Below are 144,179 nucleotides of genomic sequence, written 5' to 3'. Positions count from 1 at the left end.
TATGAAACAAAAATAGAAATTGTTGTGTTTTGCAGTATGCGAGAAAATAGGCCTCCGGGCATGAGAGGTGGCCAAAACCAAGGTCAGAATGAAAGTTCAACATTGACTGCAGCAAGCTTGATAGATGCTATTATAACTCATCAAATCAATCAGAGTGCTGAAGGTGGTGGCGGTGGTGGTGTAAACCCAGCTAATACACCTCAACATCAACCTACAAGACCTGGAGATAGACTATTCCAAGTAAGAATTTAAGAAGTTTATTGCATAAATATCATTCTGTATTAAATTATCATTATTAATCAGTTTTTGAAGCTATGAATCATCAAATTATACAAGTTGTGTAGTTATGATATACAGTTAATTATAATCGATTGTATTTTCTCAGCCTTTATGTGAAATGGTGTGATTTTGTATTAGAAGACAAAATTTATTTTAGGTATTTAATTGTGTATATTTATTGAAACAGCATAGTAATTGAGTAATGTTAACAATATACTCCTGTATTAAAAAATAGTCAGTATGTAATAATTCAGAATGTTTCCTTTCACTTGGTGTACATAGTGTATATTCTATAAAGTTTTAGTTTTAATAGATGTCTTAAGGAGTTACAAACCCTTTGGAGGAGTGAACAAAATGCACCTTCTGAGTTCAGTAGGAATGGAACTGTGATTAATATTTCGTTAATCTTTTTTCAGCTCTTGATGTTGTCCTTTTATTTAAACTGACAATATCATTTTTACAAATCATCAGGTTTTATAAATTCTTTGTTGCTATTGAGGAGTGTTTGTGGTCATATTTGTTAAGAAAAGAATGATAAAGGGCATCAAAAAACCAAAAAAGAATATTGCTTTTAGAATTGAAATTTGTAATTATTTGTTGGTCTACATTAAAAGATTGTTTGATTTTATCTTCTTTCGACTTTCCAATTCACTTTTTAAATTTATTAAAATGTGCTTCTGGAACATTTTTCATTAAAGTATCACACTAAATTTGATAGAAACAACTTGTTAAATGAATAAGTATAACACAGCTTTAATACTAATTTACCTGATACTAAAAGGGTTCCTAACTACCAATTATGGACATTAACATTAATGGCATAATATATAGGTGTATAAAAACTTTGAAAAATGTTTTGCACAACCACATATTCACGTATTTAAAAAGATAAATGTTTTAAATTTTATTTTTTCAAAAGTTAAATCTAAATTTTATTGTGGATATCTAGGATTATTTGTCATTTCAATAACAATATGCTTGCTATAATTGAAAGTGCAGTTAACTTCTATTTGCTGAGCTGACTATCAAAATTTCCTGTTGAAAGCAGTCTCAGTTTTTTTTTATTTATTCATTTTTGTAACTTTTTCAGGTATAGCAATTTACGCAAGAAAAATAACAGATCTCTGTAATTAATATGATAGATAAAGGAGCATTTTAAAAATATATAGGGCTGTATTTGAACTTAAGACTGTTTGAAATTAAGAGATTTGCTTCTGCTTACAATCCTGGTGATGGGGCATTATCTGTTAATATCCTCTTTATACCAGCATCTCTCACTTTGTTAAGAAAACTGATTCAACAGCAGGTATCTATGGGGGAAAGATTTGATAGTAATCTTATTTAAGAAAATAAGTTTTTATTAATGTTCTATTTTTTTTAGAGCAGAGGTATGATTTTTTAGGTAGATTTCCTAAGAAAGCTATCTATTGTAATGGGTACCATGATTTGAGTTCTAGAAAATTTTGACATATCTTCGTGTTTCACATCCCCCAGACCCCAAAACCGCCGTCAGCTCAAAAGTTTATTTATACATATATATTTCACTTTCTTGTACATACAATAACTGCTGTAATTTTGCGCCAATCACTTTCAAATTGTTCCTTAAAAATAAATCTTGGTTGAATTTGTTAATGGCCAAAATCAGACCATGGAGCTGTAAATGGGGGGGGGGGCTTTTTTTGAAAAAAAAACAAAATATTGTTATAACTTTCTTATTAAGTAAAATATTGAATTCGTTTAAAGTTCCTACTATTCTTTGGATAAGAGCCTAAAACTTATGTAAATAAAGTTTTCTGATATCATCAAATATTGGCTGATGGAGTGGAAAAAATGGGGTTTTGAAGAAAAAATCATACCTCCCATAATAGGAACAATATCAAATCAGTTTAAAGTGGTCATTAGTCCTCTAAACATTTCCTAAAACTTTTGTCTGAAACAATTTTTGATATGACCAACCCTTACTGCAAGGGATGACCAAAATGTTGCGGAATTGTAAGAAGATGGGGCTTGTATGCTAAACATGTAAAAATTTTTTTCACATGCCGCCATTGTCATATTGAGTAAATTTGAACTTTTTCTTAACTTTAAGATGGAAATCTTTTTTATCCCCTACTTAGCATTGATGAAATCTACCTCCGCCTTCCAGTGTGCCAAAAGGGATTCTTATGAATAAAAAACAAAATAAAGTTGTCCAATGAATTTCAGTTCATTATACACCCATCTATTGCGGATTATGAATTTGTCTGAAGTCATACTTTTATAAAATAAAAAAAATCAACTAGATTTTAGATTTTAGAAACACTAGAATTTATTAATTGTCTAGAGGACAGTATTCCAAGAAATTTTCATTGAAACAAAACAATTTTATTTGAATTAAATGACTGTTAAACAATAATTATGCTTAAAGATATATTATAACCTGTAAAATAAATTTTGAACAAAAATGGATTTCACTTGGGGATTATGTAGAGCATAAAGGTCTGCATTACCCAGAATTTACTAAATTATGCTTTTGATTTTGAGATTTCTGTAATATGCATTCAAATAAATCAGATCACTTTGTTGCTTTGGACCTTTACACTTTTTGTGCATGTAATTTTAGGCTCTTGCTTAGTGCTTCAATAAATTCTGTGCTTACATTGGCTACCTGATGATACTATTCTGTAGAGTTATAGATATTTAATGAAGGAATAAAAAGTTATTTCCTTTCTTTTTAAGTGATAAGACATTTTGCCTTGTTATAGAAAGTTTAATGTGATGCCACAGTGCATATATTAAATACATTGTATATAATAAATCTTTTTTTATGAAAAATATGAAATTTTTATGTAAAAATATGTATATGTTTATATGTATCATTAAAAAAAAAATTTTTCTGCAGGGTTTTCATAGAGATGGGTCAGAAGCTAATGGAAAAGTGTCTCCATTAAAGCCAGTTGGTTCAGGAACTGGAGTCAGCAGTAGTCCAGATGGTAGTAAACAAGGAGTTGTTACTCTCAATGATACAATTGATTCAGTAATCAGCAAAGACTTCACGGTACGTCATCAGCATTCTTACCAGGGATTTGAACCACAAGCTTGGAAATTGAGGCGTGCATTACAGCAAAAGGAATTGGTCGATCAAGCTCAGGCTCATGCACAAGCAAGAGAAAAAAGTGAAGATAGAAATATTGTTCGAATTGCCGGCCAGCTTTCTCCATCATCTCGCTCACGTTATTATTCAGAACCAGTGTCACTTTCACCGTTAGATTATGTAAAGAATCGTATCGCTGAGGTAATGCGGACTTCTGAAGAGGAAGGTGGTGGAGGAGGGAAAAGTGGTGGGGGTGACAGCCCAGGAGGAGGAGAGATGGTGATTGATGAAGGTGAAGATAGTGGACAAGTGGTTCAGGTATCACAACCACCACAACAACCTCCACCTCCCGCTCCATCTTATATAACAACATCTAATACTTACACGTATCCTTTCTCAGCGCTCAGCTTGAATACAGCTGGTGGTGCTACTCCGGTTAGTGTACCGGCTCCATCGAAACAGTCCACAGCCCCACCATCACAACCTCCTACTTCTGATACTACACCTCCTGAGCCTGCACCCCTTCTGTCAGCTCAGTATGAACCGCTTTCAGATGAGGATTAGTGGTCAATTTGTTTATTAGATTTTACTAAATTTTTGAATGGTTGGAACAGTTGGTTTTCGCTTATGGACACTCACAGGTGAACTGATGGCATTTAAGTGTATATTATGATTTATAATGTGGAACATTATTATTTTTCCTATATGTCCTAATTTTTTCAGAACTGTTTATTTCTTGTGCAATAACTTCTTCTTTTTTTTTTTCAAAAAAGTCGTTAATATTTTAATTTGATGTTTTAAGAACTTTGTTATTTAATACATAACATTTGATATCTCTTTTGTTGCAATTATTATTATTATTTGTAATTATCTTGACTCATGTATTTAGATAACATATAGAGTACATAATGTCAATATGTTGAATTATATACTTCTGTGTAAACTTGTTATTATTACTGTTATTATGTTGTATTATTTTTATTTTATTTGAAATTTTCTTCCCACTTTCCACCATAATTAAAAAACCATTGCTCAAAAACAAATGAGGCCTACACAATTTATTACCGATAATGCTGATAAGATGTTTTATTACTGTTTATATGGTAAAAATAATTTTAAATTTCACTTTTTAGTATAACTGTTGTTTATAATATCATTGCCCATTCTGAGATAAAGTAAAATTTTTTTTTTAGATTCTTTCATTAATAAAAATAAAATATATGTTTATGATTATTTTTAAAAAAGTTGTTTTGTTTTGTATGATAATTAGGAAAAGTGTTTTTGAACTTTCAGCGGTTTATTAAATACTGAAATGACTGCTCAAATGGTATATTAATTTTCCTAATAAGTGACTTTTTCAAAATATATGGTACATTCTTAAACAATTAAATTGTGTTTTTTTTAAACATATTTATATATGGTATATGCATTAATGTATTATTTATGTAATATGTTTTGTGTTGAATTTCTAATTTAAACATTAAATGTATGAGTTGATGTCTTAAAAAAATAGGTGTTATACACAATTTATTATAAAGCTGTGTATTATGATAATGTGATGAATATTATAAAAACAATTGTAATCTGATTCAATTTGTCTTTTATATTCTGTGAAAATAAAATTTCTTTGGTCCTGTATAAATGTTTAGGCAATGCTGATGGTGAAATATCACTAAGAAACTATTCGAATGGCTTTATTTTGTTGGTATAAAATGATTATTGTAGTAGTGAAGGTTTATTTCATCTTGCTGATTTATTTTATTATTTTATTTAGTTTTTTTTATATGTTTGTAACTAGTTATTTTTTGTAGTGTATTTCATATCTTTTATGTATTAGTTTATCTGAAAAATATGTGGATGTAATCATGATATATGTTGTTATGATTAAATGTTTATGATTTTTTTTTTTAGAAAATATTTGAATAGTTTTGATGAAGAGATTACTTTATTTAAGTGTAGTTGTTCATAAATAAAATTCATTATATTTTTCCTTATGATTACATTAAAAAAAAAATATATATATATATATATATAGTGTTTATGTTTTTTTTTATGAAGATACAGTATTACAGATGTTCAGCTACATAAGTTCATTCTGTATTAATCATTCCTGAAATTTCAGAGCACATTTTTGTTGCAATCACTGAAGTTGTGTGAAATTACTCTTTAATTTGAATTTGTAATTCTTTGTAGTCTACATAAGTTTAATTAGTTGATTCTAAAAATTTTATGGTATGTTTACAACTTGCTAGATTTTCCTTAAGATTTCTGGGAAATGTGAACCTTTACAGTACAGCCCCGCTACAATGTGGCCAAACGGGGACATCGGTTATACCTACATTATAGGCTAACTGTATTATTTCAAAGAGGTGAGAAACGATAAAAGTCAGTGCCCATTGGGTTAAAATTTTATTATAGCAGTTAAAATATTTATTATTACTGAAAGATACAGCTCTACAAATAATATTATCAACATAAAAATGTTGAATAATACAATAAATTAACGAGTACTGAATGAACTGTACTTACTATATTTGTGGCTAAATTTCATTTACAAATTGTTTTTCTTCATACATTTTATACGTATGGTACTTAACTAAAACACATTTTATACAATAACACTATGCTTTACTATACTAGAATGCTGTAATAGCACTATATACTATACTGTACTAGAACGTCTACCAGATGTGAGTCATTCATCAAACATTTTTAATAAAATAAAATCGATTTAAATGCAGAATTGCACAGTACTGTATCTCTAATCTAGTTATTATTGTAATTTCTAATAAAATGTATAGTGCGGTATGTTAACGTAATTTAAAAAGGAAGTGCTGGTAAGGAAAAAGGGGAAGTTAAGCAATTTAACTTTATGATATCATTACTTTCTATTTCTGTCATCCTGTTTATATAGTGCAATACCTATACAGTAGTTTGACAGAGCTAAATGTGCTAGTGTAATTATTTTTTACAATTTATTACTAAACTGTACTTATAGGAAGTTGAAAAAGATATGTTTATGTATATTTACAGTATTGAAAACTTCAAAATTTTTATACATAGTGACATTTATACTTTTTCAGGGGACATCTTACCCATGTTGTAACCGAATCCACAGTTTTTTTAACCACGTAATAGTGGGGTCGTTCTGTACTTTGAAGTATGTTTTTAACAATTGCTAATTTCTTGTTACAGATGTGAATTGGGATTTTACTCTTGTATTATAAGATATCGTACAACATTTTCTGTGTGTTCAATTAGTGTAGTGGCCTAATTACCATATTAGTACCATTATAAGGGTTGAACTATTGTGTAAGATTTATAATGTTCTGTCATTGTTCATGTACAAAATATTCAGTAATTTAGCATCGTTTAAAATTGATTTATTATTAAAAATCTTAGTTTTTATTCTTTCTGGTTGAAGATCAACAAATTTTTTTTATTCTGCTTTCAAGAGCTGGCAAGTATATATCAGTACATATCGATTTCATATTTTTTTCTATCCATCATTAGGTAAGGAAGTAAAGTAATTTATTCATTCAGCATTTTTAAATGAATGCTATTGTCATTTTTCATTAGCTGGCCTTATCAAACATTATTATATATTTTATTCATTTGTAATATTATATGATTTTTTACCATCTAAATTTATTTTTAATTTTATATTTGATGAACTTTTATCTAAATCAAGGCAACAAAAATATTTGCTCTGTTATGTTATTATGATTACTACCCCTCTCCATTTTTCACACTTGCATTGAAGATAGGCAACTGTAGTAATATGTGAGAAAACTGTCTTTAAAAAAATTATGTATTTGCCTTATTATTTTTCTGGTGATTTATATTAGATTTGGCAGGATTAGATAACTTTTTTTTGGGGAGGTGATTATAAGGAAAAATATAGAAGCCAGCATTATTTAGCAAAATTTTTATTCTCGTTTAGTAATAGATTTCTGTTAGTTTAATTCCTGATAATTGCAATAATAAAGTTAAAAAATTTTAAGCATTAGGGCATTTTTAAATACAGAAACTTAGTCTTTAATTTATAGTGTTTGAGTTTATTAAAAAAATTCAGTAATTAGTTTTGTTGAATAAGTAAAAAAATAATTTTAGACATGATGAAAACAAGGTAGAAATTATTTTTTTAACCCTTTAATGAATAAAAGCATTATATTTGGTATCTAAAATATAAAGGTTTTGGTTGTTGGCAATAAGTAGTGAATGAAAAAAAGATTAAATGAATTTTCTAACATTATAAATAAGTATTTTTCATACAATAAGTACTTGTCCAGTTTCTGCAGTAAACATTTCTTTCAATTTCTTAGACTGGAAATTGATAAAACAATTAGATTAATAAAAAATAAATAAATATTAAAAAAGTAATTAAAATTATTATTAAACTAGTTTTAAATTAATAATAAATAAATAATTGTATTTCATGAGGATTTGCTTTAAAAAATATTATTTTTTTAAGTGATAATTTCTTATATGAAGCATTTTTAAAAAAATAAATACAATTATAAATTTTTTTGTGTTTGTAAATGGGGAAACCTGGCCTATGGCACTAAATTGTTTTTCATTTAAATTAAAGAAAATCAAACATTTTCATGTAATGTAATAAACATTTTTAACATATCCAATTAACTCCCAAAAATCTGCTATTTTATATTTTTGGATATTACAACTGATTTTATTAAATTATTTGCTTCAGTTATTTAGTAAGTATTCATTTTAATACAAACACTGACCATGAGTAGTATACAAACATGATGAAAACATTTACATTTCGTACGGCATATACGAGAAAGCAGAAATGAAAATGTGTTGTGTTTTGTATAGACAAAATAGTAATGTTACATTGTATCTTCTTTGATCACTATATTTTTTGATAAGTATATTACATAAATAGAACTGAATGTTTGAGAAAGGTCTAACACCTTTTTGCACCTTTCATGGTAATCTTGTACATGCAAAAAATTGAACAGTCAATTTACTTTTATAAATAGGTTATATATTTTATAAATATAATGTGTTGGAATGTTTTATAAATTCGGTTAAGTACAGAATAAATTCCATTTTTAAAGTTTGCAGTTGATTGAAAAAATTAGAATACAGTGTGTTTTATAAATTAGATGATTTTGTTTTAATATATCTATATGAAAAGATGTTTTATTGGAATTTTTTGTTGAGCAGTATTTTTCTTAATGTGCCCTTACTGGAGATTGAATATAAACATTGTAATTTTCATCTCGTTCATAGATTTAAATGTTTATTTAAGTTGTTGCAGTCTTGTTTCTACAAGTTGTATAATCAGGAAATTTCTTGATGTCAAACATTACTTTCGCATTTTATCACTCTTCTATTCTTCAGCTGTGAACAATTTTTCTCTTTCATACATAATATGCCTCAACATTCCAATCTATGTTCTTTTAATTATTTTTAGCATTTCAAGTTTTTTACAGAGTTTTGTAGAACTTCAGTGTTGGTAACTATTGATTGAAGATTTTTAAACAATTCCTGGTTGGACTGCATTTTAAAAGCTTCATTTTTTTTTTTTTGTTAGTTTTCTTAGTTGTTTAATCTTCACCTTCATACAATAGGGTAGAAAATACATAATATAGCAGTATGTATTGCTAGAAATATACTATTCGGTTCATAGAAATATTATAGATGTAGGTTTCTATTGGCATTCTGCTGTAACTGTGCACAGGTTTATTTTAAATCAGAAAATAAATGATAAAAAATACTATCATTAGCAGCAGCATTTGAGATTTTTTTTCTAGGGTAATGTTTTAAACAAGATTTTACTTAAATTTTTATTAACATTTGATGTGGATGTTTGGACTAATGATTGTTATCAACGTTTTTATTTGATAATCACGAAAAAAAAGTGACTTTTTTGTGATACATGCTGATTAGCTTTATGCTATTATATATATACATGCTTTATGCTTACATGCTTTTTTACGATACATAAAAAGTGATTAGCTGATACATGCAGCAGCAATTGTTCGTTGTTTTCATGTTGTAGTTGTGTTTTGAAGTTAAGCGATTAAATTCAACTAAGGAGTTATAAAAGCACCTCAGAAATTATTCATTGTTAAATGTTTAAATCCAAGGAATATTCTTTTTTACTATTTTTTGTGAAATAGTTTTTTTTTAAATCCGTGATAGTTTATATGTCGATAAAATACATTTTGTATTTGTTATAATGTACATGAAAATCACATCGTAGAGGGGACAGAGTTTTTGCGTTAAATAATTAATATTTATGAACGATTGAATTATCTTAAGTGAATTGCAACATTACTAAAAATTATTTTATTTTTAAAAAAATATTTCTTTTAAAATATAAGATAGGATTTTATAAATTTATGTATACAGTTCTAATAACAATTGGGAATCATAAACTTAATTTTCTATTAAATGCAAAAGTTATTACATTTTTTCTCTTAGTTCAAACCTCTATACTGTGTAGTATAACTAGTGCATGTCTTTTTTACACACTCCCTTCCCTCTGTAAATCATAATGTAGATTCAATTTATGAATGCCATACTAGTAGCGTTACAAACCTTGGGAATCTAAATCAGATGTATTGTTATAATTATTATTAATTGTATGTTGTTAAAAACTCCATAGTTTTCTTTCTTGTATACTTCAATTTATATGTATTCAACATGTTAAAAGTAAATCGTCTTGACTGTTGCATTTGTGGTTATCAGACATTACTAATTTTAATCTGCCGATCGCTCTGCTCTATTAAATATCAATTTTGTTTCGGTAGTTAATTACAATTTCAGTATTTGATATTTTGTAGGCCTATGGTTTAGTATCATTAAAAATATAATTACGCATATAACAACAGTAATATGTTTCACCATCAGTGTAATTATGTAACATTAAGTACATGTTAATGATCCTTCATAAATGTGTTTAATCATTTTTCTCTTGAGGATTTAAAACTTTTGAGCAGTTTTTGAAACAAAATATTTTAATAATGTTTGTTATTGTATACTTGTATGAAATCAGCTAACATTTAACTAATTGTTTTATTGAAATTTTATAATTTTACTTTTAATGTATAGAGAAGGATATGTATAATATATTCTAATATTATTTTATGTACTCATATCTTATAATCATTTATTACCTTTTTTTTTATAATAAAATTTTTTGGTTCTTAAAAATTACATCTGTTGTAGAAAAATAATGTGTGAATGTGTCTATAAAATTAGTAAATGAAATTGTAAAGGCTGTAAACTCTTCTGTTATACATTATGAGCGATTGTTATTATTTTTAATTCAAATATTGTTCTTACAATCAGTTTTTTAATTTTATTAAATTAATTATTCTGGGTATTCGGTAAAAGTCGGAAACTACTATATTTTTTGTTAATGAAGAACGAATCCGTAAACAAAGAATCTTATTATTTTTTTCTTTTTATTGATCTGTATTTCTTACCTTGTACAGTATTCTATTTTTTCAAAAGAAGAAAATTAACTTTTTCAATTTCGTTACAATAATTATCTACTTATAATTTTGACTATTATTTATTACTTTATACCTTTACTATTAAAAAAGTGAAGTAGAGTTTATTATTTTTTGCTTTTAAATATTTTACTACCTACTGAATACCCTAATATAAGTTTTATGTTAATATATTGTATTATTATTATTAATGTTGATTAGGATGTATAAGGTGTAGCTTAAAAAAGAAACTTATTCAAAAGTGTGTTATTTTTTTATAGAATATAATTTAATTTAGTTTAAAAAAAAATCTTGTGCTACTGGTCACAGAACAAACAGTTGTGATCTTCATATGTTTGTAATATCATTATTATTTAAATTATTTTCTAAGTTGTCATATGTAAACTAATGTTTGTCTTAAGGATGCTTTACTGACTGTAACTGTAAATAATTTTTAGTATTTAAGATGCAGAATGTGTCAAAAAGTGATTTTCAGTGATATGTGTATAGTTAGATGTTATTATAAAAAACAAAAAACAAAAAAAAAAAACAACTACAAAAAAAACAACATGAAAAGTAAAGCAAGTGTAAATACTTGTAGCAAATAACTTGTACGGTAGATATATTTTGATGATAATATGTACATATATACATATATATATGAACTGAGCCTGTCAAGTACTTTGGACTCGTTATTCCTTCCTCATAACGAATTTAATCCGTGTGTAGTAGACAGTTTTAGAGGATTATTATGAACATTGTAAATAAATTTTCTGTGAAAATGGTTAAACATTTTCTGTTTTAACCGTAATATTAAAAGTACGTAAATAAAAAAAAAATAAAAAAATAAAAAACAGTTATTGAAGTGTTCACTTTCTATACAAGCTGTTTAATGGTTTTGGAAACTAATAAATTTTATTTTATTTGTTTTGCATATATTTGTTATCCGGTGATGAGTGACTGATATAAAAAGTTTGTTGATTATGATTAAAATGATGATAAGTAATGTGTTTTAAGTTAACATTATTTTTTAATATGTCTGATGAATTCAGTAATGAGCTCATCTTAAAAATCTTCATTTATTGTATAGTTTTAATAGTTTAATTTTTATATATACATACGTATAGTATATTATATGTGTGTATGTATATATGTATATATAGTTTTTGCACAACATGTATTAAATGGTGAAACTGTTTTATCGTTATCTAGAAGTTGAAAGTCGGTCTTTTCAAAATTATCCACATCTTAATTTACTAAAAAGAGGTCTAAAGAATGGTTATTCTTAAGCAGTATCAAACCTATCTTCCCATTTTTTCATTTATTTTATATATTAACAAAAATAAATAGTTGACTGTTTATTTCCATTTCCATATCGTGTATATTATTGCTCAATTGATGATTTCATGTTGAATTATTTTCATGTTGTGATTAGATTTTTTTAGGACTTGCAGGCAACTAATAATTTAAAAAAAAATATTTTTAATAGCAGTAACCTGATAAGGACGGTTACTATGTGTAATAAAATGGAAAAGTATTTTAATATTACAGTTTCCGATTATGTTCCATTAAGTGTTTAAAATGTCAAAATAATTTGTATTTTCTAATAATTATTAAACATGTTTTGGGGTTAATTATACAGCTTTAATTTTTAACATCTTCTTTTCCTGTGTTTTATTCCTTAAGTTTTTTTTATTTACCTTATTTGACTGTCCTTTTCCTTCATTATTACTCTTGATACATTTTTTCTAGAATTATAACATAAATTCTGTCTCTTAATGGTAATACAGAATTGAAAACTTGTTATTTTTAGAATATTTAAAATACCTAATTTATTTAGAATATATAATGCATTGGGAACTCAAATCAAAGGAGTGTCTTTTACTCTTAATTTCATACGGAATATCTCATTAAAATGAAATCTGTGCATAAAATTAATGAAACTATTGAAATATAGCTTACTTTTACTTAGATAACTAATAGCAAAACATCAGGTGGAAAATGAAGAAATGCAGATGAAAAGAGATCATCAAAGTTGTTGGATGCTAAAACATTCAGAAACTGTTCATGGTCATAGATGAGGTTATAAAGATTTTTGGTGAAACAATTGAATCTGAAGAGGGGTAGGCTATGTAAACAGTATGAATGGAGAAATTGAATACTACCGTTTTATTTGTTGTCCGAATCAAAGTTATTCGAGGGACTGTAAACAAAATGATATCCCAGATTCTAACTAAATCATATTTTTTTTTATTTTTGTACTTATTTTAAACATACTTAAAACAGATTTATTTCTACATTTGTCAAAGCCCTCTTTGACTCACTCTCCACTATATCTCCAATTTTCCAGACGGCTAAAAAACTGAAATTTGACATAATTACTTCTAAAGGAGATACCTACAAAAATTAAGGAAATATTCTGAAGAACTGGGAACTGGAATACATGAGATTACTACAATGAATTCTGGACTGTATATGTAAGTTTTATCACCTGAAATGTACCAAAAGTGATGGTGGCCATTTAACCGATTTAATTTTTAAAATGAAAGATTTTTAATGATTAGTTAAATAAAATAATACATTTTTTAAAAGTAAAATACCCTTTATATTTTTGTATCTTAAAATGATATGCAACTAAAGTTCAAAATGAATAAAACCTATTGTCACACCCGTTATCGTATATTTTGTAATTTAATTTTATTACTGGACTTCCAGTCTGAAAGTTAATGTAACAGTATCTGAAAAAAAATAATGGGTTTTTTTTTTATTAATCACCCATTTTGAAAGAGTTAATTAATCTGCAGCCAGGAGGACTGATACTTAATCAATAATAAGTTTTTTAAATTTTTAATTGGAGGGTAACTTAAAAGCTAATGATACCCTAAAAATAACAAAAATACATTAGGGTACTTACGTATTAACGCCACCGCAGCTACAGCTTTATTTAAAAACAAAGTAGTCAATCGGATTTCGGTGGAAAATGAACAGTCTCTTTATTAATTTTAATAAATGGTTATTTATATTTATTTATTTTATAATTTAACCAAACTTAACCTACGCTCACTTCGCTCACTAACCTTGACTAATTAACACCATAATTTTTTGAGTATTTAATAAATTCAGTAATTATTGCAATTATTTATTATTTAAATAATCAAAACACTCCTGTTAATTAGTCAAGGTTAGCGAGCGTAGGTTAAGTTTGGTTAATATTTATAAAATAAATAAATTATAACCATTTATTAAAATTAATAAAGAGACTGTTTTGAATCTATGTTAAACTCTATATCGGCCCATTTTCCACCGAAATCCGATTGACTACTTTGTTTTTAAATAAAGCTGTAGCTGCGGTGGCGTTAATACGTAAGTACCTACATTAGTTTCATTAGAACTAACTAGTTCTGAAATGAGCTAGAGAGTGAAAAGTTTATAGTTTACTTAAGACCTTTACTGAGTCATAGGATACACCTTTTCAAGTGCAGCAAATGGAAGATGGCCAAGTTCCTTTTAATGACTTAAAATGAAATTTCTAAGTAAACAAGTCTGGAAATTTTTAGCACTTGCTAATGAATTACCCTATGTGATTTTCAAACATAAACAGCAATGTAAAGAGAAATAAACACATATATAATTAAAATGTAAATGTGCTGTAGGTGTAGAAAATATTGAAACAATAATGTCTGTAGCAGAACAAAGAATACTTTATACAGTGATAATAAAATTAACAGGATTGTATTTAAAGGTAGCTCACTGTAATTAGGTGCTTAGGGGTAATCATTAAGCTTGTTTTGAAACAAAAATCTAATAGATAACATGGATTTTCTAATTCCTGTAGGATGTTTTTAATATGTTAAACTGAAAATAAAAATTTGGTGCAGTTCCTAAGAACAGTAATGAAAACTTATTTGGGGTTGCCCTTGCTTAAGAGGATGAAGGTGGAAGCAAAAGGCAAACTATGTTTTGACAACCCAATTCCTGTTTTATTAGAACTATCAAAACCATACATTCTGAGTAATTCAGTAATGTGGTATTTATATTTTTCTTAGAGAAAGTGTTTTCTTAAAATTTCAAAATTGTGCAAGTATTCTTATTCAATCTGTTAGACTAAATAATTATGACTGGTGAAGTGTTGTCTTATATTACATCATGAATAATAATTTTTCTTATACTGCATCTCATATTTTACAGAAAAAAGTTCTCAAGTTATTCCTGTTTGTATAACATTTTAGGATTTTATAAATAACATTTTAATACTGCTTCAGACTTAAAATGTAATTATGTAATCTAGATTGGATTCATTGCAGTAAATGTGCTGTTATGAGCATACTCTAATTTGCAGACATGAAATGTCGCAGTGGAATGTCATTTCTCTTCTCAAAGTATTTTTTTAAGTCATTGAATCAGAAGGAAGATTGTAACCTGATGACGGTTCTTCCTCAATTATTTTTAATTTTTTTGGTTCTGTATTAATTTTTATTATGCTACTACTACTAGTACTAATATAGATGAAGATTATAACATAAAATATGTGTCTTTAGTTTAAAAAAATGAAGAAATTGAATTTAAAACCACAGGTTAGTCTTGAACACAGAATTTCTAAAATATCAACATATAAGATGTTTTATGAAGTCATGCGATTCATGTTAATTTCATTTATTGACAAAAGACCAATTTAATTTTATGATACAATAAATTAAACAGACAATGATTTACATTTTAAGTAATGCTTCACTTATGTACATGACATATCTTGAAGAAGTTCACCTTGAGCATTGATAGTGTATTGGGCACCATAAGGCATCAACTTGTTTCTTCATGATGCAATCTTTTGTACAATTACTGCCCTGATGGTGAAGGTGCTTTCTTTGTGTTTTTCACAACTTGTCCAGAAATGTGTATTATTCTTGAAAACATTATATATCGGATGACCTCATAAGTGAAGTTTTAAAAGTGGGAAGTCTAGCTAGATAATGTGAAGGTTGTAGGCTATAAGAAATCACATGTTCACCAAAAATTTCATTCTGCATAGTTTAATTAATAATAATAATAGTTTATTGCATAAGAACAGCAGTATGTCACAAAGGAGCTGTGTTTTTAAAAAGTAAAATTACAAATCATTTCATGTACCATACATATTCATTTGTTCATTGTGTTAATCACATAAAAGTCCTTCATTTAACATTTGATGTAAATTTATATATCTTTTATTCTTCCTTTTTTCTCTCTTATTAAATTATCAGTAAAATAAATATATAATTATATTACACTAAAAATACAAACAATTATGTTTGACAAAAAAAAAAATAAATAAATAAAATCTTGCTTCTAGGTGTTTAGAACAAAACTACACAATTTCAGTGCCTCAAAAAAGTACTTATTATGTAGTCGAGCTGCCTTTTATTCTTTTTATCAAGAACTGTATTTATCTCCTTATTGATTCTGCTTTCTCTACAAAAGGCAGAATCTTACTCAAAATTGGCAATAAATCAGTTATACCAGAAAAAAGTTTTAAATTTGTTGGCTCCTACACATTACAGATACTACAATTTTCATCATCATCAAATCTTTGTAACTTGTAACTTCCTCTTAAAATAGATAAATCACATTTAAGTTCCTTATGTAAAATCTAAAATAAATTTTAGTTCTACAAGCTTTTACTGCCTTAAGCTGACTGACAGCTTAGGACAGTAAGCTTTGTTTTGCGATTGACAGCCATAAACTTATGTACAAGTATTTTCCCAAGCTCCATAACTGATAATCAGGATGGCAATTGGTACACACAATACTCTTGATATCATCACCTACAGACTTAGAGTAAAACCTGCTTCTTTATCTTAATAATTCTTCTCTTCATCATATCTCAATAACTCTTCTTCAGTGTTCAAGATTTTGAAAATTTTCTATAAATAAATTGTTCAGCCAACACATTTTTTATATATTCCTTTCAGTCAAGTTATCCAGTTTAAGTCCACTCATCTCGTCACTATCCAGCTCTATTAGCATTTTTAAACTAATGTTTGGCAGCTGATGATCAGCATAGTTGAATTGACAGGATGGCATATAGCACCATCTTAATGTAACTGGCATCTTTGCTTGTCAGTTGCTAGAAAGTCCATAATTTTGTAATAATCCCTCAATAACATCTAGCTATTAATATCTGAAAAAAAAGTCTGGCTACTCTTCACTGAGAAACTGCATATAATTTTTCTGGGAAAGTTATGGTTTTTTGAGGAAAATTTAAGGATTCTTAGAACTTCATACCCATTTTTTTGCCATTAATGTTTTGGCGCTTCTATGATTAAAAAATATCATTTGAAATATCCACATCATCTTGAATGAAATGTTCAAACTACCTACAGTACTGAAGTGGTCTTTAAAATCTTAAAATCCTTGGTGTACTTTACACCAGAATGAGTATAATAACTTCAATTTCTTTGTAGCTTGTGAACAACACTGAGACATTTTACCCTTGCTATTGGGAAAGTCTCCTGAGCAATTTTTGTGGAAAATATTAATTCTGATGTTTGTTTTATATAGTGTCATCATGTAAAAATGAGTGACCACTATGTGTATAATGAATTTTTTTTTTTGTCTTCAGTCATTTGACTGGTTTGATGCAGCTCTCCAAGATTCCCTATCTAGTGCTAGTCGTTTCATTTCAGTATACCCCCTACATCCTACATCTCTAACAATTTGTTTTACATATTCCAAACGTGGCCTGCCTACACAATTTTTTCCTTCTACCTGTCCTTCCAATATTAAAGCGACTATTCCAGGATGCCTTAGTATGTGGCCTATAAGTCTGTCTCTTCTTTTAACAATATTTTTCCAAATGCTTCTTTCTTCATCTATTTGCCGCAATACCTCTTCATTTGTCACTTTATCCACCCATCTGATTTTTAACATTCTCCTATAGCACCACAATTCAAAAGCTTCTAATCTTTTCTTCTCAGATACTCCGATTGTCCAAGTTTCACTTCCATATAAAGCGACACTCCAAACATACACTTTCAAAAATCTTTTCCTGACATTTGAATTAATTTTTGATGTAAACAAATTATATTTCTTACTAAAGGCTCGTTTAGCTTGTGCTATTCGGCATTTTATATCGCTCCTGCTTCGTCCATCTTTAGTAATTCTACTTCCCAAACAACAAAATTCTTCTACCTCCATAATCTTTTCTCCTCCTATTTTCGCATTCATTGGTCCATCTTTGTTATTTCTAATATATTTCACTACTTTTGTTTTGTATTTGTTTATTTTCATGCGATAGTTCTTGCGTAGGACTTCATCTATGCCATTCATTGTTTCTTCTAAATCCTTTTTACTCTCGGCTAGAATTACTATATCATCAGCAAATCGTAGCATCTTTATCTTTTCACCTTGTACTGTTACTCCGAATCTAAATTGTTCTTTAACATCATTAACTGCTAGTTCCATGTAAAGATTAAAAAGTAACGGGGATAGGGAACATCCTTGTCAGACTCCCTTTCTTATTACGGCTTCTTTCTTACGTTCTTCAATTATTACTGTTGCTGTTTGGTTCCTGTACATGTTAGCAATTGTTCTTCTATCTCTGTATTTGAACCCTAATTTTTTTAAAATGCTGAACATTTTATTCCAGTCTACGTTATCGAATGCCTTTTCTAGGTCTATAAACGCCAAGTATGTTGGTTTGTTTTTCTTTAATCTTTCTTCTACTATTAATCTGAGGCCTAAAATTGCTTCTCTTGTCCCTATACTTTTCCTGAAACCAAATTGGTGTTCTCCTAACACTTCTTCCACTCTCCTCTCAATTTTTCTGTATAGAATTCTAGTTAAGATTTTTGATGCATGACTAGTTAAACTAATTGTTCTGTATTCTTCACATTTATCTGCCCCTGCTTTCTTTGGTATCATGACTATAACACTTTTTTTGAAGTCTGATGGAACGTCCCCTTTTTCATAAATATTACACACCAGCTTGTATAATCTATCAATCGCTTCCTCACCTGCACTGCACAGTAATTCTACAGGTATTCCGTCTATTCCAGGAATACCTGCCATTTAAATCTTTTAATGCTCTCTTAAATTCAGATCTCAGTATTGTTTCTCCCATTTCATCCTCCTCAACTTCCTCTTCTTCCTCTATAACACCATTTTCTAATTCATTTCCTCCGTATAACTCTTCAATATATTCCACCTATCTATCGACTTTACCTTTCGTATTACATATTGGTGTACCATCTTTGTTTAACACATTATTAGATTTTAATTTATGTACCCCAAAATTTTCCTTAACTTTCCTGTATGCTCTGTCTATTCTACCAATGTTCATTTCTCTTTCCACTTCTGAACACTTTTCTTTAATCCACTCTTCTTTCGCTAGTTTGCACTTCCTGTTTATAGCATTTCTTAATTGTCGGTAGTTCCTTTTACTTTCTTCATCATTAGCATTCTTATATTTTCTACGTTCATCCATCAGCTGCAATATATCGTCTGAAACCCAAGGTTTTCTACCAGTTCTCTTTGTTCCGCCTAAGTTCGCTTCTGCTGATTTAATAATTTCCTTTTTAACATTCTCCCATTCTTCTTCTACATTTTCTACCTTATCTTTTTTACTCAGACCTCTTGCGATGTCCTCCTCAAAAATCTTCTTTACCTCCTCTTCCTCAAGCTTCTCTAAATTCCACCGATTCATCTGACACCTTTTCTTCAGGTTTTTAAATCCCAATTTACATTTCATTATCACCAAATTATGGTTGCTATCAATGTCTGCTCCAGGGTAAGTTTTGCAGTCAACGAGTTGATTCCTAAATCTTTGCTTAACCATGATATAATCTATCTGATACCTTGCAGTATCGCCTGGCTTTTTCCAAGTGTATATTCTTCTATTATGATTTTTAAATTGGGTGTTGGCAATTACTAAATTATACTTTGTGCAAAACTCTATAAGTCTGTCCCCTCTTTCATTCCTTTTGCCCAGGCCGTATTCACCTATTATATTTCCTTCCTTGCCCTTTCCAATGCTTGCATTCCAATCTCCAACTATTATTAAATTTTCATCTCCTTTTACGTGTTTAATTGCTTCATCAATCTCTTCGTATACACACTCTACCTCATCTTCATCATGGGCGCTTGTAGGTATATAGATGTTAACAATCGTTGTTGGTTTAGGTTTTGATTTTATCCTTATTACAAAGATTCTATTGCTATGCGTTTTGAAATATTCTACTCTCTTCCCTATCTTCTTGTTTATTATGAAGCCTACTCCTGCCTGCCCATTATTTGAAGCTGAGTTTATTATTCTAAAATCACCTGACCAAAAGTTGCCTTCCTCTTTCCACCGAACCTCACAATGAACCGAACCTCATAATGAATTATAGATTTTTTAATGAAATCCAGTCATTTTTAAATATGAAGTAGATTTTATACTTCTTTTTTTAATAGAAAAATCATCCTTGCATTTTGGAATGGAATGGAATGGTCACTGAACATTGTTCCACAATAAATTCACACTGTGGTTGTTCTAACATTGCAAGACTACTGATTCAGATGGAGAGATGAATTGTTAAATGATCTGTGTGTTTTGATCTTCACTTGGATGTCATAGGAAAATACTCGCCTCATGTCCTGCGAAAAAAATTTAAAACTATTCTAAATACATGGAAAGTAAAGTAAAGACAAAGTTAGTGTTTTAACATGTTTCAGTGTAAAACAGTCAAGTTTGAATTTGTTACAAAGTACATATTCTTATAAGGGTCAAAGATGAAGTGGAGGGCCCGGAGAGATAGATAAAAAAATTACAAGAACGGGTTTAGGGAGTGAAGGTTGCCCTGAGGAAAAGGGAACAAGTACAGAGAATCAGTATTAAGGATGTAGACACCCTTACCACCAAGGAGGAGGTAGCTATGGCAGTAACTAAGATAATTGAGTTGGATGAGGAGAGAAAACAGGCCATTAAACTAAGACCTGCTCACTCAAACACCCAAGTGGCCATTTTGGCAGTTCCTGGTGGAGAGGCTGAGAAGTTAATACAGAAGGGATGTCTACAGATAGGACTGGTGTCTTGCAGGGTGGTCCCGGCTTTGGAGCAAGAGAGGTGTTACTGATGTTGGGACCTTGGCCATAATGTGGCTTTGTGTAAAGGCCCAGATAGGTCAAAAAAATGTTTCCAGTGTGGCAAGGAAGGTCAGATTATGGCAGGATGCCTAGATGGAGTTGTTTGCAGAAGATGTGGGCGTAGCGGACAATGTGCCAAAAACTGAAGATATTTACTAAATGTAAACAGGAGTAGGCGCTCCCACAACCTCCTACGGCTATTACCAGGGAGGTTGGGGTTAATATAATGGCAGTTACTGAACCAAACTGGGCCTTGGTTTCTGAGGGTGGCTGGAGCAGGGATCTCAGAGATAGTGCTGTGATATTGGTGGCAAGGCCGGGGTTAATTGTCACCTGAAAGGGTCAGGGTGATGACTTTGCATGGGCTTGTGTTGGGGGAAAGGTGGTTTTTAGTTGCTATGTCCCCCCCCCCCCCAACAGTAGCATAGAGCATTATAGAAGGTTTCTGGATGATTTGCTGGTGGTGATGAGGGGTCACACAGGCACTATAATTGTGCTCAGTGATTTTAATTAATGCTAACAGCCCTGAAAATAGCAGGAGTGACCTTCAATGAGAGAGGGAGACTGCTGGGGTGATGGGGGTCGCTAAACATGGTATGTATCAACATGGAGGGGGACCTATCTTCTCAAGAGGAACATCGGAATCCATCCTCGACCTGGTATTCATTTCCGATGTAATGGTGGGTTCTTGATAGGAGACGCTCAGCAACCATCGATGTATTGTGGTGGTCGTTGGGCTTCGGGAGTAATGCCAGGAAGAACGGGATGGGCCCCCAATATTCAGGCCCTTGCAAATCCAGCGTTCATAGAGAAATTTTTCTCTATGAAAAATTTCTAGGTGGTGCAGGGACAATAAGAGGATGGGGAGGAATTTAACATTGATAACGTCATCCAAGACGTATGTACTTTGGCCCTGAATAGAAGAACAGTACTGATGCATCCGAAGCAGATCTACTGGTGGTCGGAAGAGATAGCCGAGCTGCGGAGGATTTGCGTCTGGAAGAAGCGTATCCTCTTTAGGTCTCTCTTCATCGTATCCACGAAGAAGAGAGAATCAAGAGGCATCTGAGAGAACTATGGTAGAATGGAGAAATTCTTCACGGAGCCTCTGAGGGGCTATTAATATGGCTAAGCAGGGTGAATAGAGGGAGGTCTGTGCCCAGTTAGATGAGAATCCCTGGGGCATGACGTATAAGCTGGTGACAAAGAGGCTGGGAAGGTCATTGCCCGGACTTCCTGAGGCGTGCCTCCGGGAAACATTGGCATAGAGCCAATGGTTCCTCCTCTTGAAGAAGAGCCCTAGGGGTGGATGGCGTGCCTGCAGAGGCGATGAAGGCATTGGTGGAGGCCTATCCATTCACCTTTTTGGAAGTCTTTAATGGCTGCCTATTTAAAGAAAGTATTCTGATACCATGGAAAGTGGCAAGGGTGGTAATCCTGCCTAAAAAAGTTTGGGGAGAGAGAGTGGCCCAGCAACATACAGGCCGATTTACTTGCTTGATAGCCTGGGTAAGCTGTTCAAAAATATTTTGGTGAATAGGCTGCAGGAAGAGTTGCAGAGTTCAGGAGGCTTCTCTGATAAACAATATGGCTTTTGAAAGGGCAGAAGTGCAGTGTATGCTGTCTGAAGTGTGATGGAGGTGGCGGCTTGGGGGTCCAGGCATATGAGGAAGATTACCCTAGTCGTCTGAAAATTATGTTTGAAGAAGGGGAGGAGGTCGTTGTACCCATGCAGCATGGGGTGCCACAGGGATCAATCCTGGGTCCCATTCTGTGGAACGTGGTGTACGATCTCCTTCGGAAGGAGTGGCTGCCTGAAGTGGAGTTGGTGGCATACGCCGATGATTTGGGGATGGTGGTGACGGCGAAGGAACAGCATAAGGAGGTGAGGACTGCAACAGGGATGGTTGAAAATATTAAAACGTGGCTTCAGGGGCAGGGACTACAAGTGGCAGCCAAGAAGATAGAAATTGTATCGATGACAGGGAGACGTCGTATACGCCCATTTTCTATAAAAGTGGATGGGGAGGAGATTGCCCCAAAGGATGGGACCAAGTAGTGTGGCTCCACAGATTGAGAGGCTTTGCTTTCCATGTGCAGCAGGTGGCCATGAAAGTGGAGGGAATGTCCTCGACACTGATGAGTCTGATGGCCAATGTTGGCAGTCCCAGGGCATCTAAATGCAGGAAGCAGAGTGTCTACAATGTTTCGGCCATATTGTATGTGGTGCCGGTATGGTGGGAGGCATTCAGGATAGGGAGAAATGCTTGGAGGCTAAACAGTGTATGTAGGAAGTTGGCAATCACGGTGGCCCAACTAAACAGGACAGTTTCCCTGGATGCTTCATTAGTGATGGTGGGAATGCCACCGTTGGATCTCGTGGCCAAGGAAAGACGGGACAAGACCACAGAAGGCAAAGAGGAGGTGAGGATCTGCATGTTTACTGAATGGCAGGAGAGGTAGAGGAACGAAAAAGGTCATTGGAACTATATTTTGACCCCAGAGGTAGCTGCATGGGTCAATAAGCCACACGGGGAGGTAAACTTCTGGACAGCTCAGTAGCTAACTGGTCACGTTCATTTGGGGTCTACTTTTGAAGGATTGGAAGGAGGTGTATGGATCAATGTCAGTATTGCGAAGAAACAGATATGGTGGAACACACCTTTTTCATGTATCCCAGGTGGAAGGAAGGATTGCCATGTGATGGTTTGGACTCGTCAGGGGGAATCAAGCAGTTGATTCAATCGTCCGGTGAGAGTTGGACCATGTGCACTATGTTAGAAGAGAGAGAGTTGCACTATGTTAGAAGAGTGCTCCATCAGAAGCAACTAAAGGAAGAATGTGAGGAGGACAGCGAGGATGTCGGTTGAGGGCGGTACTGGGTGCCAGCTTTGTGGTTGAGTGGCAGGGGTGCCTCGGCATTGTTTTCAGCAATGGCTCTGCAAGACACATTCCTGCCACCTGAGGCTGGCATAGCTGTTTGGGGTTAAGAAGAATTCACATGTATAGTGTATGTATTGAGTTTTAAATATGGTATGAAACTGATGTGTAAATATTTGTATGAATGTGAGATGTGCCTGTGACGCACGTGGTGCTGAGGTTGTCTTTACATCAGTTCCAGCACCACATTGTATGACAGAGTGGTTTTTTTAATGGGTCTCATTGCAATAGGTGATGAATCCTACATACCCAGTATGTATGGGCTACTGGGTGTTTGGTTAAGGCAAATTTTCCCACTTCCGACATAAAAAAAAAGAAAAAAGATGATCTATTAATCCTGCATGACTTTAACTAGGTGTATGCAGTTCCTATGATATCAAAGTAAATAAATTTTTCACTAGTATAAATTTTGGTATTAAATCAACTGCTTTACTGAGATCAGAAAGAATAAAAAGGGCGTTTTCTTGTTATCCATGATGTTTTAAATATTTAGTAAAAACTATGGAATATCTGTATTAATAGAAATTTTTTTAAAAAACTGCTGAATATTTGTTTGAAGATTTGTTCTGTTTTTGAAGAAACCTTAAAAGTCTAACTTGCAAAATTTTTTCAAATACGAGAATACTCGTATAACAAAAGTGACTGGTAATTTTGTATATTGAGTGTAAATCCTTTCTTATGGAGGGGAATAACAAAGCTTTGAGACTAAGGGGAAATACTCTTGGTGAAAGAGGTGAAAGATCTCCTTCTTTAAGAGGGACAAAACAGAATCTATTTCTTTTAAAATAGTTGAAGGAATATCATAAATATCTACTGAATGTTTACTTTTTATACTTAAAATACAAGTTTTAACTTCTCGGGTGTAAGCTGGTTATAAAACAATTTCCATAAAAACAACTTGTTCAAGTTGAATTGTTTAGTTTAAAACGAGTTAATATATTGTTGGTGGAAATAAAAAAAAGAATTTATTAAATTCCTCTGCTAAAAAAAAAGAAGCAATAACTGAAGTAAAATCCCTTTTTATTTTTATTGAAAGTTCTATTTTCAATTTTACACTATCCTCAACATATTTTTCACTATATTATTTGAATTAGATATTAAATTATCTCTATGTAAACTTTTTGCAATGTTAATAACTTGTAAATAAATTCATTTTTAATTTTTCAAATAGTTCTGGAAGTTAACAGATAACTAAATGTCAAATTTTCATGGAGATTTCTTGGTGCAGAGCTAAGTTGTACAATTATTTAGTAATTTACAAGTTTTTCTTTTTTTTCGAGCTTAAACAATTTTCGTTTTAATAATAGACAATATAAAAAATGGAACTTCTGAAAAGTATTAAATCTTTCATCAAAGCTAATATTGAAGTAATTATTTATTTTCAGAATAATATCAATTTAGCTCGTATCATAATTTGAACTGCATGTTGCTTGTCTACGCTAAATAACTGCAACAAATGTATATTTCATTTAGAAAACAAAATTTTGTGTGTGTGAGTTGTGTCACTGTACATGATATAACAAGAGATAAATATTAATAAAAAACACGATTACCAAAAAAAGACATCGATGACAAACATTGCTCTTTAATATAAGAAATTGACTAATATAGGATAATTAAATTTGGGTGACAATTTTATATATAGTACGATTTTTTCCAAATTTATTTAAACATATATGAATATATAGATATATATTTATATAACCTATGACACTCCCAATAACATAAAGATTCCAATGCTGGGTCATATCTAAATCGGTTCAGCCATTGAACTACTGCAGTGGAACAAACATCTATAGATACATCCTAAATACATTTCACTCCTTTTTGGGCGGTCATGTAATAAGGTACATTTCTGTGTATATCAGTTAATCTTTGTTCTGGTTTGGCTCCATCATTATTTTATATTATACTAGCAAATACTCCGTTTGAATTTTGGGAATCGGAAGACCAGTTGCAAAGATATAACAATATTTCCAACAGTGGCAGCTCGTAGCTAATATTAGTGGGGATGCTGCTCCAGAAAATTTTTTTCTGGGCCTTTTCAAGGCCACCGTTAAAGTTTTCTGTAAAATAAAAGAAACTAAAAAAATGAATCAAATAGAGTAGCTGGAAACAGGATAGTAATTTAATTCTATCTACACTTTATCACATTGAAGAATATGGTATACGGTTTAACTGAATAAATAATAAAATTTCAATATAGATAATATTTTTTAATATTATTAGATAATAACTTAATGAAATGTCCGCTTAAAAACATTATAGTAAAATGGTGCTTCATTTAAATTTCTGTGTACACAGAAACAAATACATAATTAGTTTTAACTAATTACCTTCTTTTTTGTCCTTCCCATGTGTTTTTGGACAGATTTGGCAATCAAAGAGCCCTTGCTTTCCGCCATCTTCTGATCACTACTGAAAAAACAACTAAACCAGTTTCATATTTCTTCCACCAACTTAACTGGAAAAGGGAATGAACAAGGAACGTTCATATACACGCAGAGTAAAAAAAAAAAACTACCTTCCACCAGCATGTAGGGTCAGCACTGCGAGAGCGACAGTGCTGACCCTCTCTCTTACAGAATTGCATGCAGCTTCCTATGTGTGCATGTGCACAACAGCCAAACACCATGCTGCTGGAACTGTAAAGCGCACGGTTCCATACAAAGATTTTCGTATCTCTTCATAAACTGGGATATGACTGCTGACATTATGCTTAAGGATTATATATTGTGAAAGTATAAAGAAAGAATTAAAGAAAAAAGACTCATTATATTAAATGTTATTGATAATATCAAGTGGAAATAGGGGGTGCTGCAGTGTCTATACACAAGCTGCCACTGGTTTCCGAGTAACTGCACATATAACAACATTTTTGAATAACCGTGATCTGTTAAATCAAGAGTGTACCTAATGCATGCAAAAGCTATCCTTTAACCTACTAACAAATACCCCGTTTGAATTTTGAAAATCAGGCGATGGTTTACAGAGATATTATAAAAGCACCCTATTGCATCTCCCAAAACAGTGCCTCAGAGGCACCCCGTTTGTTACCAGTTGACTGTGATGATTGGTCTAGTCTTGCATGAGGTCCTTGCATCATCTCACCACTCTAGTTTCACATGCAGTCTCCACAGGAAGCCCATTATTATTAAAAAGAAATTTAAAAAAAAAAAATTTATTTTATTTTAACGTAAATCTAATTCTATTATTTTTATAATGTTATTCATTCGATTGATTTGAATCATTCAGTTCAAACCCAGCTCACAGTGTGATACAGGCTCACAGTTCCCAGCTCATTAATTCAATTCATTAAAGTTTGTACTTCAACCGGCAAAATTTCACTACTACATACATATATATATATATATATATTGTCTATGACACTTCTGGTAACGTAAGGATCCCAACATGGGTTCATACATCTAAATCAGTTTTCCTGTAGAGCTACTACGGTGGAACAAATTATCATACATACATACACCCTAAATACGTTTCTCTCCTATTTGGGCAGTTGTGTAAAAATAGGTATATCCTTAATAAAAGAATCTGTCACATAGTTAAAGCTGACACACATATATGACCAATAATAAATGATACTATCTTTGTCACAAAATTAATCTATCATTCTGATATTTTTTAACAGAAATGATCAAATAGCTTTTTGATCATTTAGAAAGAAAATTCCCAAGGGCAGCATTTTTTTTTATTTTCCAACTAATTAATCTTAATAAAAAAATTAAATTTGAGGATGCTTCATGAATTGTTTATATCTTCATATAAGCAATATAGTTACAATATATACATAACTGTATATTTTGTTAATGAAAAGAAAAAAAACCTGACAGTCACAGTTTTTATAACAAGTTTTGGTCAAAACTATCAGTTAATAATTATTTTTTATAGTTTCTTATAACATTTTTTAGTTGCAGAATTTATTTCAAATTTTTAATTCCTTTAAAATTTTTGAAATGAGTATGTAACTTACTATTACATAATTAGAGAAAATAAATAGGATGTTATTTATAGAACTAAATAACAATGTTGTTATTTCTCAGGAGAAAAAACCACCAGTATTATATAAGTTGTTCACAGCATTCAAATAACTGTAACACTAAGTAACTTCCAATGCTCTCCTACTGGCTGCTACTTGTGTCTTCCCTTCAGATCAGGGAATAAACTTTGAACGTCATAAATAAATTCATTCTTTATTTAAACATATAAACTTTATTAATTTAACTTTTATGATTTTTATAAATTATTTTAAACTACAGTAATACAAATTTGAATAATACTGCAATTAGTTCATAATTACAGACAACAATAAATAGATATTATGGTAAAAATATTTTTGGCATTACACCATGACTTTATCAATCCATGGTACAAATTTTTGTATATTTGTGTACACTCCAGGTAGATGTTCTCTTCCACATCCGATACCCCATGATACAAGTCCGATTAGTACCTTTTTGCCATCCATAGTTGTTGTCAAGGGACCCCCTGAGTCTCCCTAAAATACATGTACATTAAAAAAAAAGATTATAGTTGTATTTATTATAAAACCATAATATACAATTAGTTTTTATAAAAATAATTTTAATGTTTTTGTAGTTTATTTAGATCTACAGGAAGGGCTCAAATGTACTTTCAGAATCAGAATTAGAGCATAAATGTGACACATCAGAAGAAACCAAGTCCTTTTTTTTATTTTTTAAATAGGTCATACAAAGCCAAAATTTATCAACAAGAACTGTAAGGCTTGTTAGGTGATTAACACATTTTCAGTGAAAACTAATAATACTACTGAAAATCATAATCTTGCCTTTGATTTATTTACTGCATGCTTTTGTATTCTTATTCATTTTTTTTTTTTTTTAATGTGAAAATTTCACTGATTTTTTTTTTGTATGTATTCATTTCAAGTTGACAAAGATCAAGGTAAACGATGTTATGATTTAATAAATAAATAAATCTACCCTTTCTACAAGTACTCATACTGATTAATATTTAATTATTTAATAATATAATTAAGTAAATGATAGTAATAAAATGCATAACATAATAGAAAAAATAGTAATTAAAAGTATGGTAAAAGTTTTTAGTTATATTAAAATGAGCAATAAGACATTTATTCTGTGCTTTTTTTTTATCTAGTTCATAAACATAAGTAAAATAATACTTATACACAAATTCAATTAAAGAAACAGTATTATATTGACTTGTTTCATTAGTCACTATATAAACAAGCAAATCTGGGTAGAAAAACATTATTCAAATGATATATCTATCAGATCAGAACAGTTATTGACAAGAAATTTATCAAATTTTGCACACATCTGAACTAGTCATAATTATTTACAGCAGCTTGTCAAGGTATGGTGTACTTGCTTCATGTGCAAAAGTTATTAGAGAAATGGTTCATTCAAAACCTACTGAAATTTTGAAGCTGAAAGGTCATATCAAGTGGTTAGTTAGGAAGAAAAAAGGGATAAAGCATAATTAAAAATCTAATTTAAAATACAACTTGTTTTCTTAATACATGCTTCAAGATAATTTTGAAACTGGAAAACAATTCCTTCATCAGTAGAGCAAAAGATGGTGCTGCTATTAATGGTCATCTTTGAAGCTATTTGAGAATCTATTCTCTATGTGGTCAAATAGTATATATCTGTTTTCTATAATGGTCTTATAAGATGTTCTTTTTGTCAAATTTTATGTGTTAACAAATTTTATAACATTTGAGTTGAACTCATTGTTTTTATGTGTTATGGATAAAATTTGCATTTTCCATGATAATCATTTTCCAGGGTTCACTATGTGTAAGCATATGTGTATGTGCACGCACGTGCATGTGTGTGATTTCTGTAAGGTGATTTACAAAAGTTGAGTCTGTTATTATGTGCAGTGTCTGTATGCATTCTTTGTATCTGCAGGTGAAAGTAAGTTCAGGCTTATGAAAAGAAAAATCTAAGGCTTCTGCATAATTGGAATAAATATCAGATTAAATAACAAATTAATATGCTATATAACAAGTAATCAGAATTTGATTAGAATAAATACCATAAAAAAATTAAAATGAAAACTTCAGTAGTTAATTCAATGGAGAAAATACATTGATATGAATGTTTGTGGTTGGTATAGTATATTGCTAACCTACTAGAGGTAAGTATATTCTTACCAGCTGGCCACTTTATACATTTTTTTAAACAAATGAAATGAAACAAAATAAAAAATGGTTTTTTTTGTACCTGACAGCTATCACGACCTCCTTCTTTGAAACCAGCACATAAAAAGACATCATGTATTTTTTCTCTTCTGCCAGCAGCTCTAAACCATGTTTGGCACCTGTCATTAGGTATCACTTCCACATCTACCTCTTGTAGAACTGTTGGCACAGTCGATACACCTACAATAAAGCAAGTTAAAAATTAAATATAAATAATCAACCATACCTTCTCCTTTAAAACTACTTAAATTTATAAATACAATGGAGATTTGATTAAAAAAGGTAGAAAGGGCCGACTCATATGTCTGTCATCACAAGTAGCAAATTTTATACAATTTATCTATTATCATGTCTACTTTCTATACAAGAATATTGCTGTAAATTTACTAGAATAGAACACACTGTTACTTCATATATGGGTAATATCGTTACATTGATGTTAACTAAGACTCAATCCTAGTAGTGATTAATTCAATAAAGCCATGTAAATATAAAAAAAATATTAAGTTATTCTTTAACAAATTTTTAATAATAATCATACAATTCAATCAAAGTAGATCAAAAAGGAACAAAACATACTTTAACAGTGAACTTTCATAACTTGAATCATAAAGGTATTAAAAATTAGTAAAAGCAAAAAATGATTTGAGCCACTGATTTTTTTTGTTTCGTAAAAATCTCAAAATAACACATGAATATAAAAAAGAAATGCTGTTTTTAAAGGGTAAGGTATGAATTTCAGAACATAGCATAAGATGGTGAATAATTACAATTTATAAGCCTATAAATTACTTGGGTTATATTAATGTAAAAAATTCTTTAAGCATGAAGAAACACACAGCAAAGGGCTAATGGTAACTGAGTAACATCTAAAACACAAAAAATTAAAAATATCTACTAATTTACCTTTTCTGATCTTAAATTCCTCTCATACAACTGATCTAGGTAGTAAGAGAAAAGAAATATAAAAAAAAAAAAAATAAATAATAAAATAAATTGTTTCAGATTTTTAGGCCTAACAAATAAAAAATTTTTTGAAACCCCAGATTAACATTTAAGGTAATAAATCTGGCAGTCTAGAAATTGCAAACTTAATGTTTAATGCTTGGGTAAATGTTTTTACGATCCAAACTACACAAGCACGCGCGCGCGCGCACACACACACATTGAAGTTGGATAATTCTTTTGCATGTATTTTAATTTGCATGCCATATTTCAAAATGATATGTTGTTAAGGTAAAACATACATCAAACGAACAAGCAAGCAAGTGTCATGAGAGATATTAAATAAAACCTGTTCTATTTGGTCCATAAATTTTTATTAATAATTAAAAATTAAATTAAAATCTTTGAATCTGTTTTACTGGCTAAATAATTCTTTTTTATTAATTTCAAAATATACTGCAGTGAAGCTGGATGCAATTCCTAAACACAATTGGTAGACGATAATTTTCAATAAAGAGCAAAGAAAGATCAGTTGAATGAAAAATAGTGATGTAGAAATGAAAATAATTTTAGGAAATATAAATGCAGCTTACAGAAAAAATACAGAATTTTTGAAGAAGCGGAATCAAAATGTAACATCAAGGGTCTAGATGAAAGATCATTGTTTGAGAAAAAGGAGTGTGAACAGATGGAAGGAATATAGAGAAGATTGTGTAGAGGGGAAATTATCTGAATATGTGCTAGAGAAAGAAACGAAAGATTTCATTTTGAAGGAGACTCATAATACAATCTAAATTTGCATTTACTTTTTAAATTTTATATGGTAAGATTAATAAAAGAACAAGAAGAGAAATTTGATAGCAGAGTAACAGTTCAGGGGCCAAATCATAATTGGAATGTTGATTCCCTGATGGTATTGTTATTTTGACTGAAAGTAAGAATATATTAGAGAAGACTTGCATCGGCCGGGAAACTTTTTATGCAAAACAAGAAGTTTGCTGGTATCAAACAGGTTGAGAAATTAAAAGGAAGTTAAAGCTACAAGATGAGTGAAAAATAGAAATAAACAGCTAATTGCTTTGGACAGTTTAGATAACTAATGATAGAGAATCGTGAAAACATTTTGAACATTGCAGCTTATAGGTAGCAACAACTTCATATTGAGATTTTAATGTTTTTTTTTTAGGTAGGAATAAGTATGGCTACCACTATTAAGCTGACAAATGTAATAGATGCAGTGTCAATGTAACCAGAAATTTTTATGAAAGAAATCAGTACTTTCAGGCGTTCCTAGAAATACTCAAAACCAACTTTCTTAAGATAATTATATAAAACATGCAGGAGTGCCTAGTTTCATCTGGGTGGTAGTCATAAACCGTCATCACCTACTGACTGGAGCGGTGAAAATTATTTCTATGAAAAAATTGTGTGAATCAACACATATAAAGAACAATTTTTATTAACTTTTTTTTTGCACAGTGGGACCATTTCATCAGGAATTAAAGAACTGATTAAAATGTTACACCCATTAATTTTTTCATTTGAAATTTTTATAAAATGAATTCTGAGTAAATGATGGAAAAATTGCTTTGTTAATCAGGAAGCAGAGCCTTGTTTGAAATAAAAAAAAAAAATGGTCTGTTTCTTTGGTGTTTTAATTTTTTTGTTTCAATTGATCCTGAATTACTAATGGTAAAGGGGGTAATAAATCTAGGGGGCATAGGTGGGGAGACAACTTACATAGCACTTGTAATTGGTAAGCTTTTAAAGGTGAAGGACTTTTTGTGATCTCTTCAGTAATTAGTGGTATAAAAAACAAATAAAACAACTCAGTCTTTATATAATAGCACAGATTTCATGAGTAAAAGTTGTAAAAGTAATAAGAAGAATGATCATCGAAAGAAAAAAAAAATTTCAAAATGAAAAACATCAATCTTGTTCCATAATTAAGTTTCAAAACTATTAATTTGTAATAAAAACATATAACATACCATGTCTTGTTCTTCCCCACCCTGCCACAGTTGCTGTCTTTCCAACAAGTTTTACTTTAATATCAGGAAGACAAACTGGAATAATATGCTGCTTGAATTGAACTGGTTTATCCAACTTTACTAATGCAAGATCATTTCTGAAGTCAGTTGGACTATATTGGGGATGTACCTAAAACAAAAACATAAATAAAGCTTAAGACATTGTTTATAACACTTAAAACTACGTTCCAATATATACAGGCAGTATAAAAAAAGGTTGTCCAATATTTTGGTAATGTGTACTCATACTTAGGTTTGGAAACTGTTATTTTGTGTTTTTTAAATATAAATTTATACATCCAGAATGGATTGAGCTATTTAAAAAAATTTAAACTAATATTCTCTACAAAATAAATAAGTATGAAAATTTTACAAGATAGACGTCTTAATTTTCCACTTCCTGGTAGCATAAGAACTGTTAGAGTGCTAGAAAGTAATTGCATATTAGTTAAAATTTTAAGCATTTCATTATGAACAAAATAAGATCTTGTTTTTTTAAATTAGACTTCAAATATCTGAGTTGTAATTGAAAATGATTTTTCCTTAGATTATTCCATTCCTCAGAGACATCCATTTTCAAATTTTCTTACTTTGAAACCTTTACACAGTTTATTTCATCATTTTCTCTTTCTTTCTAATTTTAATACTCATGCTGTTCACTTGGAAGAATTCAGTCTGTGTCATCATCTGCTCTGAGGAAGTTTACCGTATTTATGACAGATAATTATAAAAATCTGGTAATTGCTCTGTCTCTAAGTCTTTTAAGCATTATGTCATTTACTTGATTTTTAAACCAGATTTTAGCTATCCAAAATCATGCTCTTCACAGAATTCTATCAATCTTTCTCTTCTCTCATTACATCTACCTATACCAAATTCTTCTCTACATTATCATGTCTTTCTCTACCTATTAAATTATATAGCTACTCATCATTATTGTCCTATCTTAAATTTCATACTTTTCCAGATAGATCTTTTTCTTATATATTCTGTTAACAACTTTTTCATCAGTAACAGTTGTTGGTGCGCGCGTGCATGCATGTATCAAGACCTTGATTGTTGTCACTCTCTCAATTTTGAGAATCTCTCTTTGATAATGTACATCAACTTCTTTCTTATATTATTCAAACTTTTCCTTCACAACTCATTCCGCCTTTGCGAGTCAGATTCTATTAGTAATACATTTTTGTGTGAGGGAGAATGAAAGAAACTTCCTTTTTGGGTGGAACGGAATAAAGGACTAAAAAATTAAAACTTAATTATTATTTACATTATTCTACAATTTATTTTACATTTCATGTGTACTTATTGAATTTAACTTTCTGATTAACGGCTTTTTTATATAATACATATTCAAATCTTGAATTTCTTACAATCACAATATTATTATAATTAAAAGCATAATTATTTACTATAAAAAAATGATGTAAATATATTTAATAATATTAAAAGTAACAAAATAAAAAGATATATATAAATACCTCTTTCCTTTCAACACTATATTCCTCATGATGAAGTCGTTCTGTCTGGTCTCTTACGTCCCATTCACCAAGACGGACCTTTAAATTATTATTGGCTGTCCTAAAAAAATTTAAAAGTTATTGAATTAAGTACATTATTTAATTACATGTAAACAATTTGGGATAAGATTTCTGGAATGGCAAAAAACACATGCTTTTTAATACATAAACACTCATCTCCAGAAATTCAAAATTGAAAATATAATATTATTATTTTACATATGTATATATATAAAAATATAGGCAGAGTGGGCCACGAAAAAGTATCTCCGCCAAAATGTGGCATATTAAATAGAATATTAACATCATAAGTTTGTGCACAGGACATTGGGGTGGAAAATTAGTTCAAAAGAAGAGAACATACATTCTTACGTAAGAACTCCCTTCCTGTGGGTTATGTGATCATCTCTCCCTGTCTTCCCTTCAGTGCTTCGACCATCAGTTCATTCTGAGATCGAGAAGGTAAGGTATGTTGTATTGTGCATGCGTTAGCAATGTATTCGATACCAGAGTGAATGAATATTGTAGAGTCGCACATAAGAACTGATTCTTTAAAGGAGACACAGGAGTTATTCTAAAAAGTGTTTCCAAATTGTTCTATCACAGCTAATCACAGCCTTCAGCAAGTGGTGAAGAAATGGTACCAAACAGGATCTGTTGTAAGTGCAACAAAGAATAGTGTGTCATCTGTCCACAATCCTGAACTTCGTGCACACTGAAGTGATGCTTCATAGTCTTCAGAAGTCTATCAGAGAACTACTGCAACAGGTCGGGGTGTATAAAACAACCTATAGACATGTCCTGAAGAGTTGAAATTGAAACTGTACTGAATCACAGTTGTCCCCGACGGGGAGTCTTAATCTTTAAGACTTGGAGGTAACGTCCTCATGGTGCTAGCCTATGCAGCCTTTTTCCCACTACATACTGAGTTGCTAAACCTTTTACACCTTACAAATACATTACACCACAAACACTACACAAATTACAACATACAAACTTACAAAAAAACACAACATTTTACACTGTTTCTTCTTATATATACACCCGGTGGTGTTGCGACACTTTACGAAACGCAACCGTAACCCAAGGTGGAAACTATCGGGCCAAAGGATGGATGGCTCTACGTCGTGAGTCTCGAACGAAGTCCTCTGGGCCCCTGGACGAACCCAGTTGTATTTAGCTCTAGGCTCTGTATGCGTGGGCTCTACAGAGGTGGTCTTATATTTCTCTGATTCTCGTGGGACCAAGATTTCAAATCCTATAATAAATTCTATGATAGTGGTCCATCTGACAAAAACCATCAAAAATAGTGTAGTGAAAATGTCTCGTTCGATGTTGTCTGACAAGGATAACAGTTCTGAAAAATGTTTTAATTTAAATGGTGACTAATCCAGTCTACCATATAAGAACATCAGATTTGTAGTTCTTCGAAATAATTGGGAAGGTGGCGCCCTTCATAAGGTCTCGGTTTTCCTGATTAACAAAATTGTAAGGGTTCAAGTGATTCCCCGAAGAGCATCAGGAAATTACGAGACGGATCGATATTGATTGAAATATTTAATGATGAGCAGAGTCGATCTCTCTTACGTCTCACTAATATGGGCGGTGTAAATACAGAGTGATTCAGGAGGATAAGGCAATACTTTGACAACTCATTCTAGAGGCTAAAAATAAGAAAAAAGTTCATATAAACATATGTCTGAAAACGCTTCGTTAGCGAGTTATACAGAGTGAAAGATTTCGCCCGAGTTTCAGTTCCTCCGGGTAATTAAGGCTTTCTGAAATTCTGGGAAGGTCAATTAAGGGGCAAATTCAATTGTTTCTTATGGTTTTTGAGCAGGGAAATCGAAAAAATATGGGTCCCAGAACTGTAACTCTCTTAGATGTTTCACTATCGTCTAATGCTTGCTTCCGCCCACTTAAAACTTTATCCATTATTCTGTATAAATCTACTGCCGTGAATATTTAATACTGAGAATTACAATTAACACGCGAATTACAATATACACATTCACAATAGATTTGATAGCGATAGAAGGATCGACTCAACTGAGCTGGCTGGAATTGAACGAGGTGCAGTATTTAACACGTTTGCGCAGACGGTCGCGCAGACTTTCCAGAATTTTTGAGACAAACGAACTTCTCGTGAACCCGCGAAAATGTTTGATATGGTGGACGTAAGACAGAGAGCAATAGAGAGGCATGGATTCTGATTTTGTCAATGCAGCGGTCAGTGTTGCCAAACATGAATAAATTTACTTATTCTTGGTAATTTTTAAGGTTTGTAATTAAAGGTACGTAATGTAGCTTTAGCGTCAAAATACTCAGAATACATTATTATTGTATACATTGCTATTGTACTAGTGTGGGGAGGGCGAGAAAATTGGGTCGCAAATACTGAAAGGATGAGAAACGCTGTTGTAATATATTGATTTTTAAAAAAAAAATTTTTATTTTAAACGTACCTTTAAAATTAGATAGGTTTATCTTGTTTTTTGTCATTTTTAAATTTTGTTTTAAGTTTGTTTTTAGTTTTTATTATAAAGTTAGAAACTTAAAATCTTTATTTTCTCCTGCTGATAATGTAGTTACATTAGGTGAGCACAAATGAAACAAGATCTTCATTTTCTGTAAATCAAATTCTGTTAAAATCTTTTTTTTTAGTTAAATGCAACTGACCTCTTTTAAAGAGATAACATCCTGCTAACAAAGCACTGAAAGAAAGCTTTGTAATGCCCCTTCATTTCTACCCATTTATTAATAATAATAATAATACTGTAATTAGTATTAAATAATAATACTAATAACAAAAAAGTGTTGTATTGTAAGATAATACTACATCTATTGTAGTTTATAGTTTTACAACACCTAGAACATCTTAGGGAATAACATGATGGAAATTGAAGGATGTGAGGTAAGAATAAAACACCAATAGCCATTTTTAATATTCAATTTCTTGTACATCACTGAGATTACTTTCTTTAGGGAAGAGATTAACTAAATGCTGTTGGCATTTTTTTAAAGAGTAATAACCGTAGAATTCTATATAACTTAAAAAACTGATAAATGAAAATTAAAAAAAATGATTTAAATAATATTTTTAATTGAAATCAGATGTAACTGTGTTTACAAAGATGATTAAAGTAGATAACTGTAGTGGAGAAAAGTTTATTTGTACGTTTGGATCTGTAATCTGAATAAAAGTTGAATTATACGGTGCTATGAGGAGGTAGGCTAGTACCTGATTTTCTGAATATACGCATGTGATTTTAAAATGGTAGAGAATCCACTTCACCAAGTACAACAGGATAGCTGCAGATGCTCAGCATTTATACATATTTGACACCATTTGTTTGATAAAAAACTTCAAAGGGACATACAATTCAGAGCCTGGTTGAGTGTCTCACTGGCCTCAGTAAAATCCTGGGATGCACTGAATACTTTCACAACAATAGTTCTGAAATAGTTTTGATGTTAGAGTAAGTTGGAAAAGTAAGCTACCTGACACTAATCATCTCAGTTCCCTTGCAAAGGGGGAAAGTAGATTCCTCCTTCAATGACATTGATGAAGCTTCTCTGATATCAATGAAATCAGAAGTACACTTAAGACTCCCTGCAAAGTAATACTGATGGTAGTTTTGCAGGATGAGATGTTGAGATAAGAGAGCAAAGGGATGTAAGAGAGCAAAGAGATGATTTTAGTAAGTAAAAAACTTATGTTCCTGGAGATCATATGCTTTCCAGATTTCTCAAAGATTTTCATCTACCCTTAAAATAAAAAACTAACAAACCATATACACAAGTTTTTGAGAGCATTCTTGAAAAGGAACTGACTTTTGAACATTTTTGAATCTACTGATTCTAAAACGATAATCATTTTTAAAATTGATGTCCACACTTACAACACTTATCAATCAAAGGGTTGGAGAAAATATAGATAAAAAATACTTACGTAGCAACACAGTGAGCAGCAGTTACAACCCATCTATTGTTAAGTAATGCACCACCACATGAAAGTTTCTTTGACAAAAATCCAGATTTTATGATAGCTGCCTAAAACAGAACACTTGTACAGCACAATTTGCATCTAATTAAAGAATCTCTTTACTACAGATATTTACATATTTTCAAAATATCTTAGTACACAGGATGTTAAAAAAGACCATGGCAATTTTTATAGCGTGTCATCTGGCAATATAAGAGGAAAATACGTTTTATATATAATAAAACAGAAGAAATTGAGGTTATTATTACAATAATTAATATCCTTGAAAAATATTAATTTTTCAAAGATATTGAAAGGATACTTTATATACTTAATAAAGTAACAGATGCAAACATAATTTAATTAATTCGGCTATAAAGTAAATTTAACATTGATGAGATTAAAATTTGTACATTGGGCTCTTTGACATTAAAAGAGAAGTTAGGTTACATTATATTATAGTAAGGAATTAGTGGTTAGTCTAAAATTATTTTTGTAGGTAAAACTATTACAATATAGTTATGTGCTAACAATATATGCTATTATTGTAACAATAAATTGTTAGCATATTGAGTTAGACATGTACACACAATAAGTTACTATTTTTGTTTTTTTTTGTTTAAAGAATTTGTGTATGCAAGGCTAGCAGATTTGTTGTGGAACATGCAGGTTCATCAATGTGTATATAACTGGATATTTTCCCAGACATGAGGTCTGTAAGACACAATTGACTCAATTTATGCATATATACATACACTAATAAAATACACACACACACATACTGGGAGCCAACTTACTTTCCACTCTACCACTACAGTTGCTGGGCTAGACCCCATTTTTCTTCTAGCAAAAAAGAATACAATGTTGATGATATATTATATAAAACTATATATATAACTATATATATATATTATATAAAAAATGTGGACAAAAAAAGAGTGCACGTGCACACACACACACACACACACACACACACACACACACACATATATATATATATATATATATATATATTATAGACAGCATAAATATGAAATGCTGAACCTAGACCATCAACAAAAAAAATTTATCTGGAGCCAACCCTAATTACAAAAAGCGTAAACTAAAGATGATTATGACTCCAACCTACTGCTGTCAATAAACATTTTTTAATTAAAAAAAAAAAAATATTCTGTAATTTGAAAGTCATAAAAATTGTGTACAACAGTAGCAAAATAAGTTAGATGCATAAAAAGGTTTTTGACCCATAACAATCAATCAGAAAGATTGAAAAGAAGCAGTGGGTTGTGAGGAGTCACTGATTGTATATCTCATGAGTCAGTGAACTAAGATGACTATGCTGTGGAAGTTTTAAGTCACTGTGTGCAACAACTTTTTACTTAGTATTAAAGCTTTTCTATGAACTCATGATGATTATAAAATATGATATATGTGAATAAAATTTTGTATGAGCTTCAGGAAACCAAGTACCAAAACACTTTAGATATTTCAGCTTCTTTGAACACTATTTGAAAAATTTAGGAAGACTGTACACCAGTACAACAAATGAAAATCTAATGTGGGAAAATACTATAAAAAAAGAACTGTTAGTGAGGATCACTATTTAATCATCCATTTGATCTAAAAACAGGTAGGATGAGTTAAGAAAGCTGCCAAGCAATTTTCATGTGTGATGTGAATGTGCACTATATCGCTGCAAAGTTCATCTTCAGAATTCTAATATCAGAACAGAAGCAACAGCATAACATTGTGTGCCAAAGCTTAGAAAAACCACAACGATGGTTTACAAATGTCATGTAAACCAGGACTACACAAAGGAGAAAAAAAAACAGGCAGTTAAACCACTTTAAGCAATGGTTGCTATTCTTTTAAAATCAGAATACTTTTGGATGTGTTTGGAATATGACAGAGGAATTAATGCAAAGTCCCACTACTACTTTGAGTAGAATTGAAGACAAATGGACTTTTCAGTTCTACCGTGTAACAGTAAAAAATACAATACACATTATCTAAATAATATTCATATAACTTGCCTGCCATGGATGTGTCCCAAAATTTGAACTATGTCCTCCAACAATTCTATGACTTCTTGTATAGAGTTCACCACAACCTGAAACCCATTTTCCAAATTTAAATTAATTGAAATAAATCAATGTAAAGATAAAGGACCTTTCTCATACAACATAAGTAATAACCATCAAGAAAATAATTATGCCAGTCACATGCAAATAAAAATAAATTAATTTAGTTAAGATTTATTAATCCATGTATTAGGATGGGTATCAATCCATTTTAGGTTAAGACGACAAAGAGATAAAACATCTTGAAACTTACAGATCCAAAGGTATATATTAGGAGAAATGCACAATAAATATATATGAAACTAGAAAACTATGTGTACAAATAACTGTAAATTCAACAAATACTAAGCTTCAACAATGTGTACAGTGTTTAGAATGATAGTGATTGGAGTTCTGAAGCATTATTTTGAAGCACGTAAGATAATACATGCTGATGCTAGTTGTATATCTTATGAACAAATCTTTCTTTTAATGTGTGAGTTTCTAATGATGTTCTACCTCTGGTCTGTAAGTCATCTGCTATCAGATTGATATGCAGCTTGAAACATGTAATACAGATTAAAGAAGGCTAAATTGTTAGTTTCATATTATGGTAACTATAAAATTCTTATAGTTACCACACACATTATATGAGATTTTATACAGGGACCATAAAATTTAAGAGATGAGTTGTTTCAAGTATCCTTGAATAGAATGAGTAAATATAGACCATAATGTTGAAAAGGAAATATTTTAACAAAACAATTCATATATTACTAGCAAATTACATTTTGTTAAAAAATATACGATTGCTATGAAAAATGAATATTACAAAATCTTCAGGCAAAAATTGTTTGGTTTGAAAGTTATTTGTTGCTCGTTTTGTCACACTTAAATAATAGTAATAATAATTTCATTGCTCATCATATAGTAATAAGCATACGTAACTGTCATCAGTATATATCTGTTCTGGTGTTAGTTATGCTAAAATGTGAAAGATATGCTACAGTAATGCTTAACTTTAAAATTGCAAATTGTAAAATGTAATAAAACTAATTACCCAGATTAGCAGAGACCAAAGATCATCTGGCTAGGAGGAGAATCTAGATCAGTATTGTAATAATAAAAAGAGAATTTTATTTTAGTTTTATAGTCTAAAAAACAACCCTGCTGTTTGCATTTAGTTTGGTTTAACATATTTATGTTTTCACTGATTTATTTAAAAAAAGAAAGAAACACACCATTTCAATAGGAAAAATGTATACATGTATTTTTGTGTAAATTATAATTTGAAGTTAAGTCAAGTAAAGGTCAAGTAAATTATAATTTTTTTTTATGAAAAATGATAATTAATCTTAAAAAATATAAAACTTCAAGGGCAGATGACAGGTATAAGAAAATTGAAATTGACAGTAAAAGATAATTTTTTTGATATTCTTTATAAATACTACAGTACATATAAACTTTAAGACATAATAAGATTGTTATGAATTCATAAAGCTTATGTTTAATTAAGTTTAATTTAACAAAAAGAAAATTGTAAAGTTTAATGTAGCAATGAAGTTTTAAGTCTTTACATAAATATGATTTTTTCAGATTTAGACTGGTACTCTAATCTAAAACAGAGCAAATTATAAATAATTAGTTTTAAGAAACAAAACTGAAAGATAGTAATGAATTGAAAGATAACATGAAAAATTATAACAGTAATCCTAAAAATAGATTCTTAAATTATGTAAATTGGCAGATTTTTTTTGTTTCAATTAGTCACAAGGTGAATTATAACAATATAATACTTAAAAGCTGCACTACAAGAATACTAAAAGTGACACAGTATTATACTGACAAGCTTCATAGCAAAAACAAAAATATGGCGACATATACAAGTTCTGCCATATTTATGCAGTTAGATGGTAATTGTTAGTTATGCTTTCTCACCACTACCTTCATTAATGACTGTATTAAAATTATTACACAAGCCACAGTGACTGCGGTAACTTAGTTACACACTACTATGTTTTTCATAGATAAGATCTAATGACTCATTGCGATTATTCAGTGCTGTTCTTTTAAAAGAAAGAAATAAAGAAAAGATAACTTTTCTTAATTCTTCTATTATTAGCTAAACATTATAATTACAGTTAGATTAACAGCCAAATATTAATAATTGATGTATTTTAAACTTTTTCAGTCCATAAAAGCCATCATTAATGTAGTACTTCTAGTATTCAAGTAGAATGGCCCAAGTATTTCAGATAAAAACACCTAAATATCTAAATATAAAGTTTTGAACTAACAGTGCAATGTGCATGCGGGAATGTGCACAATTTTCAGTGAATTCTACTGATATATGACAATAAGGTGTGAACTGTGAAAGTATGCGATTGAAAAATAGAGAAAAAGATTTAATATAAAATAAATAATTTAGTAAACTTTAATTTACTAGGAAAATATAAAATCAGGAAATTAATTACTAGCAAAATATTATTATTTAAAACAAATATTTAATATAATTAAATAGTTACATTTGTTGACAAAAAAAAGAGTAATTGATTGTAGTATTTTCAGAATTGGTCACCTGGACTTTCTCGGCATAAAACAAAATTAACAGAATAAATTATTATGGAATAGTAAAGTTAGGAATGGAATAGTAAATAAAGGGTTTACCCTCAAATCATTACAGATTCATGATTAATTATAAAAGATAAATCGTTAATTTATTAAATTAAGTTATCATTGGGGGGCGGGTTATATGTAACACAAAAATTAATATTTATATTATTTCCCAGATAATCATACCTAATTTATAACACACAAGGCTGCAGATTAAAAGCTTTACAAGTTTGATTTAAATTTGATGGAATTCTAGACTCCTAAAAGAGCTTAGATTTTATAATGTAATATTTTAATTGAACTACTCAGAGGGGAATATTTCCAAAACTAAATTTACGATTTTTTTCTTCTCATAAGTAATTTATAAAATCAACAACATTTTTCCAGGAAAACTTCATTCTGAAGTTCATTGATTCTGAAGAATCAGCGTATACAATTCTTTGCTGTCGTACTTGTTCATGATTTATCATGGGAGGGCGTATCAATAAATTTAGTTACACTTTGAATATAAATTCAATCTGTTTAAATCATTTATTAATGTTTCTCTCCATTGACAAACTATTCAGTATTTAATTCATGAATAGCCTCATTTATTGTACAGGATAGAAATTTAGAGATTGATCTCTGATAAATAATGTTTTTACATTTTAATTATACAAAAACACGTCTTTATTTTAATATAACATGTATGGGTTTGTGTAGTCATTTGTTCATCGATTATTCTAAATAAATTGTATGTGGTTATATTTTTATAAAATGATACTTCTGGCAGTTAAAGATTGATATGATCTCAGCATAGTGAAAGACCAAAAACAAGAGCTGACAATAATACATTTGAGTTAAATGAACAAGAAACAAACAGATAATAGTCTCCATTAAAAGGCTTCACTTTATTTTAATAAACTGCCTGATAATATAAATCAATAAAAAAGTAAAGAATTTACTGGGAATCTTAAAACTTATTACAGCTGTCTTATACTCAAAAGAATTTTAATGTGAATGAATAAAAGTTTTAATGGTAATGGTATATTATTATATTTATAAAGTTACAATTGTATTTATTATTAAGTTTTGCTAGACTTATTAATTGTAAGTTTTTAAAGTTAATGTTTATGTAGTTAACAATTTACTGTAAAAGAATTAAATCAGCAATATGAATACATGTAGTAAACATTTCATTTATTTCAGAACTGCGTCATTACATTTTATTCTTAATTATTACTTAATTATTATTTTTGTACCAAATTCTAAGGCATGCCTACAATTTTTATGATATTTAACCTGATGTATGGGTCTAATGTGATTAAAATTATATTCTTCTTTGTAACAAAAGACAACAACCTATATCTAACTATACATATATGTAAAATTATAAATTAAATATCTATAAAGTGTGTTGTTATAATTTTGAACTGCTTTAAATCTAGATTATACATTTGGGATTTTTTCTAATCTGCTGTCTAGTTGATAATTCTGAATAATATTATCTGTGTAACCCTACTATTTAGTCAATTTTTAACAGTTTTCCTGACAGAATGACAAATTTTGATGAACTTGCTTCACAGATTTTCTTGATACATTGTTTTATTAACTATTACAATCAGCAAAGAGAATATTCTATTTAGTTTCTCCTTAACAGTATATTAAGGTTACTATGATGTTGCAGTAAGAATGAACTGAGAAGCTTACAACAGATTTTTTTTACCGACATCATGTGGGAAACCTGTATGGGCCACATTCCTGCACTTTATTTTAGTCAGGTTTATTTTATTTTACTTTAGTCATATGGTCCTTATATGGCCATGTCCTTAGTTTGGAAAGTGATGGTGCATGTACAGTTGACTTTCATCTTATGCTATCACATCAGGATATATTGTAAATCAGAACTGAACAACATATAATGGCTAGGAAACATAACTAAAGAATTAACAACATTAAAATTTGGAACGGCTGCTGCTTTGATCTATTGACCTTCCTTGTAGAAAGGCTAGGCAAATCTCTGTATGACCTGAAAGTTATGATATAATCATAAAAAAATGATCTGTATTATATTACAAACAAAATTTAATTACAGCTTACAATAATAAATGTATTTTTGAATCATTCAGGGCAATTTTCTTTTTTATTAGAATACATTTTAAAATTTAGAAAGACCTTGTGTCCTCCTGGACATCACAACCAGCACTCTGAGTGCTTCAGTGGTTTGAGAAGCAGAATTAAACTTAATCTCATAAATATATGGCTATATTAAATAATTATTTACAAACATCACATAATTATACAGAGTCCGGCATATAAATCTGACTATTTTGTAGTAATTGTTATGTTGCCACCACTGTCAATGAGAAGGCGGGAGTGTTGTACATCGACATGTCTATTCATGCTACCCACCGGGTTGGTCTAGTGGTGAACGCGTCTTCCCAAATCAGCTGATTTGGAAGTCGAGAGTTCCAGCGTTCAAGTCCTACTAAAGCCAGTTATTTTTACACGGAAAACTAAATCGTGGATACCGGTGTTCTTTGGTGGTTGGGTTTCAATTAACCACACATCTCAGGAATGGTCGAACTGAGAATGTACAAGACTTCAGTTCATTTACACTCATACATATCATCCTCTGAAGAATTATCTAAACGGTAGTTACCTGAGGCTAAACAGGAAAGAAAGAAAGGTCTATTCATGCTATTTCAGTAGCCAGTATGTCGTAGTCGGGTGAATAACGAGTGTTTGTGATTTAAGCCTATTTTAAAAATAATGACTCGGTTATTGTAACACAGCGTTTATTTCGCAGACATTTCAATTTTAATCGACACGCGCCTGTTCCTAGTAGGAATACGACATTATGGGTGAAGAATTTTAGGAACACATCGTCTGCTTTAAAAATGAAACCAACAGGACGAAAACGGACTGAGAACGCCTGAAAATATTAACGCTGTAAGGTTAGCTGTTACGCGGTCTCCACGACGTTCAGCAGCGAGACATGCTGCTGCGCTAGCCATTTCTGATCGAAGTGTACGACGAATTCTTCATGCCGACCTGAAATTCCATCCATATAAGATGATGTTAGTGCAGCAACTTAATGCAAATGAATGGGCGTCTCGCAAAGCAGCTTGCGAGGTCATCCTCGAAAATGTCCACCAGGATGTCATTATTCTTTAAAGTGACGAGGCGCATTTTCATCTGTCAGGATTTGTGAATAAACAAAATTACCGTTATTGGGCTTCGCATAATCCACGGCAAATTCTTGAAAAACCACTTCACAGTCAATATGTTACAGTGTGGTGTGCGGTTTCAAAGTTCGGCATAATTGACCCATATTTTTTTGAGGAGTTAAATCGCAGAGTAACAGTAACATCTCATCGATACGTAAACATGTTGAATGAATTTCTGCGACCGAAACTGAATGACTTCAAGGACATGAAATTTGGTTTCAACAGGATGTTATCACCGCCCATACGGCGAGAATCGCGATGGATGTTCTGCGAGAAACGTTTCCTGGACGTTTGATTTCCCAATTTGGCGACATTCCTTGCGCAGCGTGTTCACCTGATCTGGTTCTTTGTGATTTTTTTCTGTGGGGGTATCTCAAACATAAAGTCTTCTGTAGTCGACCACAGTCAATTGCAGAACTCAAGGAGGCCATTCAACGGGAAATTGAAGCAGTTCCACAGGTGATGATTGAGCGAGCAATGCCAAATTTTAGAATGAGGTTAAGTGAGTGTGTGAGGAGTAATAGAAAACATTTGGACGACATAATATTCAAATAAAAAAAATCTATGTAAGTAATTCACCATAAATTGCAAAAATTGATCTTTAATTTGATATATTAAATGTTTTAATAGTACGAAACAGTTTAATTATTATCCCTCAAAAATCGTCAGGTTCATATGCCGGACCCTGTAAATGGAAAAATACATATATAAACTCTGAACCAGATTGTCTCTTTTTTAATAAATATAACTTGTAAACTTATTAGAAGATATCCAAAGATTATTAGTTAATTTACAACTATAAGGAAGTATAAAATATAAGGAAAGAAAAACTAGAGTACATAAATCAGATAATGTAGGATGTAGTGAATATTTTGAGATTAAAAAGATTAATGCAGACTCAAGTGGAATACAGAATTGCATCAATTGAAAAATAAATTAAAAGGATACAGATTTCCTAACATATATTTTGCTGACATATATAAATTGATTTAGAGATACTAACATCATTAGTTTTACTAGGTGTAGCAAGGACATAAAGTATTACTGTTAAAAAATAAGTAGTTTATTACAGTTTCTAACATTTTATGCACCAAGGATTTTTTAATTTTGAGAAGGAGCAGTGCCAATGCCTATGTGCTTTGGCCTCTGAGAATTATTGTGCAAATCGTATTATATCAGATTTTACTTTTCTGAGAATAAAATGTAAAAAATGGAGCGTTGAGGGCAAGTGTTTCCCCTTTCAGATATGCAGTTACAGTCGTGAAGTAAAAATAAAAATAATTTTACTTAACTGTATTTTCACACTTCACATCTTCTATTATATTTTTTTAAATAAGTTGAAATATTCAGCATCAATGAATAATTATTTAGTTCTATAATGTTCCCTACAAAACTGACTTCCAACGGTTTCTGCCATTATAACAGTACAAACAAAGATTTTTACAAACTAACTGCTGCAATATTAGTGACTATTAAACGTTTTCACAGAAGGCCCTGTCCTCAGTTTTACAAGAACATCTTTATAATATATTGATGCAAAACAACATCGATTTGAGAATTGGGATTTTATCACAGCTAATTTCATTAAAGGAATTTTCCTTTTAATGTAACCATATAGAAAAGTGAACTGAAATCATGAAAAAAATCAAACCTAAATTTTATAAAATTTATATAATGTTGCTTGAATCACATAATTTATGTGAAAAATCTTTTTTTAATAAAGAGAGAGAATGCTTAAAGAGTATTGTTAAATATTTTAACTGCACTACCAAAGTGAATGTAATAAATTTACCGATCCAGTGTAACTGTGCTGTGCCAATGTCAAAGAATGTGCAATACTGTGCGTAGTGAGAATGTGAAGTATGAAAGCAATTCTCTTTTACCCCTATATCCAGAATGCGATGAAGAGGTCGATTCCGGTCGCGGTGGACTTACTATATCTGGTAAGGGTGTTGCAGCAGATACTGTCATCGAGAAGGGTGGTCTAATCTGTGGTCTGTTGAAGGAATTTAAAGTGTGCCAGACAGTTGTAGGACGCTGCACATTATGTGATGGTACGTGATGGTAAACATTAGTATGTGTTGATGGTGATTGAGGCTGGTATGTTGTATGAAATTGGTTGTGGTTCTGGTTATGATGGTAATGAGGTCGAATGTTTATGGGATATTGTAAAACAGGCTTGATTTCATTGGTGTGCGAGTACGTGGTGAACTGATGATGATTCTGAGACTCTGAACTTTGAGCTTGATTGAAACCAATTCCGTTAAGTGAAGGTTTTTGTTGATCGAACAGAAACTGCAGGGCTACAAAAATAATTATTTTTTGTAATTAACAGCATTAAAAGCAGTTTCTAAAAGCGCATATGCTAAATTAATAAATCACATTTAAGATTGTTACAAGTAATTAATTTGATAAACCAGTTATAATAAAGAACAAAACTCAAATTCATTGACGCATACATACACGTATGTACCAACACACATGAACATGCTCAGTGTTTCAGATAATTTAATCATACCTTTTCATGGTGTAATAACAAAAAATGCATATATCTTCAATTGTAAAATAATGTAGAATAAGTATTCTGTTACATAAACCACATGCATACATTAATGAACATGCACACGTTACAGTAATAGTTATAACAGCATAAAGATTCTTTCCAGATAATTCTATTAATAACCTTAATACATAAGTATTAAACACAGGACAGAGAAAAAATATCCATTTCTAGAGAAGAAAAATCAGTTTCAGACTGCACTTTTTTTAATCTGTTAAAAGAAATAACAAAAACCAAAATATGGACGCACATATTCTACTTACTATTTTTTACATGTCCACAGCACAATAGACCCAGATGTTATTTCAATAATGTTACAATTTTATAGAAGTAACATCTCATTCTTTGTTGAGAATGTGCACAGGAAATAGACATCTCTATATAATTATAAGTGTCCTACTTTTGTGAGTTTCCTTTCTATAAATTAATATATTTAAAGAAAATTAAAGAAATGATTTGCATAAAACATATATATCACATAAACTCTGTGAAAGTTCTATTAATTTTTTTTTCAGAAACATTCATAAATTATGTTTTTAACATTAATGCAGTTATTGTTTTTTTTATGTAAAATATCAAATCGGTTAAGTAAAAAATATTAATCAGCAGTATATGTGTTAAATGATGAGGTTGGAAGTCTTATTGAGGTTAGGATGCAACTTCTGAGGAGAACAACAATGAAGATTATTGGAATACAGAATAATTTGAGCTATAAGATCTAGAAAGTGATATAAACAATAGAAATTTTGTTAACAACATAAGTGCACCGTTATGCACTTATATACTAGCTTGAACAATTCTAAATGTGCAGTCATAAAGTTACATGCAGATTCTTGTAGTATTATTAAAAAAAATAGTAATATGATCTATGTAGGACACCAAAGATGTAGAGCAATTGATGATCTTAAAGCTAGACCTTGTGGAAATTGTACGCAAATTGGTTATACTACAAAAAATGCACTAATCAATCTGCCTAAAATGCAGTGGCAAACATAAAACTAATGACTGTAAACAACCCTGTGTGAAGTGTCCAAACTGCACATACAGGAATGATGTGAAACAAAAAATAGAAGTACAAATCATGCTGCTATAGATGCTGAAAATAGTGACTGGTTGAAATATAAAACGAAATGATTGAGTTGACTGACTATCCAATGAGCTTCAAATAGTTTGATAAAAAAAAAAAAAAAAAAAAAATGTAACTGTTATCAACTGGAATGAGAGGAAAGGAAAATAAACTTAGAAATAAATGGATTATATCAGGTTTAATCACCTTTTGTAAAACTAAAGAGCTTTTGTAACATATATTGAAAAAAATCCAAATAGTTTAGTGCTGAAAGATGAGTATAAAATATAAGGTAACGGATTAGACAAAGTAATTACTAAGGCCAAAATTAGACATGAAAAAACAGTAGTTCAAACAGCATCAAATAATGATGAAATTTATAAAACTATATAAATAATAAAACAAATCAGAAATCTTTCTACTAATTCAAAAAGAAAAGTTGAATACATCATTGATAAGAATAGGAGATTAAAAAATCCTAAGGAAATAACTGATAGTTTTGACACATTTTTAAAACATCTTGCATCAACCTTAGCAAATAAAATAACTATTCTAAAAGATGCAAAACTAAAGTTACCAGATTACAGCAATAGAAGTATTTTTATGAAACCTACGAAATGAGATAATCCAAAAAATGTAAAATAAAGTTGATATAAATGTAAACATTTAAAAAAAACTGAATAGCTTTATAACTACTTGAACATATTTTCAATCTATGTATAGAAAAATCTATTTAGTTTTCCGCTTTAAAAGTAGCAGAGGTTAAACCAATATTCAAATCTTGAGAAATATTTTTAACCACAAACTATAGACTGATATCTGTATATCCAATATATCAAAAACATAGAAAATGACTTTTAAAATAAAAGATTTTTCAGTTTTATCAATGAACGTAGGATTATTTCAACAAATAATATGACTGTTAAAAACAAGGACACAAAGTATGCTCTAAGTTATATTAATAATTTTATTTATGAAAAATTGAACTTAGAGAACCATTTATTAACTGCTACCACCTTTTTAGCTTTGTCTGAGATGTTTGATAATGTAAGTCATAAAATTTTGTTCCAAAAGTTATGTAGATTTGGCATTAGATCGAATTAAAAGTTACTTGTCAAATAGAAAACAAACAAACAAAAATATTAAATATTAACAGCTCTGAAGTTGAATTAATTACTGGTGTATCCCAGAGTACTATACTTGTACCTATTTTTTCTACTATATATTAATGATACACTGAATTGAGCTGATAGTGAGATTAGTAGCATACCCTATGCAGATGATACTTTAGTTGTGAGTACTGGTAAGTAGCTACACTAAATATGAATAAAAACTTAACAAAATACATGAATGGTTATGCGTATATTAGTTATCCTTAAATATTGACAAAACTATCCTTATAACTTTTAGAATATACAAAGATAGTGTACCTGCCAGAATTGATATTTATATCAACAAACTGCCCATAAAGAGTGTTCAATCATATAAATACCTAGTAAATATAGTTTAGCATGAAATCGAACATCCATATTGAGTACATAATTAAGAAAATAAAATATTTATTTTACATTTTTGCTAGGTACATAGAATATTTTCTTGGCAATTGATATTTATTATCAATTTATTGTGCCTTTTTTCACAGCATAGTGTCATACAGTAATGTTGCATGAGGTGGGGCTTATGATAGCGTAAAAGATATCTTAAGAAGTTTTCAAAATATATTATTGAAAATTATTAAGAAAAATAAGAATGATTTTCCACCACTGTTAAACATTCCACAAACCTTTCAGTTAGAATCACTTAAATTTCACTATATTGAATTGAATTATTAATATGTGCAATCAACTAATGGAAAAAGAAATAAGAATATTCCTAGAGTAAACAGAGCAACATTTTGAAAAATATTAACATTAACTCTATTAGAATGTATAAAAATTGCCAAGAGACCTAAAAACTTTAGGTATCACCAGTCTGCATTTTGAAATTTTTTGTCAGATGATTTTTTAAAAACAGGTGTTTTACATCTAGTTTTAATGCTGATTCCAAAAATAATATTCATTTTTACCCATCACATCAGGATTTTATTTAACAAGAGGATTATTTTTGTGAGCACTTTAATTGATAAAATAATTAGTATCCTTAAACATCATTATATATAGAGATATTTTTCTTACAGATATTTTTATTAAAAGTTACTGATGAATGTTATTAAAAATTGTCTTAATATTTTGAAAACAGTGAAACAAAAAAGATTCATTAAATTACAAACTTTTTCTTAGATGACTTCCTTCCTTCTGCTTTTTCTATACTATCTCTATGTAACATCTAGCAATAGTTAGCCATCACTGTTTCATTCTTCTTTTCTTGGTACTGCTTTTCCATCTCCCTTAAATCTTGGTGAAACCATTCACCTTGCTTTTCACTAAAATGCCCGAGATTTTCTGCCAAGTAGTCGATGTGTGAGTGCAAAGAGTGAATTTTAACACTCATTCTACAACCAAGCTTCTTGAAGTTTTCCAACATCGTACCAACTATTTCCTTATAATTGGGATCTTTTTTATTCCTCAGAAAATTCTTAGTAACAGGTCTGAAGGAAATTCAGGCACCTCTTTCTCTCCCATTCATCATTTTCTGAAAATCTTTGTTCTTCATCAATTTGCGGGAAATGATTATTTTTTTTAACATTTCTTTTAATTACTCAATTTCAGAGAGGCTAGATCTTCAGAACCTTTCACTGGGTAGATGAATTTGTACACAAATGGAATAATATTTACTGTTATTTAAAATCAAAATCTCTTGACCAAGGATGGAAAATCATGTAACTACTTAAAAAGTAAAAGGTTTGTGTCAAACAAATGAATTTATTTCTACACAAAAAATTTATTATTTTTTATTTTATTATAGAATTCAACCATTTCTGTTTTTCGACTGTACATTTTATATTTTGTGATGTTGCTCCTCTAATCAAGGTTTTCTCACAGATTCTTTTGATCTTTCCTAGCAAATACTTGGACAGTTCCTTTTTCTGTAAAGTAGCAACCTATTCTGTTCATGCTAATATAATGTATAATCGTATATAATGTGTCATAATCTAGGTAATGTTAATTATATACTGAACTGAATAATGTCTTTTATTTGAAATATGTTTAATTTATTAAAAATATTTATTCATTTAATTTTACACAGAACCAGGAAAATAATGGTAAGGACCAAAGTAAGATGCTGAAGAAGTTAGTTTAAGTCAAGTGCATGAAATAGTAGCCTGGAAGGGAATTTTTAAGACAGAAAAAGTAAGTTTGAAAGTTAAAATGTTTATAATAAAACATAGAAATAGCAATGCACAGAAATTTTATGGTATGGTATGAAGCAACCTCTAGTGAGAAAATATGTTCAGAAGTTAGATGGAAAACATTCAGTATAGTTAAAAGGTGCATGATTATTTCTCCCTTCATTCCTCATTCTTCAAAAATTTCTAAAATAAGAAAAAATGAAAAAGATCACAATTTTTTCATAACCAAGGACTAATATTTCATTAGCAAAAAAATAATTTTTTGTAGATAAACCAAAAATTTTGTAAGCTAAATTTTAATAGTACAATGATGTATATATTTGTAGTTAATTACATACTTAATTTTCTTAGTACATAACTATTTTAAAACCACTTACAGCTTAATTAAATCACTAGTTATTAAAGAATGAAATTTCTAATTCTGGATTTAATTACCACTACATGTTCATTCAAGTTTCTGTTCTCTCGAACAGAAACTTGAGAACAGAGATGTGTCCTCTGAGTAGGACAGTCCAGCCAAATAGTGATGGCAAAGCAGTGCTTTAAAGCGCTATAATTACTTTATACCATTACTTAAAGCATTATAACAAATACTACACATAAAAATATTAACTAATGTATATAAATTTCTAAAATAATGTCAGTCCATCTGAATAGAAATGTATTGAACCTAACAGAAGAGCATGAAATTGAAAATTTTAATAAAACACTGATTGTAACATTTAATTTATCCTCTTGTTTTGATGTGTATGTGACTGCTTGTGAAATGAAATGAATATTCTGATGAAAGCCTTTCACTTTTTTAAAACAATTACTTTCTCTTCAAGTACAGGAATGCACATTTCATGTCAGTATGTACTTTTGATATAACAGAGTAATTATTTAATAGTAGAAAATGAAATTAAGTGTAATTAACCAATAATAATTACAGTAATTTTACTCAAGTCATACTTATTAATAATACATTGTTATTTTTTGTTTCTTGATTTTTAAAATTACCATTAGAATGAAATAAACCATACACTAATGATGCTGTAATGATCAATTTAATGATTAATAATTTAAAATTCTTTATTTTACTTTTTCATAAATTAAGATTCTGTAACATTTCAAAAAGTAAAAAGCAAAAGGGAAAAATTTTTTAGATTTGCTTATGTTTTGTTAGTGAATCATAGAAATATCTATTGTGATTAGATGTACTTCAATTGAGCTTTTAAAAGAAGATACAAATTTTTGTATAAATCTATTTAACGTTAACAGTTAGGAATTTATAGATAAACAGTAAAATGTCTCTTTAAGGCGACTGCAGGCAATCCCAAAGAAAAGCTCAAATGAGTTGTACATTTAATTTTAAAATGTTAATTATTGTCATTATTGAAAATGTAGTGATAGATAGCACAGAATGATAAAATTCAATTTAATATGAATGGGATAAATATTTTATTTTTATGTCCACATTTCCTAGGTTTTTCAGTTCATGTAGGATGAAAATGATAAGATGTTTGCAGATCAAAAGAAGCCTTCCCTGATACCAAACTGGTATGAAAGTGACATATGAAATACATATAAAGTAGCATACACATTAAATAAATACCTAATTAAAAGTAAGAAAGATAAATTCTTAGAAAAAAAAAATCAGTAAAGATATCAAATTTACTCCAAATATGAAAATACGAATAAGAAATGAAAAAATCTCAGAAAACAATTGAAATCATAAAATCATTATTTTCACTTCTGTTTGTTAATCAACTTCCTTGCTTTCTTCTTTTTCTTAATATTATTAATGTGCTTATCATCATGTAATCTTCTTGCATACATTACCACCAATTTACTGATGTTAACATTACTATTTTATATGTTAGTTATAAGCTGATATTGTAACTGGTAATATATCTTTTGTAAATAAATTGGATTAAGAAGTAAAATAATACATAAGTAATGCTAATCTATTTATTACATATTGCATGAACAGTTAAATATATCTTAAAACTAAACCAACTGATAATACACTCTGGAGATAAAAGTTTATAAATTGTCACTCTATCCCTCTTCACAAAATTTTTATTCTGTGTTTTATTTAGCATATAATAAATAAAATTCAATAAAACAAGCACTGATACAACATATGAATATAAAAATATAGCTGGTATTGGTAGCTATAGGAATAAAATAAAAGTGTCTTGTTTTAACTTTCTATTAATATTTTCTTCATTGACTATTGGGTGATGAAGAAAATTCCTGTTGATACTCTGAGAAAAAATGAAAACGTATTCATACTCTTTGTTGTAACCAGAAAGGATTTTTATACAGATTTTGATGAAATGAAAATAACTTTCATACAAAAACACGTTTTATTGATACATGCTGAAAGCTGTAAGGCTCAAGTTGTTGTGGGGATAACATACTAAGATGTTCCTGTCCTGAATGATATCTTGATAACAGTTACTAAAAAGCCAAAAATGTTGTACAACTGACAAAAACATGGTATTGGTACATTGGTCATCAAGTTATGCCTTGTGGCTAATTTTTATAGGATTTTACAGAAGTTTTTGTTCCTCCCTTCCTGTTGATATAGATGACCAAAAACAACCTATCAAAAATGCTGTTGCTAGTGTTGAGTGGGATGTGCTTTCACATGTTTGGGATGAATTGGACTACTGTGTTGATATATGTCATGTGGCTTAAATTGTACATAACACTTACAAACTTTAAGAAATTGATCCTGCATCTTTAAGCATTATCAATCCAATTTGTAAACATAATTTTCTACAGGGTTTTCAGATAGAAGAGTAAAACCATATAAGCAATTAACTCCAGATTTGAAAAATAAGTTTTTTTATAAATCATGGAAGTTGTCCATTTCATTTATAGTCATTTTGTATTTATGAAATTATTATATATGAAACCATGACCACCTACAAACTTGTAAAAATGCAGATATTAAACATTGTGTTAATTGTACCTCATGCATAATCTTATTTTAAAAACTAACTCAATAATCTAATTTTTAAAGCTTATAAGTGGGAATGCCCACTCACAATTTGACTACAACTAACCCTTTGTGTAGGAAAAGGTAAATTACATTATTAATGTTACTACAATCATACCTTGTATCATTTTCTCTGTAAAACTACACATTTCTCAATATTTTTCTCCATTAAGGTGAAAATTTAGATAAAATGGTACTAGGTAAGGTTGTGTAACCGGTAATAAGATCAATAAATGATTAAGTAAAAGTTAACTAAAGTTAAAAGAATTGAAGTGCATGGAATATATAGAAAACAAGACAATGCCTTCGTTTGCTACATAGAACAAATAATAATTATATGTTATAAAATATTTTATTGTTTAGTCATTTAAAGAAAAATTTTATTTGTATATAAGTTATACTTAAAGTTATAAAAAGGAAAATTGCATGCTAGCTTATTGCTAAGAATTTTTTAGTTAGGAAAGACAGATGAACATTATCCACTGTCTTTTATCGGTTTAGTGATGTTGACTTGTAATCAGAGGCAATGAATGATTGACATCTCTCTACCATGAAGACAGCACAACAAAAGTTTATATTCGTTGAAGTATAATTTCAAAATATATCATGTACAATGAATTTTATTTTAAGCAGGTGTGTGTTAATGAATGAATGAAATTTATTTGTGTGTTCTTTTTATGTAATAGTATGGTCAAAAAAGAACTTAAAAAAGTATGCAACCTGAATTTTGATAATACATATTTGACTATTTTTTCACAATGTAAGATTCAAATTACAAAAATATTTAGCTCACTCATATCTTTAATTTAACAGTAGCTGTTGAAAATTACTCCTAACCTGGATGGAATGTTTATTCACTATTCTCACCTTCAATATTAATATTCAGTTTATCAAGTGTGTGAGGATTGTTCTGAAAAACTAAACTTTTTAAATATCCCCTGAGGACAAAATATAGTGTTGTACAATTGGCAGATTTTGATGACCGTGCTTCTTTTGAGATTAAGAGCTGTGTAAAATATTCTGGCAACAAACTATCATTTCATTAGCAGCATCACAAGGAACATCATCTTAATGAAACCATCATTCTCAAGTACTTCTTTCCAACAGAGCAGTGAACTTTTGTATTAAGAAATGATAAACTTCACTATCAATAGTTTTGTAAAAAAAAAGAAAAAAGTCTGATTTCACTGCAGCAGAAGTTGCATACTTAATGCCATGTAATGTGAATGTAATAATTGTTTGTGAAAAAGTATGAGGTTTCTACTGCTATATATATGGCTATTTTAATTGTTCATGCCGTCATTCACATGAAACTAAGTTGTACCACTAAAATAAACATTATCCAGCACCTCAAGTCTATTTTCATCAACAAAAGTTCAAAACCTCTAACAGAATATTATAAATATTTTTCATGGTCTGATTCTTTCAATTATGAAAAAAATAGGCAAAAAAATAAAAAATAAAATTAAAATAGAATTTTAATTTTTTTTGTAGTTTTCAAACCAGAAATTGTTGACAATCAGATCTACAAGAATAATTTTCTAAGAAATATTCTGGGTATTCAAGCTTTTTCATTTCCTAAAGAACTTTGCAGTCAATAGTGATGGTCAGCATGGGCGATGTCAGCAGTGAACATTGAAGGAATTTCAAATGAAATTTGTCTTTCACATGTTTGAAAGGTTTGTACATGAAATAAATCTACAATAAATGATCATTCTTTGAAAATGATGTGGCTTGTACAACACAAAAGAATGGGTATGAAATCTTAATAGGATATGACAAGATTATTTCAACTTATCTTAAGTATAATGTTCTCACCTGACAACTAAAGCAAATTTATCCTTGTGTAAATTATACAAATCTCATTCTAAGTGTTGCATCTTTTATGAAACACCAGTTAGTATTTTTATGTTAACACTATTAGGACAGTAATTGAAATTGCAACATAACTGCAGTTATTTTAACGTAATTCCTTATAAGGATAAAAATTAGCTAACCGACTTGAATTCTGGGTTGACTAAGTTTAAGAATCATTAGATGGGTGCTCCAGGAACATGTAAATTTAATTTTTAAAACATTCTAATATATGCTGTAAAATATATCTTACTGTTATAATCTAATTTGATTTAAAAAAAATTAGATTAATGAAACATTATTTCAACATCATATAATGTTTGATATAATGATATCAACATTTGTGATATAATGATATCATTTTATAATGAAACATTATTTCCATTTATAATGTTAATTGTTAACATTTTAATTAGACTAAATGTTAGGATACTTATTATTGGACATTCAATTAGGTGAATTAGACTCTATGATGAATACTATGATGAATAATTTAACATTATTTTTGTTTCCATTTACAGCATCATGTGAATGCAAGCATAAATTCTATTTGAAATTGCTACCAAATGGTGTACTATAGTGGAATGCCGGTAATTGTTAACTAAAGCAGTACAACACAAATTTTCCTACCTAAAGTATCGATCATTTGATGGTAATGTATGCTTCTATGAAGAAAAGGAACTGACCAGTAATTTAATCTCTTGACAAAGAAAACCTCTACAACAAAGTCCCAGGTCTTGATTAGCTGTAGTAGCATTGGAGAGATCAAATCAGCCTTGGAAACATATTTCCATTTAACACAATCAGTACAAATATTTATAAATATAATATTGTTTGCACTTCGCTTGGCTTTTGTGCACTTAGAAATATTAAATTACTAAGCACTTTACTTAGATCTTTTTGTTAAATGCTGACTAGTTTCATCCAATATCATCTAGTGTGAAACCAATATAAATATATATAATTATAATACTGTTTGTACTAGTTGGTTTTGTACACTTATAAATGTTAAATTAATAAGCATTCTACTTAGATTTTTTTTGTTAGGCGCTGAGTAGTTTCATCTCATATAGGATGAAACTAGTCTCTGACAAATGAAACAATTCAGAGAAAAAGTAAATTAATTCTATTATACAAAGTATATACAACCCACTGGGTTGGACTAATGGTAAAATCTTAGTTGCAAATCAGCTGTTTAATAGCTGATTTTCAAAGTTGAGGTTCAAATCCTAGTAAAGGTAAGTTACATTTATATGGATTTGAATACTAGGTAGTGGATAACGGTGTACTTTGGTAGTCAGGGTTCAATTAACCACACACCCAGAAATGGTCGGCCTGAGTCTACACAAGACTATTTTTATCATTTGTATGTTATACATATCATCCCCACTTTATTGGGCCATGTGGTTGCTTACTGTTCACAAGTTTGCAACCACTCAGATTGCAACAATGCAATCAGGAACAGATATATATAATGTAGGAATATATATATATATATATATATATATATATATATATATATATATATATATATATAATTTTTTACATATATATATAATTTTTTACATATTATTACTATTATTTTACAAAAGTAATATCTAATAACTGTGTTAAAATATTCTTTGAAGGTGTTATATTTCTTACTTATTTTCTTCTGGAGATACAAATAAGTTATGGATCACATACATTCAAGAGAATGACAGCAGAGTTGCAAAATGAAGTACAAGGAGAAACATTCAACTTGTAGAAATAAATAAATAAAGGCAACCACTTACAATTTTTTGCTGACATCAATAAGTTTTCTTTTATGGAGAATGGAAAGCAATAAAAATTGATAATAATTATTCATAAGCAAAATAATACTATAAAAAAGTTGTATTTCAAAACTTACTGGCATTTTCAAGAGCTCCAATGTTTGGATCTGATGATGTTTGAACTTTATCCCTTGATACACAACAACTCCAAATGAGTCCACCGCTGCATAAATCTAATGGCTTTCCTCCTTCTAGAACGCATGATATACTCAAGCCACAATCAAATTTAGCTCCATTATACCAACATGTTTGAGGAATCACTGGAACATAAAATATATATATATATATTTATAATATAATAAGGGCAAATAATTACAATTATGAATTGAAAATATTTTACAAAATTATAAAAATTATAGGTTTCCACTCTTACTAATAAAGTGGTAGAAATAAATAATGTACAAGTAAAGTAGGCAAGTAAGGCAAAATAAAATAAATATATTTCATAAGAAAGTAACAAGATGTTGAGAGAATGAATGCAGAAGGATATGAATATAACAGGTTAATAAAATCAGGTATTTAAGAGTTTTTTTATTAAATAAAAAAATGTAGAAATGCTGGAGATTCAGAACAGACTGAACATGGCTAACAGGTGGATGTGTGGGTGTAATAAGATTCTCATCTAAGAATTCCTTTCACACAAAATAAATATTTGAGTTTGCAAAACAATAATGGCCTCAGTGATCATCTATGACTCAAGAGTTGTGAATAATTAATAAAAACATTAAAAGGAGACAATTTGTGTTTGAGAAAAATGTTGAGAACTCCTTATGAAGAAGGAGAATGAAAGAAATATGACAAGTACATGGAGAAAGGGATATAATAGTTAAGGTAAGGTAAAGAAGATTAAGATGGGCAGCCATGTTCTGAGGAAGGAGAATGAATCCATGATGCAGGAAGTGAGATGAAAGAAAATGATTGGGAGAAGATTGTTGGGAAGACTGAAACAGAGGTATGGAATCAGGTGAGGTCAGAACTTAGCAGGATGGGTGTGACAGAAGAGGAAGCAGTGTCTCAGTCAGATGGAGAGGACATGATGGTAGAACCAAATATCAAGTTATGTTTAAGTAACCATGAAGTAAGTATTCATAATGAAAATCATTAGAATTTATGATTATCCTAATGATCCCTTACAATGTTATGGTTCTGCCAAAACAGTCTCAGTAATTATTGTAAAGATTTATTTGACCTTTAGTAAAGTTCACCAAAACACAATTTAAAAAATCACAAATTGATAGGTAGATATGGTGTTATATTCATTGATGTCAATGAAGTTTTTTATGGAAGGTAATTTTTTAAATTTAATTTTGAAAATTATGTTAAATTATTTAACAAAAGTAATAATAATAACAATATTAAATATTAGTAAAGTTTTATCAAAAACCGACAGAGTTTTCAGCAAGATTGGCACACTTAAACTTTTAAAGAACAATTGCATTAATAAGGACAACTAGTCATCTATAATGTTGAAGCCTGCAATACACTGTCTAAATAAACAAGATCATTTTTAATAGTACCTTTAAGGCAGATCAATATTTTTAATTGCTTAAATTTTAGTAATGTGATTTTGATTCAACATTATAACTTCCTCCCACATTTTGGTGTTCTTTGTCTTAAATAAATTAAATTTCTATAATTTGTATTTATATTTCATTGATTTTATTTACATCAATTTTCCCAGACTTTGTAAATTTATTTATGTAAAAGTTAATTTATAACATAAATACATACACCTAAAAGAAAGTGTATTTTTGACCCCAGTTGTTTTGTACTTATAACTGTTTTCTTAGAATTACTTACTAAAGATATAATTTGAGAACCCGATTTTAAAAACCTTTCAACTTAAATGTAATTTGAACCACTATTTTTTTCTGTAATTTTTGTCCTAATAATTTTAATAAAGCATAATTTTACTTTTGGATTAGAAATCAAAGCGTAAGTATTCTAGTTAATTATAAATGACACATTTTCAAATCTTTGCTTATATTTTTCATTATTTTGACTAATAAAATTCATTACTGAAGAATGTGCCTTTCTTCTTAAAACAGTGTAGTTAATGAACTGTTTGTTTGAACTGATTGAGCTAGGAGAAATTGATCTTCATCTTTATTAACAACTGTTAAACAAACTGTATGCAGCAGTTGGGAAGGAAACTAAACTGAATGTTGCAGGTAGGATGGCTAAGTCTTGGGCCCTTCAGACGTACCTAACTGGATAATGATGATATTAGCCAGATAAAAATAATTCATGTCAGTGCCATAACCTATCCTTATGGCTGTAGTGTTTTGACATGAGTTCAACTTGCTTCTGAAAAAGGATGTACTGTTTTAAAGAATAGTTCAGCATCCCATGGCAGGCTTACATAGGAAAGTAAGCAGTGAGAATATCCTACTGTCTTTTCCATCAAGTTAAATATACTGTGGTTCATTAGCATGTACAGTCTATAAAAATACAGTTATGTTCAAGTGTACAATTGAAATCCTCAACATAAATTCATATGTTTGCCGTAGGAAATGTCTGTACAATGAAGAATTTACTCTTAAATATACTTTGTATACCTTTTAAAAGAAAATCTAAGTATTGCCTCTTGTAAATGAAGTGATTTACATGAACTGTAGCAATATAAATATATAAACAGATAGAGTAAAGCTACAAAGTAATCTACCCTTTTCTTTAGGAAACAATGCATTATTATAGGTTCCATCCCATGAATAGGAGAAACAAAAATATTTGACAAAATAAGTATGTCTCTGACATGAACCTAAATTATTCCCTAAATCCAAAAACATAGTCTGAGGAATAACTGCACGAAAACAGTTTAAATTAAACACTGAATTCCTTAAATTTATTTTGTTCCTTATAAATAAAACAAAAATATTTGACAAAATAAAATACCCCAAGCATGATCCCACAACCTTGGTCTGAGGAATAACTGAAATAAAATATTTTAAAATTAAAACCATAAATTCCTTCACTGTTTTTTTCCTTATGTCATGAATGAGACAAAAATATTTGACAAAATAAATATATCTCAAACATGAACCTAAATTATTACCAAGATCCAACATAGTCTAAGGAATAACTGAAATAAATCATTTTATATTAATAACCATGAATTACATCACTTTTTTTGTCCCTCCTTATGTTGTAAATGAAACAAAAACATTTGACAGAATAAATGTACCTCTAACATGAACCTAAATTATTGCGTAGATCCAACAACATGAACTGAGGCAATAACTGTACTAAAACATTTTAAAAGAAGACTAGAGATCGAAAATCGCGCCAATCCAACATTTTCACTTTTTGCCACCAGACTGCATTTCAGAATGTACTTTTTAATTTGATATAAAAATTTTAATGATATTCCAACTAGAAGTATTATTAAATAAATCTTTTACATTACAGCACGTAAAAATTTAAATTTTTTCCATAGCTTCAATTAAGTCAAAATGTGTCTGGTTGTGCAAGCCCTAGAAGGTTGTGAGTAGTTTTATTTTGCACAGCTTGTAAGGTTATGTTTTTGTATAAGGTGCTGAAGTACGTGTGATTTAGATTTTGTTACTGTTAAAAAGTGACGTTTAGGCTGTTTTTTTTTTTTTTTTTTTTTTGCTGCGAAACAGTTCTTTGTTATATTTTTTCGCCAAATGCTTACGATACAATGATGAAATCTAAAGGAGTATTTAAAAAACGTAAGAATAAAGGTATCAGCATTACAGGACATATCCTGCAGTTGCTGCTGAAATTGTAAATATTGTAACAAAACAAGGCGTTTCAAATCCTCCAAGTTCATTAAAAAAAAAAACTTGGTAATTTTGATGTGAGGTATGAAAATATAGATGTATCTAGGTGTAGTAATATGATTACTGATCTAAATATTTTGAGTAAAATAATTTCTGATAATTATAGTTGTAGACTGTGGAAGGGAGACATAATTTTGTCTGAATTCTTGAGTGCTCTGATTGATTTAGTTTGTAAGTTAACTGCTGACGGTAAGAAATGTAAAGGTAGGATTCAGTTTTGGACAACAGAAAAATGTAAAAACAGGAAGTTTTTGAGACAAATATAACATTTTTTTACAGATTGATATGTGTAGGTAATGGTTTTTTCTGCAGACCGAACATTATACGGCATAATAATCTGCCAATTCCCCCATGGAATAATAAGTTTACAGAAGTTATAAAGGGTAGTGCAGAATACATTGCCACACAGTGTATGGAAACTCCTGCAGTTGAAGGCAGTTGTTTTAAATGATGGCAATTCTGACATAAGTGTTACAATGGTACATGGCAAAAGAGAGGACATATCTCTAAAATTTCTTGTTCATTGGTGACAAGTATAGACAGTGCCTAAATATATCACCTTTCATATGAACCTAAATTATTATCTAGTTCCAACAACAAACTTGGTCTAAGGAATAATTGGCATAAAACATTTTAAATTAAATACTGTGAATTTATTCACCTTAATTTTTGTTGTTTATGTCAGTGAGATGTTTAAGTAAACTTTTTTAAGTAACAGTTTACTTGTTTAAGTAAATTTAAAGTTTAAATTTTAACTGAAATATAACGGTTTTAATTAAAAACTGTGAATTCCCTTACAGGAACGTGTTTTTTCCCTATATCATAAATGAAATAAGAATATATGACAAAATTAAATTACCTTGGATATTATTACTGGATATACCTTGGATTACTGGATATACCAGTGAAGGCATTTTAGAATTTCTCATAACATCTTTTTTTACACGGGTGAACCCAGAAAAAATCATATGATTGTAACTGTTAAATTTTAACTGAAATATAACGGTTTTAATTAAAAACTGTGAATTCCCTTACAGGAACGTGTTTTTTCCCTATATCATAAATGAAATAAGAATATATGACAAAATTAAATTACCTTGGATATTATTACTGGATATACCTTGGATTACTGGATATACCAGTGAAGGCATTTTAGAATTTCTCATAACATCTTTTTTTACACGGGTGAACCCAGAAAAAATCATATGATTGTAACTGTTAAATTTTAACTGAAATATAACGGTTTTAATTAAAAACTGTGAATTCCCTTACAGGAACGTGTTTTTTCCCTATATCATAAATGAAATAAGAATATATGACAAAATTAAATTACCTTGGATATTATTACTGGATATACCTTGGATTACTGGATATACCAGTGAAGGCATTTTAGAATTTCTCATAACATCTTTTTTTACACGGGTGAACCCAGAAAAAATCATATGATTGTAACTGGTCCCGATAAATCCTCTTTAATATACAAAAAATAAAAAATGATTAAATAAAAACCTGTTACTGGAATCAATTGGAAAACAAGTAAACACTCAAAAACTGTTGCAAAATGTTTTACTTAAAATGTAGAACTAGATGACTGTTTCAATCACTGTAAGAAATTTAAAAAAATGTAAAACAATTTAAGTGCTTTTTTTTAGTAAAATTAATGTAAAAAAAATGCTTCATCTTGAGTGGTTGTGCTACCTTGAGATTTGTTTGACAAAAATTTTAAAACTTGTTAATGAATGACAAAAACAAACTAATAAATAATCACACAAACATTGTTTTGAATAGGTGCAATCCATATTTCGAATACATTGAAATATCAAGTATCAAACACAGTTTTTATTGAAGCAAAACAGATGAAAAATAGACAGAAAATTTTATTATTCTTTCTGTACCTAATAAACATTCTTCGGTTATAAGCATTTACGAAGGGAAGGGTAATTTACAACGTCTTCATTTTCTGTTGAACACCAAATAAATCATATATTAGTGATGAACATCGTGTGATTTAGCGTAGCCCAGGCACTAGTACAAGGCGTCTATGAAAACTATTGTTTTTGAGACATCAGCAATCAAAACTTCAAAAATCATGCAAAAATATAAATGAAGGAAAATTGTTTTAATTGTATTTCAGCTTCAGATTGCATTCAATTATATATTTAATAGTTACTGTCATAAAATGACATACATATCATAATTGTGGGAGAAAAATAAATAGTTTACACGATTGCGTGATACCGTACAGCATAATTGTAAATGTAAATAGTATACTGCAGTAGATCAGCAGACATTTATTGTCTGTTTGACCTTCAGGTAAGTTTTTGAAGTATTTCCAGCTGATATATAATATCTGGCTTGCAGTTTTTTGTTTCTTTTTTCAATAAAGATAGTCTAGTAGTGAGTTGGAAAACTAAAATGAAACACTTGTAATTTGGTTACAAAAAAGAATGTTATGCCTGTTTCTCCTGGGTTATTGTTTTATTACATTGTTATTAGTGATAAGTAGCAGTTATGCTTAAATTTACAAGTAAAATGCAAGAGATATAATTTAAGTGAGAATTTCTAATATTTTGGAAATTTTATTAATTTATTTTTATGATAATCATCAAAATATTTTGAAAAGATTTTTCATAGATTTACTTAAAATCTTTTGGTTGTTTTTTTAAAACAGAGTTGCATTTATAGTAAATTGTCTTACTGAATACCTTCGGTCTGTACATGCAACGAAGTTAAGGGAGAAGCCGAACTCTGACATCCCAACCCCGTAGGGGAAGACTCCCGCCTAGTGACTGTTCTGGTCGCCGCATCCCCCCGTTAATAGCCCTGTTGGGCATTAACGGGAGTCGTCTATCGCCCTCTTGAGTTCTTATATCTCATAGTAATAAACCTGGCCTCGTTGGGATGCCACCGATGCAAATGCCTAGGTAGACATTTGAATCGGTGTTTTATTAACTCGGCTTTTGCCTTCGCTGTAGGCCTCGTCCGGACATCTTGAATGTCCTAAATCGTATCCCTCTGAACTAGCTAACCGAATTCGCAGAAGCACGAACCCCGCGCCTAGTTCTTCTTATATTTTCGAGGCAAATTAAATACAACAAACCACCAATGATCGCAACAACGAAATTTAGTCCTTAATTCCCTTACTGCTGAACTCTGACATCCCAACCCAACCCCTTAGGGGAAGACACCCGCCTAGTGACGTTTCGGTCGCTACCCCCCCCCCCCCCAACCGTTCGCTGAACTCTGTCATCTCGAGTCCCCCCCGAGGGGAGAAGATCCCGCCTCGTAGTGTATCAGGTCGCTACACCACCCCCTCCGTTCCTAGCCAGTAGTAGCTTTAACGGAGGACATCTTCTCGCCCTCAAACTGATCGCATACCAGAGCGTTCAGTTCAGGTCCCGCTGAGATGCCACCGATGCAGATGCCCTGAGGGACATCTACATCGGTAAATTCACCCCGAGATAGTTTTAGATTTATGCCTTCCGAAGAAGATAACTGACACCTGCAGCTACCACGTCGCCCTCAGGAACTAAGCTAGAAACCTAACCGCGGACTGAAGACCCCGCGCCTAGTTCTAACCATTTAATGAGTCAATTTCATTGAATGTCACGAATTCGAGGCAATCAACGACAACAAACAACTTTCCCACTAAAAGTGTTAATCGCAACGAAATTTAGACCTAGTTCCCTTAAAGAACCCCGCTAAGTTAAACTCATACATGAGTGCAAATTTTTAACGGACTCCGGTCTAGTCTACCGGGGAGAGGAGAATGAACGCCTACTCCCGCTCAGCTCCATCGCGGAGTCCCGCGTGACATTCATCTTCTTCCATTAACCGCCGTCAAATCGCCGCTGCATGCCACCTAAGCGGCATGCAGCCACGTCCTGCCGACAGTGTCGTATGCTCATACAAACGCTCCCGTCGAAGCGCGACCGCACCCCCCGGGACAAGGAAGACCATGCCCGTTGGCAGCGGCCGCAACTCCGCCGACAGCTTAATTCCATTATTTAAATGACACCTCTTAATAATCTAACCGTGGCACGTTGCCAAAGCGCCAGTCAACTGCCCAGGCGGTCCCTAGTCACCCAGGTTCCTATCATCTGCTAAATCCCTTCGGCAGTCCTGCACAGGGCGAGAAAGCGAAGGAAGCCAGCAACAATTGTCCACTCACTGCGAGTCCTCCAGTTGACTCGCAGATCCAAGAAGCAGTTTACTCTCTCGAGTTCCCTAGTAACTCTGGTACGCTCAGCTTCGTACCTGGGACAAATGTGTAGTCACATGTGTAGACACTGTGGACATGGTCCACAGTGTCATCGATCCTACAGTCCGAAGAGAAACTGCGTTGTGTGCCGATTGGGGGATACCCAGCTCGCAACTCTCTAACATTAGGAAATATACCATGCGTATAACGACCAATATAACGTATAACCAGTAGAAGAACCGTTCCACCTATCTTGCCAAGAGCTAAAACCTTGGTCTTCGATCTCACGCATACGGCCTGATGTAAGAAGGCCTCCCTTCTTTGCAACATACCGCTGGCTACGTTTCGTAGCCGAAGTATCCAAGGGTTTGATGCCTGCGATCACAGTTACCGTCTCTCGCGAGACAGTCCTGTAACCGCCGACAACCGCTAACAAAAGAAGACGCTGGGCTCCTAATAGAATGTCCCTATAACCTTGGTACCGCATACGATGAGCCCGCTGAACTCTGACATCTCGATTCCCCCCCGAGGGGAGAAGATCCCACCTCGTAGCGTGTCCGGTCGCTACACCACGTTAGATACTAATTGCTAAATATCTTAAGTGAACGATTGTTGGCAATCGTTTCGTTTAATATTTATTTCATTACTGTTCAGATCAGTCGGATAATAATAATTAGAACGCTAAACAAAAAAGGTCTGAGGAACGGTTTTAGCTCAAACTGTTACCATCACTATTTTTTGCGAATATAATACTGCCTTGCCACAGGTTTAGCAAAAAATGTGCCGGAATAGAGGAACTTTGCTGTAAGCGATGAATAAAAGCTGTTGAGGAAATACATAAATATTGTTAAAACAAAATATTAACTGAAATCTAGATATTCCCGCAATCACAAGGTGTAACATCGTTAGAAAAATTCTACAGACTGCTTATTAATCGGAATAAAGGAGTTATTACTTAAAAGAAAAATGTTCAGCCGGTATTTGTTTCTTGATAAAAATAAATAAATAAATAAAAGGATTTATCGGTTTAATAAATACTTTTTTCTACGGCTGTATTATGACGTTTGAAATACGCATATGGAACCTGCGAGTTCCAGATGTTTCATAATGAAGGTCATTATGAAAAAGATTTTCATTATGATACAGGTGTTTAACCGATCGGAAGCCTACTCTAATGAACCACTGACCAACCAGAAACGGGTATAGTTTAATGTATCAGCTGTTTTTTTTTTTTACTTTTATATTAATGCGATTTAGTAGTTAACAAGCAGATGGTAATTTGAAAGTACACCGATATGTAACTAAGTTTATATATTACGCTGTTTTTTCTTTTGTTAATTGTTGGATACTGAGGAAGAAATGTCTTTAACATCGATCGATAATAAAGCAAAGGCAGAACTTATAACTAATAACATATTGCTACAGAAAAGTATTGTTTAATATATTTTTTGAAAAATTAAAAAAAAAGAAGAATATTCCGTAAACAGTTTACTCTATCATTGATTTAAATCAATAATCTAATCGCAATATTTTCTCAGCCGTAGAAAAAATATGGTATACAACTCTCTATAATGGTCATTAATAAACTTGTCAAGTTTACGACACTCGCCAAGGCTCGTGTTGTAACTTACTTCACACTCGTGCATTAATAGCTATCATTATAGGCTCGTTAAATAATGTACATTTATTTTTTTGTTTTACTTGTATCGGGTAAGTGCTATATATGTGACTGTGTTTGTAAATGAAAATAAATGAAATCGCTAACAGATCTGAAGCTACTCTTTGTCTTTATAAGAAAGTTGTTTACAACGTACAGATGTAATTGTTGCCGTTCGGTTACTGTTTTTCAAAACTGATCCATAAACAATTTTTAAGTTTTATGGTAACAGAATCCCCGAAAGTCTACTTCCCAGACATCGTACAAACCAGTATGTCGGTAAGTGTGTTATGTCTGAAAAATTTTCAAATCGAAAAGAAAAGAAAACGTCGCTGAACATCTAACACGAAGAAAACATTGATTATACGATAATTAAATTTTTAAAAATGCGTTTAACTTGTGTTTGTCATTAAATTTTGTCTTCCATTATTCATTCGGGTTGTATTTGGCAAATTCGCAAAATGTTTATTAATATGTAAATGTTGATTTCATAACAAAAATATGATGATCTATTATTATTTTTAGTTTATTATTTTATATTAATACAACATGCAAAATGTAAAATGTTATTGCACAGTCATATTTTTTGTGTGTCTACTAATTTAATGCACAAATCGATGAATATTATCGCGCAAATAGTCATTTTATTAACGTTTATATTATGATTACTATAATTCACGGAACGTAAAATGGTTATTGCACATATTAGTAAATGTAATGTTCAAAGCGAATAAAATTGCACGCTTAAATGCTACCCTTAATTTTTTATATAGGTAATAATGACATTCTGTAAAATATTTCATTGATGTACATTGATGTACACAATATGCTTCGATGCACATTGTAGAAGTTGCCGACAACAATCTTATCGGTCAAAGAGGTGTCTTACAATCGACATTAGTGCACTCAAGGATTATTTTTACGGAGCTTTCTAGCTATAATTGCAGTCTGGGAGCTAGATTACCTCCGCATGTAATCCTCCTAGATACCATCAGATGAATTTACACTATTAAATGTTCATTATTATTCGACATCAAATCTGATTCTATGACGTAGTTAAAAGTTCAAAGTTTAAAAGAAGTCTTTACTAGATGGTGTATTCTATTCGGCTGAAAAATTCTTTTCCTTATAAAACTTATTTGTAAAACTTGATGCGGACATGCCAGGTTGGAAGAGTGTTAGCGCTTAAACCTCTAAGATTTTTATTATGAAGAATGTATACGATTATTAGTGAGTAATCGATTTTTCTGCCTCGATCTATGTTAGATTTGCACTTTATAATTCAGTCGTTCATAATTTTTAAATAAGTATTAACTTGTTTAGAAAAATTATGGTTATATAAATGCCGGCTACTCAATCTTTCTTAGGCGAGTATTAGCGACCATATTTGGTAAATATTTGCTATTTCGTTAGTAAAATAATAATTTTAACGATTTTTACAGATGGGCTCGGGACAACTCGGATTGTTTCGATGTTCGATCTAAAATAATTTTAGAAAAGCAAACGACTTTTAGCCAAAATTCGTAAAAAAATATTTTTTTAAAGAAGAAGGAACGTTTGACGATAACGAAAAGTGAAAATATTTGAGCTGATGTTTTTCAGAATTCCGACCGAACTTCGTAAACGGTGTTATTATCAAGAGCTAAAAAAATTCTCAAAAAACAGAAAATAACCGATTATTTAACGTCGCGTGCATTAAACTTAACGATCGATAAAACGCTAATCTCACGCAAACAACAATACTGTTTAAGTTTAATCGTATATGTGTAATGTAATTATTACTCCAGTCAAGTTTTGCATCAGATTTGTTTACACGGAATGTATAAAACAAATAGAGCTATCGGCACGTAAGTTGGCACAAAAAAACTACTAGCATTCAGCCAACATTTGGCATGGTACTAGGCCTACTGCAAACATTGTCAGTTTAATATAGATGATATTTATAACGAAAAATACATACGATACTATTTCATTAAAACTAGTTTAGTATCCCAATTAGTGGTGGGAAAAACGATTCTTTCGATTCGATTCTCAGAAAGAATCGTTCGTCCGATTCAGCGATTCTTTTCCTTGCTCCCACTAACAGTGCTGTAAACTCTAATGCGCATTCTCTCCTCCTCTTCTTCACCCATGGGGCTCATCTCTTCATATTCCTGTTCGACTCATCTGATGCATACCTGCTAAATGTCTTCGATTCTTCTCTTTATTCCACTCCTTCTAAAGATTGCTATGAATCGAATCGTAACTGAGAAATCGGTTTCCAAATAAAGGAAAATAAAGAAAAAAATAGTAGAGCAATTAATAAAAATCCGGATAAATAAATTCGTATATTATCGATTTTTAAATTTACCACTGATGTGTGTGTGTGTGTGTGCGCGCGCGCGCGGATTAAATATGTTAAATCTCATTAAACGAAAGGTTTTAATCACATACGATATTCAAATGAAAATAAACAAAATCATTACCTTTTACTGATCTCAATATTCCGAATTTCTAATAATATTTCAAAAACAGTCATGTTAAGAACTCAACATTTATTTTTTTAAAATAGGAATAAAATTATTACAAACTACAATAACTAGCTTACAATTTGGTCATATTAAAAAGTTTAGGGAATCGTCATACTACAAGCTTCGGAATCTGATCGAAAAGTATGCGTACGTACGTACTGAAATGTGAACTCAAAAATCGATAAATGAGATAACATTGTATTTTGTTTTCGTCTTCCTTTATACTACCACTTCGACATTTTAATCAAGAAATGACAAATTCATGCACCGTATTAACTTAATTTTGTCTACATAACTTCTTTTTGACATTCGATGAAAAAAAAAAGATTTTCAATAATTTATGTAAAAACAAGGCATTGAGGTTTAGATTATACTTTGAAATCAGTATGATTTGGAAATATTTTTTGCCTCATAATAATATTTATAAATAAGTAGTAGATAAATAAATGTAACTGGAACAGCGGTAGATTAAAAAAAAAACTAAAAAACATTGCAACGACAAAGCTAAACTTTCTTGGGAAAGGACCTGAAATACGACTCCCCGACATAGTGTACCTTTCAACCCGACTAAAATTTAATAGCATCCAATGTTCTACATATAATTTGATGTGTGAAAATAATTATAATTAACAAATATTTTGATTAACAAATAACAAATAATTTGATTTGTCTTTATGAAAATTTTGAAAATCTTTTTACAGACCCGAATGCAATTATACGTTAACACACAAACGAGCAGAATCCCTTTTTTAATTTCTCGACGTTTCATGACCCTGAATCTATAAAAAAGAAAAAAAATGGTAGTTTTTAGTTCGATCATTGTACTTCCTCGTGTTGTGGTATATACTATAACAGTAATTCTCAATCTTTTTAGCTCCGTGACCCCCCAACTCTAATCCAATGAAACCCAGTTAAAACTATTTTGCTGCGTTGATAGCGACGGGTATGAACGAACATACATGTATGAAGTGTACAAATATGAGCAATTTACAGGCTTCAACTTGATGTGTACGAGCTCCTTGTAATTTGGTCTAACTGCATAATATTCACTGTGACAGCGTCAAGATCGAACATACATAGGAAACGTTTGAACACGTAGTGCTATCAGCAGTATAAAAGAGGCGTAAGGGATTGCAGAACGTCAGTTTAGTTTTGAATGCAAAGCGTGCATCTGGTGCCTTTATTTAACTTTTTAAAAGCGCAGTTTCATTGAAAATAATAATTGAGGTTTCGGTTTTTTAGTGTGCGGTCAAACGGTGTAACTATTTTTTTTTCCAATTAGATTCTTATGCAAAATGGGTAAATCTGTGAAAAAAAGAAATGAGCCATCTACATCCGGTGAATCGATTAGTAAAAAGACAAAACTTTACAATGACAGTTATTTAAATTATGGTTTTATCTCGTTGCATAGAAAGCCACATAGCGTTGTTTGATTTCTAGTCCTCTCCGATGAAAACATGAAGCATTAAAATTAATTCATTAAAAATCCGGATCATAAAATAAACTCCTGAAAGTTTTTGAAAGAAATTTACATTCTTTGAGAAATCAATTAGTTTCTCTTTGAAAATAAAGCCCTACTGATACAAGTACACTTGAAGTGTACTTCTTATGTCGTAGCGTTAAGAGTAGCTAAGATGTCCAAACCCCATACAATCGCAGAAAACCTCATATGCCTGCTACAGCTGATATGTTCAGTGTTTTAATAAGCGTGGAAGAAGCAAAAAATTAAAAAAAATTCGCTTTCTAACGACACAGTATCAAAGCGAATCGATACATGGCTGCCGATGTTCGAGATTAGATAATTCAGCAAGTGAGTTCAAGTGAAGTTTTTAGTATCCAATTTGATGAATCATCAGATGTGGCAAACGTTTCTCAGTTTTTATGTTTTGTGAAATATGAATGCGATAGGGATAGATCAAACAAAGAAAATATGTTGTTTTGCAAAATAATACCTGGTCGTGCAACAGGACAATGCCTTTTTGATGTTTTTTATGAAGCTATAAAAAACTATAAAATAAATTGGACAAAATGTATTGCAGTATGAAGTGATGATGCAAAGGCGAAAACAGGAAAGAACAGTGGATTTCTGAAAAAAAACTTGAAAGATCGCCTTTGTACCAAGGACGGAATGGTCACACTGCTTCCTTCAGACATGCTCTTACCATAAAAAATATGCCAGAAAGTCTCAAAAAGATTCTTTGTAAAGCTGTAAAAATGGTTAATTTTATTAAAAGTCTACCATTACAGAATAGGCTGTTCGCTAAACTATGCGGTGAACGGGCGAAAAGAAAAAAATCTCTTCTTTTCCATACAGAAATCAGGTGGTTATTGCAGGGGATAACCCGGTTATTGGAATTGCGACATGAATAATTATTTTTCCAAGTTAAACAAACTCCATTCTCAATATTTTTTACAGAATAATGAGTATATGTTGCTTTGACTTACTTAGCTGATGTATTTTCGCATTTAAACGAGTTGAATATCTTATTTTAAATTTCATTTGTGTTTGCTAGATTCTAATTTTAAACAAATGGGACCAGTTGTTTTTAATTTTATATCGATTAATTTATTTCCAGGAGTTGTTTGTTTCATTTTAATTCATTTTATCGACACTCGATTGAATCTCCTATTTATTGTACATCGTTAAGAACATTTTATAATTTACAAATATGCTTTTTATGTTCTCGTCGGATCTGTTTCTCGGCTGCTGTATTCTTTATAACGGGTTTTAATTTGATTAAACTCGCCTTTTCATGAATATCTCAGTCTCTTTTTATGTTCGGTCGCTGCTACTTTCCAGCCTACTATTAAAACCTGTTGAATTTTGAATTATCCCTCTCGCTTTCATTTCTTTCTAACTTTATGCTACATCTTTTTCTATTCTTAACGGTTCGTCTAGAAAAAACGTTTCTCTCTTTACCGTCTGATGGGCGCTTTTTCTTCTCGTTTATTCTTTATTTAAATCATGTTTTAGTTTTTTAACGATAGGAAATGTAAATTACTTGTCGAAGTATTTGCATTATGTAAACTATATGCCGATATCAAAAATATCAGGTAATTATTATGCCTTTTGCATTATAACTTATTTTGTGGTTAAAAATTGTGCTTTGAACCTCGGTGACTGTTAATTTGTCCTGTTTAAAATTGATTATCGGTTATTTCCCGTTATACATTTTTAATTTTCTTTATTCGGGGATAATTTTCGTCGTTTTTTTTTTTCAGGAAAACCTACGAATCCTGTGACCTCGTACGCTATGGAATTTTGGTGAACCCGTGAAAACTATAAGACTGTGATTGCTACATTTCGTACTGTACAATTAAATTCTTGAACGAGAACGTGTTACATTCATTTGCAGTTCATGATCAAACCTTTACATCGTGCCGACTACAGTTCTCTCTGAATTTCTGAGATATTAAAATTATCATTACTTTTTAAACCCTTCCTCTCTCTCTGTCCTGTGTATGAGGCTGACTTATTTTTATTTTTTGAAGAATAGCTGTTTAAATGAAATATTTTTGTCTGCTTTTTATATTTTAAAATTAATAAGGTGTAAACAATTTTACGATTTGAATTTTGTTATTTTACTTTATCGAGGAAAATTAATGACGAGCATATTATTTTCTAAAGCGGTAAATGGAAGCTGATTTTTCTCGATCCATTTTTAGTGTTCATTTTTATAACTCTTATTGCTATTTTTTCAAGACTGAAATTTATTGTAAAAACATATTGTATTAAATTTACGTTTACGATATTTTTTTATTCTACTTTGATTACACTTACACATTCAAAATTGTTATGTTTAATTTGAATTTTAGAATAAGCATTTGTTAGTTTTCAGCAGTTTCTTGGATTTCTTTTCCATTTCGTTAAAATACGTCAAAATGTATGAACGAAGTTAAGTCAAGCCGTAATTCGAAATCTATAAAACGCTGTAAAATTTCGCATAAAAAGGAAATTTTATAATAAAACTAGAAATAATTGAAATTAAAAATCCTTGCTATTTTAGTTGAGGAGACAACTATCACAAAAAATTTTCGCATATAAGAAGAAAAATTAGGACATAAAAGGCTGGCGTGGAGGACTGGTTACTAAGGAACGATGCAGGAAGTCCGGATATATAACCGGCTTAAAAACGCAAATAAAAATCTGGAACAGCGTAACATTAAAAAGTCTTTTTTACTCCAAAGAAAAGAATTTCAACTTTAATTGTATAATTTCAACTTAAATTCTATTTGAAAATTATAAATCTCAATAGAAAAAGGAGATCATCCGGTAGCTCAAATAAAAAAACCGATAAAAGTTTCATTCGAGGAACACGGTTTTTAAAATACAGGTTTTTTAAAAGTCAGTTCTTACATAGAGGCCAATTTTTCTTCCATTCTAGACTACCTTTACTATAACTGTGTATAATATTTTTTTTCTTTATCGATTAAAAGACGTTTCCATATAACGCAAAAATAAGTTTTTTGGACGATTAAGTGTTAATTTTTCTTTGATCAATTAGTATAATATTATAAAAATAATAAATTATCAAGAGAAAAGAACGACGTACTGGAATAAGTGTCTGTTTAAGAGATATTAAATAAAAGTCTTTCTATTTATAAACTGCTTTTTAGAAAATTCAAAAAATAAATAAGTACTTTGAAGTCACGATACAGTTTAAATTCATATCAGGGTAGCAGATTTTATTACCATCGGTTTGGCCGTTCTTATATAATGAGTAAATAAATAAACACGTATAAGTCGGGAATTGTTTTATGTTCCCGTGATAAACAAGGTGTTCTGAGAAAAGAAAGACAAAAATTCAATTTTACGTATAACTTTAAATCATTAGTTCTCAAAGTGGACGATAACGCCCCTTTGTGGCGCTGGAGGCCTTCAGGGGGGGCGGTAGAAGGCCAACAGAAAACTGGGGGCGTTCAAGGGGTCTAGGAAGGCGATGGCTGTTTAAAAAAAAGCAAAAATAATGTTTTCCTGATATTTCAAACTAAAATTAAATACCTTCTACAGTAGGACAAAAAGTTTTTCAATTGAAAGCTTTGTTTTTTATCGTATTGCTATATTGAATATGTTATCGCTATTGTTGTTATATAACTATTTACATACAATTGTAATTTTTTTGAAAGCAATTTTAATAAAAATACTTCCAAATATAATTAAATACCTTTTTTAATTACTCTCATTTAAAATGTAAGTTTCAACTCAGAAATAGGATATGCCACATTTAAAAACAATAACTGCAATTGTTATTTTTAAGAGCGCATCTTAAAAAAACAGCAATTGCAATTATCATTTCTAAAGATGGTCAGTTTAAAACCTTTGGGGAGCGTAAGAAAACTTTTGATTCTCAATGTGGTCGGTGGGCGAAAAAGTTTGAGAATCAATGCTTTATATGTTGAAATAGATTCATTTAACGGATATAGAAGGACGGGAAAATTTAGTTAGCGTCATGATTTCCCCTTATTAAATTATTAACTACTTAAAAATTTTAATTCCGTCAAATCGAGACTAAATATGAATGGATCATAATCAAATTTGGTATATTTCGAAGATCGCTTTTGTCATTGGTTACAGTGGTGTCGGTAAAGTACTAAATTATCCCTTTTAAATACATTATTATAATAAAACAGTTAATTTAGTATAATATTCAGCTACTACTTATATATTATTTTATAAGAAACAATTAGATCTTCCTCTGCCTACCGAGGTAGCGGTAGTGTAGCGTCTTTTCCTTTCATTCGGAACCTTCGACCCAGAGCAGGTTTGCAAGTTTTTGTAGGCTGAAAATTACTATATCCCTATCACACGCACAGGGTTCATGGTCGCGTAATAGGTCATTTATTCGGTTCCATACATAATTATAGATTACAAACCGAACTTCTCGGTGTTCCTCTGGATGAAACATCTTGTTTATTTTCCGGAAGGGAACCCTCAGTCAACATTAAAAAAAGTGTTTAGTACGAATATCGTAACAAATTATATTGACTTCATTTTATTTTCCCCTGAAATATTTTACTATTATTTACTAAAAATATTATTTATTTTTGCTGGAAAATAAACAGTGAGTAAATCCCTAAAAACCTGTCCCAGAAAAATGGGGTAAGGACCCCCATTTGAAATTTTAAAAAAGTTTCGGTGAAATTTTTGTATCGTTTTTAGTTAATTCACAAAGCTTTTGATAAACTGTAGAATAAGCATTAAAATAACTGTTTACCAAAAACGGGGCGACTTTCTGTCGAGAGTTTTGCCATCCAGTAAATATAGTAATTGAAAAAATAAAAATATTAAAATTTCAATCGAAGTAATCTGCTGTATCTTGTTAAAATAAGTTCACTCGTAATTCTCGTTAAAATAGGTTATGTCGTTCACGCATGATCTCGTATAAACGATAAAAGACAAGACCCTAGGCGACGGGTACAACAGAGATAAACAAAACCTTTAAGGCCAAAGTCGTTTTGTTTTAACTTTGTATGAAACTTAAAGATAACATGAAAATAAAAGCATCTTAGCGAATAATAACATAAATTTAATTGTTATTCGGTAACGGCACGTAAATAGCGCTAACTACAAAAAATTACGTAATTCTTCTACCCAACAAAATTACGGTTCGATAAAAACTTTCTTTTAAGTCGTTGATATCTAGAGAACAGTTAACCGGATTTTGATAAATGAAATACCAAAATAAGACTCGATCGATTTTCTAATTGTCCCTTGAGGAAGTCACAACAAGTTACCGTTTAAAAAACGTTAGCAGCGACAAAAATTACAATCTAAAATACAAGTATTTTACAGTTCTCTGTTTAAGCTTTAATACTCACCGAACAATAAAGCACGTCGGATGAATATATACGTAAAACATCCTCAAATTTCAATAAAAGCATCGGTAAAAGAATCACCAAACTTGATCAGATTACTTCTATATATGGCATTGATGCCATTAAATTTTCAACTTAAAAGGTCGACCGAGTATCTCGAAATTTCGCCTAATTAAGGTCATATTTTTCGTAGGGACATTTGTTAACGATTAAACAATAGCAATATCTGCAAAAAAAAGTTTTGTAAAATCGCACCCCCACCTCATAAATGCTGTTGTAGTTGTCTGCTATGTTATGACGTCCCAGTTGAGCGGTAGAATTAAATAAATGAATGATATTTAAAGTGTAAAACCTTAACTCGGTCAGGATGAGCCTCGAAGTCGATAGGCCGGATGATTCGGTACCAGGTGCGTTAAACCTGGCGGCTACATCAGTCTTCCGACCGCACAAGCGAAATTTATTCTACGTAAGTTGTGAAATTACATTAGTTTAGTTAGTGCCGACCGTCGCCGCTATTACCGCTACAACCGCGCGAATTAAATACGGTATGCGCGCTCGCTTTAGTTATAATTATTGAATTAAATAAACGAAAAAAAAATATATTTAAATAAAAAGATAGATATTTTAAATTAAGTTGTGTATGTGTGTGTAAGCCGTGCATCAGAAACAACCCACAGCTGTGTTGTCTGCTTCTTAGCATTTGTACGTAAATTTTTCTATTTAAAATCGTATCACTTTTCCGAACCAGTTTGTATTTTTTGTTTCTAATTTTAAGTTGAACTTCTCAAATTTGTGTTTAATTTTAATAGATGTTATTTACAATTTTCTCAAAATTAAATTCTCTACAGTTCATTTAACTAGAAATTTTTATTTATTTATTGATAAATCAACATATTTTATTCCAAACCTAAAAAAGTGTATTTTCCGCCAAATCCTTTTCGTGTTTTACCTCATTTTTCTTAAGACCTAAGTGAGATAGAGGTCTGGGACCACTTTTATTCAATTTCTTCAAGTCAAAAACTTAGACCAAAAGAAGCATCAAATTTACCCATAAATTTGTACCCCAAGAAATTAGTACGATTTAATTTCACTAAGGAAGCAGAATGCAGGACTAAATGGTTCGCGAGCCGAACAATTTTCGGACGGGGTATGTTTATATGAAGAACTTTTTTTTTATTTTTGGCTATAGAATCATCTCCCTAGAGATTACCGTGCAATTTGGAATCACTCTGTATATCACTCAGAGCGATTCCACTCTGTACACACACACACACACACATATATATATATGTGTATATATATACATATATGTGTATAACGGAAAAGCATTTAGTAAAATTTTAATTTACTAAATTCCAATTACGTGATTCATATTTAGGGGTACCAGATAATGGATCTGATAACAATTTTTTCCCTCCAAACTTGTTCTGACCGAACAAACAACCACAAGATATACTACGTATTGGATCGGAATAAAGTAATAACTAACGGTAACAAACTTATGAATTGTTCTTTCTTTACAGGATCTAATTTTGATTACTGTAAGTGTCAGAATAACAGAATTCAATACCTTAATCGCAATAAATTAGAAAACTTTCGCCGAGTCATTTTTTTCAAACGGTAATGTAACTACATTAGATGTCATAATTGTAAATAGATTTTAGTTCTATAAACCTTTGCACCTGCTGATCCATGAAAACAAGACCACAAAAACTAAACGGCAGGACTTGCTTACAACCTACAAAGCTTGTTTTAAAAATAAAGAATGTTATATATGCTCTATTAGTTGTATATATATCTTATCTTTGCTTTGTAATTGTGTCCGTAATTATTCTACAAAATTGTTCAATCGGGTACATGTATGTTTTATTACTGAATTTCTAAGAATCTTTATTAATGTTACAAATGAAAAAAGCTTCATATTAGTTAGAAAGGAAGAACGCCTCGATATGTTCACTGAGTTTTATACAAAAAAATCCTGATGTTACGATATTCTTGAGTACTTTCTCTAAGATATTTTCCATCTTTTTTCCGCATTTTTTTTGCTTCGTTAATCACTAACGAGAAATGTTTCTTTCTATCATCCGTCTGTGATTCGCTAATAACTAAACTTCCGCTTAGATCGGTGAAACCATTTACTTTATTTTAACGGTTAACTGAAAAAATAAAATCATAATCATTCTATTCTACACAGAAAAACAACAAATAAATTAAAATTTGATAAAAAAATCGCCGAAAAAACCGTATCGTGTAAAATAACGATACGATTATTTACGTTGATTTACTGCAACGGTGAAAATATTTTCCAGTTCAATTAAAGAGTAAAATTTTAATTACATAATTTTTTAAATACGCATAAGCAAATTAAAACGCGATTATCGTAAAAATCTTACCTGATAAAACAAGCAAAACGAAAGGTGTTTATTGATGAATAAGGAATGTATGACTTTTCTTGTTTCACGGTCGATTAATTAAGTAGGAAATGTTACGATCGAAAATGTGAACGTTTTTATTTAGATCAACAAACCGTGCGGATGTTGAAGGTGTTATATTTTAACAAAATGTTTATACATTATGCGATAAAATGTATTTATATAAAAATTACTGAAAGATAAAACAGAATTTTATGAAAGTCGAAGTCCAGTTATTAAAGAAATTTACACAAAAATTATTTGTTTCTAATTTTTTTTATTAGAAAACAACATAAACGGTTGTATCATACAGCACTTTATTTCACAATAAATGTATTGGTATAATTATTAAAAAAAGAATTTCCTATTTAATCTTATATTTGCATGCGTGTTTCTATAATTAATCTACAACTGTATAGTGTATTATGTATATCTCCAGCAAAACGAAACAGTACGCACCTGAAATGCCAAAACCATAATGACTGCTGGCGAGTAGATGCGAGGCAAAGTCGCTCCTAAAAATTGGATAACTATTCCCAAGAATAATGTAAATTCTCTGTCGGGCTTACTAAAAAGGGGGGGGGGGAAAGAATAAAACGGTTTCTTTTTACTTTTTATTGACCGAATATAGTTGCAAATCAGCACGTCAAAATCGCTGAAATTTAGCTAGTACTCGGCTCTACTTTTGAGACCTTAACTCTGGTGAAGTTTACCTCAAGGACAATTGCGTAATTAAAATGATGACTTTTAAAGAAAGTAATCCTAATCTGTACTGCTTGTACCTCAGATGTTTTACGCTTGTTTCAGCTTAACAAAAGACCGGGGCAAAGTTATGAAGTGAAGAATTAATGGTGATTTATTCCCTTTCTGATGTAAAAAATGTTACATTACATACACAGCTTCTACTCAAAGAAGAATAAAAAAATTACCGTATAAAAAAATTCATATAATAAAAATAATTAATTTACATTCAGTGAGAAAAAAATGAAAACCAAAAAAAAAAAAATACTAATTAAATTCCGTATACGTGTAAATATAAAATAAAAAAAGCTACCATGTAGTGGTAGAAAGGTTTTTTAACACGATCCAAACAATCAGTCTTCCCGGTGGCAAATCGATTGAACAAGATTTCAATCTACAAACTCGTCACTACGAAATCAATTTCGTATATCTCTTGCAATTTCTTCACAAATTCATAACGAGTTTTCTAGGTACAAAAATTTGGTATTTGACGCTCGTAAATGTGGACTGATATTCAGTACATGAAAAATTCCAGCTTATCTACAAACTTATTTTCATGAATGTCAACCTTTACTAAAAAAAAAAGTAATTTAAACCTAAAGAGATAAAAAATATCAACCGGCCTCTTTAAAACCGGAAAATAAATAGTTTTAACACAGTCCAATATATCGGCGAATGCCGAATTATAATAATTACTTTCGTTGTTATTTTTAATAAATTACTGACCCGTTGAAAAGACTTTCAATAATATGGATGCAAATATTTTTATACCTAAAATATTTTGCATAAAAGAACCGATTTTAGTTAAAAAGAAATAAAAAGGCATTATTATATGTTTTAGACTGATAATTCTAGGTTCGGCCGAAGCAGTTATATTTGAACGCTAACGACTCTTCGATAAGTTCTCGCTGCATAACAAGAGGTCAGTTCGGTGAGAGGGCGTAACAGAATGAAATCTTAGGTAAAAGTCCAAAAGAAATAAATCGCCGTTTCGTACGAGCGCAATAATAACGATTCGGTTCATGCCTAAGATGTCCCTACTTGTAAATTTTCCTGGAGTCGATATCATTTTTCAGAAAAGGAAACCGTTCCCGTCGGTTTACTACATACGTAAGCCCTCGTCATAATGAATATTTCCTTATATTACGAGGTCAGGAATTACCGGATGAGTTCCTTGACCCCGAGTCGAGCTCTTATACGGTTACCGGATGGGAAATAGAGTCCCCAGACTCTGACCCTGAGCCGATCCCTAAGGACGTTGTAATTCTACATTTCCCGCAACCGATATCTTGGATCCTGTGTGCGTCTCATCGACTCTATAACACATACCAGGAAAGAATGGGATCATAGATAGTGGGAAAGGTACTACTCGTATTTCCGGCAGAGTGACGAGATCGACAGACCCGCAATCCACACGATATTTATAGAGATCGGGTCGTCTTTACGAAGGACGGAAGCGAAAATTACCGGTCATCAATTTAAGGTTGATGAGCTCAAATATATAATGTAATGAATTCCTTTTTTCAGGTACTAAACAGACACCTGAGAACGAGCTTAAGGTTTCCTATTGAGAATTTTCATCTTGACCGTTACAAAATCTTTGGCATATGGAATTACAAACCGTTCTGCCGGACTTCTGCTGAAGTATATTCCACAAAACCTATCTTAAACCAAATATCATAAAAAAAGTAATTATTATATATAATTTTAAAAACAGCTAACCAAATTCCATTTTGATTTCCTCGATCGCTTTCGGCTATTCTGCCATCTTTAAGAGAATTATAATTATGATTAACATACATAAAATTATAATCTAATGTATTCAAATTATATACATATAACAATTGACCGTCATTTTGTTAAAATTCGTCAAAAGTTAAAGTTTTAAGTCTAAGTGACTACGCCCGTATTGTAATAGTTTCTCAATTGTTATTTTTGCGTAAGCGCTCGAGAAAATCAAATTGGAATTTGGTAAGCTGTTTTTAAAATTATATATAATAGTTATTATACCAAACGGTGCCATGTTCGAAAAACTAAAAATTATATCTGCTCGGAAAAATTAAACTTAAATACATCAAAGGTTATAAACACCGAGTAAAGATCAGAGAAGTAGCACGATGGAGTTTTGAATTTGTAAGTTAATCGACTAATTCCCACGAATCCAATTGAAAATTACTTATTCGTTCTTAAATGAAAGTGAAGACCACTCTACAGTCATTGGTCTCTTTTCATCAAGTGAATTTTCAGGAAATTAATCATGCCAGATCAGTACGTAGAAGATGGATTTAAGCACTCGTAAAAAACCCAAAGTACTCACTACATACTCGTAAATGAATAATAGATTATGTTACTTCCACTAACTTCTTTATTTTATTAGTTTAAATATTACAAATACTCAAAAACGTATATATATGTAGAAGGTAATTATAAATATATATATTTGTATATAATAATAATAATTGTATGAAATTTACTAAAAATGTAAAGAATTTTAATGAATCTTACGTAAAAATAATAAAAACAGTGGAAAAATAAAACAACGGAATTGATTAAGATGGCTTTCCGGAACCACAGATCTGTACCATGAGGCTATAATTTTTAAAACTTTCCGAAAAAATATAGCCATAAAATTATTCGGCTATGTAATATCAGTCTATAAGATTTTTCCAACAAAAAATATTTTTTTAACAAAGGAAAAATAACATACATATTCGTTTCGATGTAAACAGAATGAATAATTTGTACAAAACTCCGGAAGTCTTAGGATATCTAATGCGACTGTCGAGTTCAGGCCGATAGGTAGGTGCTTCCCTCATAATTATAGTATGTTTGTATCTTGTTACGACCTCGAATCGCGGACCCAAAATTTTTAGCTAATTACGACTGAAAAACAGAATGCTAACCGAGATGCCGGATAAAAGACGTGACAGCATGAAAATATTTAATAAATTACATCAGATCCTTTTCTATTTAAAAATCCGCAATACATGAAACAATATTTACATAGTCAAAAAAATGTATAAAAAAAAAATCTTATGTACGCTAAGTATGACAGTTTTATACGTTTCAGTAAACGGGTTTATTTTCAAATACAAATAAGAATTTTCTAATTTTTTTAAAGGCGGACTGCTTGGATTTTGTAAAAAACACAAACCGTGGATCGGATGCGAGCCAAAATTTACTCAACAATAGTTAAAACCAATTCATTACTATTTAAATACTCATGCAGAAAGATATTTAAACGTAAGCCAGTGGAGACTAAATTTTATTGTCGTATAATATTAACCGGTCATATTTTTAATCGCGGAGATGAAAATTTGCATTCAAAAGATGGCACATGTCATGAGATGAATAACGATTCGGGTTAGAGAATAAGGGTTTTCAGTATCGTATAGTGTCAGTTGGATTTCAATCGTCAGTAATAATTTAAATTTTTGATCCCACGCTTTGTCCGTAGAGGTACTTCAGCAATATTTAAAAAATTACTAATGAGGACGATTCTGAAGAGAGTTAAATATTCTTAAAGAAGCAAAATTTCAGATCTTGAACCGCCTAAAGAAAGTTACGGACGGATCAGGCGGCGGAAGCGCAGCATCTCACGCTCCTCTGCTATCTCTCGATGAAGTCATAAATCCCCTAATTATCAGAGGTAATCTGACTAATGTAGAATATCAAAATTACTTACCCGACGATAGGATCTTTTTGTAACAGCCGAATAACAAAAATTAACGTGCGATATACTTAAAAAATGGTAACGCTGTTATTTTTTTTTCGAATCGGAATATTTCGGCCAGAAAGAACCAAGTAAAAATAAATTCGGGCCGTGAAATAATATGGACCGTACCGATTTAAGTTAATAACTTAACAAAGGTTGTGATACGGTAAATTCTGTACGTTACATAAAAAAGTAATTACTCGGTTGTAAACCGCTCGTTAATTAATCTTTCATTATATTAAAGTCATTAATTACTAAACGTATATTAAAACGGTAAAAATAGATAAATAAAAAAGTAATTTTAAGAACCGATCTTACAAATGTATAAATTTTCCTAACGATGCTATCGGTGAAAAATTCAATTTTATGTGGTGACAAGTGAAAGCTTGACGAGGTTGTAAGAACGCGGTTTTCAATAGACATGTCCCGATTATTCTACATTTTTTCTTTTTTTTGTTATTAACACAAATATTGCAATCATTTTATTGTTATGAACATAAGAATTGGTTCTTTTAGCTGAGAAGGTAAAATATAATACCGATAAATACGCTGCTGATATATACAGCGCGATTCAAATTTATTAATCAATATGTAGCATACGTTTTAATAAAAAAAATATTAAAAATATAATTTTCAATTATTATTTTTAATATTACGATTACTATTTCTTCATACAACATTATTATATTTATTAACAGAAGAAAATACGGTATATAATTTTAGTGAACGCGCAAGAAGTAGATAAAAACGAAGCAGTGGAATCAGATCCGATTCGAATAAGTGAAATTCTGATAACCTACATTTTCTTGCTTTTGAATGAATGATAGCAGAAAACGTCCTTACAACCAAACGAATAATTCAACGGTACGTAAATATATACGATCGAATCTAATATTCAGATCAAAGGTACATTACAAAACTTAATGAGAATAAAAAGTGATGTTTTTTGTACTCAGATGATTTATTAAATTTAATATTTCTATAGAAAACACCAGAAAGTATTCTTCTGAGTTGAAGTGTGCGCAAAAAATAATTATAACTTCTACTAAACAACAAGAGCCAAGCAAGATGTCTTGCAATCTCAATAACAGATTGCCTTGATATTATTTATCGAAATCGCCTTTTCGTACTTAGATACAAAATATTTAAGAAGCCATTGGATGGTATTACTAAAAAGTCTATTTTTCTAGTAAAATTGGAAAGCTTTTTTCAAACAGATTTTTAATATGAATTCTATACTTTTTATTTATTTATTATTTTTTACTTCATACAAAATAAGAGCCATGCTAAACGGTTACTGAAATAAATTTGACATAAAAAAACGCTTAAAAACGGTTTTCTAATTTTGAATTTAAAACTACCCACTTTTGTACAAAATCGCCATAAGCATTTAGTAATATGTCTTAGCGATACGCAATAATCGAAGTACTTTTGTCGTACTTCTTTGCCGTCAGTCCCTTTAACCGCTGCATGATAGCGTCTTTCGATTTTTTATCGCTTTCTACAAAAAAATTTCATCAGTTTTTTGAACAGTCTCAAGTCTTCCGGTGTAAAATCTTTAAGTGTCCGATTGGCAACTGAAAAGGTCCAATCCATATATTCCCGCAAAAGATAAATCACAGCTACAGAACTTTAACGCTTGTTCCTATCATAATAACGCAGCGTCCACGTCGTCGATTTTGGATAACGCGGTTATATTTCCGAAGCGTTTCACACTTTGAACGGTAATCCTTGTTCCTCGTGACAAGAAGTCGATCGACAGAACACCGAACAGATTCCAAAAGATCGTGATCTGCAGATTTTGCTAAATTTTTCTTGGTTAGTTTGGAGATAGATACGGAACGGAACTGAACGCAAGGAGGAGGATACGTATCCCCCTATTAATCTGCTCTATTAGTCGCAGAACTTGGACAAAAGTCCCTTGATTCTAGGTCTTTCTTATTATCAAGCGGGTATTTGTTTATTTTTGTCAGTTATACATTAATTTTTTTTTATGGATGGAATTGTGGATTTGGGAATATTCGGAAAAACTATTTTCTAAACCTACGACTCGATTTTTTTAATTTAATAATCCATGTGCTCTATCTAGTTGGTAATTTCGCTTGGAATGCCCTTCGTCATACACGTTTTTTCTACCCTTCCGAAAAATTTCATATCAGTTTAGAACATATCTTTTATTCATCATATTAACAACGTAAACTGCAATCGTTTGCTTATGAATTTAGGTTGTTATCAAGTTTTGAGAATCCTAAACCTTACACTGCTTGAATTTCACACCGGTGTTAACGTCGATAGTCCTACTCGTTTTAAAACTTTATAAATCACATATAAGACACCGAGAGATTGGAAAGTTATAAACTACAGCAAAAGACGTCGGCTGACCGTTCGCCTTGAATTTCCCAAGAATGCCGACCGTTACACAGAAATTGTAAGTCATTACTTTCAAAACTCTCGTAAACCAATTTCTTTTACAGTTCCTCTTATCTGAGTCTAAAATGTTTCAAGTTTAATATTTTAATTTTAAAAATGGTCGTAGTAATACAGGAATCAATAAAATTAAGTAAGCGTTTAATATTTTACGAAATTTTATCAACGTTTTTACCGTTATAAGTGATTCCAAACATTTGGATCTAATGATTATTATCCATTCCTATTCGTTTAAATCTTATATAAAATTATTTTTTAGTAGCGAATGACATAATTCAGTAGCAATTTTTCATTATTAATGGACGACTGTTTAAGTAAAAATTGAAACAAATTATTCTATTAGATAGGATGCCGTAGTCGATGATTAATTAATTTATTTTAGCTCAGTAATTACAATTATACATATAAAAAAAAATGTAACATAAAATGCAGATAAAGGACAGAAATTTCATTATCCGGGCCTTTCCTCGGGAGATCCAGGGTTCGAATCCCGGTCAGGGATGACATTTTCACACACGCTACAAATCATTCATCTCATCCTCTGAAGAATGCCTAACGGTAGATCGGGAGGTTAAAAAAAAAAACAGAAATGATCGAAATCTTGTCCGATTAATATCGGCTCGAAATTTATCTCTGTTTTATTTAAAATTTAGAGCAATTTAACTAATTCGTAAAGATAAAACTTTTGTAAATTTCCACACACCTCGGAGAAATTTACCGTAAAATTTAAAAGTATAACAAACCTACTAATATACGAGTAAATCGGTTCAATGCTTTCAACCAAAAACAAAACCTAAGCGGCGCCTGTACAGCAAATAAGTACATTTTTCTAACGATTAAGTTCAACTTAAATAGATTATTCCCCAGGATAAAATATCAGAGTCGACTGATTGTTTCTGTACCGCTTCATATTTAAGTTTTCAAAATTTTTATATCATGTTGAAATCGGAACGAATGTGTAGAAAAAACTATCCGATCGGCATTTACGAAAATTATTTATCAACTTTTTCCGACCCTGTGAGATGATAATCGATTTTAGCCGATCAGCGGTCCAAAATTTCATACCTCTATGATTCTTTGTATTACCAGAAGCGTTCATTTATTTAAAGTGATAAAAATGAAATTAAATCCTTACAGTTGTATAATTATTATAGAATTCAATAAAAACGAATTAATTTTCAGAACTCTTTTAACAGCTAAGCTTTAAGAAAAATAATTCATTCAATAGATACGATAAAGCAAAACTATTTTATTTAACGTTATTTAAACCATAATCGTTAACGAAAATTTTTATGTACGTATTGTTACGAATAATGAAAATAGTATTTTTTTTTCTTTAGAGCGAACAAAGAATTCATTTCTTAAATTCATGTGATATCTGTATGTCGACAACTAATTTTATCGTTAGAAAATTTTAATCGATCGTACCCAGATTGTTTTTTTAAACTCACCCGTCTCATGATGGTTTTTAAACATTATTTTGGATTCTAATACACAAATGCGAAATTATAAAAATCCATTTAACGAAATATTAAATCTCTCTCTTGGTTGGTCTTTGTGGTCCCTCGGCGCACAAACGAAGTCTGAATCTGCCGCCGGTATTCTAAATTCATAAAATCATATCGTGATATTCTGTATCATAAGTCAGGAAAAATTAAAAAAATGTACGAAATGATAATATATTAATAATATTGCATGCTACTCGTAATAACGGTTTACAAAATAATATTTTGTAATAATTTCAAAATGGAATATATCCAAGAAAATCTATAAAAATCGATTTCACTTCGTTTAAATTAAAAAAAATTGAAAACAACAAACACAAGTCCATCATCTGGAAACAAAAGAAACTTTCGAAATGTTACGTAACAAACGGATATAGTATATCTATTCTATAACCTCTATTCACAAAATTATATCGCATCGATTTCAAAATGAAAAAAAATATAAAACTGAGAAAATTCTAACAGGGGTAAGTAAAAATTAAAAAAATATTTGTATCTTTACCGATAAATACAATTTTCTAGACTACTAGATGTGGAAACCTTACGACCTATTACGCGACCAGGATTTATAAAACATCTTTGGAATGATCTTAAATTCAAGAGAAAAACTTTTAAGTCGCATTCGGTAGATAAGTTTATAATGACAAAAGTTAAAGACGATACAATTTGTATAATTTTGATCTCCAGTATTTATTTAAGATATATTAATCGAGGCTACTTCGGCTCCATAGTTGATAGAGTTTAAAAACAAAAATATACGGAACTAACGAAAACAAAAAATGTACTACACGAAATTACTTTTAGTCGTTTTGAATGGAAACTGGGGAAACAAGTAAGCGAGAAATTATTTTGTACATTTCTTTTTTCTCAAAAGAACCTGATATTTCCGTTAATCTGTATGATGTCTATACGTCAGGAACTGATTTTTCATTAAGCATTTAGAATTTGTAATAATCACGTACGACACGGGAATTTGAATACTGTATTTCAAAATAATCTTAAATAAATAACTGTGCTTAATTACATGTCTTTAATAATAATCTTTTAAGAAACATAAAATATAACATATTTTGATGATTTCATAAGGAAGGATGCAGACTTCGCTTGAGGAACTAGAGCCACTTGTTAATGAATGTCCTTCATCTGCCTTTGTCAAATACAGAACGATAAATTTATAGTTTTAATAAATACCTCCCAAAACTTTAATCTAACGGAGATAAATATTATTCACCGATCGAAATCGGGGTGTCACAGTAGGTCGTCTATAACTGTAATTCTCAATTTTCAGTTAAATCGTAAAAAAATTTAATTCAAAGTCGAATTCGTAAAATTCAAAAAATAATGAAATGTAGTAAAAAATAAAAGGTTTAAATAAATTTTAGCGGTTCTTTTTCATCTTCTTCATCCGTGTTCTGTAATAATCGATTTCAGCCGATCGACAGGCTGTTTATACGGTTAAGCATTTCGATCGTTATTCTTTTAAATGGGACAAAGGCTAAGTCAATATTTTTATGTATAAAGTAATGAAATACAACAAATATGCAAGTAATTTTTCGCTTTATTTATATCGTCATACATATTTCCTATCTATTAAAGCAGGTAGGAAATTGCAGCCGACTGAATGATTGTCTCTGAAGTGCTTCGTATTTGGGTTAATGAATAAAATACGATAAACATGTGATCACATGTAAAAGAATAGAGGTTGTTTAAAATGCAATTACATATTCAGGTTGTAAAGAAATATTACAGAATTTTGTTTTACAATAGTACGAGATAACCGATTTTCTATCATAGAGGAGTCGTCAGTAGATTCTAGTTGTTTTCTTTCTATGATTAATCCTTAAAGATTTAAATTCCATAAAAATGAAATAACATTGTTAAATAAAAAGTGATGAAATCCAACCGAAACAATATCCATGATGTTTCTGTCGCTTAAAAAATTAATCGATATAGCTAAACGTAGGGGGTAACCCTGGGATTTTTGTAAATCCGATAAAATTTGGGTTTTAATATAATCGAGCTTTTAATTAAACATTCGTTTATTTTTATGATTATGTCTGTTCGTTACTGAATTGAAGAATAAACTAATTTTTTATGGATAAAATAAAATAAATTAGTCGTGCACGGATACATCGGTACACCGATGAAGTGATAAAAGTCATCGGGTCTTACGCGTTACTCCCGAATAAACAAAGTTCGGAGAACTTTTTTTAGTGTTAAGATGAAAAAGTCGTTTTATATTAAGCATCCCAATTCTAATTGTTTTATCGCAGAAAAAACAAATACCGATAGATATTTTCTGTAGAAGATATTTTTTAAATCCTCGATTATACAATGAATCTTCTAAATAAAACCTTACGTGAACGACTATAAATTTTTATTATTAACTTAAAAGTTTTAATTTTAAACTTTATCGAAACTAATAAATTTAGCTTTAACTGTGTCGTACAAGAACGGATGAGTACGTGTTACACATAAATAGTTTTACAACTCTTTGTATAAAACGCGATTTCAACTTTCTACACTGCACCGACATAAATAAACATTTACATTTTCTTAATCGTTAAAAGCTGCTGTTTCTTATTAATGACTGCACCGTTCATCATATACGATTCGCCGTTCTTCTCTACTTCGCGTTAATTCCTTAATCTTAACTTATTTATTTACGACTAATCTCTTTAGTTACAAAAATTTTATAATCTTTTCTTCATTCAGAAAATTTTATGACCGCATGCCGTAAACGTTACATAAAAATTAATTTCCTCTTTACGTAAAAATAAATTCTTTAGAAAGAAAATAAATATATCGGGAGTAAGAATTTTGTATCAATTTCGATAACCGACAGAGAAAATATGGAGTTAAATATAAAAAAGTAAGTGACGTTATCCTTAACATTGCAGCACCGTTAAGTACAAAACAATCAGGATATCAGGAAAGAAGAGTTACGGTACACAAGTGGAAGAAACGAATGTAGCCTGTACCCGTTTTACTTATAGATCACAGACGTAATGAAGGAGCTAAAAGAAAATTCTTGAGACAGATGTAACGATCTAAGGAGAGAACGTAATGACTTGTTTGCTGATAATATCGTTTTTCAAAAAGAGGTTAAAAACGAACGGATGATCCGCATGATATTCCAAAGTTTTGAAATATTTGAACGGTTTTCTCGATTCAGGCCTGAATATACTTACGCCTCTCGTTCGTATAATGACCGTATCTAATTTTCGTTATCTTCGGGTTCACCGGAACAGGACGTATCGTTAGTTAGAAACTCGATTAAAAACCAATAAAAAAATAACCGGTTCGGTTTAGACTCCGACTATCGTCCTAGAGGAAAAGACTAGTTCTTAACGACCAGAACGCCGACACGCAGAACTAAAAACGATCAAGAAGGAATACATACCGGTATCGGATCAAGGCTAGGATGGAAAAATTAAGAATGAAATATACTTAGTGAAATATGACAGAAAGAAAATAAGAGGGTTAAATATTAAGATCAAAGTACATTGTGAGTTTTAAAGTGTGTATTTTATTTTGTCCGTAACATTAAAGAGGATCGGTCGAAGTAACGAGGTTACTAGAATTAGAGTAGGACAAAAAGTACAACTCTCACGTAGAAAAGCGGTCCTATAATTTCACTGATAGAATAAGGAAAACGTTCAAACAAATAATTCATTGATTCTTTCAAAACGGCAACGCATTCAAGAATAGGGTGATACTCGAGTCGTTCGATAAGTTAATAAAGCTGGAAAAGTGAAGTTTTAATGAAGAATTGCTGAAGAGAAATATTTTATCGCCGGACCTTTAGAAATAACGGTAGCAAATCTTAAAACATTCAGGGTCAGCTAATTTGGTAATAGAAGTATAGACGATAGAAACCAAAAGGGAAGACAAATATTAAAATACATAATCCGGGTAATCGATGATTATGATGTAATAAGTATTCTGAGAATACTTCCGCGGAACAGAAAGCCGTCTAAAGTGCATCAAACCGGTTTGACACACGTAATAAAACTGAATAAAAACAGACTACACGATTAAATTAATCTCTTAATTAAAAAAAAGAATACCGTTTAAAATAAGGTTATTAAGATCGGCGGAAACTTAAAGAACGGGTTTTAGAAGGCCGATAAAGAGTGGGCGTAAACTTAAGAAACACTAAACCGCGAAGTAAGAAAGGGGGACGTAAAAGAAAATTGCTTAGCAATGAATTTTTACAGGCGTACGCAAATAGTATGCCGTTAAAATTAATGATAAATGGAAAAAGATTGGAGGTCGATAAAACGAAGATATATATTAAGATTGCAAAATTAGACTTTGAAGGTTCGTAATAATATCTGTGATTCGCTTCTACATCCGATCGAACACTAACAAGTGCTATCCATATCTGTTGTCGCATTCTCAATGGCGTTTCAACTCGACAACTTATTCACTTATTTCGATGAGAGAATTTCTAAACAATAGAAAACAGTTTCTATCAGGGGGTTGAAATAAACTAGGTTTGTAGTCTAAGATTAATCGGACAAGGTTTTAAACTTGAGGGAGGGACAAAAACGCGTTTCCCCTCAAAAAAACAAAAAAGATTTAATGATGAAATATTAATATGTAACTTCCTATTGTATGTAAAAGACATACCTGTATGTTATATAAATGACGAAGGCATTTTAGTATTGTATTTTTTTTATTATTTAGTTACGAAGATAATGTTTTGATTAATACACTGTAAAAATATTTACAAGTAAAAGTCATTATTCTACGAAAGCCATAATACTTATAAAAGTGTATATTTTCCTTGATATTACATCTTTTTAAAAATGTTATAATCAAAATAAAAACGGTTAGCAGAGCGATGCTTCATATAATAAATCACGGGAAACATTCACACTTTGTATCAGCAAGGACATATAACTGTAACTACGCTCGAACTACGTCGTCAGCACGTTGAAAGTCGCTCGGTTAATGAAAATATTATTTTTAAGCGCTAACTGTATTAGGTGAATTCAGCAAAAACCGCGTAAATATTAAAGGTTCAAATGACTATGATAGTAATAATTTAAAAAGATTGTATCTCGTAAAATATTAAAGCTACAAAAGCAGTCTTGAGCTCAAAATGTATCAAATTTAATTTTAAATAAAAAGTATTTCTTCTTTTGTTGCTGTAATTCCTACCTTTGGGATGATAGCCAACGATTTTTCTAGAAAAGTGAGAAAATCTTTAAAAATTTTTAACTTTTGTATCTCGCAAAATATTAAACTGTAAATGCGGTATCGGACTGAAATTGTTATAAATGTAATTTTAAGTAAAACATATTCCTACCATTTTTTTGTAAACCCTATCATTCGGTGATTTTTGAAGAAAACTAGAAAAACCAAAGATGGCATCGTATTTCAAGATGACGAACACGAAAATCTAGCATCCCCATAAATTGATTGTATTGATGGTATATAATAACTGTTCAAAATCTGTAGCTTTATTCCAGCAGGTCAAGATTTAATTAATATTTGATCTAAACAATCGCACTGCAACCGGTCGATATCATCATTTCCATAACATGGTATAGGTCTTAGACGTATTCCAGCGTTCCCGCGATTCGTCGGATGTCCTCTCTCCCTCCTTCCTAATGAAACGTAGTTAAGAGTCTGTTTGGGAATTCTTGTATCCTCCATTCTTCCTACATCTTCTTTACATCGCCCAACAAATTATAGATATCGTAATTTGTTATTACAATTAATTCCTTACTAAATCGATATCCCTACTAAAAAACGGGAATTTTAAGTGATATCGCTAGCCTTTACAGTTTTATTACAAAAACTCGGGTAGAATAAACAGATATTTCAAGACGAAATGCTGTACATAAAATTTCAAAACAGAAGGTCGGTGGACCCGTTTTAATGACCCGCGGTTAGTTTTCTTTAACAAAAGGAAGTGAAGAGGGTAAAAAAAGTTAGTAAAGGTGTAGACGGTAAAATCTACCTGAGAACATACGATAAGGTAAAAGGTTTAAGGTGAAAGATTAACGCGACAGAATACATTATGAGGTTATCGTAACCAGACGAATGTTCGATAACAAAAAAAGAAGCAATCTAACCGTACTCGTAAGTAGGCTATAAGCCAAAACTTTCTAAAAGAAAATAAATCGAACTTAAAAAATAATTATCGAAACGACTAAAAAAAATAAAAATTTCATTTGTAATATTCGATTCATCTGCAGATGAAAACGTTAAGAGGTTTGAATCTTCACTTTGGTACGTTATCGTTTAAAATATATATAATTACGATCGCTGGTAAAATGTATTTTAAGATTCGATAAAAATTATCAATAAAAATATTAAAATGTAAAATACAAAATTCTCCTGATTCTCATCTTATTGTTCATTCGATAATGTAATTACCCGGAAAAATTTACCATTAATACAGTCCACGATGTTCAATAAAAACAGCGGTAAAAGAATCGTTAAGATTGACCCGAGGTTTAAGTAAACATCGGTACACAAACACTAACAAATACACGGAAATTCTAATTTTTATATCAAGTATTTAATAAGAAGCTACTCTCCTCTGGACGAAATTTTTTTTTGGCGCACATCCTTGTCAGGATGTACTTTACCAAAAATGAAAAAAAATTGACAAATGAAAATACAATAATAAAAATTTTGTAAGAAATAAAAAACCTTAAAAATTTAAAATTTTTGTATCAAATAATCAAAGTTTTGTAAGAAATATTTTTGAATGGAAACTCCGATTCCCTTCGAGCGGCTACATTTTTACCGTTTTGGTAGCGGATAAAATGCTGCCGGAGTATACAAATTAATGAGAAATAAAAATTAAACGATTTTGGATAAAACTTTTCTTTTTTTTTAATTTGATTTTCCCACTAGGTGAAAACGATCTATTTTTATAATTTACACGCTCATAAGAGTTCTTCCAATAAAAAATTTAAGGAAAAAATCTTTAATAAGGTTTATTATATTTTACTCTAAATTCCAAAAGCGTGAACGAAGGGTTGAAACCACCTATTAAATTGTTTTTATATTCGAACTTATTAATAATTACTTCTGGATTATTATATTTTATAACACATACTCTTCGATTGTATTTCGGTAAAAAGAAAAAGAATAAAAATTAAAATAATATTTTAAATGCCTTTTTAATTAAATTTTTTAAAATATAAAACTCCATGAAGGAAGTTCCATCCTCCTTCCTGAGAAACAGGTTTCTATGATTTACTTGCCGCGGGTGCATTTTAGGAAAGATTTTAAAGGAAAAAATAAAACAAGTAAAATCTGAAACGAATCTGTACAAAACTTTAGATCTTGCACACGGTAATACATGGTGACTAAAGTAATTATTTTTGTTCTGATTTAACACGCTAATAACGAAGTGAAATCTGTGAGAAATTTTATTACTTTTTATCATACACATTTAAATACAATTTTTATAAAGATTAAAAAATTAATCTTAATCGAAGAAAATATTAATTTTATTAAAAGCTTAATAAAAACTGTATACGTTTCATGCGAATGCAGGGAAGCATTAATGATTATAAATTAACCCTTAATCAAAATATATATAAAAATATACTGTTTCGTTTGCCTTAAAGCAGGCTATAAATTTGAAACCTGTAGCGACTTGTATTTATGTTACATCCGTTGTGATTACAAGGGGTTTGGTTTAAAAGGGAAAGTAGAATTGTTGGTAATCACCGTAAAAAATAAAATCGGATAAAACTGTATTTAGGAACCCCAAATTTAGAAAGCCACGAAGCGAATTATCCTTTTCGCAACTTTTTTCGAATAACTTTACTGCAAAAAATGCAAGAAAAAGGTCGATTGATAAAAATTTTAGAGATAATATTTCATTCACAATATCATTTACGGCTAACTTCAACGATTTTTTATAAAATTGGCTGTTTTCCCCCTTAAATATTAGCTTATTTAATCTTAACGTATACCTAAATGTAAATAGTTAAAGGCCTATATGCCTACGTAATTACCGACTAATTTTTTTGATAAAACGTTTCACCGTTTTCATAGTAAAAGAGTCATTATCACAGGATGTAGCAATCCCTGCTTGACGCTATATAAACTTTTAGAACCCCTTATCTTCAACAGTGATACTAGTTTCAAAGAATGTTAAAAGCTTTTAGAAAAAAAAAGACTTTAATAAAAGTTTAATAATTCTGTAATTAGATAAACAAACGGAAATTCGTTTTAGGCATCGATGGGAGAAAAAATTACAAACAGTGTCAACTTGCAAATGCCCTGATATTCAGTTTTGTTCTATTCTAAATGATAATATTTTATGATTAGAAAAATGTGTGCGTCCTAACAATAACGAAATCGTTTTTTTCACATCGGCTAAGTAGGATTTTTAAATAATTAAAAATATTCTATCTGGATCCTCGACGCGTTCGTTATCCTTATTGTGAGAATGTTAAATACCTTACAGATATTCATAATAGAAAAAAAGAATTCATTTCATTATATTTCTGTTACCATGGTGACAGAAATATAATGGAGTAATAGGATTAATTTTCTTTCTTTAATTAATATCTTTAAATTTAAAATTAATATTTTTCAATGAATATCATAGATTCACCCTCAAGGGGGCTAGGGTCTCGATTTGTGGTTTAAAACCTTTCCTGAGATAATACAAATGTATCTTGAAAATTTGAAAGAAATAGGTCGGTTGGTTCTCGCGTGTAGCAAAAAAAAAACAGACTTTCGCACTCATATAAAAGATGTCTTTTAATATAATTTTATTTTACATTATTATAATATATTTATAGCATTATAATTGTACGTTGTATAAGATGAGTGCCTACGTAGTAGTGTTAACAACTGTCGAAGGGAATAAAAAAAAATGTCAATCAGATATAACCATTAAATAATAAATAATATAAATAAAAATAAAGCTTACTTTTTCCAAGCATTTCCATGAGATTGCTTTGAAATCCTCTCGGATCGTCTGCAGAGACATTAATCCTGGATTTTTCACCGAGTACTTCCAACAGAACTGCTTCCTGAAATTTGCTGTTAGAATGTCGCCTAGACTGCCTGACATCGTTCCCATTTTTCCATTCGTTATTTAAGTTCTGTTGCTGTTGATCGTTATGAAAACCTATGAACGGAACTGTCGTCGCGTTATGCGCCGATGACAACTTGAATCTACGATCTGAATTAATTTGAGCAGTGTTATTAAAAGTTATATTTTTTTTAGTTTCTGGTAATATTGTTTGTACTTTTTCATAATGAACGCTCGGTCTGTCGTAAACGTCATCGATTTCGACCCACTTTCTGAGATCTGGATTGTAATTTGTCGATTCGTCCGGTACCTTATGAGACTTCAGACGGTAATGTTCATTTTCTTGAGCGGTTATTATTTTTTTTGAGGAGTCAGGACCGGTTTTATACTCTACTGGTCGGAAGTCGATCAGCCCCTTATTCAAAGTATTCGAATCTTCTGAATCGTCCTGAAATCTAATTCTACCACGGCTTCCGCTGTTTTGACTTATATCTCCGGGAAATTGAAATTCTATACCGTTAGCCGAACCGAGAATGATGACCAATATCAGGTTAGAAAATCTGTAGTGATTTTCCACCATCGTTTCGGACGATATAAAAAATGATATATATACGAATTCGGACGGGTCCGAAGATGATAAGTTCTACTTTTTACTTTTAACTCTGTTTGAATATTTTGCCATGGTTTTAGATTTGCGGTTCGTAACCGGATATCCGGTCGAATGTATAAAAAGTTCAAAGTTTATCCCCCTTGTAAAAATATATGTAAAGTTCTATTTCGTTAGTACCTTTAAATTGAAGATTATATTTTTAATTTCTTTGTCAAAAAAAGACACCGCTTGAAATTTACGCTGAAATATAATAATTTTGTAGTATTAGAACACGAAAGAAAAATTTGAAAGTTACGAAGACTTAATAACGCTAAGATATGAAAAATTTACAATTAATATAAAAAAGTACACTAAAAAAAAAAAAAGAACAGACGTCTAAATTATTAATATCGTCCGTCCAGAATATTTCTAAAACTTAAATCTGTTTTATTAATTTTCTTCAACCGGTCGCTTAATTACATATTTTAAAGATAATCCCTTTTTTAACTGTTTAATTTAGTTGAAAAACTAAGATTAATTTTAAATGTTACAGTCTATTTTAGGACAGATATTTATTATTTTTATTTTAACCGAGGAGGAAAATTCGAAATAAATTTCTTTTTAAATAATGTACGTATATTTTATCAGAAACTATTTTTATTTTGTTTAAAAATTTTATTCATTAATTTTAATTTTTCTCGATGTAAAAGTTTAACATCATCATTTTATATCTTAATTAACAATAATAATTATTATTATTTTTGTTTTTGTTGACCTGGGGTGAAAAAATATCTATTAAAATCGGTGGAATTATAAATAGTAGTGATTTCACCGGAATAAATTATATCGGTCGACAATTAATTTAATTCCTTAAATACGGTTTTTAAAAACGTAATTATTTGTTTAGAAAACAAACTTAAGGAAATATATTTTCGTCATAAATAAATGCCATGAATTATTCATGTAAATAAAAATGCATAATATATGAGATACTAATTACGAATTTATAAACGGGAATTTTTTATCACAGGTCGATTCGGTGTAATCAACAGAAGCAGTAGAACATTTTTTTAGGTACATACGTTCGTACTTAATATATAATACACCAGTATATTACAACAAAATCGAGTATCACAACACAAAAGCCTAATCTCTATAAATAAAATAAAATACCAACACAGAGACACCACTTCACTGACTGATAACTGGGGAGGGACTGTCCGACACCTGGCCGGACTGGATACAAGACGATCTGACGTTCCCTTCACCCTGAACTTTCACCGTCCCTCTACTTCTTTTTCTTTTTACAGACTCTCCTCCTCCCACTCTGATTATAACGAGGTCAATGTGTTGCTTACTCTCTCTTTCCGTGCGTATTATATTACAAACGACGCCTCGTTATTATTTGTGAGAGTAATTTTGTTTCTGAGTATTTTCTTTTCCAAATAATATTGTCACAATCGAACACATTTTCAGATTATAATAGGCGTAGAAATAATTGTAAATTATTTCACAATCGAACCGTATAAATCGCATACATATCGGACTTTAAATAACGTCCTCGAGTAATGCGTGTGTATTAATGTTTATTCGTTAAATAAATAAAAAACCGTTATCTCGTCTACTCCCACATTATTTTTAAATTACTTTGTAGCCTACAAAAAAATCTAATCGACGTAGAAAAAGAATGTCTAAAATAGACTGTAAAATTAGTGACTTTAGTCGATCTTTTAGCTCTTCTAGAGGTTTTTATTGTCTGCTCTTTTAGATGTTAATGCCTTTTAGTTGCTTATCAAAGAGAAGCCTGAAATTACAGTAATCGGTGATCGATTTTTTATATCCGTAGTGGTACGACGTAAGGATTTACTTTATCACAAATATCGTATTTTAATTACAATAATTTCTTTACTTTTTAAATTGAGTTTTTCTCGTATTACTTTGACCGAAGTGAGAAAGCGAACGAGACAAAATACATTAAAATTTAATAAGAGTTAAACATAGTAAAAATAAGGCAAGATATCGGCATAACTTTCCCGGCGTTTGCATATAGCTTAAAATTTAACCTTTCACCGGATGGAGAATTTACAATTAACTCCGCGCTAATGTTTTTATATAATAAAAAGTGTTTTAAAATAATTTTTGAATCGGTATTAAAATAATTAGCACAAACTTAATTCTGTACAGAGGTAAATAAATACAAAATATTAAATAGCAACATTTATAAAAAAACAATAAAAAATATTTTATCTACGCAATCATTTTATAAACTATTTCCATCCTATTAACTGTTCACCTAAAGAAGGTGTTAAATTAACAAAGTTTGAAATCGATAAAGTAAAAAGGTTTACAGTACTCCTATTTTTAGTGTAAAGGAATAGAATCCTTAAAAAATTCTGAACCCTCAGATAAAGAATTGAAATCATTTAAAGAAAAATAAACACAAAAAATTGGTAGTCAATAAATTGAACGATCAAACGATAGAAAAACTTATAAAAAAAATTTTAAGAGAGTGCTTTTAGGTAATAAAAAAAAATGTTAACTGCAGTACTTCCGATAATGTTACTTTAATATGAGCTAAAAATTAACCTGCAAAAGTTATATTTTAATAAAGTCTAAGACCTTTCATGTTATAGAACCTTCTTCATAGCTTTTCGTCGCTTTTCAATATTACACGAGAATCAGTTCCTCTAATATGAAAGATACCTTACCAAATTTTGTAATTTTTTGGGGTAATTAGTCAGAGAAATGTAACGCTAAATAGATGGCAAACATGCGCGCGCGCGCGCGCTTAATAAATACAAAATTCTGTAACGGAGATACTGACTTGTCTTGTTTATTAGTCTTGTCGGACATAGGAACCTCAAAATGTCAAAAAGCATAAAAATTTGGGGAATAATTTTTAAGAGATAGGAATACCATCACTTTTTAATGCACAAATTAAATTACTCGGTGTACCTTCGGGTCCCAGATATTATTTATTACCTGGAAGTTAACCCTTAATCAAAATTCCATAAAAATATTTCATACGAGAATTGTTTCACATTTTTACCCTTTAATCCTGTACCCCCTGAAATCTTTTCTAAGTTTCCAAAACCTATACCTGAAAAATGGGGGAAGAAAACCTTATTAAAATTTTTATGTCTATGTTTTATAGATTTCTATTTTCTTTGGTTTTCATGACTTGAAATGTTTTGATATAATAGAATCTTAATATATAAATTACAAATAAGTTTTATCAAAAATGATGCAGTTTTTAATTTTTTTCGTAATACTTTCTTTTTCTAAAAATATCATCTTGTGAAAGCAAACAAAAAATTTACTTTTCATCAAGAAGGAGCTAGCTACCGGAAGTTATTTCAAATTAGTTAATAGCAAATATAAGACTGATTAAAATAAGCCCGCTCGGAAGCTTTCATTTTAATGAGGAAATGTTGTAATAAGAACTGATAAAGTTTGTCACTAGTAATTCTGTCAAAACAATAAAACAGATCTAAATTCATATAATATGTATCAAATGAACAAATAAAATCGTCGAGGTAAACGGCCTTTTGCTTTATTATCCTACGGAACGCTAATATACATGAAAACAAAATTTATTTTATTAATTATTTACAGACGTAACTTACGTAAATATATGTATACATATATATATATATATATATATATATATATATATATATATATATCTCCATAGACAGCGCTTTCTAAAAAAAATTATATCAATTGCCTGCCTATGAAAGTCGTAGTACAGTAAATTTTTCTATTAAGTCACTGATATTTCGGGAATAATTTACTCAGTTTTGAAAAACAAAACAGAAAATTGAAATTCAGTTATTTTTTTAAATTTCACTTTAGGAATACGTCTTACAAGACCTATTGTATTCAGCGACTGAAATTAAATTAAATTTGATGCCGATAAATACGATATGCTCTCTGTTTAACCTTCACTGATCGAATAACGGCATTATTTGTTGGATTTATTTATGCCTAAAATCATTCCCGAAGTTAAATGAAACAACGATAAAAGAATCATTCGGATCGTCCCAGAGGTTCTTGAATTTTAAGGGAACATCGGTGAAAACGCACCCGAACATTTTGTATTGTCGTAGCCAGAATTATGAATAAATTCCAGTCGGTAAGAATTAAAAATTATTGTAAAAGTACTCGTACAAAACTTATTCACAAACAAAGCAATTTTATGATTATAAAATCGGGTAAATGATCGTCGCTTTATAAAGATTATTATACGCCCTTCATGTATAAGATATTTGATATCGACCGGCAAAACACACTCACCGATACTCATAATAGGTATTTCAATCGATAACGTTATTATAAACGAAACCGGATTATGGTACTTTCAGAGTTAGTTCCATGACGCCGGAAGGAGTAGTTGCACCATTATATTTACTAATAATTATCTGATGTTATGACCTTGAAATTTTTAGTAATTCACATACATCAGAAAGAACGCAACTCTTTAACCGAGTACGAAATCAGACTTCAGTCGGGTCTACTCCGACTTAATTTAAGAGAATACTAGCGAGGCATAGTTATTTCTGTGTTTATCACGGGCGCATAAATCATTCTTCATCAAAGTTACTTTAAAAGAGTCGGTCGAAGGCAACTTTAAAAGAAATGAAAATTATTTAACCGTAATACCGGCACACTATTATTTTCTAAACTGCATTTATCGGGAATATCAATTCGTTTACCGCATTAATTAGTTCACACATCTTTGAGAATTGAGTTAACTTTGTTTTAGGATCGTTTTGAAAACGGACGAAAATAGATATGAGTTTCGAAATTCACTATAAAATTAACTTAGCATCAAATATACTAACTCGTACACCGCAGCAGTTATTTCGATTTGATTTGTGCTAGGCGCCTCGTATCTTTGCCGATGAGTTAGTTACTTAATAACTTGCCGTTTAATAACCTTTTAAAAAATCAAGAGCCATCTTATATATCAATAATTTTTCTTTTAACATATACAATTTTCATAAAAAAATTAAATAAAAACTACTGAATAGAAGATTTTATACTTACTAGACTATATTCCCATCTGAAACGCGCAAGAAGTTTTAAAAATATATCCCATTAACTGTCTACTAGCTGAACATTTTTCGTTTCATTTTGCAAAATTTGAACTTTTTAGACCGTAGGTTTTCCAGACGTCGATCATTTTTTTAGTTAATAGCGTTAAACCAAAAATGTTTTTTAAAAAAAATTAAAAACCGGTAAGTCTATTTCGATAAGCCGAGTAAGAAAGACTGTATATTAATGGGAAAAATCATTGTTGCGTCAGAAAAAAAATTGATATTTTTGAATAAAAATGTGATCACCTATATCATGTTAGGACGGACGATTTATTATAACTCTCCGGCTAGTTACAAACCCGAGCAGCAATTGGTGAATTTTTAAAACCGTTGTATTTTTCTTCTCCGCAACAGTGTTACTTTACAAGATTTTTTATTTTTAATAATGCATAGTATCCAAATTATAGATATTGTTCAGAATTATCCGTGTCGAAGATGTTACGGCCTATAAAGCCGTCTGCTTATAAAGGTGTCTGCTTAATACTATGTGGCGAAGCGGCATCTTTTAGTCTTATACAGAGTCTTTTTTACCATAAGATAGCGCAAGAGTCGGATAAAGCCGGGCTTCCTCCTTCCGATACCCTATATAGATATTGTTAAGGGTCGTTATATTGTACTATTTCCCTGCATAGCAGATAAATATTTGTTATAATGATATAATTTTTCTTTTCAGATGCTATCCTTCCTCTGCTGTATAAATAGTGACCGGTTATTTGTTATCGTTTTAAATATTTCTTAACCGACTCGTGAAAAATAATATATTCTTTTCATTTCTAAAAATTGCTATCGCTGATAGAAATAGCTGTTACTTAAAATAATATGGATGATAACTAAAAACTGCCGGTCTAAAAACATGTAAATCGAGTGAGTACGATAAGAAAATATCGGTTTAGAGACTGAAGGGCGCGTTAAAAAAAATATCACGTATTTCACACGGACTTAAAATAGAATCGGATAAATATACTCGTATAATAGACAAGGTAACTTTACTTCGGATTTATTGAAAATGGGGTTTAAATAATCCGAAGATATCTCATAGTTTAAATGAAAAACAATTGGAAAATAAGATATTCGTATCGATCGGTCGATTAACGTTGTTATGAAGCGACGGTTTAGGAATGATAATTATATTTCGACCTATTATTAAGTATAACTTTACATCCGATTGACTTTTAAGTCGGTATCATTTATGCAAATTTCCGCGGCGGAGCGATAGCGTCTCTGCCTTCCGTTCGGAAGTCTTTGGTTCGAAAACCGGTGATACGTGGCATTTTTCATAAGCTACAAAATTCATTTGTCGTTGTGAAACTGTAATCAGGCGTCGGCCTGATTACAGGCCGACGCGAGAAAAGAAAATAAATAACTGTAATTATTATTTTTTTGTTCCGTTTACTTTTCAACTAAAGTAGAACTTTTAAAATTTTATTTTAATTATTCACTTACGCTTTAAGTGCATAAACATCAATTTACTCGAACACAAATTATCTACGGCTTTATTACGTATACTTATTTTTTTTCTACCGTTTAAGAAAATTTATTTACACCGAATCTAAAGGGTGTTTTTCATTTGTTATTCATGGCGATTTATGAAAGTGCACACCTTCATTTAAATAACACTGAAGATGCGCGCTTTATTACATATCAGTGCTATAGATATGATGTATAAAACGCATCAAGAAATACACACCTGGGTTCTCTGTTTTAATAAAAAAAAAGCATAAATGTTGTCATCAGTAGTGTTCTAAGAAAGATTATATATTGATAACCATTATCGATAACCGTTTATATAATTAAATCAAAATTAATATGTATAAACACAATTTTCTAACTCGTCTATTTCTGCCGTACAAATTTTTGAACTTTTTTTTTTTTTTTTTTTTTTAATAAATGACTACATGACAGGTACAATATATTTTCGGCTTTTATGCTGGTAAGAATTGTGACGAGTTAATATACATATTTCCGGTTTGTACTAATCGACATAAATGAAGTCGCTTTAAATTAAATGAATTTCACCACCTGACAGTCACATAGTCTCTTTTACTTATTAACTAAAATAATTTTCAGTTTGCAATGAAGTTCGTTAGCTATTTTTTTAAGCGGTTTTTATCGTTATTTCAACCATAAATGATCGATTAAATTAAATTAATTAATATCTATTATCTACGGCTTGAAAAGAATGTGTTGAGATACAAAATGATACCGAAGTTACAAAATTCAAACCGCTTTCATTGACCTGATTTAGGGCCTTCACATAAAGCCGTTTGGAGAAAACCCGCGATCCCACGATTGGAGCTGTTGGAGAGAAAATAATGTTGTTTATGGTTCCTCTTTCATTTTATAAAAATGATAGTTCTGGATAAAACTATTTACATTTCAAATTGGGTTTTTACGAATAAATTTTTTTAGCGAGTGATAAGCAATAGATAAAAGTATCGGAAAGGATTATATGAGTCCATTTTTGAGCGACTGCTTTTCAGATTCTGAACAACTGAAACGAATTCACGAGTAGATTCCTGTTTAACGGTGATATTGCTCGGCTCTGACTTCGAAGAGAGATCCGACGGATGTAGTCCCGATCGGCTAGTTCGTTATAAATGTATTTAACCGTTTCTTCAACTACTATAATTATTAGTCTTTAGTCGAAAAATAAAACCTGTGACAAAAATGAACATTATAAGACAAGGATTAAGGTGTACAACAAATAAACAAAATAAAATCAATAAAAAAAAGAATTATAACGGGTTCAATTGCTCCTTCAAAAGCCAATTATCTCTAACTTAGAGAAAGTCTAAACGGATTATTTTTTCAACAGTACTAACAGTCATAAAAAAGTTTAGTCCTCGGTTAATTAAAAAACGAATTAAAAAACAAATTTTACGAAACGAATTAAAACACGAATTTAAAAACAAATTAAAAAACGAATTTACAAAACAAAAAAGTATTTTTTACGCTTTGAATACTAACCGGTATGTTTGAGCCAGTAATATCATTTTTCATTATGTACAGGAATTCGAAATTAATAAAATGTTACACAGCGATACTAACTTAAAGAAATAATTAAACACAGATCATTTAAATTAAAAATAACCTTAGAATTATTAGCGCTATTTTTTTTTTTTTAAATAAAATTCTATCTGAATTCAAAACTTCATTTACAAAAAAAGAACGAAAGACACGTTATGAAAAATCCTGTATTAACATGTTTTCATCTAATTAAGAGTAATTTACCGTCTGTCTCACCCACATACTCGTAAATACGGTAAATTTAGGTAAAACTACTGCACACAAAATCATTAAATTTTTCACACATATTCTATATATTTTATCTGTACTGAGCTTTTGTTAGAAAAATTCTTTCCTATAGTATTTTTGTAAAAAAAGTTGTAAACGTTATTATTTTCACCATTTTTTTTTTTTATACACTAAGGAAATTCGTTTTCACACGATAAAAACATTTCGTACTATCAGAAAACAATAAAAACAAAAAAAATTCTTTTGCCCGGAAACTGTGATACAGAACCTTTAAATCAAGAAAACATGCGAAGGCTGCGTATGATCCGCTTGTAAACGAGTGGATTATAAAGAAAAGTAAATGATCGTTTTATTTAAAGCGATTCATTCATAAATCTTTGCCGGTCAGTCTTCAATATTTATATTCAACGATAATTACATTATGCAGATGTACAAATGGTTCTATGCAAACGTCCTGAATACGATCTGCGGAAGGCAAGTACCATAAACTGGTTTTACACTAATGTAACATATCGAAGTGTAATTTATTCGTTTAAAGCGATACAAGTACTTTTCGAACACGCTGAAATAAAAATGTGGCACAGTGGCAGAAAAAAAATTCGGATTCTCATCGCTGTAAACAATTTACTGTACGAATAAAATACTCTGAAGATTTAATTGCTTTTTAAATTTATTAACCGAATTTAAATTTTAATATACAGAGTGATTCAAAGAAACGGAAAATTAAATAACGTTAATGAAAATTTTTTTTAGAAAATGAATTTTATTTCATGTAATTGTACAAATGTTGCCATTTTAGGATACATACATTTTAGTTTATTTTTTAAAGATGACATCTTGCAGGTGACCTCCTCTTCTACGTAAACACTCACGAAGTCTCTTCGTTAAATTGTTCATGGTTTGATGTAACATCTCAACTGGAATTTCCGCAATTGCTTCTCGGATCTTTGCCTTCAGTTCTTCCGTTGTAACAGGTCTACTGAGGAACACTTTGCTTTTAAGGTGATCCCACAAAACGTAATCGCCAGGTGAGAGATCAGGCGGTCTGGGAGGCCGTCTAATGTCACCATTTCCTGAAATGACACGTTGTCCAAACAATCGGCGTACAGCTGCCATCGATATTCGTGCAGTATGTGAAGTTGCTCCGTCTTCTTGAAACCAGGCTGTGTTAAGAATCGGTGGAAATCTCTTCCACAACAAAGATTTCAAGCACGGCTACGTAACGAGCCTACGTCACTGTAATCGCAAGACCGTTGTCATCCTCAAAAAAATAAGGGCCTATAACACCGTAAGATGACATAGCACACCACACAGTCACTTTCTGGCTGTGTAACGGACGCTGGTGTAGCTGCGTAGGATTTTCTTGCGCCCAGTATCTGAAATTTTGCTTTTTAACAAATCCACTGAGGTGGAAATGCGCTTCGTCTGACATCCACAGTTCGTGAACAAACTCTTCGTTATCATTTATCTTCTGAAGCATTACATTACAGAATTGTGCTCGCACAACTGCATCGTTCGGTTTCAGTTCCTGGACGATCTGCAACTTGTATGGATGGAATTGCAAGTCCTTCACTAACATTCTTCGAACACTTGAACTATGCGATTGTAAAGATGCTGAGAGACGACGGATTGACCGATGGAGTGTGATAAATAACTGAGAACCAGATAATGAAAGGCAGGGTATCCTGTGATGGTGGACAGAACGATCCATATTTCTATAGTTCCGTTGTCTGATAAACCTTTGTTTGAAACGTTGCTTCTTACGAAGCAAAATAGTACTAAAGCGCGCGCACACACACACACACACACACACAAATACCCGATACATATAGAACTGTGCCCAAGTCATTTTGAATTTTTGAGCTCAAGGATCTCGAAAAGTAGATAAATGCAAAAAATCTGGTATCTAAAACTCCTAATTCATTCAATATTGTCACTTATATTATCTAATCTACGAGTATAGTAAGGTAAAAAGTATAAAAAACGTATATATTAAAAGAAAGCCTTTAAAACTCAGAATTTTCCATGAAAAGATACATACACCAGTTTTATTAACATAATTTATGACTTACAGATATCCTCAAAAAATCTTGTTGAAACATTCTCCGACATCGTTCCGTTGAAATCCAAAGCCTCGTTGTTTTGTTCATCCACCCCAGTAACATCTATAACAAATAAATTAAGGATATTATAACCTATATCTTTCCTATATACAAAAATAAATCAATAAAACACACACTCAAAAGCATAGAGAGAGAGAGAGAGAGAGTGTGTGTGTGTGAGAGAGATGTATATATACAGAGTGTTCCAAAAGTCGTTTGACTGAGAAATATAATATTTGTATTTTATGTCATATGACTAATCTTTTAAAAATTTCATTTTTGTTAGGTTGATAACGCTACTTATATTGTTTTCATTTTTTCTTCAAGTGATTGAGTAGTTTATTGTTCATTTTTCCAATGTTGATCCGTAAATTAACCATGAATCGTAAACTAACAACCGAACAACCTGTTTTTCTCTTAAACTTTTGGTGGAAGATCATAAAAAATAGCGATGAAGTCGTTCAGAAATTTAAAAATTTCCTCTAACTTCAGCACCATCCAGACAAGCGATCTACAATCTGAATAAACGACTTCAGAAACCGGAAGCATACATGATTTACCAATGAGTGGGAGACTAAAACTCTTGCAAATTAAGATAACTTATTAATAGCGAATCAGTTATTCAGAGCCCAAAGAAGACATTTGTAAAAAATCTGCTGACTTGAATATTGCTCGCAGTAGTTTGCATCGTATTTTGAAAGCTGAAACTAAAAACTTATCGTCCATGACTGCATTAAAGTTTAATAGAAGATGACTTCAACAGGCGTCTTGAGTTCTGTGAACGGTTTGTAATACTCTGCGAGGCAAAATCTTACTTTCGAAATCGCATTTAGTAGACGGATGAAGCTTCCTTTAAACTAAACGGTTGTATCAATCGTCATAACTACGTGTACTGGAGTGACGACAAATCCGCACTAATTACTTGAGCAAAAAAATGTTCCAGGCATCAATGGTGGATTGGTATATGCAGTGGTGGCATTGTTTGCCCATACTTTTTCAATGGGACTGTAAATGGTGATTCTTACCTTAAAATTTTACAAGAAGTAGATTTACTTGAGCTACAAAATAATCCTTTGTTTGAAAATATTAATTTAATTTAGTAACAACGGTGCTCCACCGTATTAAAGTTTATCGGAAAGAGAATGTACTGGCAGCAACTTTGATGATTGGATCGGAAGACGTGGTACAACTGACTGGCCACCAAGATCGAGGGATCTTACACCGATAGACTTTTCAGTTTGGGGAATTTTGAAAAATAATGTTTTCTCTCATAAGCCTAGATATTTGCAACGGTTGAGACAAATAATCGAAAATGAATTTGAAGCGTTAAATGCAAACAAAGATTTTCGTAAAAAATTGGTTACAAATGTAAAAAATCGCTGTGAAAAATGTATTGAAGTACGTGGACAGCATTTTGAGCAACTCTTGTAACTTTTAAAAAAATTACTATAAATAAAAAAAATATTTTTGATTTAAATAGCACAAGTACTGTTTTAAAATTTTTAAATATTGGCCCAAAATATACTATATATATATATATTGGCCCACTATATATATATAGTGGGCTAAGAAATAAACAATCAGATGTAAATATTTTGCTATAAGGAGAAAATGAGTTAATTTTAACCGTATAATTATAAACAGCAGTTGAACTCAGCCGCCAGGTTATACTGTGTAAACTATCATTTGTTACTTCTGTTAAAGCTATTCCTGAAATAAGGTACAACTGAAATAAAGAAAATAAAATTTTATTTCAGTTAATTTCATAACAACCCGTATATTATTTCTTAATCATTTTTCAGCGTAATCTCTTAGTCGTTTTTAAATTTTTTCATGATCTGTTATCGATCAAAAAATATTCCCTCCATATTTCGGCTGGTTTAAGGTCTAAATTTCCATTTCTTTATAGTAAGAAAATCGTTTTTTTTAAAAGAAGTTCTTTAATTTTTCAAAAATTTGAAAATTGGGATGTAAAATGGTGTTTAAGAATAACCAAACCTGTCTTTTCAGTCTAACTTTGTAGTGAGCTATGTTAACCTTTCCCTTACGCGTTCCTGATTAGGCAGTTTTATATATATATGTGTATGTGTGTGTGTTTTCCCCTTTAAACGTACAATACCAAACCGAAAGTTCTTTACTTCTTGTCAAAATTGGACAATTTTTAATGGATTTATGTCAGCATAATATGTTTTATGAAATATATGTTTTCAGAAATCGAGTAGCTTTTAGAGAGAGAAGATTTCAAAAATCGAATAATTGTTCTAGAGCTAACGGATTCTATTATCCCGACACAAACAACCAGCTAAAAATAACGACCACTGTTACGAACTTTTATCATTGTAAAGGTTTTACAGTGAAATGTTATCAGGGCTCATTATTATAATTTTGTTTGTCTGATAACGCTAATCTACCTCACGTTTGAATCTACCCCCATACATACATAATAGCCGAAAAGAAGGTCTACTTTTTAATTTTTACTGTTTGAGTTTAATGAACTCAGAATAAAATATTGGAACCCCTAAATATAAATAATTTTGCGAACGCCTTAATCTTTTATTTCAAATTGTAGAAATGTGTTACGTTTAAATGTAAGAGTCGAGAAGGCAATCGAAAGTAGTAAGTTGAAATAGAAAAAAACATACAGACTTCTAAAGGATAGCTCACTATTTTACGCAACTTATGTTGGTAACATCCAGGTTACGAATACGTTTGACTTGAATAATTCGACGGATATCCTAAATTTGATAAAAATGCACACGGTGTACTATTTAATAAAATGATAATTGACGCGCACTAAAGTAACATCTGCTACAGATTTAAATTTCGGCAGACACTTCTAACGAAATTTGGGCACGAAGATAAAGAAAAAAACAAATTAAATTACCAGTCCTAAAATTTTTTTTTAATATATAAGTAAAATTAATAACGGACTAATGAAAAAAATGATTTAGGTAACAGAATTAAATTTCTGACGATGTTATGAAATTCATTCGAGCTGCGGTTACGCATGGCGTAATCCGCAAACAAAAGCCTAATTGTGTTTATTAATTATATTTATGCAAAATACCGTACAAAATTAAAGCATACATAATATAAAGTATTCTGTTTATTCAGATTTTACGTCATCATAGTTTTCGTGTCAAAGCGGGGTTAAAGTAGGCTATACTAAAAAATATTCGATTCGAATGAAGACGAGAAGCGAGAGCGTCACAGAGCGTGTAGTCATACCGTCTGCTGTCCATTGTCTTTTGTATAAGACAAGGCCGGATGACTGCCGCATTTCTCTTCATCTCACATAATTATAGTATTTACAACTCTCACTGTTTTTGGGTTAGAACAAAAACCGCTTTTAAAAATGAATCCTTTTTAATTGAAGAAAAAAGAAAAGAAATGTCGGTTACATGACCGATATTATTATTTCTAATAATGACGCTTATTATATTCGACGCATGGTTTATTTTATTATGTTTTAATCCGAAAGATTAAATAAGTAAACTGAATCTATTAGTCTACACGCGATACACCGAAATTATTGTCCCCATTTTGTCACTTTTATTATTTTTTGCTTTCTGTTAGGATTATTTGTAATGATGTGATTATATTTTTACTTTGATTTTTGTTTTGTATAGGTTTTTATTTGTATTTTATTCAACATCTGAGTGGATTAAAAATGTATTACAGACTAAAGTTCGTCTTAAAAACAAAATACGTATCTATACATGTCGACAGCTTAAAAATAAAAATAAAACCGCTAAAGCGAGTATAAAATAATATAAAAGAAAGCTAGAAAAAATAAGTAAAAATAATAACGATACGACAAACTTACTTTCTTTCGATAAAGTAAAAAGAAAGGAATCGTTTTAAAAATAGAAAAACTTTATTATTAAAATGGTAGTGATTTGCTAGCATATAATTTTATCTTCCGAAAGTAATAACCTTTCTCTTCCTATAATAAAAACCTCATTATATACAATTCGCCTAAAAATCAAAAGGTAAGTATAAAACAGAAATCAAAAGATATCCAAAACAGAATAAAAAAAAATTTAATTCACTTTCTTTCCAAAAACCTTTTACGAAAGAACTGTACAAAAAACACTTTGTCGCAATAAGTGCGTCAGAAGGGCAGATTTACGGTTTTAATTAACCTTGAAAATGTATCCAAAAACCCAACTTTTTCTTTAAAATTGGTTCTTGCCAACCGATTGGTTTGAAAATCAACAGGGTTTTATTTCTACTAGGTTTACATAATCCTATCAAGTATCATCAAAGTCGGTTATAAATTGTGCCCGGGAGCTCGAAAAAAGCTGAAAACGTACCCAGAAACGCAGTTGTTAGGCTCTAACTCCGGTTCCTGTAAACCGATTCGCTTGTTTTAAAGTTTCAATCTAAAAGTACGAATAGACAAATAGACTTGAATGTAGGAGGACTTGAATGTATATTCCATTCGGTTCGTACATGCCGTTGAACATGCGTAACTGATTGAAACTTCGCTAACCAAAGCGCGCACTTAACCTTCTGTTGTGGTATCCAATCTCGACTGATTACAATAGCATTGTGAGCCGGCTTGCCTGCGCATGAGTATTCCGCTGACTTTGAGAGTACACAGAAAAATCTTGGAGATATTTCCTGTCGATTGAGCCTAAGTTTAAGAGATTACGACGACTGGCTTTCTGAATATAGGCCATTATTTTCGGATACCTTTAGCCCATACATTCTGTAAATATAAATGAAAATAGACACATGTTTAATGCTCATAATACCACATACAATTTACGTGCTTTATGCAACTATGTCATTCCTCACACTGATTTAACTGCGTGATGAAGACAATTTTCTTACATTTGCAACAACGTTTTCCAGAGCGATTCATTCAAAAGAAAAATCACCAAAATTGTAGAATGATTTAAATGTAATAATATTTTCTCGACACTAAATTAATTAATCCCTTTCAAGCTGTATGAATTCACAGATTAAACAACAATAATTTTACGTACTTGTACTAATATAATATTTGTATTATTTATTTATATTATTAATGTAATGTTTACGTTTATAACATCATCTTATTTTCAAACTTTTTTATATAAAAATGGATAAATCACCTTTTTTCAATGTACTTTATCTAAACAATGATCGAATCGGCAGTAGTAAAACGTTTTCTTTTTTTGTAAGGTAGCTATTTAATTTTTTTTTTATTATTGAACTTTACTCGTTGCTGGCACTGAAGCTTTGATTTGCTGGCAACGCTTATAATGTCAAAGGAAATCGTTTTTAATATTATTTTCTTTTTTATTATAGTATATTGTTAATTATTATACATGAAATAAATTTGTATAATATTATTTATAAAATAAATAATAAAAAAAAGGCGACTAACATGGCAAGCGAAAAAGTTATAAATTAAATTAAAAGCAATAATAAAATTATAAGGCTAAATTTCCAAAATAGTAATCCCATACGAGATACATCAATAACTTGGTATTTAATTTATTTTTAATCGGGCCAGAAGACTCTGGCTTTTCGATATCTGGGCTTTTCGATTTCTCTTTTAAATCATAACTGTGAATTATTTGGAATTTGGTAGAAATTAAATAATTAAAATTAGATTCATTCGTTAACCAGGTTTCACAAAACCAATAATATAAGATGAAGAGAGAAAAAATAATTAATTTTCCTTAGAATTTAAACTTTAATAATATCATTTATGTTCCAAAAAAGCACGTTAAAATTTGCCTGGGGAAGACGTGTTAATTCTCTCACAAGGTTCAATCTGAATCTGTCGAGGGACGGTAAAAAGTAATTATGAAATTTCCTCGAAAAGAGGGGATGGCTCTTTGTTTTTACGTTTCTTTGAAAATTTGTCGGTCTCGATATCGGCTTCAAAGTAGTCTATATTTTCAGGTCCAGATAACCTATAATTCTGAAACTGGAGTAGGTTCTGTGAGCTACAGCCGGCGACGTTTCATTCTTACGCACAAATATTATTCCGTTGCGAAAATAGATAATATTATTCCGTTGAACCGCTTAGCCTAGTTAATACTTCTAAAATAACAGATGACAAATACTCGTGTTTAAAAATCGGCGATCTTTTAAAAAGAATTGTAAATAGCGGTTGTGAATATATCTAACTCTTTTCCCTTTTTTAAATCCTATATTCTCCTGCTTATCCAAATTTCTTAGAATCTCAAACTTGTTTCGCGGGATTGATCCTGACGTGATCTTATATTTTTCTTATAAACTGTATCGATACACGACGGAGAAAACTGAACCCCCGCTAACTGAGCCTATCTTGATCAGAATTCAACCGAGTTTTCATTTGCAGTTATAGGGACTGGGACTTTTAAAATTTTAATGGTGTTTTCATATGCTGATCTATAATTCACTTCGATCTGCGCACGAAATGATTCCAGTTCTCTTTTAAGAAGTTTATTTTCCAGTTTTATACTTGATATTTTTTAAAAATGGTCATCTATATGTTTACCAATGCTTTATTTTCAGAGGTATCATTAATCATGGCTTTAAAGATAGATTTATTTTGTACCCTATAATTAGTGATATAACTTCTTACACTACTAATAGCTTAGATAAACAAATCGTTAGCCCCACCAGTTACCACCAGCCCACCGCTGTTAACCACCACATCACGAGATGTAGACTGAAAACCTGAAACCATTCATTCCAGAGTCCATTTTGATAGCCCGGTAACTGGAAGTACAATTTTTATTATATTTATTTAGGCCAACAATAAAATTAAATTTAATAGAATTTTTATTGTTTATTATGCAGACTGGTTCTTAACAAAAAAATAAAAAATAAAGTTGGAAACAAATTAAAATTTTAATGGAAAAAATAAATCACTTTTAAACAGAAAATACAGAGCCGCAAAATGCATAAGCTTCTCAAGCGACGATACTCATTTTATTTTTATTAAAATATAAATTATTATTAATTATATTTATGAATTACATGATAATAAAACCGTACAAAAATCTCTACAAAGTATTTCGGAGTAATTAACGATTAAAAAGTAAATTTTAATAAGCAGATATATTCAAAATTTCAAAAGAATTCAAAGAAAAAATTTTTTTGTTAAGAAAGCGTAACGTTTTTCTTTTGTTGAGTTTTATGCAGAAGTTTATAATTCTTGTATTAGCCTATTATATGTTCGTATATAATAGAGGCCTCAAACGAACGTAAACATAAGAGACGATGAATTCGTTCGAAGAAATTTTTTAAGATTCGCCTTATATAAAACTAATGAAACTATGCATTTTTTAGACGACTGTAATGCTGATATTTCTAGGCTATTAGAATTAAACACACCAGAAAGAGTTTTAGAATATAATTATTTTATGTTCAACTCAAATTATTATATATGTTATTTTATTCGGAACTATTGTCTGGAGTAAATTTTAATGTACCGCATTTAATATTTAGAAAGGGAATTATTTAGTGTTGAATGTTACTGTTATCGCAGATACATTACGAAATAATTAACTAATTATCATCCATTCAACACATTATGGATACAGTCAGGAAGAAATTAAAGGCGAATCAAAACAAGCTTATCTATTTTCAGAACAATTCTAATCTTTTATCGGTATCAAACATGTCTGCTCGCTTAAAAAAAAAAAAAAAAAAAAATTAAAAATTTCTTGTTTAGTAATTCGGATATTCTCAGAAAAACTGTTATTGTTCTATTTTACTATTATTTTCTTTCTTATATTAAACATTATTTGTAACTTTTCTGCCTAAATAGCAGAATTTTTGGCTTACTTTTCGGTTTTTTCATTTATTTTTATTAATTAATTAATATACATTTATTTATTTTAATTATTATTTATTAATTTTTATTTTTCCATTTTTAATTCTAAAATTATTAGATTTTTATTTTTATCTAGTGTAAACATTGGTTATTATTATAAATGTATCTATTTGCATACAGTTTTGTGAAAACATTAACAGCTATCGAAAATTTTTGTAATTCTTTGTACCCTTCGACTTTCCTTTTTAAACTGAATGAATTTAAATCGAAGTTAAAATAAGCTGCAAATTTTATAAAATTTATCTTTGTTTTTTTATATAATAAAATATATTTTATATATACATATATATAAATTTATCTTTGTTATTTTATATAATAATATATATTTTATATGTATATATATAAAATTTTCTTATTAAAAATACGTCTTGGAGTAGGAAATTTATGTCAATAAGCAATTTTTTCCATTAGAAGGAAGAGTGAGTTTTACTAGATACATACAGAGAGGAGTTTTCCTAGTTAACATTTCCAAAAATTTACTCAACAAAAATTTTATGGGTTTTGAATCTCGGCTCAATTAAAGTTTCGTTAAACCACTTCCTGAGTTATGAAAATTTTAAGAATGCATATATCCCAACTAATTTTCTACCGTTGTTTTATGAAGAATTATCTCGATTTAAAAAAAATATTATTAAATTATTAAGAGAAATAAACATGTATCTCAATATTAGCCAATAAACATTAAATCAGCTCTAAGTTCTTACAGAAAGGTTTTCGTTTTTAAAAAGTTTATTTTTAAAAGTTTCATTGAGATTATTTTTTCTTTTTACATTTCCTCACTCTTACTATTCGTAATAGTAAAAAAAATTGACTCGTAAAGAAGATAAATCTGTAAATCGGCCAAAATATTCTTCTAATACTTGGAATGAACGGTAGAAAATTAGTTGGGATATGCATTCTTAAAATTTTCATAACTCAGAAAGATATTTAACGAAACTTTAAAAGTGCGCTAAAAAAAAAATGCGCTTAACAGCTGCATACTTAAAGCAAAAATAAAGAACTGCAAGCGTATTTCGACTATTCATATCAACTTCAGTAACTATTAAGGAACTGGATGGGTGGAGTAATGAGATTCCTTTGATAATTCCAATTTAAAAAGTAATTCCATAAATTTTGTTCATTTACAGGACCAAAGAATGTTTAGTCAAGAAAATTTTTTTGTGCACAAAAAGAAGGCTTTTTTTAAGACAGATCTCAGTAATAAAATGAAATCACATTCATTAAAAAAAGATAATACCTAGAGCAGTGATTCTCAAGCTTTATAGCTCCACGTCCCTAAAAAGTAAAAAAAAAATATAATGAATAATTCGCGACCCTCCCAACTTCAACCTACTTAAAACTATAAAGTTCAGTTGATAGCTACGGGTATGAACATGCATGTATGAAGTGTACTAACATCAGTAATTTATAGTTTCCAACTTGATGTGTACCTGCTCCTTATAATTTGATGTGCTTGCATAACATTCGCTGTGAGAACATCATGTTTGAACAAGCGTAAGGTATTGCTGAACTTCACTTTAGTTTCGAATGTGAAGCATGCATCTGGTGCCTTTATTTAAGTTTTTAAAAGCAGAGTTCCAATGAAAGTAATTGTGGTTGTGGTTTTTAGTGTGCGGTCAAACGATGTATTGTTTTTTTTTCAATTAAATTTTTATGCAAAATGGGTAAATTTGTGAAAAAACAAAGTGAGCTACCTACATCCGGTGAATCGATTGGTAAAAAGACAAGATTATACAATGATAGTTATTATGATTTTACCTCATTGGATAGAAAGCCAAGTGCGTTTATTGCTTTCAAATTTTCTCCGATGAAAGCATGAAGGTGTCAAAATTAATTCGACACTTGGAAACTAAACATCTGGATCATAAAAGCAAACCCTTGAAATTTTTCAAAAGAAAATTACGTACTTTGAGAGGAGTCTCTGTTGAGATGTGAACGTGAAAGGTTGTGTTAAATAGTGCTCCTGCATTAATGTGTGTTACTAGTGCTTGTGTGTTGGTGTTCTGCTTCGTTTCCGGCTACCTGTGTCCATGACCACGTGACCTCGGCAACATCCCGTCAGGTTGCCTACCCAGGCCCTCAACCGCATACCAAAGCTATTATCAACGACCGGATAAGTTTTAAACCTTTGTTTAAAAACTTTCCAATTTTATTTATATCTATAAGTTAATATATTAGTGAATACAATTGAACTTTTACAAGTAATTTTATTCCTAATTCTTAAATTAATTTAATTTAACTTTATATAAGTTAATTTTAATTTAATTTAATTAATTAAGCCATTAAATTGGACTTTATATAAATTAAACATAATATAATAAATAATTTTATTATATTACATTTTATATAACAGCTTGAATAAAACCCGGAAAACAATTTTCTATCGTCTAACGGAAAGTATTTTTTTTGTTTATTGCATTTTAAAATCGATATCGTCTTTTTCAGTAATATATTAAAATATTATCAACAACAGTTTTGCACAACTACACTAAAATGCGGGTAATAATTTGTTAAATATTTACTGCAGGAAATCTGTAGTTAAGTTTGTACATTTTATTTAGACGATTCAATTTAAAAAAAGAAGTCTACGTAAAAATATTATTTCATAAACATAGTTCAATGAGATTTATTCCGTGTTGACATACACAGTTCAGTTGTCCTCATCCCAGCGTTACTTTAATATTCATTCGGAACGAGCCTGGTCGGTCACTTTGCATCACAGTATCAGGCACCATCCTCACACCATCTTAGTGTCCCGTCTAATCCGAAAGAAGAAACATGGACTTTGACTGACGTATAATTTTTCAGAGCGTACAAAAAAGGTTAGTATTTTTAGAGGAAAGAGAGCAGGATTATACTAATCCTTTAAAAGATCAGAACAGGATTACTTTAAGTCCCATCAAACTTCGTTAACCAAATACGAAGAGTATTTTGGACTGGTGGCCTACTGAGAAACATCCATCCGACGTGTTCCTAACCAACCGGATGTTAACTGACATTTCTTGCAACCAGAGAACTAATAAAACAGGCGATTTTAAAAATCTAATATATTGTTAATTTATACATTTAAAAATAATCTTTACACGACTGCCCAAAAAGAAGTGTAATGTATTTAGGGTGTATTTATGTATGTATGTTTGTTCCACCGTAGCAGTTCAACGGCTTAACCGATTTTGATTTGAGAATTTAAACCGCTTTAATAGTAAAAGTTATAATAATTTTTCATTCCCTTTATTGCAAAACGTTAGTCGCACTAATAACCTTGGAGTTATAATCGATGAAATTTTAGACCGGATAAACATAATATTCGTACGTGAAAACCTTAAATTTACGGTATATAAATTAAATAGTATTATAAATATATATTTTCTTAATATGATTACTATGCTTTCGTTCAATGTATTTTGCACTATAGACTTAGTATATGGGGTGGAACTGTGGGTAGACATATACATGAATTTTAGTCACGCAAAAATACTTTACTAAAGCAGTTATGAAGAAGCATGGATTACATCCGACTGTAGAGTTGTTTATAGAATTTAAAGTAATAACAGTCAGACAACTTCACGATTAAAAATGTACACTTACACGTAAAAAAATATAAACTTAGCACTAGATATAATTATGTACCAAGATTCCTGTAGAAATAAATATACAGAGTGTCCCACGAAGAAACTTTCAGGACATGTTCTACGGGTGAAAGTAATGAAAAACTCTCATATAAACATAGGTCTGGAAACGCTTTGTTTTCGAGTTACACCTAGCGAAATATTTCGACGGATTTCAGCTCTTCTGAAAAAAGAAGCCCTACTATAATCTTTGGAACCAAAATTAAGGAGTAAAGCTGGTGGCTTTTTATGTAATTTAAGCTGGAAAATAGGATAAAATAAGTCCCAGAAGATATACGAGATAAAACACAGAATTTGGTGTCGAAGTACAAAGTTCTTTAGGTTTGTAATTCGATAGCTTTGTTAGATGACTAATAAACGGGAAAGATTTTAACAAAACTTGTAGAGAATTTAATTCTGGGAAAATTAATGTAAATACAGCCAATAAAAAATAAATAAAAATTGTTAAAAATCTATCTTTTATTGAAGAAAAATAGATAGAAAATCGTATTATTCTTTCTGTACCTAATAAACATTCTTTTTTAAAAAAGAACGCCAGTTACAAAAGTAATTTTAAATGAAATACAAAATTTATAAAACAATATATATTGGTTCCAAATGGATCAATATTGTTCCCGAAACAATTATAAATAAACTTATTAAAAAAGTAAATATGAAATATGCAAGATAGAGAGCCGGTTATGGAATGGAATTTGTTTATTTTACTTACACTTCCTTTAATAAATTAGATACTTAAGAACTAAATTTAGAAAATTCAAACTAAGACCAGAAAAATGACCAATAATATGAACACTCAACTCTTTGCCAATCAAATTTTCCTATGTAATACAAAGCCTATTTGTATTTCATAAATGTTAATCATTTTTAAGTATAAGTGAATTAATTTCATTTTTTACCGGATTTCCAAAGAATCTGCAAATTGCTGATGCACTCAGCCATGTTTATAAACATATATATGTATGTATAAATTTTTTCGTCCGCTCTACTGGACGCTAATCTTAACCGATTTTGACCTAACTTGGTTGGGTGATGTAACCCTATTGGGAACAGAGCCTTATTTATTTTCAACGGAATCGGTTCACAGAAACCGGAGTAAGAGCCAAAAATCGGATTTTTGTTATATTCTTAGCATTTTTCATTCAACAGGGTTTGATGAAACTTGGTAGGATGATATAAACCTAGTAGAAATAAAATCCTATTGATTTTCAACCGAATCGATTCACGGGAACCGGAGTTAGAGGCAAAAAATTGGGTTCTTTGGGTACGTTTTCTTTATAGTTATTTAAAAAAAATTTTTATTGGATGATTAAGATTTGAGGTAAGTTTGTATCGACAATAAAGCACGTATACTGTATAGCGCAAATTTTTTGAAGGCGATAAATATATATTTTTTTTCATAATCGGTAACTAAGTGTAAGTAAAACCCACAAGATTATGACGGACTTGCGTGCGTCTGTACGCATATACATAAATGAATATGAATACAATACAAACACTAATTACGTGACAGAGTTTAGCTTAAAACTTTCTTTTTCACTTCGGCCTAACTAATAACACATGTAAGATTCCTTTCACTGAAAATTTAGCCTTTTTTTACGCCTTAAATTGTATTTTACTCTTTGTATATAAAATACTCGCTATAAAACTAAACTATCTTTCTTCATATTGTAATTATAATCATAATTGGACATCGAAGTTATATCTAAACAAATAAGGCCCAATAAATTATAACGGTATACAATATAGTCGTAATTTATTTATTTAAGCGATAAACTGAGCTTTATAGTTTAAATATAAAATAACAATATACGAATACTCGCTCGGTGTGTATATATGTTGCGTTTTTCTCAACGTTCGTAAAAATACATTGTGGAAGTTCAAAGATGAAAGAGATCGGAAAAATCTATAGACTCACTGGAGCGCATACATATGAACGTTCACTCTAACAAACGGATTAACACAGAACGGCGTACGCCGCGCCGTAGGTGCATTGCACGTTCGGTCAGCCTCCTATCAGAGTGTCCGTTCTTCTCCAAATTGTTTAGGATATTTTACGGATTAGATTCATTAATACAACTTATAATGCTATATGTTATTCAGGTTCTTTAATGTGAATTATTTGTCGAACTTTAAACTATTAAGTTAAAATCTGTCATGTAATTAATGTTAGTTTTATATTCGTATTCGTACGTGTATATGCATATAGACGCGAGCAAGTGCGTCAGTAATTGTATGGGTTTACTTATACTTAATTAAGATTACGAAAAATAATAATATTTATTGCTTTCAAAACATTTGTTATACAGTATACATTACTGTCGGTACAACTTAATCCTAATTTTAATCATCTAATAAACAAATCTTTTACAATAATTATTTTTAAAAAATTGTCGCAGTAAATGGGTTAGAAGAGCGGATTTCCAGTATTAGTTAACGTTGAAAATGTAACTAAAAACCCACATTTTTACCCAAAAACACATAAAAATCCGATCCTGTGAACCGATTCGCTTGAAAATCAATCGGGTTCTATTCGATTTTTTCGATTCTTATTTGTTACTTACTGGATTTTTTGATTACTTACTTATTCGTCACTTCATTTACCGAAAACCGGGAGGGCAGTTATTTATTTCGGGCAGTATAAAGATTTTTTCTTAATTGAATAATATTGTAAATTGATACCATTTTTTTTTTTTTTTAGTGTTGGTTTTTATAAAATTCTGGTACTTTGCTGCTAATTGATGCATAATCAAATGTAAAAATATATTTTAAAACTGGAAACATACTTTACGTCTGTGTTTCCTGACGCTTTACAGTTTAAAAATAAATACTATCAATATTTACGGATTTTGAAACGGCGCGATTTCTTGAAATCAAAATTTCATAACAGATTACAATAAGTAATAATAATACTGAATTTACCGTAAAGTAATTTATAAACGACAGCGTCACGCTTGTGCGTATTCAAACACCGTTTATCTGTATCGCAAGTTCATTACAACCATCCAATTTTTTATTTCATATCATTTCAGCGTTCCTTGTTAATTTTTAAAATTACTTTTTTAGGTTCTACAGAAATAAATTTTAAGGCAGGTTCTAAGATTTCCTTTTCCTTTTATCGATGTCAAATTATGCGAAAAAACATGCAAAAGATGAGGCGTACTTATGTGCCGTCGAACCGTTTACATCTGATGGTTACTGTGCTTTACTCCTCGATTTCACTGATTTAACGATTGCTGTTTTAAAAAATAATCTATTTTTTAAATTATTTATTTACAACGGGGGTTTTTTTTTTAATTGTCATTCATATTTTCTTATTCACCTTGTAATAATAAATATATGTTCTTTTAAAGTTCAACCGCTATTTTTAAGGATTTTTGGATTAACAATTTTTTGAATTAACTACATAATCCAAAAAAATTGGAGCTTTCTTAAAAACGATCAATTAAAAAAAGTGAATCGTAATTTAAAAAAATCAGATACAAAAGGAATGCTACGAAATAGTCTTTTAATCGATTATTAGTAAAAAATGGTTGCAGGTGTTATGAAATAAAGCAAACCTAAAAGAGAATAAAAATTTGATTGAATTCATACAAACAATTATTAAGAAATTTTGCTGAAAATTTTCAAAATAGTGCCTTTCACGCAAAAGTAGCATTTTTAATGTACAAAGCCTGCTAATTTTCAAAAACCAATTGTTCCAGATAGAAACTGAAATCACGGGTAAAACGGGTTAATAAAGAAATGATCAAAATCTGAAATGATACAAATTAATCGAGCTCGATGAAAAGTAATTACTTATTTGTGATTTACTTTGTACTATACGTGATGTTTTAAAAACGTTTTGACGCGTTTTATATGTAAAAACTATTTGCTGAATTTTTATTCGATTTCTTTTAACGAAGTTTTGTATCACCAAAAAATTACAAAAATTTCAAAACGATTAGGATTTTTGGGTGTACATGTATGTATGTGTCTATGTATATGTGTGTCATTCAAATAACTACTACTTAAGAAAGAAGTACTAAGAAATTAAACTAAATATATTAATCTTTTGATATTCTTTGTATCGCACGGTATACAACTTGTCATACCACTAAACTAGTTTTTTTATAGAGTGAGTTTAATCAGAAAAGTCAGTTTATCGATTTCATAGTGAGAGTTTTGCTATTAATAATACAATAGATAGATTCAGCACAAAAATGTGTAAAATATAGACAGATAAAAGAGAAGTAAAATTTAATATCTGTACCATTCAGTGGCTGTTCGATAAATAAAATTTCACATCGATATTATGGAAAACAAAGAAGATTAAGAAGACGTTGCAGTGTATTTGAAGGAAAAAATCGAACTAAGCTTAGTTATATATTATTAATAAAGAAAAGTCATAACTTTCACCTTTCACGGATCGTTTAAAATAAATTCGTTTAAGATTCAGAACAAGCAAAGTAAATACATACAGAAAACACATATACACATTTCGAGTTATGCAAAATCTTTTCTATTTCGATTTACAATATTTATTTTAAGAGCGGTATCTTAAAATAAATATTATTTATAGTATAACAAAATAAATAAATATCCGTTAACCTACATATAACCCGACACATTTATAGGGATTATTAATTCATACAAGTATATGTAATAACAGCGATAATAACAATAATATAAGCGAGAGTTGTTTTTTATCGTTAGTCGTGTCGGAAATAGAAAGAGTAAAATGTTTTGTTCGAATTTTATCCTACCTGTTGCTAAAAATCGAGATCGGTAAAAACCCTTTTTTACAATGTTATCGGATGGAATTACAGGAAAATTATATTGAATTCCCTATTAATTCCACGAATAAGTTAATGAGAAAATTAAAAAGATCAAAAGAAATTACGGTTACACAATTACGACAGAATTTGGAATGAAAATTATTACTATTAAGGAAATAAAATTAAAAACGATTAGAAACACTAAGCCGATGAATATCTACACAGAAAAAAAAACGAAGAGTGAACGAGTAAAACAGTACAGGCAGTTAAGTAAGAAGTGAACAGAGAATTTCAGAAGTAAAAATCAAATAAATATTAAAATAACAATGGATAAGAAAGCATCTAATAAATAGAAGCTACATTACAGTAAGATGCAGTTAGACTTGAGAAAGCATCTACTGAAGTGCTATGTTTGGGATGTATTTCTGGTATGAATGTGGAAACTAAGAAAATTGGAAAAATAAAAACTGAATATATTTAAAATCTGCGTACAAGGGAGATTAAATGAACAGAGCGAATTATGAAGAATAATGAGTGAATGAGAATAGAAGCTTTATCAGAATAATTCAGAATCGGAAAGCTAACCAGCCTGGACATATCGTAAAGAAGGGTTGATTAAAATAGCGGTAGAAGGATCGGTATAGGGTGTAAAACGATAGACCGGAAAAAATTACGAATGATATATGATTTAAAAGAAAATGGAAGCTGTTATGAAATGAAAGTAGCTATAGACGTGGCATAAGGGAGCTGTATAAGGATCACGATCTAGGATGTGATCCTAGGACGGCCGACGAGATTACTTTCTTAAATTAACATCTACAATTAACGGTAAATAATCGAACCGGTTTAAAAACAATTATACAAATTGTCAGTTATCCTAACGATGAAGACCAAAATTATGAAGATTACCGTTTCTGTTACGACTAGAAAATAGTTTTTAAAAAAAGAATTAAAATACAAACCTTCCATAAACATTAATACCGTTTGTTTTTTTAAATATTTCTTTGAAGCATATTTTTACTTTCTCGTCTAGATAGCTCTAGAAGGAAAAATATTGTAATCGGTCCAATTTGGGCATTATGCGGTTTTCACCGGATCTTGATGTTTGACACCTATGGATCCAAAAAACCGGATGGAAATTTTCTGGATGTTAATGTTCGTGTGTCCGATGTTTCTCTCTAAATCCCCTTACATCTCCAGAAATACTGAACCGATTTACACCAAACTTGATCAGATTATTTCTATATATGGGACATTGATGCCATTAAATTTTCAACTCAGAGGTCAACGGGTTGAGACTGTAGAGCAAGGCACCCTCAGTATCTCCAGATTTTGTCTAATTAAGGTCATATTTTTTTTAAGCGCACTTGTTAACGGTTAAAAAATAACAATATTTGCAAAAAAAAGTTTGTTGCAAAATCGCATTCCCACCCCAAAAACTGCTTTAGTAGTCGTCTGTTATGATGTGATGTCACAGATGAGCGGTAGATTAATAATATTTAAAGCGTATAAAAGTAACTCGGTCTGGTTGGTTCTCGAATTCGATCGCACAGTTGACTTGGTACCTGGTGCGTTAAGCCTCGCGGCTATACCAGTCTTCCGACCGTACAAACGAAATTTGTTCTATGGAAGTTGTGAAATTACATTAGTTCAGTTAGAACCGACCGTCGCCGCCAGTATTGCTATACCCGCGCGAATTAAATACGGTATGTGCGCGCGCTTTATTTAGAATCATTGCGTTAAATAAACGGAAAATATTATATTTAAATAAAACGATAAATATTTTAAATTAAGTTATGTGTGTATCTGTAAATAGCGCATCAGAAACAATCCAATGTTGTAGGACCTTCCCGGAATAAGGTTTTAGTCGCGTGACGGGAAAGTCCTACAACCGTTTTGTCAGCTTTTTTATAGTTACATTTCGATTTTTTAAACTGATTGTGATTCTATTACAATCGTTTTAAATGATTATAGTTGTAATTAGGACTATTTTCACGTTACTTAACTTACGTCTGTCTATGAGAAATGTCCTTATGACGTTTACGTTACCATTTTAATAATTCACCACACTATCTAGCAAAAAACTTTTTTAACCGATTTATTTTAAGTAAAAGAATTTCTTTTAGGAAAAACCTATTCTGTTGAATTTTTATAAAAATATGTAAGAATTAGATATTCCGAGATTTTCTGTAACTTCTTTTAACTTGTACTTAATTAGTACTCAAACGTCACTTGCTCTAATGCATATTCACAACAACATGCAGATTGATATCGCGTTATCGATAGGAATGCGAAGATACGTAATCATCCTGATGAATTTATTTTGTAAATATATTATTGTACGAAATAAAATGTTTAAAATTTTTGAATTTAATTGATTAATTATAAATATTGACATGAATGAACAAATAAAACTTAATTTAAATTTTCATCTTATTATTTTTATCCCATCTTGTATTATTATATAATTTGCATGGTAGTTTCGATTAAAGTTGTTTGGACTGTACAGTCCGAGCTTAAAGTTAATTTAGCTTCTAGAGTCCCCGTGAGGATTACTTCAAATAATTTACAGCTTAAATTTATAAATCGAAATAAAATTGCAGAAACTTAAGCGTTTTTTTTGTTTTGCTGAAACCGTCCCTTTTTGTCTGTTATACAGCAATACTAATGGTCGGTTAAACGATTTTTCGTGTTTAAAAATAGTTCAGAATATAGTACGTATCCAATAAAAGTGTATTAAATATTATATAACCAACCCAATTAGAAGTGAGTAGAAAAATGTGACCCCTTGTCACCAACGGGCCCCCTCAAATTCAGTTGCTGGCTCTACCCCTGGTTCTACGCAAGAAGACTGACTTTTCGTTATTTTATTTTGTTTCCGCGTTCCAACATGCAATATCATAACGAACCAAGCATCTAACTTATCCCGCTTACATTTTTTCGACTTGAAATTGAGAATAACTCAACAATGACGCAACCGATCTTTATAAAATTTTCACGTGCAAAATCTTCAGATAACACTACTACAACATGTCTAAATTTCAATGAAATTGATCGAGTAATTTTGAAAATCTTCGAGTTACAAAATTTTATACATAGACCTATAAATAAATATACAAAGAAACCACAAGCTAAGTGAATAGTATTTTCGTACTCCTCGTAACTCAAAACGTAAATAAAATTCATTTTCACCCCCCCACCCCCACCACACGATCGAAGGTGATACCGTACTTTTGTACGAAAAGTCTGTAAAAAAAAAAAAAATTATATATAGAAGGTAAAATATCTAATTCGTCGACTACTGTGGTGGATCGATACGTCTCAAATTAGAAGCTGTTGGGGATCGAATCCCAGCTAGGATCTGTATTTTTCATTCTCTACAAATTTTTTTTTTTTATAAATTTCCTTTTTTCTTTTTATTTCCTCTGTTTTTTAGTTTTTTTAGTGAATTGATTATCTACAAAAAAAAAGTAGGAATTCCAACTTTTCTAAAACTAGAAGACAACAGCGGTCAACGAGTAATCAGTCCGGTACTTCATAGCATTTCATTTGTAATTTGATAATGATACTGATTATTTTTACATCAGAATCGGTTTTTATTGTTTGGAGTTGATAAATATATAATATAAATCGCAAAAATACAATTCAAATGTACGTGGATGTACTGCAATATAATTTTATGAGTTCACATATGCTGTTTCACCAAACGCGCGCGCGCGCGCGCACGCACACACATACGCTTACAAACAAAAAACATAGGTATGTCACCGACTATATTAAATTAGCTACAATATATTGAGGTTAAAATTAATAAATAACTTTCGTTAAAACCATAAGCGTAAAAATGAAAGCAGTGAAAATACACAGAGAACATAATGGGGAGAACTACTATTGTAATTGTCATTGTCTTCCTTAATTGTAATTACGTAATTTTCTTCACGCTCTCTTTTTGGGTTGACAACTACAAATTCTGCAACTGTTATATATATATATGAATAAATTATTATTTGCACACATTTTTGGTTTACGTAATTTCACGAAAAAACTATTTGTTTAACATGGTCGATTCATTAAATTTAATTATGAAATTACTGCTCTATTATTAATAATAATAAAAAAAAATTGTTGCTTACGCTAACGGGTGAAACTTGAATAAATTTTAACTTGAGAGAAAGTTAAAAAATTAACAGTATATTATTTTTAACTTTTATTACTCGAAATACTCTATTATAAATACTTCTACTGTTTCTTTTTTCTTTTAGGAAGCCCGTTTATTGTTTTGAGTTCGTTTAAAGGGCTTGTTTCTGAATTCTGGGTTTGAAATATACTAATTATTTGTGTAAAAAAGAAAAAAAAATTAAATGTCGCATTACGTCAAAGCAGTAGATCAGAGAAAGTATAAACATATATTACGTGTTACCCTTCCTACAGCAGCGAAGTAAGAATATTTTTAAAAATCACAACGGCTACGTCATGGAAACTTACGTATTAAAAAGTATAAATAAATTTTGTGCATATATAAATTACATCTAACAAAATATCATCTCGGTTTCGTCTAGGAAATTTATCTCTTTTTTATGAAAAGCTAAAGATAATACTAAACCCGTCGAAAGAGTTGACATTTATAAATCGATTAGTCAAAATCTATAATTGAAATTTAGGTTTTGAAATAAAAGAAATATCGAAACTATAATAAAGGAGCACATTATAAATATAAAAGACGGAGAAATCGGTTGTAGCCGGCACTGCCTGGAAACTAATCGCAAAATTAGTTTATTAGAAACTACGGTTTTAAATAATGTATGTAACAAACAGGAACCGATTAATTTGTCGAAAACTTACTTTATCGATAGTGATTTAGAAATTTCATTGTTGACCAACGATAGGGGAACGATCGATCATAAAAATATTAAACGGTTATCCTACTTCCTTAAATTTTGTTCGTGAGTGGAGATATGTTCGGTTTATTTTCATAGATAAGTTTTATTTATCAGACCTAAACAGAGTGTCCTAAAATGCTTCGTTTGCGAGTTGCGACTAATGAAAAATTTCGCTCGGATTTCAGCTATTCCGTTGAAATGAGGTCGTACTGAAATTTTTAGGAAGTTAATTAAGGAGCAGAATTAGAGATTTATTATGGTTTTTCATCTGGAAAATCGAATAAAAAAGGTTTAAGAACTGTAGCTGGGGTATTTTTTTGAGAAATTTGGCGTAAAAAGCAATAAATTGGGGTAAAAACAGCTGTTTTTTCATGTTTGATGTACAATAACTTTGTTAAATGGGAAATATATACATAAATTGTCTAAACAAAACTTGTAGAAAATTTAATTTTGAACAAAATGGTGTAATATAGATTCAATAAAACGAAGAAATGTTAGAAAAATTAAAATTATATTTAGAAATAGTACATTACCACATTTGTCGGAAAAGTACTTATTTAATGTAAAAAACAAATAAATTCATTTTTGGTAATGTGAAAGATTTATAAAAACAAAATTTACTCTTAAAAATTTCTCTTAAAAAATTGTAAAAAATCTGGATATTACAAAAAATTTGTAAAATAAAAATTAAGATAAATAATTTTTTTGCTAATGACAGAAATACAACATAACATTTGAAAAATTATTATTTCAAAGTTGTCAAATATCAAATAAAAAAAAATCAAATAAAATAACAAACAAACAAACAGCAATAGAGCATTAGTATTTAAATCATTCTGTAAGGTACATTAAGTATATCGGGTACTATGAACTCTGCAGTCGTTAGCAAAGATTTTCTGTCAATTTTAGTCTGAAGGTGATCGGTTTGCCGCTGAAGTAATGCCGTACTATTTACAACAGAGGAATTTGCTCATACGACATTGATCTTGGGTGTGTGTAGTGGTAATGGTACAACTGCTGCAGTAGAATATGAAATATGTTTTCCGAATCGCAGGATTCCACATCCCAAAACAATTAGCGCGACTTTCGGAAATCTTCGGAAAGCAGGCTTACTACCTAGTATTCGTACTAGCTACGAACGATCTATTCAACGCGACGTTGAAATTGACGAAATTATTGTCGATGCAGTCCAGGCGTCAGTACACGACGCCTTTCTAAGCGGAAGGGAGTTTTTGATGGTTTGGAGGACACTTAAACAAGTTTTATACCTATAATAAACAGCCAATTCAACATCTACGCCCAGGAGACGGTCCGCTTCACTTAGAGTTCTGAAACCGGTGGAATAAAAATAGACTATCCTAGAAGTATGTTTTTTTTTTGACGAGGTAAATTTCATTCGAGATGAAAATCAACTCGATGAAAATCGAGATGGCATCAACAACTAACGCAATGAGCATACGTGGGCAGAAGTAAATCCTCATGAAACGGTGGAAGGCAATTTTCAATGCCGATTAGCGTCAACACATGGTGCGGCCTTCATCACAATCAGCTGTTAGGACCGTTCATATTACCTGGCTGCTTAAATGCTGAGGTCTACTTGCATTATCTTTCAAGAAGTTCAAGAAGAATTGCCGCAGCTGCTTGAAGATATTCCTCTAGCGCTGAGACGCTAAGAATACTTCCAGCATGATGGCGCGCCTCCCAGCGTCTCTTGTGCCGTTTCCACTCACTTAAATCATTATTTCTCAGAGAAGTGCATCGGTTTTGAAGGTCTACACACCACGATTGCCTAATGTAACATCTTTCGATTTTTGCGTCTGGGGATGGATGAAAATATTGTATACAAAACAAAGATGAAAATATTGTACAAAACAAAAACTCATTCTCGTGAGAAATTAATTGTCCCCGTTATGGATGCGGTGAACAACTAAAGGACAGCCCTAAAGAACTAAAAAGAGCTACAGAAGCGGTATAGAAGTAAGCCATGAAATGTGTTGGAAATGGCGGACTCATTTTCGAACATTTATTATATAAACTAGTACGTATAAATGCACTTTGGTCTAATGTACTGTTTCTAAATAAAATTCGAATTTTTATAACTTTCCTTTGTTTCATTCCACTTATCTTACAGCCTTTTATTCAGAATTAAATTTCAACAAGTTTTATTTAGAATGTTTCTGTATTTATTACCCATTTAACAAAGTTATTGTAGTTTAAACATAAAAAACAGGGGTTCCCCCCAAATTAATTGGTTTTCACCCCAGATTTCTCAAAAGAGACTGCAGATACTGTTCTAAAATCTATTTTATTCAATTTTTCACATCAAAAACCATAAGCAACCACTAACTCTGCTCCTTAATTAACCCCCTAAGAATTTCATTAAGACCTCTTTTCATCGGGGTAGCTGAAATCCGAGTGAAATATTTCACTAGCCGTAACTTGCAAACCAAGCATTTTAGGAAATATGTTTGTATGAAAACTTTTTTGATTATTTTCACGAGCAGGATAGGTTATGAAAGTCCCGGGAGAACTTCGTGATACCCTCTGTATAATTAGAGTCGTGCATTAGGCCACGGTAAGCGATTTGAATCGCAAGTTGAAGCGGTTTAAAGGGTTTTAAGATATATTTCCGCTTTCTATAGGGATTGTCTAAAACAGTTTGTATCGTATTACGTCTAACTCCTTCTTTTTATAGGTTAAGTTTCAAACCGGACTATGTGTGGCTTACACTAGCAACATCCGAAAATCAATGGGGCAGTGGCTGTTTAACGGCGCTTGTTGATATGCCGGCTCTGATTGTGTGCATGACAGGAACCAGATTTTCTATCAGAGAATTACAGAAAGAACTAGATTAGCTTCTCAGGTTTCTGTCGGACGAAGATGGAAATTACTCTTTTTCTGTAATATATTAATTGAAAAAACGATATAGAAAAATTATTTAATTTAGAAAAAAATCGGTTTCATCTTCGATTAGTATAAAGAATGATATAGGATCGTGTTATTTGAATTAATAGAAAAGAAAATCCATAATAAAAGTAATTATTCTACTGACCTAGTACGGGTGCGCTTGCGATAGCCGAAGACAACAGAAATAAGACGACAGGCACTTTTTTTATTACCGGGCGATGAGACAAACATTCTTTCATGCTGAAAAAAAAAATTAAAATGAGTAATTTAGGATTAATTGAAACGATCTTTAATAAATAAATCGGTATATACACATAATAATCGTAGATCTACTTTCTGATCGTGTGGTAAAAAATCGCTTTCGTATTACAACGGATGAGGAGGTGAACAGATAGGTATAATATTACTTGATCGTTTGATATAGTGTGAAAAATCAACCTCAGCGACGATCTAATTAAAAATAGAGAGAGAAGTGGCGCCTAAAGATTATGAAAGTCAATCGAATTTAACCGGAGAAAAGTATGGAAGAAATCGATCATCTTTATCGTTTAAACTTACGGAGTAAAGAAAATATAGCTCGAGATAATTCTTCGTACACCATGTTTATTTACTGCAAAAATAAATCTCGTAAAATTATTACTTAAAAAAAAAAACGGTGTAAATGTTGTGAATCGATTAGGATAAGGAACATATTATTATCTCTATTATTTTAACGCTTTGTGTACTCTCAGAATTTTGGTACAAAACTCGCAAATATATCGTCGATTTAATAAAAAAAAATTACTTAAATAGTCTCACGACGATATTTTCGAACTTTCCCGGTAATCCCATAAAATGTAATCCTTTCCTCCGCCGTTTAAGTTTAAATTATTCTTATCAGAATGACCTAATTAGTCTATTATTTAACAATGTCTAATAAAAAAAGTCATTTTTAAAAACGCTGTTATTTATTTTTTAAATCTTTTTAATAAATAATAAGATTGACACGATATCTACCCTGCGTTAACGATTTCCTAATGAATGAAAAAATACTTGGATTCTTGACCCGGTTGTACTTTCGAAACTTTGAACAAAACTAACATTTTAAAAATTTAATCTCGATCCGTGCGATGAGGGCTGAAAAGCATTCCTACCTTAACAGAAACATCTCGTTTAAAAAAAATAATAAAAATACAACATTTTCCGGTCGACAAATAAGTACTAAAAATTATAAATCATTTTGTTGGACTTCGATATTTCGGATGAAAATTTATTCCTGTAATAAGGGTTGAAAACTGTTCCTACTGTGATAACGGTTATTTAGAGAAAAAATTACATCTTTTCCTACATAACTCATAGAAATTTTCTCTAATGTAACTTTATTTGGCTTGTCATGGCATATCATGAACTTTCTTTACAATGAAAACAAACAAAACGAAAAAATTAGTGAAATGATAATCACGCTTAAGTCATTGCGGCGGCGTGAATTCGTCAGTTCTCTCCGGATAGTGAAACAACCTTTTTTTTGACATTACAGAATATCGCAGAGATAGCTGTTGAGCGTTTGACGATGGATTCCTAAGTGTTTATGTTACGTAATTTCGATTGTATATTCTGCACTGCACACCATCGACCGGGCCCACAGAATTATATTTATGATTCACTGTCAAATGAAATGAATCATGTTGTCAAGCGCTGAGTAAACCTTCCTACGGTTCGATATAATTGTAGTTCCATCGTTAATCTGTTCGCAAATCACGGTAAGTATTGTAGTAGGACTTCTGTTAGGAACAGTAACCACGAAAAGTTGTCTCAAGATAAATGGCACCAACAACCTATGCAGTGATAACAAACAGCGGCATAATATTTTCTTCTAGAAAGCAAACTTTCAACAATTTCCACAGTTAAAATTTCACCATTGATTTGAGGAAATCGGTGATTTCCTCAGCATCATGATTAACTGCTTGAAAACATGCTCCCCTTAAGTGTCCGTTCAGGTCGATGACACTGTTGTAAACGACCTGAGATTTCCTGTTCACAAAATACGGTAGAATCTACTCCTTATTCCTCTGATAAATGAACTTTTGTCACTGAAGAAACGGTAGATGGGAGTCGTAGAGCCATTATCCGTCCTTATTCCTTTACTCGCGTCACAAATACTAAATCGTAACTTTATTCTGTTTCCAAAACTAAATTACATTTCGATGTTATTATCGCATAATCTATGTGCATTCGTTATTATACGTATTCGTAGAGACTTGACCGCGGACTATTTATTATTATCTGGGTCACATGATCGAAAGCAATTAAAAAAATGCCATTGCTACAACTACAAATTTACAAAATACTTTCTGAGGGCCATACGAATTAATAACGAAAATGGCAGCTAGAAAGAAGATACGACTGACATACATAAGAGGTAGGACAAGGCACAATAAAGACCAATAAAAATTGTTAGATAACAACATAACGAGCAAGTCTAATCTCCTGCCAATAATAATAATAGTAATCCGGGCTAATGACCATAGCTGTTGATGCCTTTTCTTTCATAACAAAAAAAAGAAAGATATTATTAATATTATTATTATTATAATAGATAATATCCTCAAAATAAGAAGTAATTTAACAATAAAATAAAACTAACATAAAAATCTGTGCTTCGGAATCGTGTGTAAACCTATTCTGAATCGTTCCAAGTCGAACGTTTTTTTAGTGAACAAACGAATTAAAGAATGTACCTTGTCACATTCGTATCCCGTGTCACAGCACGTTGTTCTTCGAGAGAATTGTAATATTTTTCTTGGAAAATATTACACGTTGAAATAAATGAACTAAATAAATGAATGTGATTCTGTAACATAATTCTTATACCGGGAGGATGTAATATTTCCATTAGGGACGCAATTCCGATTCAGCGGAAACAACTAAAGATTCATCTCATCCGGGGGACTGAGGTAAGATAAGATCCAACAATTTTTATTTCTCTCCGTTTAACAGTAAAAAGGTAAGAAATGTTTGAAAACTATACCAATTTTTAGGGGTAAGGATATTTTTCAAACTATGTTATTTCGACGGTATTTTTAGCAGTATTACCATATTTTTTATTAAAAAAGTGCGATGCTACAATTTTCATAAAATCCAACAATTTTCGAGAAATAACTTCCTTTCATCCAATATATTCAAAAATTTAACAGAACTCTTATACCTAAACAAGCTACTTCAGCAAACTCTGTAGTTTTAAAATTTCAACCTAACTGTATCCGAGGTGTAAAACAAAATAGATTTTAATACCCATCCATAGATGCAGAAAATTGTAACCACCATTTAAATATTTTAGATTCATCGACCTAAAACCGTCAAGAAGTATCAAACTCCCTGAAAGAGGCGATCTTTTAGATAAATGCTTTCTGTCGGTATTCTATAACAGCCAGGGAAATAATAAAAATGGTGTGATAATCTGGTAACGATCTTTTCTATTAAGCTAATATTTTTTACCTTAGTATTACCAGTTAGACAAATAAAATGTGCGATTTTTTTAAATATCTAAAAACATCTGAGTGAATTTAATAAGATCAATGGGCATCTAGTCGCTAATATGTTTAAGAAACAAAATTTCATTCGCAAAAAAATATTTCACGGCCAGAAATCATATTTAAGTGATCGATCTCGCTAGATTACCGAAGTTAAATAATAAGGGTGTAATTTTACTGTATACTTCTGGGATTTTTTATGTAATGATCTTCACAAGAAATGTATTCAATAAATAAATAAATGCTTTATAATAAGGACTATCCAACGCAGTATCATTCCATCGGAATGTGATAAAAAACTAAGAAACTAGAAAATATGATTAAAATTAAGTCTCTAGAATTTTTAAATGCAGGGAGATCTTTAACCTCTTACTGACTGTTAATGAAATTAATTTTTGCTTCATTTCCCTGAAGATCCCTTTACGAATACTAAACTGAATACCATTTTCCTTGGTATTCGGGAGCTGAGAAAATAGGTGATGAGTGAATTGATGAAGGCTTTTCCATTAATAATTACCCAGAAAACACACAAATATTCTAATAAAGTTTTTAATTTTTATCATAAAATTACCGATTAGCCAAAAAAAAGGCATGATATCCATGTGCTTGAGTTTATACGTACATATAAATTTTAAAGTAATTTTGCCTTTCATCTGGAAGATTTTGGGTTCGAATCCCGGTCAGATTTTTGAATTCTTATACGCTAAAAAATTAATCTTTCATTAAGTAATGTAATCAGGTTTAAGGTTGTTAATACTTCGAGAATAAATAAGTAAATAAACATACAGGCATGTGTGAGCGCGCGTGCATGTGACCATCTGTTATTTTGTAGATGATTTTTGTAAATTATTGTGCAAAAATTTATCGTTTTTAGATTTTCTCTCTCGCGAGTGAGATTCTGTCAGATTTTAAAAGTCTTAAAACTTGAAAAAATTTGCTATATCACTTAAATTTATCGTTAAAAATGTACGTTATGCAGTACTTGTAAAAATAAATAAATAAAGACCCCCTTCTTGCCTAAGTTCTTACGAAATATTTAGTTCAAAAATAAAGTTAAAAAGAAAGAATCGAAGAAATATTTTTCAAAAAAATCGATAAACGTGATTAATTATTATGTAGATATTTTTTAATAAGGCAAATTTATACATTTTTTCTTTAAATTAACTTTTTTTACTATCTCTGAAAGTAAATAATACGATTGGGAAAATATTCTTATTTATTTTGGAGTAGGGCAATGAGATGGACCGCCTCCAACCCTCTTTAATTGTGCCCTTGAAAAAGTAATATGAGAACGGGAGAAAAAACTTAAAAAGTTAAACGTACACGAAAACATAAAAACGGGCGTTAAAACTAAATTCATAAATATAAATAATATCAATATCTAAAATAATATCTATCTAAATAATTCATAAATAAATAATGAGTAGGGGTAAATTAGTTTAAAAATAGTTTTGTTCCATTCAATTTTTGTCTGTAAAAACTGATCATGAACACATAATAGAGTTAATGGACGGTTCCATATTTTTTTTAACGGCTGTCGTTAAGTAGAACCTTAATCTTTTATCAGGTTTAAACAAATCTTAAATGATAATTTCACGGTTTTGTGGTGTTACTTTTTTTTTACAAAAGAACGCTTCATAGAATAAGGTCTACTGTTTTGGAGAACGTAGACGGTAGATTATTTCATTCAAAGGAAACTTATTTGCAGTTATTTTCTTTTTATCTTTTAGCTGATAATTTCGATAAACAGGATTCTGGATTATCGAAGTTTGAATAAGCGGAATCGAACTCTACATAATAAATAAGAATTGAACTCCTAAATGTCGACGGCGGTTTATTGAATTCAATTCGATTCACTGCACTTCAACGGGATGAAGCGTTCAATGAAAGTGATATTATACTCTTTAGTTAAAAAGAGTAGTAGAGAGTTGCTACAGGCCAGAACATTCGTTCAATTAAGTCAGTTCCTCTGCTGTCCTTGACGCTCCGATGACCTCAATTTTATTTTTCTACTTTCTCCAGCGTTTAGTATTATAATATCTCTACAAAACAACGACTGACAATACATACATACCTATCTACCTGCCTACCTCTCTTGTCCCTTGTTTGTCCGATATTCCGTTTTTCCTTCATTAACAAACCGCACCTAACAGATTCCTGTTACTGTGAAAGTGAAATTTCATAGCGCAGTACATATATTTTTGTTCCGATGTTTAACAACTCTCTTTTATTTTTTTAAATTTTGTAATAATTATCAACTTTTACGATTACTAAATAGAATATTATACCCCACCCGGCTTCGTTCTAAAATTTAAAGACCGATAGTAACGACAAAACTATTGAATGGAACAAAACAATTTTTAAACTAATTTACTCCTACTCATTATTTATTTATGAATTATTTAGATAGATATTATTTTAGATATTGATAATATTTATATTTATGAATTTAGTTTTAGTGTCCGTTTTTATGTTTTAATACCTATAAACGATAAAAAATATGTTAAAAATCGGTTTTTTAATCCTTTTAAATATTAATTAAAGAAGAAAGCCGAATATCACCCTGAAAAAGTAAACATATCTGAATACAATTTAAATTATAATTTTAATATAAATAATATGACTTCGATAGGTAAAAATGTTTCTATACACTCAAGAACCGTGTTTCTCGAGTGACCGTCCTGTTAACGTTTTACAAAAGTCAGTCTTTACAATAACACTCAAAACTCCATTTTTACTTTAAGTTTATGACTTTTAAACGAAGTTTAAATTTAGAATTAATTCATTAACTGACGCCAGAAAAAAATGCGAGCGCGTGAATTTTTAACCGCGAATCAAAACATTTAACACGAAGTCTAAATGTTTCATTTAAACCTTTAGGTCAAATCTAATTCCAATCGTTTTTGGTTTCAACAACCATTCGGTATTTTTAAAATTCAACACCATAAAAGCGCTTTAAAGTTGACAATGTGCTACCGGATTTTGAGAACAGAGTAAAATATGCCTCTAAATAAATGCTTGTGATTTATTTTTTTTGTGATGATCCTCGGGTCTCCGACATTATTATCACGGCATCAATTATCAAACTTTATAGTTCGTTGTACGACCGAAGCGGAAATCTCCCTCTAATTAGATCATGATTTTGTGTAGTTTTTCAAAATACGAACATATCATTAAAACAATCGTATTTCGTTCCTAGTTTATCCCTGTGAAATTATCCAGTATATGTATCTGAGTATACAAATACGTCAGAAGTAACTGACTTCTTGTCTTAGTTTTTTTGAATGAGATCGAACGGTTCTTTTGAAATTTATAGGAACAGACACAGACGCAAACGCAACAAGTTTACGTTAATCCAGCAGACTTATTCGGATATACAGTGGAAGCTCTGTTTCGACATTTCCCTTTTTCCTACATTTCTCTTCTCTTTTCACCACTTATGAATCCAAAATTATAAATCTAGTCGGCTGCTTAACAGCGAACACTATACCTTTCTTGTCGTGCGGAAAATGTATACCCGACTTGATTTCAAGACTCTCATTCCATCAATAAATCGCTATAAACCCGTCGGTACTAGAGGTTATATGGTTTTCAAGGGAAGGGCCATCGGGGAAATGGGCGACGCTAATAAAAGAAAATATTTACAAGCATCAGAACTCAACCCACTTATTACGATTACCCGTTGGTTTTACGTATACCAATTTATAAGAAAACCAGACCGAAGGGACGAAAGTCTATATCATTACACTTCCACGTAGGAAGTGCAATTAACCTTTCAACACCGTAGCGTTCGGTTATTGATAGTGCGTGAGCTACTCGAGTGACATTACGTTATGTATTTACATGCTATCTGACCAATGAAAATGTTCAAAGCGGTTATAAAAATATCACTTCTAATTATTGTAATATTCCTTAGTTTGAAAAACGAAGTTATTATTTCCTGCTAGAACTTATTATTTCCCGGCTTTCCGTTCAAGGACTACTATTTTAAGCGAGTTTTACATTCCTCAAGATAAAAAGAATATGCGCGTATATAGTAATAAACTAAGCGGTTTCATTAAAAAAAAAAGTCTAATAATTTTAGGATACGGTACGAATATTTTATCTATTATAGCAAAAAGTTATAAATAAAAAATAATGACAAAAATATATAATCTGAATTTTGTAGTGAATATTTACTTATACATCCCCAACGATTGTCGATAAAAATTAACCTGTAACAAATAAAGTTGCTTTGTCCTAGGACAGTTATGACGTTTGTATCCTTACTTTTCGTTGGGTTTTAATACTGAATTAACATACACGACGCCATCAAAATTAAAAAACCAAACCTTCCATTTGTTGCCATTTTTTTAGTTATTTTTTCAAAACTTAAATTTGTAGTCGGGGCACAATCCGTCGATGAGTGGTTGCGTCTCTACCTTACGTCTGGAAAGCTCCTAATTCGAATCCCCGTAAGACGTAGTATTATTTTTTGTCCGCAGAAAATTTTCATGTTATATTCTCGCACAAAAGTTTTAAACCGACGTGAAAAATGGTTATTTGAGGAAGATTCTATATTACAACTTAGATTTAAAAATAGAGGCGAAAACTGTAAGATTTTAGTGATTGGCCACACGTACTTATAACTTCTATGGACGTCCAAGATCTGGGTTACAAAAGAGACGTTTAAGACTAAATTTACAAAAACATCAAAGTATTTCAATAAAAGTTGATGATATTAAATTGAAACAAACAAAATAACCCATTTTAATGTGGTGCGGGTAAAAAAATTCAATAATGTCTAAAAGAAAGTTTTGATAAACTAGATCAAATTTCAGCCTATCATATCAAACATATCTATTTGAAATTAAGACTGAATTTCAAAATTATCACTAAATTAAGAAGCGATTCTTAATACGAATTCACTAAATGTAAAATAATCGACAAAAAAATGACCACATTCATCTATAATTCTGTGTAAATTACAACAGGAATAATTAATAGAAGTACTAACTATATCCAGTAGCGGTATTTCTTCAAGCCGATGAGTTTGTAGCTTATAACTCGCTTCATTTCAAGGGTAAAAGATCGAAGATAATCTTATTTCTCGATCAGATTTTTTTTGAATGATGAGATTTCATTTTAGTACTAAACTTTTTCTTCACTAACGAAATGCTATAGAAAATTATAATTTAACTACTTTTTAATCTTTTAGGTGTTTTCCTACCGAGGATTTCCAGTTGTCAAACGTTTTCAAGTAATAGTCATAACGGTCGTCTTTAAAAAAAAGTTTAAAAAACTGTTATGATGGTTTTTCAGAAAATGCGCCTCGTAGTTAATACTCTTCACCTTTTAATTACCTAAATCGCAAATTCACAATTAATTTGAGAATTGAACCGTAGTCGGAAGAAGGAAACAAACGCCATTTTTTCACTTTCAAGGTTAAGTTAAATTTGTATTCTATTTACATAAACGCATATTTCGGTGAAAAAAGAAGGAAACTAGTGCCGGGCTCTGATATGGCAGTAAAACTCACAACAAATAATTTTGAGTTTGAAGAAAGTAAGAAATCCAGGAGTTATTTCCTTCTTCTAACGGATCATGTTGGTAGCTCTGACTGCCAACCCGACAAGCAGACCCTCAAACATTTTCTATTACAAAGTACAAGCGATTTGAAATGACCAGTAAGGAATCCGGTTATGTAGTTGTTTCGCAAAACTATCGGCGGTCTTTTAAAGCATTCATTCCTACTTTTGATGCGTAATCAGAAATTTAAACTTACCAAATGAACAGGCCAATGCAGATAAAGTGCCTATTAAAGAAGCAAAAATGATTGAACTGATGAAAATAGTGCAATATATTTCAAGTAACAAACAATTTTTCAACTACATGACTCATAATCCGGCTGAAGACGAAGATAACTAAGATTATTTTGATGAAGACACAAAAGTTATAGGCCTTTTAGTATTAAACTTGTTATTTTAAATTTTATTATGCAGTCGGTCAAACTCCTTTAACATAACCTTAGATAAAAAGTGAACTTATTAAACGTTTATAAGGCCTGAACAAAGGTTTTAGAACGATATTGACAAATTCTAGCTACCGGTTTTGTTAAACTAAAAACATATAAAACTACAATCCAAATCGGTTTTACATTTCAGCACTTTTTTTGGTGTTTTATAATGAAATAATTAAATAAATTGCACGGCTACTAAGTAGTTGTATGGGTAAAGCAACTCAAAATATTTTAAGTTGGAAGTAGGGAATAATTCCAACAAATTTAATATTTTATAAAAAAAATAATTATTTTATATTTTTAAGATATTTTTGTTGTTGCACTTATTACAGATGTAACGGTCAAAATAAACTAATATACTTTGTGTTACAAAAAACATTTACTCAATAGTACAGAGTGTTTTTTGTTGTTTTTCTAAAGTATTGTTCAATGGAGTTATTTCCGTCTTTAAACTAACAGTTAAATTATTGTCTTTAACTAAACTTCGATAAATTCCCGTGAATTCAAAGTTATTAGGATAGATATTTTTCAAAACATTCTTTTGATTCTGAAGATTGTAAATATTTTTTCGATTAAGTAAATAGATATTTGCAAAGTATAAGGTAGACAATAAAATGACCTATAGATATGCGGTGAAGAATTTTCAATGATATACTTCCATAACTAAACAATAAATAACTTCAAAACAATTAAAAATTTTGAAAATAAAAGATTAAACGATAATTTTTTCTCTAAACTGAAAATTTAATTTGAATTTCAGGACTTGAACTCGATTTATTTTTTGTAGAAACTA

The 144,179-nt window shown here is 30.6% G+C and overlaps 2 protein-coding genes across 4 annotated transcripts in view; one reads left to right on the top strand and one right to left on the bottom strand.

Moving 5' to 3' along the window:
* The window catches only part of Smr (nuclear receptor corepressor smrter), a 336,086-nt gene extending 324,446 nt beyond the window's left edge, over positions 1–11,640 (top strand). For all 3 annotated transcript variants that reach the window (XM_075363021.1, XM_075363020.1, XM_075363022.1), the window contains 2 exons: positions 36–240; positions 3,161–11,640. In XM_075363021.1, the coding sequence (XP_075219136.1) occupies positions 36–240; positions 3,161–3,916 (961 nt within the window). In that variant the 3' untranslated portion in view covers positions 3,917–11,640. The remainder of the gene's footprint in view (positions 1–35; positions 241–3,160) is intronic.
* A 16,582-nt stretch (positions 11,641–28,222) lies between these two features.
* On the bottom strand, positions 28,223–99,419 carry LOC142322622 (uncharacterized). Its single transcript, XM_075361698.1, has 8 exons — positions 98,735–99,419; positions 60,106–60,288; positions 40,604–40,684; positions 38,542–38,638; positions 34,551–34,650; positions 33,031–33,199; positions 30,117–30,274; positions 28,223–28,378 (listed from the first exon to the last, which is right to left on the bottom strand). The coding sequence occupies exons 1-8, from the start codon at positions 99,417–99,419 to the stop codon at positions 28,223–28,225; spliced, it is 1,629 nt and encodes a 542-aa protein (XP_075217813.1).
* Between the last annotated feature and the right edge of the window lie 44,760 nt (positions 99,420–144,179).

This window comes from Lycorma delicatula, chromosome 4, assembly GCF_047948215.1.
Source record: "Lycorma delicatula isolate Av1 chromosome 4, ASM4794821v1, whole genome shotgun sequence".
NCBI classification, from domain to species: Eukaryota; Metazoa; Arthropoda; class Insecta; order Hemiptera; family Fulgoridae; genus Lycorma; species Lycorma delicatula.
The sequence above is the reverse complement of the archived record's forward strand: the minus strand, read 5'-3'. Positions and strand labels throughout refer to the sequence as shown.

Coding starts and splice junctions, on each gene's coding strand:
- LOC142322622 (XM_075361698.1), bottom strand. CDS start 99,419: ATGGTGGAAAATCACTACAGATTTTCTAACCTGATATTGGTCATCATT. Junction 40,685..60,105: donor TGGAGCTCTTGAAAATGCCA/GTAAGTTTTGAA, acceptor AATGGGTTTCAG/GTTGTGGTGAACTCTATACA. Junction 34,651..38,541: donor GCTGCTCACTGTGTTGCTAC/GTAAGTATTTTT, acceptor AAATTTTTTTAG/GACAGCCAATAATAATTTAA.